General features: G+C 46.0%; 2 protein-coding genes across 3 annotated transcripts in view; both read right to left on the bottom strand.

Moving 5' to 3' along the window:
• Positions 1 to 25562: 25562 nt before the first annotated feature.
• LOC109880770 (arginine-glutamic acid dipeptide repeats protein-like) lies at positions 25563 to 79120 on the bottom strand. Its single transcript, XM_031794799.1, has 6 exons — positions 78706 to 79120; positions 67088 to 67136; positions 66661 to 66797; positions 65382 to 65481; positions 61882 to 61980; positions 25563 to 25745 (listed from the first exon to the last, which is right to left on the bottom strand). The coding sequence occupies exons 1-6, from the start codon at positions 78729 to 78731 to the stop codon at positions 25620 to 25622; spliced, it is 537 nt and encodes a 178-aa protein (XP_031650659.1). The 5' UTR covers positions 78732 to 79120; the 3' UTR covers positions 25563 to 25619.
• Positions 79121 to 99312: 20192 nt separating this feature from the next.
• The window catches only part of LOC109883993 (arginine-glutamic acid dipeptide repeats protein-like), a 195699-nt gene continuing 191869 nt past the window's right edge, over positions 99313 to 103142 (bottom strand). For both annotated transcript variants that reach the window (XM_031794801.1, XM_031794800.1), the window contains exon 4: positions 99313 to 99347. In XM_031794801.1, the coding sequence (XP_031650661.1) occupies position 99347 (1 nt within the window). In that variant the 3' untranslated portion in view covers positions 99313 to 99346. The remainder of the gene's footprint in view (positions 99348 to 103142) is intronic.

The following is a 103142-nucleotide window of genomic DNA, read 5'->3' as shown; positions in this document are numbered from 1 at the left end:
AAGAGAAAGAGAAAGAGAAAGAGAAAGAAGAGAAAGAGGAAAGAGGATAAGGAACGAGTACCAGGAACACTGAACCGTGTATCTTACTCATGTAGGAACCAGGTGAAAACAGTGCGTATCCACACACGCACGGCATTCACACTCACGACATTAACATTCCCAATCACTCTCCATTCCATAACAAAATGTGTAGAATTGCATTAAAACAGCAACATTTAGTCTCTGTGGCCAAAAGGAGGGCGTCTAAACCAACTCGCCACCGTTGCTGAAAAATAAATTGTCAGGGAAACATTGCATCACTTTGCATTAAAATAACTCCCAAAAATAAGAGCTGTGTGTTTTATTTCAGACATGGTAAATCATTCCCTAATGTACTAAAACATCCAAGTTAGATATTAAGATGATCTAACAGCCACTGCGTCACATAACGAGAAAAAGACCGTCGTGGTTTGGAGTGGACTGAGACCATGGCTCCAGGTCACCGAGTCCATGACTCCACGGCAGGTTTTGCAAGTAGCCCGGGTGTGTTTGCACTGCTGCTGTGGTTGTGTCTGTCTGTCAGTTGCAGGATTAGGCAGGGAGGCAGGGAGAGCGGGAGGCAGGGAGAGCGGGAGGCAGGGAGAGCGGGAGGCAGTCTGGCTGGCTGGCTGAATGATGGGGTATTAGGAGCAGTGCTGTTGGGGCTGCCTGGGTGGCAAGCGGCTGAATGGGAACAATGAACATGTTGGGGAGAGCTTTGCTGCTACAAATAGGACCTGAAACGGTTCTTCGCCCTGCCGCTGGAGGAGTCTATTGAACTTTAATCAAACATTCAGAGCCAGGGCTGTGTGTGTGTGTGTGTGTGTGTGTGTGTGTGTGTGTGTGTGTGTGTGTATTATTCTAAGTGTGTGTGTGTGTTAAGTCTGTCAGAACGAGGGATAAATCCGTTGCACCAAAGGACCGGCCGGAAATCAATGTCGGAGTGAGGACATTAACACATGGATCAGAGGACTCAGCTGAGGGAGGAAGCACAGCTACATTAACTACTGCACACTCTGAATGACACGCACACACACACTGAATTATACACACACACTCTGAATGACACCCACCCAGAACCCCCAACTCTCTCTCCCCCACCCTGAATCCCCAACTCTCTCTCCCCCACCCTGAACCCCCAACTCTCTCTACAGACAATCCTGCAGCATCCGTAGGAAGGCTAGCTAAATAGGATGACTAGAGACAGTACAGTATGGGGGGAGAACAGAGATAACGTGAGACGGTCTACTGCCTGAACAGAGATAACGTGAGACGGTCTGGCTGGCTGCTACTGCCTGAACAGAGATAATGGGAGATGGTCTACTGCCTGAACAGAGATAACGGGAGATGGTCTGGCTGGCTGCTACTGCCTGAACAGAGATAATGTGAGATGGTCTGGCTGGCTGTTACTGCCTGAACAGAGATAATGTGAGATGGTCTACTGCCTGAAGAGAGATAATGTGAGATGGTCTACTGCCTGAACAGAGATGACGTGAGACGGTCTGGCTGGCTGCTACTGTCTGAACAGAGATAACGTGAGACGGTCTGGCTGGCTGCTACTGCCTGAACAGAGATAATGTGAGATGGTCTACTGCCTGAAGAGAGATAACATGAGACGGTCTACTGCCTGAACAGAGATAATGTGAGATGGTCTACTGCCTGAACAGAGATAATGTGAGATGGTCTACTGCCTGAACAGAGATGACGTGAGACGGTCTGGCTGGCTGCTACTGCCTGAACAGAGATAACGTGAGATGGTCTGGCTGGCTGCTACTGCCTGAACAGAGATAACGTGAGACGGTCTGGCTGGCTGTTACTGCCTGAACAGAGATAACGTGAGACGGTCTGGCTGGCTGCTACTGCCTGAACAGAGATAACGTGAGACGGTCTACTGCCTGAACAGCGATAACGTGAGACGGTCTTGCTGGCTGCTACTGCCTGAACAGAGATAACGTGAGATGGTCTGGCTGGCTGCTACTGCCTGAACAGAGATAACGTGAGACGGGCTACTGCCTGAACAGAGATAACGTGAGACGGTCTACTGCCTGAACAGAGATGATGTGAGACGGTCTACTGCCTGAACAGAGATAACGTGAGACGGTCTGGCTAGCTGCTACTGCCTGAACAGAGATAACGTGAGACGGTCTTGGCTGGCTGCTACTGCCTGAACAGAGATAACGTGAGACGGTCTGGCTGGCTGCTACTGCCTGAACAGAGATAACGTGAGACGGGCTACTGCCTGAACAGAGATAACGTGAGACGGTCTACTGCCTGAACAGAGATGATGTGAGACGGTCTACTGCCTGAACAGAGATAACGTGAGACGGTCTGGCTGGCTGCTACTGCCTGAACAGAGATAACGTGAGACGGTCTGGCTAGCTGCTACTGCCTGAACAGAGATAACATGAGACGGTCTGGCTGGCTGCTACTGCCTGAACAGAGATAACATGAGACGGTCTGGCTGGCTGCTACTGCCTGAACAGAGATAACGTGAGACGGTCTGGCTGGCTGCTACTGCCTGAACAGAGATAACGTGAGCCGGTCTGGCTGGCTGCTACTGCCTGAACAGAGATAACGTGAGACGGGCTACTGCCTGAACAGAGATAACGTGAGACGGTCTACTGCCTGAACAGAGATGATGTGAGACGGTCTACTACCTGAACAGAGATAACGTGAGACGGTCTGGCTAGCTGCTACTGCCTGAACAGAGATAACGTGAGACGGTCTGGCTAGCGACATACAGCTGTAATCGCAGCAAAAGGTGGCGCTACAAAGTATTAACTTAACGGGGCTGAATAATTTTGCATGCCCAATTTTTTGTTTTTGATTTGTTAAAAAAGTTTGAAATATCCAATAAATGTCGTTCCACTTCATGATTGTGTCCCACTTGTTGTTGATTCTTCACAAAAAATACAGTTTTATATCTTTATGTTTGAAGCCTGAAATGTGGCAAAAGGTCGCAAAGTTCAAGGGGGCCGAATACTTTCGCAAGGCACTGTATATATATACAGATATACATATAGATATATATACATATAGATACATATACATATATATACATATAGATAGATATATATACACATAGATATATATACACATACAGATATATACACATATATATATATACAGATATATACACAGATATATACACATATATATACACAGATATATACACATATTATTACAGATATATACACATATATATACACAGATATATACACATATAATTACAGATATATACACATATATATACAGATATATACACATATATATACAGATATATACACATATATATACAGATATATACACATATATATATACAGATATATACACATATATATATACAGATATATACACATATATATATACAGATATATACACATATATATATACAGATATATACACATATATATATACAGATATATACACATATATATATACACATATATACACATATATATATACACATATATATATATATATACAGATATATCACAATATATATATATATACACAGATATATATACAGATATATACACATATATATACAGATATATACACATATATATATACAGATATATACACATATATATATACAGATATATACACATATATATATACATATATATATATATAGATATATACACATATATATATATACAGATATATACACATATATATATATACAGATATATACACATATATATATACAGATATATACACATATATATATACAGATATATACACATATATATACAGATATATACACATATATATACAGATATATACACATATATATACAGATATATACACATATATATATATACAGATATATACACATATATATATACAGATATATACACATATATATACATATATATATATATATATACAGATATACACATATATATATATATACACAGATATATATACAGATATATACACATATATATACAGATATATACACATATATATATACAGATAACATATATATATACAGATATATACACATATATATATACAGATATATACACATATATATATACAGATATATATACAGATATATATACATATATATATATATATACAGATATATACACATATATATATACAGATATATATACAGATATATACACATATATATACAGATATATACACATATATATACAGATATATACACATATATATACAGATATATACACATATATATACAGATATATACACATATATATACAGATATATACACATATATATACAGATATATACACACATATATATATATATATACAGATATATACACATATATATATATATACACATATATATATACAGATATATACACATATATATACAGATATATACACATATATATATACAGATATATACACATATATATATACAGATATATACACATATATATATACATATATCTATATATATACAGATATATACACATATAGATATATATATAGATATAGATATAGATATAGATATATATATATATATATATAGATATATAGATATATAGATATATAGATATAGATATATATATATATATATATATATATATATATATATATATATATATATATATAATATATTACATACTTGAAATATTTATTCAGCCCCTTCTATTCCCCTGGCCCAGTAAATCATTACAGAGCAGTACAGTATTGCTAGCTACAGTCAACGAGCTCACAGAACAAGATAGTGACAACATGAGCCTGGTATTATAAAGGCCTTCAACATGAGCTTGGTAATATCAAGGTCTTCTGGAATGCTGCCTGCTTCCCTCTGCAGGACATGTCTGCTCTGTTGGATTATCTTCCATCAAGGAAAGGGCTTACCTCATATCACCATCAGCCTCAATGCTCTCACTCCCTCTGCTTCCCACCCTCACAGTCTCACTGCTCTGACTCTGTTCCATCCAGTCTCATTGCTCTGACTCTGTTCCATCCAGTCTCACTGCTCTGACTCGGTTCCATCTGGTCTCACTGCTCTGACTCTGTTCCCTCCACAGTCTCATTGCTCTGACTCTGTTCCATACAGTCTCACTGCTCTGACTCTGTTCCATCCAGTCTCACTGCTCTGACTCTGTTCCATCCAGTCTCACTGCTCTGACTCTGTTCCATCCACAGTCTCACTGCTCTGACTCTGTTCCATCCACAGTCTCACTGCTCTGACTCTGTTCCATCCACAGTCTCACTGCTCTGACTCTGTTCCATCCACAGTCTCACTGCTCTGACTCTGTTCCATCCACAGTCTCACTGCTCGGATTCTGTTCCATCCACAGTCTCACTGCTCTGACTCTGTTCCATCCACAGTCTCACTGCTCTGACTCTGTTCCATCCACAGTCTCACTGCTCTGACTCTGTTCCATCCACAGTCTCACTGCTCTGACTCTGTTCCATCCAGTCTCACTGCTCTGACTCTGTTCCATCCACAGTCTCACTGCTCTGACTCTGTTCCATCCACAGTCTCACTGCTCTGACTCTGTTCCATCCACAGTCTCACTGCTCTGACTCTGTTCCATCCACAGTCTCACTGCTCTGACTCTGTTCCATCACAGTCTCACTTGCTCTGACTCTGTTCCATCCAGTCTCATTGCTCTGACTCTGTTCCATCCAGTCTCATTGCTCTGACTCTGTTCCATCCAGTCTCATTGCTCTGACTCTGTTCCATCCAGTCTCACTGCTCTGACTCTGTTCCATCCAGTCTCATTGCTCTGACTCTGTTCCATCCAGTCTCATTGCTCTGACTCTGTTCCCTCCAGTCTCATTGCTCTGACTCTGTTCCATCCAGTCTCACTGCTCTGACTCTGTTCCATCCAGTCTCATTGCTCTGACTCTCTGTTCCATCCAGTCTCACTGCTCTGACTCTCTGTTCCATCCAGTCTCACTGCTCTGACTCTCTGTTCCATCCAGTCTCACTGCTCTGACTCGGTTCCATCCAGTCTCACTGCTCTGACTCTGTTCCATCCAGTCTCACTGCTCTGACTCTGTTCCATCCAGTCTCACTGCTCTGACTCTGTTCCATCCAGTCTCACTGCTCTGACTCTGTTCCCTCCACAGTCTCACTGCTCTGACTCTGTTCCATCCACAGTCTCACTGCTCTGACTCTGTTCCATCCAGTCTCATTGCTCTGACTCTGTTCCATCCAGTCTCATTGCTCTGACTCGGTTCCATCCGGTCTCACTGCTCTGACTCTGTTCCCTCCACAGTCTCATTGCTCTGACTCTGTTCCATACAGTCTCACTGCTACTGTCACTTCGAATGCTTCACTACATGTTGTGATGGTCATTGTATTTAGTGTGTGTGTGTTCGTTTAGTTTCCTAGTCTTTCTCTGTATGTCAGGTTGTGTCTCTGTCTGCCTGTATCCAAGGCTAGATGATGAGCGAACAGGGATGCTAGAGTCATTGCTTGTCTCGGTGGTCCTATGTACACTGTGCTACACAGGGCAGGGCAACCAGGGCCGAGGGCAGGGCAACCAGGGCCGAGGGCAGGGCAACCAGGGCCGAGGGCTAAACTCCTGTGTTTATACACTGATCCCGTCCGCTATCTGGCCCGCTCCACTCTCTGTCTCGCTATCCCCCCCCCCCCTCTCTCCCTCTGCAGGCTGAACAGATGGTTATTGTTTTTCCTGGCAGATTTATGACCGAGCCACAAAAGGCCCCTGCTTTGACACCAAGCCAAAAGGTTAAGGCTGTTACTTGCAGGAGGAGAAGAGGGACAGAGCAGGGAAGGAGAGCGAGGAGGGGAGGAAGAGAAGTGGGACGGAGCAGGGAAGGAGAGCGAGAGGAGGGGAGGAGGAGAAGTGGGACGGAGCAGGGAAGGAGGAGAAGTGGGACGGAGCAGGGAAGGATGAGAAGAGGGACGGAGCAGGGAAGGAGAGCGAGAGGAGGGGAGGAGGAGAAGTGGCAGGAGCCAGAGTAGAGGAAGAGGAGAGGACCAGGGGAAAGGAGGAGGAGAGGACCAGGGGAAAGGAAGAGGAGAGGGCCAGGGGAAAGGAAGAGGAGAGGACCAGGGGAAAGGAGGAGGAGAGGACCAGGGGAAAGGAAGAGGAGAGGACCAGGGGAAAGGAGGAGGAGAGGACCAGGGAAAGGAGGAGGAGAGGACCAGGGGAAAGGAAGAGGAGAGGACCAGGGGAAAGGAAGAGGAGAGGACCAGGGGAAAGGAGGAGGAGAGGACCAGGGGAAAGGAGGAGGAGAGGACCAGGGGAAAGGAGGAGGAGAGGACCAGGGGAAAGGAGGAGGAGAGGACCCAGGGGAAAGGAGGAGGAGAGGACCAGGGAAAGGAGGAGGAGAGGACCAGGGGAAAGGAGGAGGAGAGGACCAGGGGAAAGGAGGAGGAGAGGACCAGGGGAAAGGAGGAGGAGAGGACCAGGGGAAAGGAGGAGGAGAGGACCAGGGGAAAGGAGGAGGAGAGGACCAGGGGAAAGGAGGAGGAGAGGACCAGGGGAAAGGAGGAGGAGAGGACCAGGGAAAGGAGGAGGAGAGGACCAGGGGAAAGGAGGAGGAGAGGACCAGGGGAAAGGAGGAGGAGAGGACCAGGGGAAAGGAGGAGGAGAGGACCAGGGGAAAGGAGGAGGAGAGGACCAGGGGAAAGGAGGAGGAGAGGACCAGGGGAAAGGAGGAGGAGAGGACCAGGGGAAAGGAGAGGAGAGGACCAGGGGAAAGGAGGAGGAGGACAGGGAAGGGAGAGAGGACCAGGGGAAAGGAGGAGGAGAGGACCAGGGGAAAGGAGGAGGAGAGGACCAGGGGAAAGGAGGAGGAGAGGACCAGGGAAAGGAGGAGGAGAGGACCAGGGGAAAGGGGGAGGAGAGGACAGGGGAAAGGAGGAGGAGAGGACCAGGGAAAGGGGGAGGAGAGGACCAGGGGAAAGGAGGAGGAGAGGACCAGGGGAAAGGGGGAGAGGACCAGGGGAAAGGAGGAGGAGAGGACCAGGGGAAAGGGGGAGGAGGACCAGGGAAAGGAGGAGGAGAGGACCAGGGGAAAGGGGGGGAGGAGAGGACCAGGGGAAAGGGGGAGGAGAGGACCAGGGGAAAGGAGGAGGAGAGGACCAGGGGAAAGGAGGAGGAGGAGAGGACCAGGGGAAAGGAGGAGGAGAGGACCAGGGAAAGGAGGAGGAGAGGACCAGGGGAAAGGAGGAGGAGAGGACCAGGGGAAAGGAGGAGGAGAGGACCAGGGGAAAGGAGGAGGAGAGGACCAGGGGAAAGGAGGAGGAGAGGACCAGGGGAAAGGAGGAGGAGAGGACCAGGGGAAAGGAGGAGGAGAGGACCAGGGGAAAGGAGGAGGAGAGAACCAGGGGAAAGGAGGAGGAGAGGACCAGGGGAAAGGAGGAGGAGAGGACCAGGGGAAGGAGGAGGAGAGGACCAGGGAAAGGAGGAGGAGAGGACCAGGGGAAAGGAGGAGGAGAGGACCAGGGGAAAGGAGGAGGAGAGGACCAGGGGAAAGGAAGGAGGAGAGGACAGGGGAAAGGAAGGAGGAGAGGACCAGGGGAAAGGAGGAGGAGAGGACCAGGGGAAAGGAGGAGGAGAGGACCAGGGGAAAGGAGGAGGAGAGGACCAGGGGAAAGGAGGAGGAGAGGACCAGGGGAAAGGAGGAGGAGAGGACCAGGGGAAAGGAGGAGGAGAGGACCAGGGAAGGGAGGAGGAGAGGACCAGGGGAAAGGAGGAGGAGAGGACCAGGGGAAAGGAGGAGGAGAGGACCAGGGGAAAGGAGGGGGAGAGGACAGGGGAAAGGAGGAGGAGAGGACCAGGGGAAAGGGGAGGAGAGGACCAGGGGAAAGGAGGAGGAGAGGACCAGGGGAAAGGAGGAGGAGAGGACCAGGGGAAAGGAGGAGGAGAGGACCAGGGGAAAGGAGGAGGAGAGGACCAGGGGAAAGGGGGAGGAGAGGACCAGGGGAAAGGAGGAGGAGAGGACCAGGGGAAAGGGGGGAGAGGACCAGGGGAAAGGAGGAGGAGAGGACCAGGGGAAAGGGGGAGAGGACCAGGGAGGAAAGGAGGAGGAGAGGACCAGGGAAAGGGGAGAGAGGACCAGGGGAAAGGAGGGGGAGGAGAGGACCAGGGGAAAGGGGGAGGAGAGGACCAGGGAAAGGGGGAGGAGAGGGACCAGGGGAAAGGGGAGGAGGAGAGGACCAGGGGAAGGAGGAGGAGAGAGGACCAGGGGAAAGGAGGAGGAGAGGACCAGGGGAAAGGAGGAGGAGAGGACCAGGGGAAAGGAGGAGGAGAGGGACCAGGGGAAGTAGGAGGAGGAGAGGACCAGGGGAAAGGAGGAGGAGAGGGACCAGGGGAAAGGAGGGAGGAGAGGACCAGGGGAAAGGAGGAGGAGCGAGACAGGGGAAAGGAGGAGGAGAGACCAGGGGAAAGGAGGAGGAGGAGAGACCAGGGAAAGGAGGCGGAGAGGACCAGGGGAAAGGAGGAGGAGGACGGAGGAGAGGACCAGGGGAAAGGAGGAGGAGAGGAACCAGGGGAAAGGAGGAGGAGGAGGACCAGGGGAAAGGAAGAGGAGAGGACCAGGGGAAAGGAGGAGGAGAGGACCAGGGGAAAGGAGGAGGAGAGGACCAGGGGGAAAGGAGGAGGAGAGGACCAGGGGAAAGGAGGAGGAGAGGACCAGGGGAAAGGAGGAGGAGAGGACCAGGGGAAAGGAGGAGGAGAGGACCAGGGGAAAGGAGGAGGAGAGGACCAGGGGAAAGGAGGAGGAGAGGACCAGGGGAAAGGAGGAGGAGAGGACCAGGGGAAAGGAGGAGGAGAGGACCAGGGGAAAGGAGGAGGAGAGGACCAGGGGAAAGGAGGAGGAGAGGACCAGGGAAGGAGGAGGAGAGGACCAGGGGAAAGGAGGAGGAGAGGACCAGGGGAAAGGAGGAGGAGAGGACCAGGGGAAAGGAGGAGGAGAGGACCAGGGAAAGGAGTAGGAGAGGCAGGGGAAGGAGGAGGGACCAGGGGAAAGGAGGAGGAGAGGACCAGGGAAGGAGGAGGAGAGGACCAGGGGAAAGGAGGAGGAGAGGACCAGGGGAAAGGAGGAGGAGAGGACCAGGGGAAAGGAGGAGGAGAGGACCAGGGGAAAGGAGGAGGAGAGGACCAGGGAAAGGAGGAGGAGAGGACCAGGGGAAAGGAGGAGGAGAGGACCAGGGAAAGGAGGAGGAGAGGACCAGGGGAAAGGAGGAGGAGAGGACCAGGGGAAAGGAGGAGGAGAGGACCAGGGGAAAGGAGGAGGAGAGAACCAGGGGAAAGGAGGAGGAGAGGACCAGGGGAAAGGAGGAGGAGAGGACCAGGGGAAAGGAGGAGGAGAGGACCAGGGGAAAGGAGGAGAGGACCAGAGAATAGAGAGGAGAGAGAATAGAGAGAAGACAGAATAGAGCAGAGGGAATAGAGAGAAGAGACAGAATAGATGAGAATAGAGAGAGAGAAACAATAGAGAGACAGAATAGACAAAGAATAGAAACAAAGAAGAGACAGAGAGAGAATAGAGAGAAGAAACAGAATAGAGACAAAGGGAATAGAGAGACAGAGAGAACAGAGAAAATAGAGACCGAGAGAATAGAGACAGAGAATAGAGAGACAGAGAGTAGAGAGACAGAGAATAGAGACAGAGAGAATAGAGAGAGTATAGTGAGACAGAGAATAGAGACAGAGAAGAGACAGAATAGAGACAGAGGGAATAGAGAGAGAATAGAGAGAGAGGGAATAGAGAGAGGGAATAGAGAGAGGGGGAATAGAGAGAGAGGGAATAGAGAGACAGAATAGAGAGAAAGAAAATAGAGACACAGAGAATAGAGACACAGAGAATAGAGAGACAGAGAATAGAGAGACAAGAGAAGATAGAGACAGAGAATATAGAGACAGAATATAGAGACAGAAAATAGAGAGAGCAGCAGGAGAGTGATGTGATGACTAGGTTGGTTCTAGTGGCAGATCCAGAGTTGTGTAAACAGCCATTAGTGCAGCCAGGCAGAGTTGCTCAGAAGAGGAGATGGGAGTCTGACCATCATTACAGTGAAGTGGAGGAGAATGTTGATCTTACAACTAAAATGACAACTACATTTAAATTCTGTCCATATATGTACTTTGACTTTCTTGTTTTGTATTCTATATCCAGTAAACTCTGTTAGTATACACTAACAACCTGACTGATAGTAACGCTGGCGTGTGGTGTGGGTTTAAGTCCTGGATTTCAGTCTAAGGGTAAATATACTTGAGTGTGCTAGTGTAGAGGGAGATTAGTACATCTCTCTGACGTGGTACAGAACTAAGAGCCTTAGTGACATATTTGCCTTCTCTGTCCTGTCAATCATCAGCTGGCACAAGGCTGGTGTAAAAGAAGTGATTCCAATATTAATTATCCCCGATTCAAATAGGATTTGCAGTATGTTGCCTGGAATAAAATGGATTTGGGCTATGTTTATACAGTCCCCTTTTAAATAGGATTTGCTGTATGTTGCCTGGGGAAAAAATGGATTTGGGCTATGTTTATACAGTCCCCTTTTAAATAGGATTTGTATTGTTTTACCACATTCTTGTTAGCATTCGCCTTTTATAATGCCATTTCTTACGGCAACTGAGCACGAGACGTTCAACGTTGACTCCGCTGTTGCGATCGTTGTCACGGTGACCTAATGTGAGCGCAAGCTCGAAATCGGACGGAAATTCACGGATTTTCAAGTCTTCACATTCATAACAGTACGTTAGCAGCTTGCCATACTTGTAAATAATTACCTTGTAATGTGTTAACTTTTCTGATATTCTGAACTTTTGTCAGATATGCTCTGGTCATTTATAAACTGGATAGTCAGCTAGATAGCCAACAAGCTAATGTTAGCAACAAACCAAAACATTGTCTAGAAAAAGTAGCTTTTAGTAGCCTGGCTTGCTAGATTGACATACTGTAAAAATATTTTTTAAAAGGATGTTTTTTAATGTGATGCAAAATCTAGAGAAAGTAAGACTGCCATGTGGACCCTGCTGCTGATGTGTCATGCAGACTGCCATGCAGACTGCCATGTGGACCCTGCTGCCATGTGGACCCTGCTGCTGATGTGTCATGCAGACTGCTATGTGGACCCGGCTGCTGATGTGCCATGCAGACTGCCATGTGGACCCGGCTGCTGATGTGTCATGCAGACTGCCATGTGGACCCGGCTGCTGATGTGTCATGCAGACTGCCATGTGGACCCGGCTGCTGATGTGTCATGCAGACTGCCATGTGTACCTGGCTGCTGATGTGTCATGCAGACTGCCATGTGGACCTGGCTGCTGATGCGTCATGCAGACTGCCATGTGGACCTGGCTGCTGATGAGTCATGCAGACTGCCATGTGAACCCGGCTGCTGATGTGTCATGCAGACTGCCATCTTTATGTGTTTATACTTTTTCATAATGACAAGGACCAGCTTGATGTCGTCTGACGATAGAAATGTTGATGATTTAATGCCAAAGACGGTAAGATGTAAGGTCACATTTATACTGGTGGGGTTGGCGGGACGTTTAACTACATTACCACAAATCATGACAAGGTCGGTTGGCGGGACGTTTAACTACATTACCACAAATCATGACAATGTCGGTTGGCGGGACGTTTAACTATATCACCACAAATCATGACAAGGTCGGTTGGCGGGACGTTTAACTACATCACCACAAATCATGACAAGGTCGGTTGGCGGGACGTTTAACTATATCACCACAAATCATGACAAGGTCGGTTGGCGGGACGTTTAACTACATCACCACAAATCATGACAAGGTCGGTTGGCGGGACATTTAACTACATCACCACAAATCATGACAAGGTCGGTTGGCGGGACGTTTAACTACATCACCACAAATCATGACAAGGTCGGTTGGCGGAAATAAAAGCTAACGCTTTGTCGCAGGCGATACCTTTTCACGTACAGAAACATCCAGAAAGTATCCCCACCCCTGGACTTTTTTTGCGTTACAAAGTGGAATTAAAATGGACATTTTGTTTTGTCAACGATCTACACAAAATACGCTGTAATGTCAAAGTGTGTAAAAAATACAAACATATTCCATGAAAAAAATAAACAAACACAAATATATCTCAGTTACATACTTATTAACACCTCGAGTCAACACACGTTAGAATCACCTTTGGCAGTGATTACAGCTATAAGTCTTTCTGGGTAACTCAAAGAACATTCCCACCACTGGATTGTACAAAACTTGAACATGAGTATTTTTTTTATTCTTCAAACTCGGTCAAGTCTTGCCACTGGTTTTCAAACTGTAACTCGGCCACTCAGGAACATTCAATGTCGTCTTGGTAAACAACTCCAGTGTATACGTTTTATGTTATTGTCCTGCTGAAAGGTGAATTTAGTTATATTCTGTTTATTTTTATTATCACCCTAGTCCCTTGCCGATGACAAGCATACCCATAACATGATGCAGCCACCACCATGCTTGAAACTATGAAGAGTGATACTCAGTGATGTGTTGTATTTGCCCCAAACATAATGCTTTCTATTCAGGACAAGGCACTAAAGGGATTATAAAGGCAATATTTTCTGCAGTTTTACTTTAGTGCCTTATTGCAAACAAGATGCTTGTGTTGGAATATTTTATTCTGTACAGGCTGCCTTCTTTTCTTTCTGTCAGTTAGGTTAGTATTGTGGAGTAACTACCATGTTGTTGATCCATCCTCAGTTTTCTCCTGTCACAGCCATTAAACTCTGTCAGTTAGGTTAGTATTGTGGAGTAACTACCATGTTGTTGATCCATCCTCAGTTTTCTCCTGTCACAGCCATTAAACTCTGTCAGTTAGGTTAGTATTGTGGAGTAACTACAATGTTGTTGATCCATCCTCAGTTTTCTCCTGTCACAGCCATTAAACTCTGTCAATTAGGTTAGTATTGTGGAGTAACTACAGTGTTGTTGATCCATCCTCAGTTTTCTCCTGTCACAGCCATTAAACTCTGTCAATTAGGTTAGTATTGTGGAGTAACTACAGTGTTGTTGATCCATCCTCAGTTTTCTCCTGTCACAGCCATTAAACTCTGTCAGTTAGGTTAGTATTGTGGAGTAACTACCATGTTGTTGATCCATCCTCAGTTTTCTCCTGTCACAGCCATTAAACTCTGTCAATTAGGTTAGTATTGTGGAGTAACTACAATGTTGTTGATCCATCCTCAGTTTTCTCCTGTCACAGCCATTAAACTCTGTCAATTAGGTTAGTATTGTGGAGTAACTACAATGTTGTTGATCCATCCTCAGTTGTCTCCTGTCACAGCCATTAAACTCTGTCAGTTAGGTTAGTATTGTGGAGTAACTACCATGTTGTTGATCCATCCTCAGTTTTCTCCTGTCACAGCCATTAAACTCTGTCAGTTAGGTTAGTATTGTGGAGTAACTACAATGTTGTTGATCCATCCTCAGTTTTCTCCCATCACAGCCATTAAACTCTGTTACTGTTTTATAATCACCACTGGCCTCATGGTGAAATCCATGAGTGGTTTCCTTCCTCTCTGGCAACTGAGTTAGGAAGGAGGCCTGTATCTTTGTAGTGACTGGGTGTATTGATACACCATCCAAAGTGTAATTAATAACTTCATTACGCTCAAAGGGATATTCAATGTCTGCTTTTTTTTCTACCAATAGGTGCCCTCCTTTGTGAGGCATTGGAAAACCACCCTGGTCTTTGTACTTGAAATTCACTGTTTGACTGTTTCTAAACCCAGTCTGAAACACAACATGTCTGTTTCTAAACCACAACATGTATGTTTCTGAACCACAACATGTCTGTTTCTAAACCACAACATGTCTGTTTCTAAACCACAACATGTCTGTTTCTAAACCACAACATGTCTGTTTCTAAACCACAACATGTCTGTTTCTAAACCCAGTCAGAACCACAACATGTCTGTTTCTAAAATAGACAGATATCCACAGGGTAGAGAAAAGAGCCTTGGCTGGTGGAACAGTGTGTGCGTGTCTCTGTGTGCTTCGCTTGGTGGTTTAATAGGCTCCTGTGCAGAAGGGATCGCTTTTCTCCCACAGAATGAGTGAATAAGCTGCGTTTTCACAGGTCAGGGATTCACACGCCACAGAATCAGCATTCTCCCGGTCTCACTGCTGTAAGCGCTTTTACTAATCAAAGCAGATTGGACCTACCGCTACAGAGCCTTTTTACAAGGAGAGTAAATCCCTACGCCCGCTACAGAGCCTTTTTACAAGGAGAGTAAATCCCTACGCCCGCTACAGAGCCTTTTTACAAGGAGAGTCGATCCCTACGCCTGCTACAGAGCCTTTTTACAAGGAGAGTAAATCCCTACGCCCGCTACAGAGCCTTTTTACAATGAGAGTCGATCCCTACGCCCGCTACAGAGCCTTTTTACAAGGAGAGTAAATCCCTACGCCCGCTACAGAGCCTTTTTACAAGGAGAGTAAAACCCTACGCCCGCTACAGAGCCTTTTTACAAGGAGAGTAAATCCCTACGCCCGCTACAGAGCCTTTTTACAAGGAGAGTAAATCCCTACGCCCGCTACAGAGCCTTTTTACAAGGAGAGTAAATCCCTACGCCCGCTACAGAGCCTTTTTACAAGGAGAGTAAATCCCTACGCCCGCTACAGAGCCTTTTTACAAGGAGAGTAAATCCCTACGCCCGCTACAGAGCCTTTTTACAAGGAGAGTCGATCCCTACGCCCGCTACAGAGCCTTTTTACAAGGAGAGTAAATCCCTACGCCCGCTACAGAGCCTTTTTACAAGGAGAGTCGATCCCTACGCCCGCTACAGAGCCTTTTTACAAGGAGAGTAAATCCCTACGCCCGCTACAGAGCCTTTTTACAAGGAGAGTAAATCCCTACGCCCGCTACAGAGCCTTTTTACAAGGAGAGTCGATCCCTACGCCCGCTACAGAGCCTTTTTACAAGGAGAGTCGATCCCTACGCCCGCTACAGAGCCTTTTTACAAGGAGAGTCGATCCCTAGGCCCGCTACAGAGCCTTTTTACAAGGAGAGTAAATCCCTACGCCCGCTACAGAGCCTTTTTACAAGGAGAGTCGATCCCTACGCCCGCTACAGAACCTTTTTTACAAGGAGAGTAAATCCCTACGCCCGCTACAGAGCCTTTTTACAAGGAGAGTAAATCCCTACGCCCGCTACAGAGCCTTTTTACAAGGAGAGTAAATCCCTACGCCCGCTACAGAGCCTTTTTACAAGGAGAGTTGATCCCTACGCCCGCTAAAGAGCCTTTTTACAAGGAGAGTTGATCCCTACGCCCGCTACAGAGCCTTTTTACAAGGAGAGTAAATCCCTACGCCCGCTACAGAGCCTTTTTACAAGGAGAGTCGATCCCTACGCCCGCTACAGAGCCTTTTTACAAGGAGAGTAAATCCCTACGCCCGCTACAGAGCCTTTTTACAAGGAGAGTCGATCCCTACGCCCGCTACAGAGCCTTTTAACAAGGAGAGTCGATCCCTACGCCTGCTACAGAGCCATTTCAGCATATTTAGTTGTTTGAACATTATTGAGCAGAACCCAGCTCATATTCCATAACGCCCTGTCTCCTCCCCCTCTCTCTCCATAACACCCTCACAGTCTCCTCCCTCTCTCTCTCTCTCTCCATAACACCCTGTCTCCTCCCTCTCTCTCTCCATAACGCCCTGTCTCCTCCCTCTCTCTCTCTCCATAACGCCCTGTCTCCTCCCTCTCTCTCTCTCCATAACGCCCTGTCTCCTCCCTCTCTCTCTCTCCATAACGCCCTGTCTCCTCCCTCTCTCCATAACGCCCTGTCTCCTCCCCCTCTCTCTCCATAATGCCCTGTCTCCTCCCCCTCTCTCTCCATAATGCCCTGTCTCCTCCCTCTCTCTCTCTCCATAACGCCCTGTCTCCTCCCCCTCTCTCTCCATAACACCCTGTCTCCTCCCTCTCTCTCTCCATAACGCCCTGTCTCCTCCCTCTCTCTCTCTCTCTCCATAACGCCCCGTCTCCTCCCTCTCTTCATGATGCCCTCTAAGTCTCCTCCCTCCACTCTGAGAGAAAGAGAGAGGGAGGGAGGTAGTGAGGGAGAGGGGCAGGCAGGAGGGAGGGAGGTAGTGAGGGAGAGGGGCAGGCGGGAGGGAGAGAGGTAGTGAGGGAGAGGGGCAGGCGGGAGGGAGAGAGGTAGTGAGGGAGAGGGGCAGTGAGGGAGAGGGGCAGGCGGGAGGGAGGTAGTGAGGGAGAGGGGCAGGCGGGAGGGAGGTAGTGAGGGAGAGGGGCAGGCGGGAGGGAGGTAGTGAGGGAGAGGTGGGAGGGAGGTAGTGAGGGAGAGGTGGGAGGGATGGAGAGGTGGGAGGGAGGGAGGGAGAGGTGGGAGGGAGAGGTGGGAGGGAGGTAGTGAGGGAGAGGAGGGAGGGAGGTAGTGAGGGAGAGGGGCAGGTGGGAACAACGTAGCACTCTTTAGTAGCAGCCAAACTCATACAAGTTAGCTAGCGGGAGAGAAGTGAGAGAGGATCGGTGAGGGAAAAACTGTGAGGGAGGAACAGGGAGAATCCCTGTCGCTCTCTTTCAAAGCGGTCCAGCTACTGTAGCTAGCGGGAAGCAACAAGAGAAGGCTGGAGGAAGAGAGGCAGGCAGGAACACCGTAGCCCTCTAGATGCGTCTGCCTGGTGGTTCTGGCTAGTAGCCCAGAGGCGGGTTATAGCAGGCCCAACTCCCCCTGCTCTGTGGCTCAGTACAGTGGCGTGGTCGTATCCCAAGCCCAGACCCAGGCCTTGGGGCAGGACATCATGTTATTGGAACAACCAACCACATGTAATATGAGGTGTAATATGAGGTGCTTGTTCCTTCCTGGATGGCTAGGCATGCCAGTGGAATTACTAAAATATTATATGTCAGAGTGTGGAGAGAGAGGGAGAGGGAAAGGGGGGGGGGAGAGAAAGTTAGGGAAAATAAGGTATTGACTAACAGTGCTACAAGCTCAAAGACCAGAACGGCGTGTGTCTAGAGATGAGCTTTTTCAGTGTGTCTGTGACAACCCTGGTCTTAAGTGTCTATATTGAGCTAACACCCCACCTTCCCTCATCCCCTTCCCTCATCCCCTTCCCTCCTCCCCTTCCCTCCTCCCCTTCCCTCCTCCCTCCTCCCCTTCCCTCCTCCTCTTCCCTCATCCCCTTCCCTCATCCCCTTCCCTCATCCTCCTCCTCTTATTGCTTTTTCTTGTGCTTAAAAAGGCAGAACTGACCAGACGGAGGTGTGTAGGGTGCGTGATGGAAGGAGAGGTATGACCACGCCAAGCAGCCCACTACCCTTAAAAAGGCAGTTTATTGTCCATTTACAGAGGGGAGATAACTGTTACTCTGCTCAGTGGTGGCAGCAGGGCTAGAAACCAGACGGAGGTGTGTAGGGTGCGTGATGGAAGGAGAGGTATGACCACGCCAAGCAGCACACTACCCTTAAAAAGGCAGTTTATTGTCCATTTACAGAGGGGCGATAACTGTTACTCTGCTCAGTGGTGGCAGCAGGGCTAGAAACCAGACGGAGGTGTGTAGGGTGCGTGATGGAAGGAGAGGTATGACCACGCCAAGCAGCACACTACCCTTAAAAAGGCAGTTTATTGTCCATTTACAGAGGGGAGATAACTGTTACTCTGCTCAGTGGTGGCAGCAGGGCTAGAAACCAGACGGAGGTGTGTAGGGTGCGTGATGGAAGGAGAGGTATGACCACGCCAAGCAGCACACTACCCTTAAAAAGGCAGTTTATTGTCCATTTACAGAGGGGAGATAACTGTTACTCTGCTCAGTGGTGGCAGCAGGGCTAGAAACCAGACGGAGGTGTGTAGGGTGCGTGATGGAAGGAGAGCTATGACCACGCCAAGCAGCACACTACCCTTAAAAAGGCAGTTTATTGTCCATTTACAGAGGGGAGATAACTGTTACTCTGCTCAGTGGTGGCAGCAGGGCTAGAAACCAGACGGAGGTGTGTAGGGTGCGTGATGGAAGGAGAGGTATGACCACGCCAAGCAGCACACTACCCTTAAAAAGGCAGTTTATTGTCCATTTACAGAGGGGCGATAACTGTTACTCTGCTCAGTGGTGGCAGCAGGGCTAGAAACCAGACGGAGGTGTGTAGGGTGCGTGATGGAAGGAGAGGTATGACCACGCCAAACAGCACACTACCCTTAAAAAGGCAGTTTATTGTCCATTTACAGAGGGGCGATAACTGTTACTCTGCTCAGTGGTGGCAGCAGGGCTAGAAACCAGACGGAGGTGTGTAGGGTGCGTGATGGAAGGAGAGGTATGACCACGCCAAGCAGCACACTACCCTTAAAAAGGCAGTTTATTGTCCATTTACAGAGGGGAGATAACTGTTACTCTGCTCAGTGGTGGCAGCAGGGCTAGAAACCAGACGGAGGTGTGTAGGGTGCGTGATGGAAGGAGAGGTATGACCACGCCAAGCAGCACACTACCCTTAAAAAGGCAGTTTATTGTCCATTTACAGAGGGGAGATAACTGTTACTCTGCTCAGTGGTGGCAGCAGGGCTAGAAACCAGACGGAGGTGTGTAGGGTGCGTGATGGAAGGAGAGGTATGACCACGCCAAGCAGCACACTACCCTTAAAAAGGCAGTTTATTGTCCATTTACAGAGGGGAGATAACTGTTACTCTGCTCAGTGGTGGCAGCAGGGCTAGAAACCAGACGGAGGTGTGTAGGGTGCGTGATGGAAGGAGAGGTATGACCACGCCAAGCAGCACACTACCCTTAAAAAGGCAGTTTATTGTCCATTTACAGAGGGGAGATAACTGTTACTCTGCTCAGTGGTGGCAGCAGGGCTAGAAACCAGACGGAGGTGTGTAGGGTGCGTGATGGAAGGAGAGGTATGACCACGCCAAGCAGCACACTACCCTTAAAAAGGCAGTTTATTGTCCATTTACAGAGGGGAGATAACTGTTACTCTGCTCAGTGGTGGCAGCAGGGCTAGAAACCAGACGGAGGTGTGTAGGGTGCGTGATGGAAGGAGAGGTATGACCACGCCAAGCAGCACACTACCCTTAAAAAGGCAGTTTATTGTCCATTTACAGAGGGGAGATAACTGTTACTCTGCTCAGTGGTGGCAGCAGGGCTAGAAACCAGACGGAGGTGTGTAGGGTGCGTGATGGAAGGAGAGGTATGACCACGCCAAGCAGCACACTACCCTTAAAAAGGCAGTTTATTGTCCATTTACAGAGGGGAGATAACTGTTACTCTGCTCAGTGGTGGCAGCAGGGCTAGAAACCAGACGGAGGTGTGTAGGGTGCGTGATGGAAGGAGAGGTATGACCACGCCAAGCAGCACACTACCCCACCTGGTATTAAAACAGCATTGATATACGGTCCCTATACATTAAGAGCCCATCACTTGTCAGGTAATATATCTCTAAGCAGCGGTGTTCATGACTTCATTTCTTATTTAAAGAGAACACATTTTTAATCGTTTTTTATTTATTTACGGATGGTAAATATTCATAGTGCCATTAATGAGTGCCCAGACAATGTTCCCTGGACTTAAAGTAGCTCTCGAGTGGCGCAGCGGTCTAAGGCACTGCATCTCAGTGCTAGAGGCGTCACTACAGACACCCTGGTTCGAATCCAGGCTGTTACACAACCGGTCGTGATTGGGGGCCCCGTAAGGGCTTGCCTAGTTAAATAAAGGCCAACAAAATGTATATACTAGAACATATAATATAGTAAGGTACTTACTTCATGTAGCTAAAACCTCAAAAGAAGACTGGCAACAGAAACAGGAAAACAGTAGCTAAAACCTTAGTGATGTCCTTTGACCTCGACAGGAAGTCAACAACACTATTTCTGCAGTCGCCCATAAGTATAATTATGGCGTGTACAGAAACGAGTAGGGTCTACAATGCTGACCGAGCCAACACAAAACACATGGATGCATTATCCAACAGAAGCTACAGGACAGTCAGTGTACAACCAGGAAGCTACAACATGTTTTTCTTTAAAACCAAAACACGCGGATGCATTATCGAACAGAAGAGGGAATAGCTACAGGACAGTCAGTGTACAACCAGGAAGCTACAACATGTTTTTCTTTAAAACCAAAACACGCGGATGCATTATCGAACAGAAGAGGGAATAGCTACAGGACAGTCAGTGTACAACCAGGAAGCTACAACATATTTTTCTTTAAAACCAAAATCATAAACCTTTAAGAAAATCTTTACACAAATCTAACAAAAGGGGTTTTGAATACTTATTGACTCAAGACATTTTAGCTTTTTATTTTTTAAATTAATTTGTAAAAATGTAGATAAACATAATTCCACTTTGACATTGTGTAGGCCAGTGACACAAAATCTAAATATAATCCATTACAAAATGTGGAATAAAAAATGTAATAGAAATATATGGTCAAAAGGGATTTGAATTCTTTCTGAAGGTACTACAGGTGACTGCTCGATCTAAACTTATCCTTTTCATAAAAGTAATAGTTTTATTATCACATTAGCCGGATAGGCCGCATTGAAATGTGTTGTTTTACAGGGTCAGCCATAGCAGTACGGCGCCCCTGGAGCAAATGAGGGTTTAAGTGCCTTGCTCAACGGCACAGACAGATTTTTTTCACCTTGTCGGTTCAAGTACTCAAACCAGCGTACTTTCGGTTACTGGCCCAACGCTCTAACCCCTAGGCTACCGGTCTAGTTAGCCGATTCTCCACGCTGTGACCTGGTTAGCAAGGAAGCCGAATCCCCACGCTGTAAGCTAGTTAGCAAGGTAGCTGATTCCGAACACTGGAGGCAGGTTAGCAAGGTAGCCGATTCCCAACGCTGTAAGCAGGTTAGCAAGGTAGCCGCTTCCCCACGCTGTGAGCTAGTTAGCAAGGTAGCCGCTTCCCCACGCTGTGAGCTAGTTAGCAAGGTAGCCGCTTCCCCACGCTGTGAGCTAGTTAGCAAGGTAGCCGATTCTCCACGCTGTGAGCTGGTTAACAAGGTAGGCGATTCCTAACGCTGTGAGCTGGTTAGCCAGGCAGCCGATTCTCCACGCTGTGAGCTGGTTAACAAGGTAGGCGATTCAGCTACTTTGTAACTCATAACATAACTGCCTAGGGACTTGGCACCAGTAACTCCTAATTACAAAATCTGTAGTGGAAAACAGAGAGATTAACTCTGCATTTTCACGACACGTGTGCTGATTCATTTCCATGGCAACACTGGTTATCTACAGTTATCTATGGCTAGTATCTCCTAATCATGGACAGAATTCCCGACAACTGGAAGTACTGGTGCCTCTTAGTAGTTCAACACGTTGTTTGAGGACCTCTGCTGTGGAACGGGATTATTTTCTTGAATGTGTTTTGTCATTTTTACATTTGCATTATATTGTATTATATTTAGGACATTGTGTGCATGCAGGGCTCCCTTGCAAAAGAGAACTTGTTAAAATAGTTAAATAAATACAAAAATAAATCATACAAAATATATTTATCTCTATTTCCTCTCGTGTGGTGTTTTGAGAGAGCCCCAAGGCAGATCTGATAGTATTGCAGCAGATTGGAGGGGGGGAGGGAGGGATGGATGGGGAGGAAGGAGGGATGGATGGGGAGGAAGGAGGGAGGGATGGGGAGGATGGAGGGAGGGATGGGGAGGAAGGAGGGATGGATGGGGAGGAAGGAGGGATGGATGGGGAGGAAGGAGGGATGGATGGGGAGGAAGGGATGGATGGGGAGGGAGGGATGGATGGGGAGGAAGGGGGGATGGGGAGGGAGGGATGGATGGGGAGGAAGGGGGGATGGGGAGGAAGGAGGGATGGGGAGGAAGGAGGGATGGGGAGGAAGGAGGGATGGGGGAGGAAGGAGGGATGGATGGGGAGGAAGGAGGGATGGATGGGGAGGAAGGAGGGATGGATGGGGAGGGATGGGCGAGGAGGGAGGGATTGGGATGGATGGGGAGGGAGGGATGGATGGACGAGGAGGAAGGATGGATGGATGGGGATGAAGGAGGGAGGGATGGGGGAGGAAGGAGGGATGATGGGGAGGAAGGAGGGAGGGATGGGGAGGAAGGAGGGATGGATGGGGAGGAAGGAGGGATGGGGAGGAGGAGGGATGGATGGGGAGGAAGGAGGGATGGATGGGGAGGGATGGATGGATGGGGAGGGATGGATGGGGAGGAAGGAGGGATGGATGGGGAGGAAGGAGGGATGGATGGGGAGGAAGGAGGGATGGATGGGGAGGAAGGAGGGATGGATGGGGAGGAAGGAGGGATGATGGGGAGGAAGGAGGGATGGATGGGGAGGAAGGAGGGATGGATGGGGAGGAAGGAGGGATGGGGGGAGGGAGGGATGGATGGATGGGGAGGAAGGAGGGATGGATGGGGAGGAAGGAGGGATGGATGGGGAGGAAGGAGGATGGATGGGGAGGGATTGGGATGGATGGGGGAGGGAGGGATGGGGAGGGAGGGAGGGATGGACGAGGAGGAAGGATGGATGGATGGGGATGGATGGACGAGGAGGAAGGATGGATGGGGATGGATGGACGAGGAGGAAGGATGATGGGGAGGGATGGGGATGGATGGGGAGGGAGGGAGGGATGGATGGGGAGGGATGGATGGACGAGGAGGAGGGATGGATGGGAGGGATGATGGGGAGGGATGATGGGGAGGGATGGGGAGGGAGGGAGGATGGACGGGGAGGGATGGATGGATGGATGGGGAGGGATGGACGAGGAGGAAGGATGGATGGGGAGGGATGGACGAGGAGGAAGGATGGATGGGGAAGGATGGACGAGGAGGAAGGATGGATGGGGAGGGATGGAGAGGGATGGATGGGGAGGGATGGACGAGGAGGAAGGATGGATGGGGAGGGATGGATGGATGGGAGGGATGGACGAGGAGGAAGGATGGATGGGGAGGGAGGGATGGACGAGGAGGAAGGATGATGGGGAGGGATGGATGGATGGGGAGGGAGGGATAGGGAGGGATTGGGATGGATGGATGGGGAGGGATGGATGGGGAGGGAGAGGGATGGATGGGGAGGGATGGATGGGGAGGGATGGATGGGGAGGGATGGATGGGGAGGGATGGATGGGGGAGGATGGGGAGGGAGGGATGGATGGGGAGGGATGGATGGGGATGGATGGGGAGGGATGGACTGGGAGGGAGGGAGGGACAGGAGGGATGGATGGATGGGGAGGGATGGATGGATGGGGAGGGATGGAGGGAGGGATGGACTGGGAGGGAGGGAGGGATGGACTGGGAGGGACAGGAGGGATGGATGGATGGATGGACGAGGAGGAAGGATGGATGGGGAGGGATGGGGAGGGATGGATGGATGGGGAGGGAAGGATGGATGGGGAGGGAAGGATGGATGGGGAGGGAAGGATGGATGGGGAGGGATGGATGGAGAGGGATGGATGGATGGGGAGGGATGGATGGGGAGGGATGGATGGGGAGGGATGGATGGGGAGGGATGGATGGACGGGGAGGGATGGATGGGGAGGGATGGATGGATGGGAGGGAGGGATGGATGGGGAGGGATGGATGGATGGGGAGGGAAGGATGGATGGGGAGGGATGGATGGATGGATGGGGAGGGAAGGATGGATGGGGAGGGATGGATGGATGGGGAGGGATGGATGGACGGGGAGGGATGGATGGGGAGGGATGGATGGATGGGAGGGAGGGATGGATGGGGAGGGATGGACGGGGAGGGATGGATGGATGGATGAGGAGGGAGGGGGATTGGGATGGATGGATGGGGAGGGATGGATGGGAAGGGCTGGATGGGAGGGAGGGAGGGAGGGATGGACGGGGAGCACTTATTGTTTATCAATAAACCTTCGGGGTAAATATAACACACAAGAACAAAATAACACATTCTGTCATTTGACTGTTAATGTTGAAGCACAATGTGATGATGACTTAAAGTCATGTAATAATAATAATAATATCCAATAATAATAATGATAATAATAATGATAATAATATCCAATAATAATAATGATAATAATAATAATAATAATATCCAATAATAATAATATCCAATAATAATAATAATAATAATAATAATATCCAATAATAATAATATCCAATAATAATAATGATAATAATAATAATATCCAATAATAATAATGATAATAATAATGATAATAATATCCAATAATAATAATGATAATAATAATAATATCCAATAATAATAATAATAATAATAATAATATCCAATAATAATAATAATAATAATGATAATAATATCCAATAATAATAATAATAATATCCAATAATAATAATGATAATAATAATGATAATAATATCCAATAATAATAATGATAATAATAATGATAATAATATCCAATAATAATAATAATATCCAATAATAATAATGATAATAATATCCAATAATAATAATGATAATAATAATAACATTTAATCTGAGCCATGTTTTGAATGTTTGATCATTATTATCATTATTATTATTATCATTATTATTATTACCATCATTACCATTATCATTATTATTATTATCATTATTATTATTATCATTATCATTATTATCATTATTATCATTATTATCATTATTATTATTATCATTATTATTATCATGTTACTGCTGCAACCAAAATAAACATGTTCCAAATCTGTACAGTAACACACGCACACACGGATTCAACAGAGCCACGGTCTAAAATATAACCCCAGAGGAGGGGGAAAAAAATAAGTGATTTACCGTTTCCTTGTTGGGTAGCAGCTCTTTACGAATCTTGAAGAAGTTCTTGCCGTACTGTCTGAGCCCTTTAATGAACCGCTTCTGAAACAAGAAAACAAGAAAGAAGAGAAAGACCAACCATTAGCTGCCATCCTTACAGATCAGAATCAGCAACACTGATAACTGTACAGTCAAAGAAAATGCAACTAGCCACACTGGTTCCAGGCCACAACAAAACATTGTTTTTCTTTTGTTAGTTCTGTGGTTGGTTTGAGAGTTTGATGGTAATCTGTAAAAAAAAAGCGCTGCACAGCTACAGAGTTACAGAGCACAGCTACAGAGCACAGCTATAGAGCACAGCTTTAGAGCACAGCTACAGAGCACAGCTATAGAGCACAGCTTTAGAGCACAGCTATAGAGCACATCTACAGCACTACAGAGCACAGCTACAGAGCACAGCTAAAGAGCTACAGAGCACAGCTACAGAGCACAGCTACAGAGCACAGCTACAGCACTACAGAGCACAGCTACAGAGCACAGCTAAAGAGCTACAGAGCACAGCTACAGAGCACAGCTACACAGCTACAGTGCACAGCTACAGAGCACAGCTACAGAGCACAGCTACAGAGCACAGCTACAGAGCTACAGAGCACAGCTGCAGAGCACAGCTACAGAGCTACAGAGCACAGCGACGGAGCACAGCGACAGAGCTACAGAGCACAGCGACAGAGCTACAGAGCACAGCTACAGAGCACAGCTACAGCGCTACAGAGCACAGCGACAGAGCTACAGAGCACAGCTACAGAGCACAGCTACAGAGCAGTCACAGAGCACTGCTACAGAGCTACAGAGCACAGCTACAGAGCACAGCTACAGAGCACAGCTACAAGAGCTACAGAGCACAACTACAAGAGCTACAGAGCACAGCTACAGAGCACAGCTACAGAGCACAGCTACAGAGCACAGCGACAGAGCACAGCTGTGTCAGGACACAATACAGAGGAAATGACTAACTCAAGCAGACACAGAAACAGATTATACTTATGCCGTTTCATGTGGGTTGAAAACAGCAGCTACGGAAATCTATTGTTACATAAATCACAGAATAATATCAGATTCAGGGAGAATAACATCAGATTCAGGGAGAATATATCAGATTCAGGGAGAATAACATCAGATTCAGGGAGAATAACATCAGATTCAGGGAGAATAACATCAGATTCAGGGAGAATAACATCAGATTCAGGGAGAATAACATCAGATTCAGGGAGAATAACATCAGATTCAGGGAGAATAACATCAGATTCAGGGAGAATAACATCAGATTCAGGGAGAATAACATCAGATTCAGGGAGAACAACATCAGATTCAGGGAGAGAAAACATCAGATTCAGGGAGAATAACATCAGATTCAGGGAGAATAAATCAGATTCAGGGAGAATAACATCAGATTCAGGGAGAATAACATCAGATTCAGGGAGAACAACATCAGATTCAGGGAGAACAACATCAGATTCAGGGAGAACAACATCAGATTCAGGGAGAACAACATCAGATTCAGGGAGAACAACATCAGATTCAGGGAGAACAACATCATATTCAGGGAGAACAACATCAGATTCAGGGAGAACAACATCAGATTCAGGGAGAACAACATCAGATTCAGGGAGAACAACATCAGATTCAGGGAGAATAACATCAGATTCAGGGAGAATAACATCAGATTCAGGGAGAATAACATCAGATTCAGGGAGAACAACAATCAGATTCAGGGAGAACAACATCAGATTCAGGGAGAACAACATCAGATTCAGGGAGAAACATCAGATTCAGGAGAATAACATCAGATTCAGGGAGAACAACATCAGATTCAGGGAGAATAACATCAGATTCAGGGGAGACAACATCAATTCAGGAGAACAAGCATCAGATTCATGGGGAGAACAACATCAGCATTCAGGAGGAATAACATCAGATCAGGGAGAATAACATCAGATTCTTGGAGAACAACATTCAGATTCAGGGAGAACAACATCAGATCAAGGCGGAGAACAACAGTCAGAATTCAGGGAGAACAAACATCAGATTCAGGGAAGAATAACATCAGATTCAGGGAGAATAACATCAGATTCAGGGAGAACAACATCAAGATTCAGGGAGAATAACATCAGATTCAGGGAGAATAACATCAGAATCAGGGAGAACAACATCAGGATTCAGGGAGAAGTAACATCAGATTCAGGGAGAATAACATCAGGATTCAGGGAGAATAACATCAGATTCAGGGGAGAATAAACATCAGATTCAGGTGAGAACAACATCAGATCAGGGAGAACAACATCAGATTCAGGAGAACAATATCAGATTCAGGGAGAACAACATCAGATTCAGGGAGAACAACATCAGATTCAGGGAGAACAACATCAGATTCAGGGAGAACAACATCAGATTCAGGGAGAACAACATCAGATTCAGGGAGAACAACATCAGATTCAGGGAGAACAACATCAGATTCAGGGAGAACAACATCAGATTCAGGGAGAATAACATCAGATTCAGGGAGAATAACATCAGATTCAGGGAGAATAACATCAGATTCAGGGAGAACAACATCAGATTCAGGGAGAACAACATCAGATTCAGGGAGAACAACATCAGATTCAGGGAGAACAACATCAGATTCAGGGAGAACAACATCAGATTCAGGGAGAACAACATCAGATTCAGGGAGAACAACATCAGATTCAGGGAGAACAACATCAGATTCAGGGAGAACAACATCGGAGTCTTACAGAGCAAAAGTTCAAAGCACCCCCCCAAAAACTCCAACTTCAATAACTTCTGTATAATGGCAAAAGCATTTCCTTACACTGTGTGTTTACCACAACCAATTCATTCCTAAATACAACAGACCGTTTTGCTCTGAAGAGAATACAGCACTTACACAATAATGCACTTGCACAGTCAGAGCAAATAAAGAACATGGAACAAAATTATAATTAAAAAAAAATCTACAGTGACAGGATGAAGGAAAATGACATGTTTCTCCACTTCACAACAACCACCATTTTAGATTTTTTTTTACATAAAAACAAAAAAATGAGAAAGAATTGAATCTCAACATCTCACAACAACAAAACCAGTCAAAAAAGAAAAGAAAAAAGAATATAACATTAAATAGGTTAAAAAGACAAACCTAAATGTATTTCATTATTTCTTCTCCTTTAAGAGATGCGAGCCATAAAAAGCAGAAGGAGGGAGGCTGAAAACATTCACGGCAAAGCGAAGCAGACTACCAACACATTTACTTTCAGCTTCCCGAGGCAGGCAAGCCCTGCTCCCCACTCCCGTACCTTTCTCCAGTTAATAATCTCAGACAACGTCTCTCTCCAACCAAGTAACTCCAGAGAAAAACGTGTTCAAGTCCCGGGGAGAAACACTCCACAATGCTCTACGGCAAGCCACAGGTAATACAGGAAAAATCAGAGGGGGCAAATCCACAAGGTCTCTGAAGGAACAAATGGGCTTTTTTTTTTACAAGCAAGAAATAGCTTGTCACTCTGTGCTCTCCCACTACAAAGGGGACAGCTTTACATGTGATCTTTCTGCAAGAGAGCCTCTGGTCGGCAGCAGCCTTGAAAACCTGGAGCGGCACAGGAGCCCAGTGGAGTGGAGCCCTAGAGAGCCTCTGGTCGGCAGCAGCCATGAAAACCTGGAGCGGCACAGGAGCCCAGTGGAGTGGAGCCCTAGAGAGCCTCTGGTCGGCAGCAGGCTGGAAAACCTGGATCGATTTCTACTCTGGCACGACCCGGATTTCTACTCTGGCAGCATCTACTCAGCTCCCTCTAGCCTGTTGTGATGTGAGGACTGTTAAAGCTTTATGGGTTCTCTAGCCTTCACAGTCCATGTATCTACACTGACCCGGTCCAAATCACAACCTTCCCTGTTTTCATTACAACCCTCAAAGCCACTGCCTTCTGCCTGCCATTAAGAGGAAGCTACAGCATCTCAGGGGCTTGGAGTGAACACACACACACACACACAGGGAGGAGAGAGGGAGCAAGAGGGAGGAAGGGAGGAACAATGTGTGTAAAGCAAGGTGTTGGCAACAGTAAAAGGAGACAAGTGAGAGGTAAAAGCAGGCGTGGACTTCCTGTGAGTCCTGTATGTGTTTGATAGCAGGCTGTTTTCATGTAGCCAGCGTTATGTAACCACAGATTGTTTACCCACTCAGGTCTGCTCTGGTCAGGGAAAGAAGAAGAATTTCACAGATGTAGCTAACAGGTTATTCTCCCCCCCCCCCCCCCCCCCCCCCAACACAGGAAGTCAACAGTTGCAAAATAAAAACTGGACAATCTGTGGCCATTATTACACAAAAAAAGAAGACGTCTATTGCAATAAGTAAAAGACAACAACTTATAATTTATATTTCTGCAGAAGCTGCAGTGATTAACTACATTAGCCCTGACTTGAACACAAGCGACAAAGTTGAACACAAGCGACAACAGTTGAACACAAGCGACAACAGTTGAACACAAGCGACAACAGTTGAACACAAGCGACAACAGTTGAACACAAACGACAACAGTTGAACACAAAACGACAACAGTTGAACACAAACGACAACAGTTGAACACAAACGACAACAGTTGAACACAAACAACAACAACACCAAACAAGTCCCCTTCGTGAACATATAGTAACAGAATTCTATATGTGGCAAATCCCTTCTTAAAGTTATTCCCCCGACTGAAGCAGTTACCAACTCTACCAGAGGCTTTGTCTGAAAGCAAAATGAGGACAGCTGAACGCTCCGTTGAACACTGTGTAATAACCTGAAACTGTAATCATCTGGAGATCAGTGGTTACAACCTGCGGTCGACAGGGATGCTGCATGTTGGTTATTTGATTCTTTTATTTTGGAAGTATTTGTTCTTCCTGAAAACAGCAGCTGGGAGTATTAAAGGTATTATAAGCAATGTTAAATTACTTTTATAATACTATATAATATACTAGAGTCACTGCTAAAATGGACTAGATTTGATCACCGAGATATGTTATGTTACAGGAGTCCGTTATTGGTTGTCCTCAAGAGCTTTAGACAGGAATGGAGACGTTGAAAAGACTGACAGTTGTCTTTACTGTACTACAGGAACTGATTCACATCCCATTTAAATACATGAAGAAATCCAGAGATTAAACTGTTGATTTACTTACTTACTTGATCGCCGGAATGGAAAAGGCTGGGAAACACTACTGTAGAGGACACGCTATCAGACTAAAACATCATAACACAAGTTCCAAATGTAGTAAATTAAATGACAAGCTCTGGGCTGTAGACAACCTTTTCAGTTGATGGCACCAGCACATAATTTGGTCATATAGAACCAGGCTGATAATGACCACATAATGTAGCCGTATTCCATACAGAACCAGGCTGATAATGACCACATAATGTAGCTGTATTCCATACAGAACCAGGCTGATAATGACCACATAATGTAGCTGTATTCCATACAGAACCAGGCTGATAATGACCACATAATGTAGCCGTATTCCATACAGAACCAGGCTGATAATGACCACATAATGTAGCTGTATTCCATATAGAACCAGGCTGATAATGACCACATAATGTAGCCGTATTCCATACAGAACCAGGCTGATAATGACCACATAATGTAGCCGTATTCCATATTAGAACCAGGCTGATAATGACCACATAATGTATTCCATACAGAACCAGGCTAATAATGACCACATAATGTAGGCGTATTCCATACAGAACCAGGCTAATAATGACCTCATAATGTAGCTGTATTCCATATAGAACCAGGCTGATAATGACCATCCTGTAAATTAGCCATGGCCTTGTGTTCCTACATTGATTTGGATAGATTCACTCAGGGTTCAACGGTAACTGTTTTCTCTCTCTGGCAGTTAATAAATGCATGTTTTCTCTCTATACTCAGCTAGTAATAGGCTACATTTGGCTATTAATTAACAATGTATTAAATATCTGTATGATATAATTTAGCAATGTAAGACATTAATCTATTCTTTAAAATTGCATTGCATGATTCTTTTTTACAAGTAGGCTTGTCATTTAAAAAACGATTTTACATCTAATAAAAAAATAAAGATTAAAAAGAGATAATGTCTACAGTGCGACATCCAGGATGATAATGTCTACAGTGCGACATCCAGGATGATAATGTCTACAGTGCGACAGCCATGATGATAATGTCTACAGTGCGACATCCAGGATGATAATGTCTACAGTGCGACATCCAGGACGATAATGTCTACAGTGCGACATCCAGGATGATAATGTCTACAGTGCGACATCCAGGAAGATAATGTCTACAGTGCGACAGCCAGGATGATAATGTCTACAGTGCGACATCCAGGATGATAATGTCTACAGTGCGACAGCCAGGATGATAATGTCTACAGTGCGACATCCAGGATGATAATGTCTACAGTGCGACAGCCAGGATGATAATGTCTACAGTGCGACAGCCAGGATGATAATGTCTACAGTGCGACAGCCAGGATGATAATGTCTACAGTGCGACAGCCAGGATGATAATGTCTACAGTGCGACAGCCATGATGATAATGTCAACAGTGCGACAGCCAGGATGATAATGTCTACAGTGCGACAGCCAGGATGATAATGTCTACAGTGCGACAGCCAGGATGATAATGTCTACAGTGCGACAGCCAGAATGATAATGTCTACAGTGCGACAGCCAGGATGATAATGTCTACAGTGCGACAGCCAGGATGATAATGTCCACAGTGCGACAGCGACAACCAGGATGATAATGTCTACAGTGCGACAACCAGGATGATAATGTCTACAATGCGACAGCCAGGATGATAATGTCTACACCGTGACAGCCAGAATGATAATGTCTACAGTGCGACATCCAGGATGATAATGTCTACAGCGCGACAGCCATGATGATAATGTCTACAGCGAGACAGCCATGATGATAATGTCTACAGTGCGACAGCCAGGATGATAATGTCTACAGTGCGACAGCCAGGATGATAATGTCTACAGTGCGACATACAGGATGATAATGTCTACAGCGTGACAGCCAGGATGATAATGTCATCAGCGCGACAGCCAGGATGATAATGTCTACAACGCGACAGCCAGGATGATAATGTCTACAGTGCGACAGCCAGGATGATAATGTCTACAGTGCGGCAGCCAGGATGATAATGTCTACAGTGCGACAGCCAGGATGAAAACAAGTTGTCTTTTTGTAGACTATCAACAGTGTCAAGACAGACAACTAAAACAGTAGACTATGAATGATCACCACCCGACAAAGTGGGAAGTCAAAACACTTAGCTAGATTGCTAACTCTAAATATGATCATGTTGCTAAATAGATGAATGAATTAGCCTACATGGCTACCAGTACATGTAATGTCCTAACAAAACCGTTCCAGACCTAGGCTTATACAGTCTACTTGATGTAAGCCAAAGATGTTATCGGAGTTACAGTGCATATTCTATGGATTTCACATGACTTGGCCCACCCACTGGGGAGCCAGGCCCAGCCAATTAGAATGAGTATTTCCCCGACAAAACGGCTTTATTACAGACAGAAATTCTCCTGAGCACCTCCCTGTCCACCTTCTCAGACGATCCCGCAGGAGAAGAAGCCAGATGTGGAGGTCCTGGGTTAGCATGGCTACACGCGGTCTGCGGTTTTCTGAAGCCGGTTGAATGTACAGCCAAAATCTCTAAAAAGACATTGGAGGCGGCTTATGGTAGAGAAATGAACACTCAATTCTCTTGCAAACAGCTCTGTTGGACATGTCTGCAGTCAGAATGCCAATTGCACACTCCCTTAAAAGCTTTGTGCATATGGAACATTTCAGGGATCTTTTATTTCATCTCATGAAACCAACAACACATGATGTGCTTACATTTCTGTCCGGTAGGATGTGATTATCCTCTCTGTAACTGGAACAGTAGATGCTTTGAAAATAGTATTTTTCCCGCAATTGCATTTTGAGCAAAGGCCATTTGGTTGTGTTTATTAGAATGCACCTCTCTCTCCTCCGTGTCGCAGTGGGTAGAGGGCGTGGCTCTCTCTCCGTGTCACAGTGGGGAAAAGGGCGTGGCTCTCTCCGTGTCACAGTGGGTAGAGGGCGTGGCTCTCTCCGTGTCACAGTGGGTAAAGGGTGTGGCTCTCTCCGTGTCACAGTGGGGAAAAGGGCGTGGCTCTCTCCGTGTCACAGTGGGTAAAGGGCGTGGCTCTCTCCGTGTCACAGTGGGGTAAAGGGCGTGGCTCTCTCCGTGTCACAGTGGGGAAAAGGGCGTGGCTCTCTATGTGTCACAGTGGGGAAAAGGGTGTGGCTCTCTCCGTGTCACAGTGGGTAGAGGGCGTGGCTCTCTCCGTGTCACAGTGGGTAAAGGGCGTGGCTCTCTCCGTGTCACAGTGGGTAAATGGCGTGGCTCTCTCCGTGTCACAGTGGGTAGAGGGCGTGGCTCTCTCCGTGTCACAGTGGGTAGAGGGCGTGGCTCTCTCCGTGTCACAGTGGGTAGAGGGCGTGGCTCTCTCCGTGTCACAGTGGGTAAAGGGCGTGGCTCTCTCCGTGTCACAGTGGGGAAAAGGGTGTGGCTCTCTCCGTGTCACAGTGGGTAGAGGGCGTGGCTCTCTCCGTGTCACAGTGGGTAGAGGGCGTGGCTCTCTCCGTGTCACAGTGGGTAAAGGGCGTGGCTCTCTCCGTGTCACAGTGGGTAAATGGCGTGGCTCTCTCCGTGTCACAGTGGGGAAAAGGGTGTGGCTCTCTCCGTGTCACAGTGGGTAGAGGGCGTGGCTCTCTCCGTGTCACAGTGGGTAGAGGGCGTGGCTCTCTCCGTGTCACAGTGGGTAAAGGGCGTGGCTCTCTCCGTGTCACAGTGGGGAAAAGGGTGTGGCTCTCTCCGTGTCTCTGCGTGGCTCTCACACAGCAGCCGACAGCGAAACAGGAACAGGTAGAAACTGGTTTATTTTTGGTCAATTGCACATTGTTTGAATAAATAATTTAAAATAGCTAATTGTGAACCCAAAACTACTGTGACTAGCTTAAAAAATAGATATAAAAAAATCGCTGGCACCCAAGCGACCAATAAAACATTTGTCTCTCACTGCCACATCAAATGGTCGCAAACGCAAGTGTTTTGGTGGCAGTTTAGAGCCATGGAGCTGTTTCCCCGGTAGCTGCTAACCTACCACAGACTGACTCCTTATCAGAGTAGATAAAGACATCCGAATGCTCTGTTATAATGCTGTGTGGAATAACCTGCATCTGGGAAGGGGCTGACTGTCCGGCCAGCTAGATGACCGGCATGATGAGTGTGGAGGTGAGGTAGTTGATTAGCCAGCAGATGGAGCCAGCTATAATAGGTGAGAGAGAGGCACATTCCTATCCTGTGTGTTGGGTCATCGTCATCCTACCTTCACACACAGGAGGGGGGGGGGGGGGCATCTCTCTTCCACACTCCTCTCTACATTACAATCCATACATGGTTAGTCATTTAACCTTTTGACTTCTTCAGAAGAATTGACGAATCAGGGCTTAGATTTCACTATGAAGTCAAGCTAATTGAGATGTTATTATAATAGTGTGTATTAAGCTGTACATATAAAGCCTACTGACCATACTGAGGAAGGAGGCTCTACAGTACGACTACAGCACAGTTAGTGTGTGCGATATTAATTTAGCGTGATGTATTTAAAAGTGGATGACTATTGTATAAAACATGTGATGAACCCTAGTAGTTGAGACCTTCAAGTTCCTTGGCGTCCACATCGCCAACAAACTAACATGGTCCAAACACACCAAGACAGTCGTGAAGAGGGCACGACAAAACCTATTCCCCCTCAGGAGACTGAAAAGATTTGGCATGGGTCCTCAGATCTTCAAAAGGTTCTACAGTTGCACCATCGAGAGCATCACTGCCCTGGTATGGCAACTGCTCGGCCTCCGACCGCAAGGCACTACAGAGGGTAGCGCGAAAGGCCCAGTACATCACTGAGGCCAAGCTTCCTGCCATCCAGGACCTCTATACCAAACGGTGTCAGAGGAAGGTCCTAGAAATGGTCAAAGACTCCAGCCACCCCAGTCATATCCTGTTCTCTCTGCTACCGCACGGTAAGTGGAACCGGAGCCCAAAGTCTAGGTCCAAGAGGCTTCTACCTCCAGGCCATAAGACTCATGAACAGTTAATCAAATGGCTACCCAGACTATTTACATTCCTCCCCCCCCCCCTCTACACTGCTGCTACTCTCTGTTAGTATATATGTAAAGTCACTCTGCTACCTACATGTACATATTACCTCAATTACCTCGACTACCACGGACTCTGTTCTGGTACCCCCCTGTATATGGCCTCCACATTGACTCTGTTCTGGTACCCCCCTGTATATGGCCTCCACATTGACTCTGTACCGGTACCCCCCTGTATATGGCCTCCACATTGACTCTGTTCTGGTACCCCCCTGTATATAGCCTCCACATTGACTCTGTTCTGGTACCCCCCTGTATATAGCCTCCACATTGACTCTGTTCTGGTACCCCCCTGTATATAGCCTCCACATTGACTCTGTACCGGTACCCCCTGTATATAGCCTCCACATTGACTCTGTACCGGTACCCCCCTGTATATAGCCTCCACATTGACTCTGTACCGGTACCCCCTGTATATAGCCTCCACATTGACTCTGTTCTGGTACCCCCCTGTATATAGCCTCCACATTGACTCTGTTCTGGTACCCCCTGTATATAGCCTCCACATTGACTCTGTTCTGGTACCCCCTGTATATAGCCTCCACATTGACTCTGTTCTGGTACCCCCTGTATATAGCCTCCACATTGACTCTGTACCAGTACCCCCTATATATAGCCTCCACATTGACTCTGTTCTGGTACCCCCCTGTATATAGCCTCCACATTGACTCTGTTCTGGTACCCCCTGTATATAGCCTCCACATTGACTCTGTTCTGGTACCCCCTGTATATAGCCTCCACATTGACTCTGTTCTGGTACCCCCTGTATATAGCCTCCACATTGACTCTGTACCAGTACCCCCTGTATATAGCCTCCACATTGACTCTGTTCTGGTACCCCCTGTATATAGCCTCCACATTGACTCTGTTCTGGTACCCCCTGTATATAGCCTCCACATTGACTCTGTACCAGTACCCCCTGTATATAGCCTCCACATTGACTCTGTTCTGGTACCCCCTGTATATAGCCTCCACATTGACTCTGTACCAGTACCCCCTGTATATAGCCTCCACATTGACTCTGTACCAGTACCCCCTGTATATAGCCTCCACATTGACTCTGTTCTGGTACCCCCTGTATATAGCCTCCACATTGACTCTGTACCGGTACCCCCTGTATATAGCCTCCACATTGACTCTGTTCTGGTACCCCCTGTATATAGCCTCCACATTGACTCTGTTCTGGTACCCCCTGTATATAGCCTCCACATTGACTCTGTACCGGTACCCCCTGTATATAGCCTCCACATTGACTCTGTTCTGGTACCCCCTGTATATAGCCTCCACATTGACTCTGTTCTGGTACCCCCTGTATATAGCCTCCACATTGACTCTGTACCGGTACCCCCTGTATATAGCCTCCACATTGACTCTGTTCTGGTACCCCCTGTATATAGCCTCCACATTGACTCTGTTCTGGTACCCCCTGTATATGGCCTCCACATTGACTCTGTACCGGTACCTCCCCTGTATATGGCCTCCACATTGACTCTGTTCTGGTACCCCCTGTATATAGCCTCCACATTGACTCTGTTCTGGTACCCCCTGTATATAGCCTCCACATTGACTCTGTTCTGGTACCCCCTGTATATAGCCTCCACATTGACTCTGTACCAGTACCCCCTATATATAGCCTCCACATTGACTCTGTTCTGGTACCCCCCTGTATATAGCCTCCACATTGACTCTGTTCTGGTACCCCCTGTATATAGCCTCCACATTGACTCTGTTCTGGTACCCCCTGTATATAGCCTCCACATTGACTCTGTTCTGGTACCCCCTGTATATAGCCTCCACATTGACTCTGTACCAGTACCCCCTGTATATAGCCTCCACATTGACTCTGTTCTGGTACCCCCTGTATATAGCCTCCACATTGACTCTGTTCTGGTACCCCCTGTATATAGCCTCCACATTGACTCTGTACCAGTACCCCCTGTATATAGCCTCCACATTGACTCTGTTCTGGTACCCCCCTGTATATAGCCTCCACATTGACTCTGTACCAGTACCCCCTGTATATAGCCTCCACATTGACTCTGTTCTGGTACCCCCTGTATATAGCCTCCACATTGACTCTGTTCTGGTACCCCCTGTATATAGCCTCCACATTGACTCTGTACCGGTACCCCCTGTATATAGCCTCCACATTGACTCTGTTCTGGTACCCCCTGTATATAGCCTCCACATTGACTCTGTTCTGGTACCCCCTGTATATAGCCTCCACATTGACTCTGTACCGGTACCCCCTGTATATAGCCTCCACATTGACTCTGTTCTGGTACCCCCCTGTATATGGCCTCCACATTGACTCTGTTCTGGTAACCCCCTGTATATAGCCTCCACATTGACTCTGTACCGTAACACCCTGTATATGGCCTCCACATTGACTCTGTTCTGGTACCCCCTGTATATAGCCTCCACATTGACTCTGTACCGTAACACCCTGTATATGGCCTCCACATTGACTCTGTTCTGGTACCCCCCTGTATATAGCCTCCACATTGACTCTGTACTGGTACCCCCTGTATATAGCCTCCACATTGACTCTGTACCGTAACACCCTGTATATGGCCTCCACATTGACTCTGTTCTGGTACCCCCTGTATATAGCCTCCACATTGACTCTGTACCAGTACCCCCTGTATATAGCCTCCACATTGACTCTGTACCAGTACCCCCTGTATATAGCCTCCACATTGACTCTGTACTGGTACCCCCTGTATATAGCCTCCACATTGACTCTGTACCGTAACACCCTGTATATGGCCTCCACATTGACTCTGTTCTGGTACCCCCTGTATATAGCCTCCACATTGACTCTGTACCGTAACACCCTGTATATGGCCTCCACATTGACTCTGTTCTGGTACCCCCCTGTATATAGCCTCCACATTGACTCTGTACCAGTACCCCCTGTATATAGCCTCCACATTGACTCTGTACCGGTACCCCCCTGTATATAGCCTCCACATTGACTCTGTACCGGTACCCCCTGTATATAGCCTCCACATTGACTCTGTACCGGTACCCCCTGTATATAGCCTCCACATTGACTCTGTACCGGTACCCCCTGTATATAGCCTCCACATTGACTCTGTAACCGGTACCCCCTGTATATAGCCTCCACATTGACTCTGAACTGGTACCCCCCTGTATATAGCCTCCACATTGGACTCTGAACTGGTACCCCCCTGTATATAGCCTCCACATTGACTCTGAACTGGTACCCCCCTGTATATAGCCTCCACATTGACTCTGAACTGGTACCCCCTGTATATAGCCTCCACATTGACTCTGTACCGGTACCCCCTGTATATAGCCTCCACATTGACTCTGTTCTGGTACCCCCTGTATATAGCCTCCACATTGACTCTGTACCGGTACCCCCTGTATATAGCCTCCACATTGACTCTGTTCTGGTACCCCCTGTATATAGCCTCCACATTGACTCTGTACTGGTACCCCCTGTATATAGCCTCCACATTGACTCTGTACTGGTACCCCCTGTATATAGCCTCCACATTGACTCTGTTCTGGTACCCCCTGTATATAGCCTCCACATTGACTCTGTTCTGGTACCCCCTGTATATAGCCTCCACATTGACTCTGTACCGATACCCCCTGTATATAGCCTCCACATTGACTCTGTACCGGTACTCCCTGTATATAGCCTCCACATTGACTCTGTTCTGGTACCCCCTGTATATAGCCTCCACATTGACTCTGTACCGGTACTCCCTGTATATAGCCTCCACATTGACTCTGTTCTGGTACCCCCTGTATATGGCCTCGCTATTGTTATATTGTTATATTGTTGATAGCGTAAATAGTCTTTTATTGTTATTTCACTGTAAGGTCTACACGTTGTACTCAGCATTTCCCTTTAAGGTCTACACGTTGTACTCAGCATTTCCCTGTAAGGTCTACACGTTGTACTCAGCATTTCACTGTAAGGTCTACACGTTGTACTCAGCATTTCCCTTTAAGGTCTACACGTTGTACTCAGCATTTCACTGTAAGGTCTACACGTTGTACTCAGCATTTCCCTTTAAGGTCTACACGTTGTACTCAGCATTTCACTGTAAGGTCTACACGTTGTACTCAGCATTTCCCTGTAAGGTCTACACGTTGTACTCAGCATTTCACTGTAAGGTCTACACGTTGTACTCAGCATTTCACTGTAAGGTCTACACGTTGTACTCAGCATTTCACTGTAAGGTCTACACGTTGTACTCAGCATTTCACTGTAAGGTCTACACGTTGTACTCAGCATTTCACTGTAAGGTCTACACGTTGTATTCAGCATTTCACTGTAAGGTCTACACGTTGTATTCAGCATTTCACTGTAAGGTCTACACGTTGTACTCAGCATTTCACTGTAAGGTCTACACGTTGTACTCAGCATTTCACTGTAAGGTCTACACGTTGTACTCAGCATTTCCCTGTAAGGTCTACACGTTGTACTCAGCATTTCACTGTAAGGTCTACACGTTGTACTCAGCATTTCACTGTAAGGTCTACACGTTGTACTCAGCATTTCACTGTAAGGTCTACACGTTGTATTCAGCATTTCACTGTAAGGTCTACACGTTGTATCAGCATTTCACTGTAAGGTCTACACGTTGTACTCAGCATTTCACTGTAAGGTCTACACGTTGTACTCAGCATTTCCCTGTAAGGTCTACACGTTGTACTCAGCATTTCACTGTAAGGTCTACACGTTGTACTCAGCATTTCACTGTAAGGTCTACACGTTGTACTCAGCATTTCACTGTAAGGTCTACACGTTGTACTCAGCATTTCACTGTAAGGTCTACACGTTGTACTCAGCATTTCACTGTAAGGTCTACACGTTGTACTCAGCATTTCACTGTAAGGTCTACACGTTGTACTCAGCATTTCCCTGTAAGGTCTACACGTTGTACTCAGCATTTCACTGTAAGGTCTACACGTTGTACTCAGCATTTCACTGTAAGGTCTACACGTTGTACTCAGCATTTCACTGTAAGGTCTACACGTTGTATTCAGCATTTCACTGTAAGGTCTACACGTTGTATTCAGCATTTCACTGTAAGGTCTACACGTTGTACTCAGCATTTCACTGTAAGGTCTACACGTTGTATTCAGCATTTCACTGTAAGGTCTACACGTTGTACTCAGCATTTCACTGTAAGGTCTACACGTTGTACTCAGCATTTCCCTTTAAGGTCTACACGTTGTACTCAGCATTTCACTGTAAGGTCTACACGTTGTACTCAGCATTTCCCTGTAAGGTCTACACGTTGTACTCAGCATTTCACTGTAAGGTCTACACGTTGTACTCAGCATTTCACTGTAAGGTCTACACGTTGTACTCAGCATTTCACTGTAAGGTCTACACGTTGTACTCAGCATTTCACTGTAAGGTCTACACGTTGTACTCAGCATTTCACTGTAAGGTCTACACGTTGTACTCAGCATTTCACTGTAAGGTCTACACGTTGTACTCAGCATTTCCCTTTAAGGTCTACACGTTGTACTCAGCATTTCACTGTAAGGTCTACACGTTTTACTCAGCATTTCCCTTTAAGGTCTACACGTTGTACTCAGCATTTCACTGTAAGGTCTACACGTTGTACTCAGCATTTCACTGTAAGGTCTACACGTTGTACTCAGCATTTCCCTTTAAGGTCTACACGTTGTACTCAGCATTTCACTGTAAGGTCTACACGTTGTACTCAGCATTTCACTGTAAGGTCTACACGTTGTACTCAGCATTTCACTGTAAGGTCTACACGTTGTACTCAGCATTTCACTGTAAGGTCTACACGTTGTACTCAGCATTTCACTGTAAGGTCTACACGTTGTACTCAGCATTTCACTGTAAGGTCTACACGTTGTACTCAGCATTTCACTGTAAGGTCTACACGTTGTACTCAGCATTTCACTGTAAGGTCTACACGTTGTACTCAGCATTTCCCTTTAAGGTCTACACGTTTTATTCAGAATTTCCCTTTAAGGTCTACACGTTGTACTCAGCATTTCCCTTTAAGGTCTACACGTTGTACTCAGCATTTCACTTTAAGGTCTACACGTTGTACTCAGCATTTCACTGTAAGGTCTACACGTTGTACTCAGCATTTCCCTTTAAGGTCTACACGTTGTACTCAGCATTTCCCTTTAAGGTCTACACGTTGTATTCAGCATTTCCCTTTAAGGTCTACACGTTGTATTCGGCATTTCCCTTTAAGGTCTACACGTTGCACTCATCATTTCCCTTTAAGGTCTACACATTGTATTCAGCATTTCCCTTTAAGGTCTACACGTTGTACTCAGCATTTCCCTTTAAGGTCTACACGTTGTATTCAGCATTTCCCTTTAAGGTCTACACGTTGTATTCGGCGCATGTGACAAATACAATTTGATTTGATGTAATGCATTATTCTGTTAGAAAGCTCAGAATATTCCCTTGTTTTTGTATTTATTATCTAACTAAATGATTTTTATGTTTTTGTTTCACATCTTTAAATTGCGGTCGTTTAAATAAAATAAAAAAAATTGATATAAATCACGGTAGTCAGCTTTATAGTTCAACAGCATTATGCAGCCCGTTCCCGCCACAAATTAACGGACAGTCCGATCAGCGAATGAGCATCACGGCGGGACTGCCGAGCAGCCAATGGAAATGTCATTTGTGTCCAACTGAATTAAAGCAGGGAAACGGGGCTGTCAGACAGCACTGAGGTGAAGCGATTTGATGAAACATAAGTTGATTTATAAGCGAATTACCTTGATAAAACAATTAAATTATAACGAAAGTACGATTAACATTTAAGAGGTTAATGGTTAATAAGCAGCATCAGTAAAGAGCTACTCGATAACTAACAACAATTAACAATTGTCACGCACCTCCCGTCTCTGTTCTGATCCCTAACTCCTACATCCTGTTTCCATTGATCATCCTTGAGATGTTTCTACAACTTGATTGGAGTCTACCTGTGGTATATTCAATTGATTGGACATGATTTGGAAAAGGGACACATCTGTCTATATGAGGTCCCACAGTTGACAGTGTATGTCAGAGTAAAAACCAAGTCATGAGGTTGAAGGAATTGTCCGTAGAGCTCCGAGACAGGATTGTGTCGAGCCACAAATCTGGTGAAGGTTACCAAGAAATGTCTGCAGCATTGAATGTCCCCAAGAACACAGTGGCCTCCATCATTGTTAAATGGAAGGAGTTTGGAACCACCAAGACTCTTCCTAGAGCTGGCCGCCCGGCCAACTGAGCAATCGGGGAAAGAAGGGCATTGGTCAGGGAGGTGACCAACAAACTAATGGTCACTCTGACAGAGCTCCAGAGTTCTTCTGTGGAGATGGAAGAACCTTCCAGAAGGACAACCATCTCTGCAGCACTCCACCAATCAGACCTTTATGATAGAGTGGCCAGACGGAAGCTACTCCTCAGTAAAAGGCACATGACAGCACATTTGGAGTTTAGCAAAAGTCACTTCAAAGACTCTCAGACCATGAGAAACTAGATTCTCTGGTCTGATGAAACCAAGATTGAACTCTGTGGTCTGAACGCCAAGCTTCATGCCTGGAGGAAACCTGGCACCATCCCTGCGGTGAAGCATGGTGGTGGCAACATCATGCTGTGGGGATGTTTTTCAGCGGCAGGGACTAGGAGACTAGTCAGGATCGAGGCAAAGATGACGGAGCAAAGTACAGAGAGATCCTTGATGAAAACCTGCTCCAGAGAGCTCAGGACCTCACAGTGGGGTGAAGGTTCACCTTCCAACAGGATAACGACCCTCAGGACACAGCCAAGACAACGCAGGAGTGGCTTCGGGACAAGTCTCTGAATATCCTTGATTGGTCCAGCCAGAGCCCGGATCTGAACCCGATCTAACATCTCTGGAGAGACCTGAAAATAGCTGTGCAGCGATGCTCCCCATCCAACCTGACAGAGCTTGAGAGGATCTGCAGAGAAGAATAGGAGAAACTTCCCAAATACAGGTGTGCCAAGCTTGTAGCGTCATACCCAAGAAGACTCAAGGCTGTAATCGTGCTTCAACAAAGCATTGAGTAAAAGGTCTGAATATTTATGTAAATGTGGCGTTTTCATTTATAAAAACCTGTTTCATTATATGGTATTGTGTGTAGATTGCTAAGATTTTTTCATTTAAAGAATAAATACATCAATATTAGAATAAGGCTGTAACGTCACAAAATGTGGAAAAAGTCAAGGGGTCTGAATACTTCTGCTCAGTTGGTTGAGCTGTTCAGAGGCCTAACTGTATGTACTGCACACAATCTTCTCATCCTCCCTCCCCCCACTCCTTCCTTTCCTTCTCTCTTTCTCCCTCCGTCCCTCTACATATCAGCTCCAGTTTAAGGCTCAATTTCAGCTGCTGCCAGGGATCTCTTCTCTCTCCCTTTATCTCTCTCCCTCCCTCCCTCCTTCATTCCCTCTCTCCTTACCTCTCCAGCCCCAGCTAATAAATCATACACCAATCTGCTTTACCGATCTCTCTGCTCTGCCTGTCTCTGCTCCCGCTTTCCCTCCCTCTGCCTGCTCTCTCCCTCTTCTCTATCTCTGCCTGCTCCCTCCCTCTTCTTTATCTCTGCTCCCTCCCTCTTCTCTGCCTGCTCCCTCCCTCCCTCTTCTCTGCCGGCTCCCTCTCTCTTCTCTGCCTGCTCCCTCTCTCTTCTCTGCCTGCTCCCTCTCTCTTCTCTGCCTGCTCCCTCCCTCCCTCCCTCCCTCTTCTCTGCCTGCTCCCTCACTCCCTCTTCTCTGCCTGCTCCCTCCCTCCATCTTCTCTGCATGCTCCCTCCCCCCCTCTTCTCTGCCTGCTCCCTCCCCCCCTCTTCCCTGCCTGCTCCCTCCCTCCCTCCATCTTCTCTGCATGCTCCCTCCCCCCCTCTTCTCTGCCTGCTCCCTCCCCCCTCTTCCCTGCCTGCTCCCTCCCTCCCTCTTCTCTGCCTGCTCCCTCCCTCCCTCTTCTCTGCCTGCTCCCTCCCTGCCTGCTCCCTCCCTCTCATCCCTCTCTGCCTGCTCCCTCCCTGCCTCTTCTCCCTCCCTCCCTCTTCTCTGCCTGCTCCCTCCCTCTTTCTGCCTGCTCCCTCCCTCCCAATTCTCCCTCCCTCCCTCTCTGACGGCTCCCTCCCTCCCTCTTCTGCCTCTGACGGCTCCCTCCCTTCCTCTTCTCTTCTCTGCCTGCTCCCTCCCTCCCTCTGACAGCTCCCTCCCTTCCTCTTCTCTTCTCTGCCTGTGTTCCCTCCCTCCCCCCTCTTCTCTCTCTTCCCCTGCTCCTATAGCCCCAGCCCACTGTTGTTAGGCAACACAGTGGGGGAGGAGGGGCAGAGGAAGAGGGAGGGAGGAAGGAAGGAAAAAAGGAATGGGGAAGGAGGGTGGATGAAGGCAAGGTACAAAATCACCAGCCACTATGTGTGCTGAAACAACAGACTTCTCTCTGTCAGAGTGTTTCAGAGAGGCTGGCACTTTCCCCCTCTCTCTTTCCTCTCTGCTGTGTCTAGTAGTACCTGTTTCCTCTCTGCTGTGTCTAGTAGTACCTGTTTCTCTCTGCTGTGTCTAATAGTACCTGTTTCCTCTCTGCTGTGTCTAATAGTACCTGTTTCCTCTCTGCTGTGTCTAGTAGTACCTGTTTCTCTCTGCTGTGTCTAATAGTACCTGTTTCCTCTCTGCTGTGTCTAATAGTACCTGTTTCATCTCTGCTGTGTCTAGTGGTACCTGTTTCTCTCTGCTGTGTCTAATAGTACCTGTTTCATCTCTGCTGTGTCTAGTGGTACCTGTTTCTCTCTGCTGTGTGTAATAGTACATGTTTCCTCTCTGCTGTGTCTAGTAGTACCTGTTTCTCTCTGCTGTGTCTAGTAGTACCTGTTTCCTCTCTGCTGTGTCTAATAGTACCTGTTTCTCTCTGCTGTGTCTAATAGTACCTGTTTCCTCTCTGCTGTGTCTAGTAGTACCTGTTTCCTCTCTGCTGTGTCTAATAGTACCGGTTTCTCTCTGCTGTGTCTAGTAGTACCTGTTTCTCTCTGCTGTGTCTAATAGTACCTGTTCCCTCTCTGCTGTGTCTAGTAGTACCTGTTTCCTCTCTGCTGTGTCTAATAGTACCTGTTTCTCTCTGCTGTGTCTAGTAGCACCTGTTTCTCTCTGCTGTGTCTAATAGTACCTGTTTCTCTCTGCTGTGTCTAATAGTACCTGTTTCCTCTCTGCTGTGTCTAAGAGTACCTGTTTCCTCTCTGCTGTGTCTAATAGTACCTGTTTCCTCTCTGCTGTGTGTAATAGTACCTGTTTCCTCTCTGCTGTGTCTAAGAGTACCTGTTTCTCTCTGATGTGTCTAATAGGACCTGTTTCCTCTCTGCTGTGTCTAATAGTACCTGTTTCCTCTCTGCTGTGTCTAAGAGTACCTGTTTCCTCTCTGCTGTGTCTAATAGTACCTGTTTCCTCTCTGCTGTGTCTAATAGTACCTGTTTCCTCTCTGCTGTGTGTAATAGTACCTGTTTCTCTCTGCTGTGTCTAATAGTACCCGTTTCTCTCTGCTGTGTCTAGTAGTACCCGTTTCCTCTCTGCTGTGTCTAGTAGTACCCGTTTCCTCTCTGCTGTGTCTAATAGTACCCGTTTCCTCTCTGCTGTGTCTAATAGTACCTGTTTCCTCTCTGCTGTGTCTAATAGTACCTGTTTCCTCTCTGCTGTGTCTAATAGTATCTGTTTCTCTCTGCTGTGTCTAATAGGACCTGTTTCCTCTCTGCTGTGTCTAGTAGTACCCGTTTCCTCTCTGCTGCGTCTAGTAGTACCCGTTTCCTCTCTGCTGTGTCTAATAGTACCTGTTTCCTCTCTGCTGTGTCTAATAGTACCTGTTTCCTCTCTGTTGTGTCTAATAGTACCTGTTTCCTCTCTGCTGTGTCTAATAGTATCTGTTTCTCTCTGCTGTGTCTAATAGGACCTGTTTCCTCTCTGCTGTGTCTAATAGTACCCGTTTCCTCTCTGCTGTGTCTAATAGTACCTGTTTCCTCTCTGCTGTGTCTAGTAGGACCTGTTTCCTCTCTGCTGTGTCTAATAGTACTCTAATACAGGGTGTTAGAGGTAGTGAAGAGCAACAAGCTGTAAAGGTTATTGTAATGCGTTGGTACTTCCTGCTCCAGGGCTGATTGTTAGAAGCTGTAAAACGTGGGCAAGATGTGTCCCAAAATGTCACTCTACTACCTTCGATTAGGGCCCCACAGGGCTCTGGTCAACAGTAGTTCACTTCATAGGGACCAAAGGTGCCATTTGGGATGATTACAGAGATGCTATCATTACGATTATCATTAGGCTACGGCACGCTAACACAGACTTCAATAATTCATCTTAAATGTTATTTTATTTTAATTTGATTTACCACAAAAATAGAACATGTGGTGAAGTTAGAAAGGTTTAGCTGCAAGAAACGGGGCGGCAGGGTAGCCTAGTGGTTAGAGTGTAGAGGCGGCAGGGTAGCCTAGTGGTTAGAGTGTAGAGGCGGCAGGGTAGCCTAGTGGTTAGAGTGTAGGGGCGGCAGGGTAGCCTAGTGGTTAGAGTGTAGAGGCGGCAGGGTAGCCTAGTGGTTAGAGTGTAGAGGCGGCAGGGTAGCCTAGTGGTTAGAGTGTAGAGGCGGCAGGGTAGCCTAGTGGTTAGAGTGTAGAGGCGGCAGGGTAGCCTAGTGGTTAGAGTGTAGAGGCGGCAGGGTAGCCTAGTGGTTAGAGTGTAGGGGCGGCAGGGTAGCCTAGTGGTTAGAGTGTAGGGGCGGCAGGGTAGCCTAGTGGTTAGAGTGTAGGGGCGGCAGGTAGCCTAGTGGTTAGAGTGTAGAGGCGGCAGGGTAGCCTAGTGGTTAGAGTGGAGGGGCGGCAGGTAGCCTAGTGGTTAGAGTGTAGAGGCGGCAGGGTAGCCTAGTGGTTAGAGTGTAGAGGCGGCAGGGTAGCCTAGTGGTTAGAGGGTAGGGGCGGCAGGGTAGCCTAGTGGTTAGAGTGTAGAGGCGGCAGGGTAGCCTAGTGGTTAGAGTGTAGAGGCGGCAGGGTAGCCTAGTGGTTAGAGTGTAGAGGCGGCAGGGTAGCCTAGTGGTTAGAGTGTAGGGGCGGCAGGGTAGCCTAGTGGTTAGAGTGTAGAGGCGGCAGGGTAGCCTAGTGGTTAGAGTGTAGGGGTGGCAGGTAGCCTAGTGGTTAGAGTGTAGAGGCGGCAGGGTAGCCTAGTGGTTAGAGTGGAGGGGCGGCAGGGTAGCCTAGTGGTTAGAGTGTAGAGGCGGCAGGGTAGCCTAGTGGTTAGAGTGTAGAGGTGGCAGGGTAGCCTAGTGGTTAGAGTGTAGAGGCGGCAGGGTAGCCTAGTGGTTAGAGTGTAGAGGCGGCAGGGTAGCCTAGTGGTTAGAGTGTAGAGGCGGCAGGTAGCCTAGTGGTTAGAGTGGAGGGGCGGCAGGGTAGCCTAGTGGTTAGAGTGTAGAGGCGGCAGGGTAGCCTAGTGGTTAGAGTGTAGAGGCGGCAGGGTAGCCTAGTGGTTAGAGTGTAGAGGCGGCATGGTAGCCTAGTGGTTAGAGTGTAGAGGCGGCAGGGTAGCCTAGTGGTTAGAGTGTAGGGGAGGCAGGGTAGCCTAGTGGTTAGAGTGTAGGGGCGGCAGGGTAGCCTAGTGGTTAGAGTGTAGAGGCGGCAGGGTAGCCTAGTGGTTAGAGTGTAGGGGCGGAAGGGTAGCCTAGTGGTTAGAGTGTAGGGGCGGAAGGGTAGCCTAGTGGTTAGAGTGTAGGGGCGGCACGGTAGCCTAGTGGTTAGAGTGTAGAGGCGGCAATGTAGCCTAGTGGTTAGAGTGTAGAGGCGGCAGGGTAGCCTAGTGGTTAGAGTGTAGAGGCGGCAGGGTAGCCTAGTGGTTAGAGTGTAGAGGCTGCAGGGTAGCCTAGTGGTTAGAGTGTAGAGGCGGCAGGGTAGCGTAGTGGTCAGAGTGTAGAGGCGGCAGGGTAGCCTAGTGGTTAGAGTGTAGGGGCGGCAGGGTAGCCTAGTGGTTAGAGTGTAGAGGCGGCAGGGTAGCCTAGTGGTTAGAGTGTTGGGGCGGCAGGGTAGCCTAGTGGTTAGAGTGTAGGGGCGGCAGGGTAGCCTAGTGGTTAGAGTGTAGAGGTGGCAGGGTAGCCTAGTGGTTAGAGCGTTGGACTAGTAACCGAAAGGTTGCAAGTTCATATCCCCGAGCTGACAAGGTACAAATCTGTCGTTCTGCCCCTGAACAAGTCAGTTAACCCACTGTTCCTAGGCCGTCATTGTAAATAAGAATTTGTTCTTTAACTGACTTGCATAGTTAAATAAAGATAAAAAATTAAAATAAACGTTTGTGAACAACAACAACAATAACAAACCTAATGAATCATTACACTGCTTTAGGCATCAAAGTTGTTGTTAAATGTTACCAAAGGATCAGATTCTTATGAGGCAAGTCACGTGGAGGGGAAATCACCACAGGCTTTAAGACAGACGGGCTCTGTGTGTGTGTGTGTGTGTGTGTGTGTGTGTGTGTGTGTGTGTGTGTGTGTGTGTGTGTGTGTGTGTGTGTGAGGGAAAACCACAGTGACAGATGCAGGACAACCCACATCCTCTCCATTGTGACACAACAACGTTAGAACAACAACCTCAGTTCAACTTTGAACCCGTGTTCGACTTTGCTTACAATCGAGTCAGTTCGTCGCATTTCAGTTCAAATTAGACGCGTAACACGTTAGAACAGCCGTTGTTCAACTACAAACAAACAACAAACGCCGTTATTCAACACATTTAAGCTGAATTAGTTGAAAAATGTGATATTTTCATGTTACAACATTTCAACCTACTTTTAGTATTGTGCCAACTACTAGTTGAGTACGTGAATGTTTCTCTCACACAGCTCTTTCTATTGAAACTAAAAGGTGTCAGGACATTCACACCCTTCCTGAGTAAACCGTCAGAAAGGCTGTTTGAAAACACTTCCCAAACTCTGTGGGAGGCCAACAAGCGTTAACCATGTGTGTCTGGCTGGTTAGTTAGCTAGACTGTGATCCCACCACTAGGGGGCTGTTCTAGTAGCAGGCTTCCATCTTCACCACCTCTGTCCTCCTCACCTCCTCTGTCCTCCTCACCACCTCTGTCCTCCTTACCACCTCTGTCCTCCTCACCTCCTCTGTCCTCCTCCTCACCTCCTCTGTCCTCCTCCTCACCACCTCCTCTGTCCTCCTCCTCACCACCTCCTCTGTCCTCCTCACCACCTCCTCTGTCCTCCTCACCACCTCCTCTGTCCTCCTCACCTCCTCTGTCCTCCTCCTCACCACCTCCTCTGTCCTCCTCACCACCTCCTCTGTCCTCCTCACCACCTCCTCTGTCCTCCTCACCACCTCCTCTGTCCTCCTCACCTCCTCTGTCCTCCTCACCTCCTCTGTCCTCCTCTGTCCTCCTCCTCACCACCTCCTCTGTCCTCCTCCTCACCACCTCCTCTGTCCTCCTCCTCACCACCTCCTCTGTCCTCCTCCTCACCACCTCTGTCCTCCTCACCTCCTCTGTCCTCCTCACCTCCTCTGTCCTCCTCACCTCCTCTGTCCTCCTCACCACCTCTGTCCTCCTCACCACCTCCTCTGTCCTCCTCACCACCTCCTCTGTCCTCTCCTCACCCCCTCACGGCTCTGTCAGAGCCAGAGAGATGAGCCTTAGCGTGGATAGACCCTACTACCCACCACTAGGGGGATGTTAAAACTATTAGCAGCTTTATTTCCAGTTTGAATGTTTGGCTGAATAATGACTTCAGATGAATGGTTGGGGGATGGGGGGGGGGGGGGGGGGGGGCAGATGAATGGTTGGGGGATGGGGGGGGTGGGGATGGGGGTGGGGCAGATAAATGGTTGGGGGATGGGGGGGGTGGGTCAGATGAATGGTTGGGGGATGGGGGTGGGTCAGATGAATGGTTGGGGGATGGGGGTGGTGGGGGTGGGTCAGATGAATGGTTGGGGGATGGGGGTGGTGGGGCAGATGAATGGTTGGGGGATGGGGGTGGTGGGGCAGATGAATGGTTGGGGGATGGGGGTGGGGCAGATGAATGGTTGGGGGATGGGGTGGTGGGGGTGGGGCAGATGAATGGTTGGGGGAAGGGGTGGTGGGGGTGGGGCAGATGAATGGTTGGGGGATGGGGTGGTGGGGCAGATGAATGGTTGGGGGATGGGGTGGTGGGGGTGGGGCAGATGAATGGTTGGGGGATGGGGGTGGGGCAGATGAATGGTTGGGGGATGGGGGTGGGGCAGATGAATGGTTGGGGGATGGGGGTGATGGGGGTGGGGCAGATGAATGGTTGGGGGATGGGGGTGGGGCAGATGAATGGTTGGGGGATGGGGGGTGGTGGGGCAGATTAATGGTTGGGGGATGGGGGTGATGGGGGTGGGTCAGATGAATGGTTGGGGGATGGGGTGGTGGGGGTAGGTCAGATGAATGGTTGGGGGATGGGGGTGGTGGGGGTAGGTCAGATGAATGGTTGGGGGATGGGGTGGTGGGGGTAGGTCAGATGAATGGTTGGGGGATCCAGGGGGTGGGGGGGGGGGGGGAAGGTCAGATTAATGGTTGGGGGATGGGGGTGGTGGGGGTAGGTCAGATGAATGGTTGGGGGATGGGGGTGGTGGGGGTAGGTCAGATGAATGGTTGGGGGATGGGTGTGGTGGGGGTAGGTCAGATGAATGGTTGGGGGAATCCAGGGGGTGGGGGGGGGGGTAGGTCAGATGAATGGTTGGGGATGTGGGGGGTAGGTCTGATGAATGGTTGGGGATGTGGGGGGTAGGTCAGATGAACGGTTGGGGGATGGGGGTGGTGGGGGTGGGGCAGATGAATGGTTGGGGGATGGGGGTGGGGCAGATGAATGGTTGGGGGATGGGGGTGATGGGGGTGGGGCAGATGAATGGTTGGGGGATGGGGGTGGGGCAGATTAATGGTTGGGGGATGGGGGTGATGGGGGTGGGTCAGATGAATGGTTGGGGGATGGGGTGGTGGGGGTAGGTCAGATGAATGGTTGGGGGATGGGGGTGGTGGGGGTAGGTCAGATGAATGGTTGGGGGATGGGGTGGTGGGGGTAGGTCAGATGAATGGTTGGGGGATCCAGGGGGTGGGGGGGGGGGGGGGTAGGTCAGATTAATGGTTGGGGGATGGGGGTGGTGGGGGTAGGTCAGATTAATGGTTGGGGGATGGGGGTGGTGGGGGTAGGTCAGATGAATGGTTGGGGGATGGGTGTGGTGGGGGTAGGTCAGATGAATGGTTGGGGGAATCCAGGGGGTGGGGGTCAGATGAATGGTTGGGGATGTGGGGGGTAGGTCAGATGTGGGGGTAGGTCAGATTAATGGTTGGGGGATGGGGGTGGTGGGGGTAGGTCAGATGAACGGTTGGGGATGTGGGGGGTAGGTCAGATGAACGGTTGGGGATGTGGGGGGGTAGGAGCGACTTACAGGAGAAATTATGGTTAAGTGCCTTGCTCAAGGGCACATCGGCCAATTTTTCACCTAGTTGGCTCTGGGATTCGAACCAACGACCTTTCAGTTACTTGTCCAATGCTCTTAACCGCAAGGCTACCTGCCGCCCGCAATGGGTTGGCTATCTGAGGCTAGGTCAGATAACTGTCTCAATTGTCTCAAGGCTTAAAAATCCTTCTTTCGTTACAGACTTATTATAAAATTGATTACATTGTTCCCCCCCTCAATCTACACACAATACCCCATAATGAAAAAGCAAAAACAGGTTTAGAATATTTTTGTTACTCATACTAATTATTATTATAATTTTTTAAATATCACATTTACATAAGTATTCAGACCCTCTAGTCAGGACTTTGTAGCAACTTTGGCAGCGATTACAGCCTAGAGTCTTCTTGGGTATGACGCTACAAGCTTGGCACACTTGTATTTGGGGAGTTTCTCCAATTCTTCTCTGCAGATCCTCTCTCAAGTTCTGTCAGGTTGGATGGGGAGCATCGCTGCACAGCTATTTTCAGGTCTCTCCAGAGATACTCGATCCGGTTCATGTCCGGGCTCTGGCTGGGCCACTCAAGGACATTCAGAGACTTGTCCCGAAGCCACTCCTGCATTGCCTTGGCTGTGTGCTTAGGGTCATTGTCCTGTTGGAAGGTGAACCTTCGCCCCAGTCTGAGGTCCTGAGCACTCTGGAGCAGGGTTTCATCAAGGATCTCTCTGTACTTTGCTCTGTCATCTTTGACTCGATCCTGACTAGTCTCCCAGTCCCTGATGCTGAAAAACATCCCCACAGCATGATGCTGCCACCACTATGCTTCACCGTAGGGATGGTGCCAGGTTTCCTCCAGATGTGACGCTTGGCATTCAGGCCAAAGAGTTCAATCTTGGTTTCATCAGACCAGAGAATCTTGTTTCTCATGGTCTGGGAGTCTTTTAGCAAACTCCAAGTGGGCTGTCATGTGACTTTTACTGAGGAGTAGCTTCCATCTGGCCACTCTACCATAAAGGCCTGATTGGTGGAGTGCTGCAGAGATGGGAGAACCTTCCTGAAGGACAACCATCTCCACAGAGGAACTCTGGAGTTCTGTCAGAGTGACCATCAGCTTCTTGGTCACCTCCCCGACCAAGGCCCTTCTCCCTTGATTGCTCAGTTTGGCCGAGCGGCCAGCTCTAGGACAAGTCTTGGTGGTTCCATACATCTTCCATTTATGAATGATGGAGGCCACTGTGTTCTTGGGGACCTTCAACGCTACAAAACATTTTTGTAACCTTCCCCCAGATCTGTGTCCCGACACAATCCTGTCTAGGAGCTCCACGGACAATTCCTTTGGCTTGGTTTTTGCTCTGAAATGCACTGTCAACCGTGGGACCTTATATAGATCATGTCCAATCAAATAAATCATGTCTAATCAATTGAATTTACCACAGGTGGACTCCAATCAAGTTGTAGAAACATCTCAAAGATGGTCAATGGAAACAGGATGCACCCTGAGCTCAATTTCGAGTCTCATATTAAAGGGTCTGAATACTTGTGTAAATAAGGCATTTCTAAAAACCTGTTTTCACTTTGTCATTATGGAGTATTGTGATGTCATTATGGGGTATTGTGATGTCATTATGGGGTATTGTGATGTCATTATGGGGTATTGTGTGTAGTTTCCTGAGGATTCTTTTGTATTTAATCCATTTTAGAATAAGGCTTTAACGTAAACAAAATGTGGGAAAAGTCAAGGGGTCTGAATACTTTCTGACTTCACTGTATGTGACTATTTCAGCTTATTGTAGGGAGAATGTATGTGACTATTTCAAGAAGCAGTGAAATGAGAGGTGGCAGGGAAGGAGAGTGGGAAGACAGACAAAAAGGTGGAGAGTAAGAGAGAGGGGCGAGAGAGAGGGAGGAGAAAGAGAGAGGGGGAGGAGTCCAGTGATCCTGCAGACAGCCTGATTCTGTCATCTCCACGGCCCCCACTGTCACCTTTATTCACATCTCAAAAGGAAGAAAAGTAGGAAGCAAGAAAAAAATTAGGCTGGTCCTGGGGGGTGAGAGGAGGAGGGGAGAGGATGAGAAGGAGGAGTAAGGGAGGAGAAGGGGAGAGGAAGAGGAGTAGGGGGAGGAGAAGGAGTAGGGGAGGAGAAGGGAAAGGAGGGGAGGAGAAGAGAAGGAGGAGTAAGAGAGAAGGGGAGAGGAAGAGGAGTAGGGGAGGAGAAGGAGGGTAGAGGAGGGGAGGAGAGGAAGGGGAGGAGAGGAGTAGGGGAGGAGAAGGAGGAGGAGGAGTAGTAGGGGAGTAGAAGGAGGAGAGGATGAGGAGGAGGGGGGGAGAAGGAGGAGAGGGTGAGGAGGAGGGGGGAGAAGGAGTAGGGGAGAGGAGGAGGGGAGAGGAGGACGAAGAGGGAAGAGGAGGACGAAGAGGGAAGAGGAGGACGAAGAGGGGAGAGGGTGAGGAAGAGGGGAGAGGGTGAGGAAGAGGGGAGAGGAGGAGGAAGAGGGGAGAGGGGGGAGAGGAGGAGGAGGGGAGGAGAAGGAGGAGGGGAGAGGAGAAGGAGTAGGGGAAGAGAAGGAGGAGAGGAAGAGGAGTAGGGGAGGAGAAGGAGAAGAGGAGTAGGGGAGGAGGAAGGAGTAGGGGAGGAGGAAGGAGTAGGGGAGGAGGAAGGAGTAGGGGAGGAGGAAGGAGTAGGGGAGGAGGAAGGAGTAGGGGAGAAGGAGGAGGAGTAGGGGAGAGGAGGTGTAGGGGAGGAAGAAGGAGTAGGGGAGAAGGAGGAGGAGTAGGGGAGAAGGAGGAGGAGTAGGGGAGAAGGAGGAGGAGTAGGGCAGAGGATGAGGAGGAGGGGGGGGAGAAGGAGGAGCAGAATTATTTATAAAGGGGGGGCAGCGGGGCAGATGGGGACAGTGTCAGTGTGGCTCTCTGTGTGTGTGTGTGTCTGAGCGTGTGTGTGTCTGTCTGAGCATCAAGGTCAGGGGTACATTTACACCTGTCCCTCAAGGCTGTGTGTGGGGCTGCAAAGGACCAAATGGAAATCACATCATCACTTCACTGGGCTGGGAGGGAGGGAGAGCGGAAGGGAGGGAAGGAAGGGAGGGAGAGAGGAAGCAGAGCAGGGAGTGTCCTTGAATGGCCAAGTACTGACTGATGATGGGTGGGTGAATGACTGGTTTACTGACTGACGATGGGTGGGTGAATGACTGGTTGGCTGACTGACGATGGGTGGGTGAATGACTGGTTGGCTGACTGACGATGGGTGGGTGAATGACTGGTTGGTTGACTGACGATGGGTGGGTGAATGACTGGTTGGCTGACTGACGATGGGTGGGTGAATGACTGGTTGGCTGACTGACGATGGGTGGGTGAATGACTGGTTGGCTGACTGACGATGGGTGGGTGAATGACTGGTTGGCTGACTGACGATGGGTGGGTGAATGACTGGTTGGCTGACTGACGATGGGTGGGTGAATGACTGGTTGGCTCACTGACGATGGGTGGGTGAATGACTGGTTGGCTGAATGACTGGTTGGCTGACTGACGACGGGTGGGTGAATGACTGGTTGGCTGACTGACGACGGGTGGGTGAATGACTGGTTGGCTGACTGATGACGGGTAGGTGAATGACTGGTTGGCTGACTGACGACGGGTGGGTGAATGACTGGTTGGCTGACTGACGATGGGTGGGTGAATGACTGGTTGGCTGACTGACGATGGGTGGGTGAATGACTGGTTGGCTGACTGACGATGGGTGGGTGAATGACTGGTTGGCTGACTGACGATGGGTGGGTGAATGACTGGTTGGCTGACTGATGATGGGTGGGTGAATGACTGGTTGGCTGACTGATGATGGGTGGGTGAATGACTGGTTGGCTGACTGATGGGTGGCTAGGTGACTGGCTGAGCTATGTACACAATGGGGAGGGATTACAACCTTACACAGACTACATAATGATATGTGGCTGCTGGCTGCTATCTGCAGAGTGTGCCTGTTGATAAGTGGCCTGTGATTGGCCTGTGGAGTGGTCTGGCGTGTGGGGTGAGAACAGCCCCTGAACCCCCTACACACATATTCATTTCTCTGATTATCTCAACGCGGCCATGTCAGGTCGACTAGCCTGCCTTCAGCTAGCATGCATAAATAATAGAGAATTCATAGCTGGTCTAGTCCTACTGAAGGACGAGTGACTTAATCTGTTACGATTAGCTGCCGTGGGCCTTCATCTGTCTGTGTACTGGCTTTATGGTTTATTCAGATCAGACTGAACCATTATGTTCAATTAAAGCAAATCAACATATGATTCACTTCCGTCAGATCTGAGCTAGAGGTCGACCGATTATGATATTTCAACGTCGATACCGATTATTGGAGGACCAAAAAAGCCGATGCCGATTAATCGGCCGATTTTAAAAACTGTATTTGTAATAATGACAATTACAACAATACTGAATGAACACTTATTTTAACTTAATATAATACATCAATAAATTCAATTTAGCCTCAAGTAAATAATGAAACATGTTCAATTTGGTTTAAATAATGCAAAAACAAAGTGTTGGAGAAGAAAGTAAAAGTGCAATATGTGCCATGTAAGAAAGCTAACGTTTCAGTTCCTTGCTCAGAACATGAGAACATATGAAAGCTGGTGGTTCCTTGTAACATGAGTCTTCAATATTCCCAGGTAAGAAGTTTTAGGCTGTAGTTATTACAGGAATTATAGGACTATTTCCCTCTATACCATTTGTATTTCATTAACCTTTGACTATTGGATGTTCTTATAGGCACTTTAGTATTGCCAGTGTAACAGTATAGCTTCCTACCTGGGCTCGAACCAGCAACACAACGACAACACAACAACAGCCACCATCTCGGGAGTTGATAGGCTTGAAGTCAACGAAGAGCTACTGGCAAAACGCACGAAAGTGCTGTTGGAATGAATGTTTACGTGGCTGCTTCGATGGTGGCTGTTGATTAACAGTCAGATCTGAGCCCTCATGATTCAGTTCAGTCAGATCTGAGCCCTCATGATTCAGTTCAGTCAGATCTGAGCCCTCATGATTCAGTTCAGTCAGATCTGAGCCCTCATGATTCAGTTCAGTCAGATCTGAGCCCTCATGATTCAGTTCAGTCAGATCTGAGCCCTCATGATTCAGTTCAGTCAGATCTGAGCCCTCATGATTCACTTCAGTCAGATCTGAGCCCTCATGATTCACTTCAGTCAGATCTGAGCCCTCATGATTCACTTCAGTCAGATCTGAGCCCGCATGATTGCTGGACAACGTACATCTGGATGTTAGGGCTGTCCCCGACCCCCCCAAAAAATCTTGGTCAACCAAAAGTCATTTGTTCTTGGTCAAAAATGTAAAACTTGTATTTTTTCATATATAGATACACCCCTATGTGTTTTAATAAACTCAAATATACACATTTAGCCTGTCTGATGCTTTAAGCACACTGTTTGATGAAATAAGACACATAACTCAAGAGGGATCCAGAGATCAAGACAACCAGAAGAAAAGAAAACTTAACCTGATCATCCTCCTCCCACTCGTTGGCGGATTCTGCCGTTACTGTCCTGAAGTTGCCGGTAATTGGCTACACGAGGAGTCTGCTACCTTTCATGTGGAATGCTAATGTATCTTACCATTTCTACCAATCTGCGTGCCAGTGATGGTTCATAGGCACATTTTCGAGTAACAGTTTAAATGAATTCATAATAACATCTTCGTATCTCAAAATCATTGGCATGTGGTTAATCTAAATTCTATCCACATCCAAAATGGAAATGATACAAACCTAAAATGTAACTTCTGTTGCCAACTATGTAAAAATAGCCTACATAAAGCCAACAAATAAAAACATTGCAGCCTGCAGGTAGAAAATATCCTGATAAATATCCTATAAACCACATATCCTATAAATCACATTGGCTACACATGGACTGTCTGCAAGTAACCTGCAACATTGTATCAACTATTAACTTGGGTCAGGCCTGAAGCTAGTACAAACTTGCAACATTGTATCAGAGATTCCCAGGCCAGTGAGCTCAGGAAAGACACATCTCCAGGCTTTTATATAGACTTCCAAATCTTGGTCAACCAACAGCCTTTCGACAAAACAATCGACCCGTCGACTAATTGGGGTCAGACCTACTGGATTTACATAATAAAGAGGATGGTTTTACTGAGTATAACGAAAAGCAGGGATATAAAAATGTACAGGAGACCACGAGACAAAACTAGGAATTGTAATAATAGTACACAAACAGGTTTAACTAGTCCAGGACAGGACCGAGACAAACTAACAGGTTTAACTAGTCCAGGACAGGACCGAGACAAACTAACAGGTTTAACTAGTCCAGGACAGGACCGAGACAAACTAACAGGTTTAACTAGTCCAGGACAGGACTGAGACAAACTAATAGGTTTAACTAGTCCAGGACAGGACCGAGACAAACTAACAGGTTTAACTAGTCCAGGACAGGACCGAGACAAACTAATAGGTTTAACTAGTCCAGGACAGGACCGAGACAAACTAACAGGTTTAACTAGTCCAGGACAGGACAGAGACAAACTAATAGGTTTAACTAGTCCAGGACAGGACCGAGACAAACTAACAGGTTTAACTAGTCCAGGACAGGACCGAGACAAACTAACAGGTTTAACTAGTCCAGGACAGGACCGAGACAAACTAACAGGTTTAACTAGTCCAGAACAGGACAGAGACAAACTAACAGGTTTAACTAGTCCAGGACAGGACAGGAGAGACAAACTAATAGGTTTAACTAGTCCAGGACAGGACCGACACAAACTTGAGTTAATGGACATATTTTAATGCCCTCCTAGCCACAGCTGCCTGACATAATTTAATACCTCCTAGCCACAGCTGCCTGCCATTTAATACCTCCTAGCCACAGCTGCCTGACATATTTTAGTGCCCTCCAAGCCACAGCTGCCTGACATAATTTAATACCTCCTAGCCACAGCGCCTGACATATTTTAATACCTCCTAGCCACAGCTGCCTGAAATGTGAATCTAAATTCAAATGGAGGACAGCAACACAGGCCCTCAATCTTTTCCCTCTTCCTCCACACACACACACACACACACACACACACACACACACACACACACACCTTCCAAGCTGAAGATTTTTTCCACAGGCAATAAACAGGATGCAGCTGCTCTCAAGACATGGAGGGGATAGAATATGACGAGGAGGGGCTAGAATACGACGAGGAGGGGCTAGAATACGACGAGGAGGGGATAGAATATGACGAGGGGCTAGAATACGACGAGGAGGGGATAGAATACGACGAGGAGGGGATAGAATACGACGAGGAGGGGATGGAACACGACGAGGAGGGGATGGAATACGAAGAGGAGGGGATGGAACACGACGAGGAGGGGATGGAATACGACGTGGAGGGGATGGAATACGACGAGGAGGGGATGGAATACGACGAGGAGGGGATAGAATACGACGAGGAGGGGATGGAATACGACGAGGAGGGGATAGAATAAGACGAGGAGGGGATAGAATAAGACGAGGAGGGGATACGACGAGGAGGGGATAGAATAAGACGAGGAGGGAATAGAATACGAGGAGGGGATAGAATACGATGACGAGGGGATGGAATACGACGAGGAGGGGATAGAATACGACGAGGAGGGGATGGAATACGACGAGGAGGGGATAGAATACGACGAGGAGGGGATAGAATACGACGAGGGGGGGATAGAATACGACGAGGAGGTGATAGAATACGACGAGGTGGTGATAGAATACGACGAGGAGGGGATAGAATACGACGAGGAGGGGATGGAATACGACAATGAGGGGATGGAATACGACGATGAGGGGATGGAATACGACGATGAGGGGATGGAATACGACGAGGAGGGGATGGAATACGACGAGGAGGGGATGGAATACGACGAGGAGGGGATGGAATACGACGAGGAGGGGATGGAATACGACGAGGAGGGGATGGAATACGACGAGGAGGGGATGGAATACGACGAGGAGGGGATAGAATACGACGAGGAGGGGATAGAATACGACGAGGAGGGGATGGAATACGACGAGGAGGGGATAGAATAAGACGAGGAGGGAATACGACGAGGAGGGGATATAATAAGATGAGGAGGGAATACGACGCGGAGGGGATAGAAGACGACGAGGAGGGGATAGAATACGACGAGGAGGGGATGGAATACGACGATGAGGGGATGGAATACGACGAGGAGGGGATGGAATACGACGAGGAGGGGATGGAATACGACGAGGAGGGGATGGAATACGACGAGGAGGGGATGGAATACGACGAGGAGGGGATGGAATACGACGAGGAGGGGATGGAATACGACGAGGAGGGGATAGAATACGACGAGGAGGGGATAGAATACGACGAGGAGGGGATGGAATACGACGAGGAGGGGATAGAATAAGACGAGGAGGGAATACGACGAGGAGGGGATATAATAAGATGAGGAGGGAATACGACGCGGAGGGGATAGAAGACGACGAGGAGGGGATAGAATACGACGAGGGGATAGAATACAACGACGAGGGGATGGAATACGACGAGGAGGGGATAGAATACGACGAGGAGGGGATGGAATACGACGAGGAGGGGATAGAATACGACGAGGAGGGGATAGAATACGACGAGGGGGGGATAGAATACGACGAGGAGGGGATAGAATACGACGAGGAGGGGATGGAATACGACGAGGAGGGGATAGAATACGACGAGGAGGGGATAGAATACGACGAGGGGGGGATAGAATACGACGAGGAGGGGATGGAATACGACGAGGAGGGGATAGAATACGACGAGGAGGGGATAGAATACGACGAGGAGGGGATAGAATACGACGAGGAGGGGATGGAATACGACGAGGAGGGGATGGAATACGACGAGGAGGGGATGGAATACGACGAGGAGGGGATGGAATACGATGAGGAGGGGATGGAATACGAAATCGGAGGGGATAGAATACGACGAGGAGGGGATGGAATACGACGAGGGGGGGATAGAATACGATGAGGAGCGGATAGAACACGATGAGGAGGGGAGAGAACACGATGAGGAGGGGAGAGAACACGATGAGGAGGGGATAGAACACGATGAGGAGGGGATAGAACACGATGCGGAGGGGATAGAACACGATGAGAAGGGGATAGAACACGATGAGGAGGGGATAGAACACGATGAGGACGGGGATAGAACCCAAATCCAATGAGGGCCCAACTAGCAGCTACACAGCCCTCTCTGACTATCCATCTCAACAGTACCATCTGAAGACAACCACAGTAACCCAGAATAAAGCCACTGTTACAATACGGTCCATTCAACTGTTTTGTGTACATTGAGTCAGGCAAGCTCAATTAAGGCGCAGTTTGAAAGAAAATAAATACTATTTGAACCCAGCTCGGAAGTTAACTTCCTCTCTGGAAGTTTAAAGGTCAAATAATATAATAAAAAGAGTGTCTTACCACTTCGTCTTCTGACCAGCACTTCTCTATGAGTTTGGGAACAGGCTTTTTGACCAGGCGCTGTAGGGCCTTGCCTGCATCGTAACTGCTCTCGTGAAGCTGGGAAGAGGGGGAAGCAGAGCAACACTTTAGCTCAATATTCAGTGTTTGAATTTAAAAAAACAACAACAAATGAATGTATACTTTTTATATAGTAAACATTTATTACAACAGACAGGAAATAAGTCATTGACGTATCTATAAACTACGACAGTGGGGCATATTACAATGAACAAAAATATAAACGCAACTTGTAAAGTTTTGGTCCCATGTTTCATGAGCTGAAATAAAAGAGCCCAGAAATGTTCTATAAGAAAAAGCTGTTTCTCTAAAAATGTTCATGAATTTGTTTACATCCCTCTTAGTGAGCATTTCTCCTTTGCCAAGATAATCCATCCACCTGACAGGTGTGGCATATCAAGAAGCTGATTAAACAGCATGATCATTACACAGGTGGACCTTGTGCTAGGGACAATAAAAACCCACTAAAATGCGCAGTTGTCACACAACGTCACAAATATCAAGTTTTGAGCGAGCATGCAATTGGTATGCTGACTGCAGGAATGTCCACCAAAACTTTTGCCAGAGAAATGAATGTTGATTTGTCTACCATAAGCCGCCTCCAATGTCGTTTTAGAGAATTTGTCCACCGGCCTCACAACCGCAGACCACATGTAACCACGCCAGCCCAGGACCTCCACATCTGGCTTCTTCACCTGCGGGATAGTCTGAGACCAGCTGCCCGGATAGCTGATGAAACTGTTGGTTTGCACAACCAAAGAATTTCTGCACAAACTGTCAGACAGTCTCAGGGAAGCTCATCTGCATGCTCGTCGCTCTCATCAGGGTCTTGACCTGAATGCAGTTCAGCGTCGCAACCGACTTCAGTGGGCGAATGCTCACCTTCGATGGCCACTGGCAACGCTGTAGAAGTGTGCTCCTCACGGATTAATCCCAGTTTCAACTGTACCAGGCAGATGGCAGACAGCTGCCATTGCATCGTGTGGGCGAGAGGTTTGTTGACGTCAACGTTGTGGACAGAGTGCCCCACCATGGTGGCAGTGGGGTTATGGTATGGGGGCAGGCATAAGCTACGGACAACGAACACAACTGCATTTTATCGATGGCAATTTGAATGCACAAAGATATTCTGACAAGATCTTGAGGCCCACTGTTGTGCCATTCATCTGCCGCCATCACCTCATTTTTCAACATGATAATACACTACCCCATGTCGCAAGGATCTGTACAAAATTCCTGGAAGCTGAAAACTTACCAGTTCTTCCATGTTCTACATACTCACCAGACACGTCACCCATTGAGCATGTTTGGAATGCTCTGGATATTAGTGTACGACAGCGCGTTTCAGTTCCTGCCAATATCCAGTTACTTCCCACATTCCACAGGCCACAATCAACAGCCTGATCAACTCTATGTGAAGGAGATGTGAAGGAGATGTGTCGCACTGCATGACGCAAATGGTGGCAACACCAGATACAGACTGGTTTTCTGATCCGTGACCCTACCTTTGTTTTTAAGGTACCAGTGACCAACAGACACATATCTGTATTCCCAGTCATGTGAAATCCATAGATTAGGGCCTAATGTATTTATTTCAATTGACTGATTCCCTTATATGAACTGTAACTCAGTCAAATCTTTGAAATTGTTACGTTGCATTTTTATATTTTAGTTCAGTGTAGATTTGCATGTACAAACAACTTGCATTTTTGATTCCATTTTCTTGATTCGTTAAACGTCTAAGGAGATATCAAGCTCTACTTAAAACAGTCATTACATACAGAGATATTCACTCTCTCTCTCTCTCTCTCTCTCAAAGAAACCACCATGCCACATTGGGAGAGCAAATGGAGTTTAGGGAGGAGACACAGCGACCTGCTAGGTATATTCATTCTCTGGTTTATAGAGTCGGAATATAAATACACTGTTTAGGATGATTTCAGTAGATTTTTTTTGCTCGATTCCTCTGGTCTAGATTCATTTTGAAAGCAAGGGTCAAAGCGCTGATCAAGCATGATACATTGGAAGTGTCAGAGACCTGGTTTCTTCTTTATGACGAAGCAGAGGAAGAGCTATTAACCTGGGTCCCTACTTCTGCCCTATTCGCTCTACTTCTGCCCTATTCGCTCTACTTCTGCCCTATTCGTTCTACTTCTGCCCTATTCGTTCTACTTCTGCCCTATTCGTTCTACTTCTGCCCTATTCGTTCTACTTCTGCCCTATTCGTTCTACTTCTGCCCTATTCGTTCTACTTCTGCCCTATTCGTTCTACTTCTGCCCTATTCGTTCTACATCTCCCCTATTCCTTCTACTTCTGCCCTATTCATTCTACATCTCCCCTATTCGTTCTACTTCTTCCCTATTCGTTCTACTTCTGCCCTATTAGTTCTAGTTCCGCCATATTAGTTCCGCCATATTAGTTCTAGTTCCGCCATATTAGTTCTAGTTCCGCCATATTAGTTCTAGTTCCGCCATATTAGTTCTAGTTCCGCCATATTAGTTCTAGTTCTGCCATATTAGTTCCGCCATATTAGTTCTAGTTCTGCCATATTAGTTCCGCCATATTAGTTCTAGTTCCACCATATTAGTTCTAGTTCCGCCATATTAGTTCTAGTTCTGCCATATTAGTTCCGCCATATTAGTTCTAGTTCCGCCATATTAGTTCTAGTTCCGCCATATTAGTTCCGCCATATTAGTTCTAGTTCTGCCATATTAGTTCTAGTTCCACCATATTAGTTCTAGTTCCACCATATTAGTTCTAGTTCTGCCATATTAGTTCTAGTTCCGCCATATTAGTTCTAGTTCCGCCATATTAGTTCTAGTTCTGCCATATTAGTTCCGCCATATTAGTTCTAGTTCCGCCATATTATTTCCGCCATATTAGTTCTAGTTCCGCCATATTAGTTATATTTCTACCATATTAGGTCGGTTTGACATACTGCCACATTTTCAAAAAATATGTTGCAGTCAGCATGCCAATTTCATGCGCCCTCAAAACTTGAGGAATCTGTGGCATGTTATTGTGTGACAAAACTGCACATTTTTAAGTGGCCTTTTATAGCCCCCAGCACAAGGTGCACATGTGTAATGATCATGCTGTTTAATCAGCTTCTTGATATGCCACAACTGTCAGGTGGATGGATTATCTTGGCAATGGAGAAATGCTCACTAACAGGGATGTAAAACAAATTTGAGATGAATAAGCTTTTTGTGGATATGGACAATGTCTGTGATCTTTTATTTCAGCTCATGAAACCAACACTTTACATGTTGAGTTAATATTTTTTGTTCAGAATAGTTTGCTGAACATGAGACTTTCCCACAGAAACTTAACGTTGGTGAACATGAGAAGGTAACCCGCATCTTTATCAAATGTATTTTTTGATTAGATTCTTGCCAGTGGTGTGCCAGACACAGGCTTGTGTTGTGTCGTCACTTACCGTGTTGAGTGCGTTGAGTGTGGTGTCGTCTCGCGAGGCTGCTAGGCAACCGTCTTCTGTAGAACCGCCGTCACACATCCCAGCGAAGGCCGCCATGCTCCTGGAGAACACAGAGGACGGATATTTTAACAAACTTCTATTCATCAAAAACAAGTTACAGGGAGAAAGAAAAAGTTCAAATCAAATTTTATTTGTCACATACACATGGTTAGCAGATGTTATTGGTCACATACACAGGGTTAGCAGATGTTATTGGTCACATACACAGGGTTAGCAGATGTTATTGGTCACATACACATGGTTAGCAGATGTTAATGGTCACATACACATGGTTAGCAGAAGTTAATGGTCACATACACATGGTTAGCAGATGTTAATGGTCACATACACATGGTTAGCAGATGTTAATGGTCACATACACATGGTTAGCAGATGTTAATGGTCACATACACATGGTTAGCAGATGTTAATGGTCACATACATATGGTTAGCAGATGTTAATGGTCACATACACATGGTTAGCAGATGTTAATGGTCACATACACATGGTTAGCAGATGTTAATGGTCACATACACATGGTTAGCAGATGTTAATGGTCACATACACATGGTTAGCAGATGTTAATGGTCACATACACATGGTTAGCAGATGTTAATGGTCACATACACATGGTTAGCAGATGTTAATGGTCACATACACATGGTTAGCAGATGTTAATGGTCACATACACATGGTTAGCAGATGTTAATGGTCACATACACATGGTTAGCAGATGTTAATGGTCACATACACATGGTTAGCAGATGTTAATGGTCACATACACATGGTTAGCAGATGTTAATGGTCACATACACATGGTTAGCAGATGTTAATGGTCACATACACATGGTTAGCAGATGTTAATGCGAGTGTAGCAACATGCTTGTGCTTCTAGTTCCGACAATGCAGTAATAACCAACGAGTAATCTAGCCTAACAATTCCAAAACTACTACCTTATACACATAAGTGTAAAGGGATAAAGTTAACTACATGTCCAACCTCAAGTCAGCTTAGACTGAGATAAAAATAATAACTAAGATAAATCATCCTTTATGATTTTTATAAAGCAAACGCCTTCCAGTAGATCTATCAGGAGGAGGGTACAGGACCATTCCCTGCTGACATGGAGCAGGTTCATGTCTCCTGAGCTCACCTAGCTGCCCTGAGGTAGGTTGACAGTAGGGAGAGGGTATTGGATTATCTTTCCAGAAAGAGTAGGGTCAGAGGTCGTGTCTCACCTTGCAGCCCTGAGGTACATGAGCAGGTCACAGTCGTTGACCCCTGGCATCCACACCAGCTCCTCATTCTCTGTCACAGCCTGACCCAGGCCCCCCGGGGCCTCGGAGGGGAAGGGCTGCAGCTCGGGAAGCTTGGCCTAATTAGGGAGGAGAGGAGGAGGGGGGAAGGAGGAGAAAGGGATTGAAAGAAGGTGTCAATCATAACACAAGTCGAGCCTGTGAAAACCAGCTTTCAAATCCTTTTCATCTAACAGAGTGGCTTGTCTGAGAAAATGTCACAAATCACTGTGCTTTATACACGTCTAATAGGATAATGTTGGAAAATGTTTATAATTTCATTCCTGTTGTAATTAATGATAGGTCATATTTGAAAGAAATCTGTAAACACTTGGACAGCTACTTGGAAAATACAGGTAAGATGACTTACTTGGTGACTCGGCCCCACTCTGATCTCTCCTTGTGTGCTGTTTAGTCGCCTGGTAGAGAGAGTTAAGTTGTTAAGATCACAACCAGGACCATTCATAGTAAAAAAAAGGTGCTACAGGACTAGCTCAGTGCAACCTGAGAAACAGGTTCAATTAACTGACGAGGTTCTCTCCTCTCAATGTCTGGCTGGAGCAAAATTACGCAGACACTGAAAACCTGCAGAATCAAGGAGTGAGACATCTTGTCTTTTATTATAGGACAGGTAAAAAAACAATCATGTCAATACCTCAGAAACCAAGAGATTCTGGGGGAATATTTACTTGTCAAAATCAATAGATGTGCCGTGCAGAAATTGAGTCGCTATTTCCTGGTTGCTAAAATTCGCAGTTTATGTGACAAAAACATGCAGTCATAAGTGTAGAGAATCATTGTATCTAAAACTGCTGTGAAGTCAATTTTCCACCAAAAACATTGTATTTTCAGCTGTTTAAAGCTGGTGTACAAAACAGAATGCAAATGACACAAAAATTTAACTTCAGAACAGGAAGCATATAAATAAGAGCACCTAGAACTGATCTACTGCTTCTTCGGCTTGCTTTCAACAGGAATGACAGCTCTATAACTCACATTTCTAGGTTACATATTGTAGCTTCACAGGCATATTGCAGATTTTGTTGCATTATATAATTCAAGATTTAGATGTATTTTTTTCTATGGAAGAGATGCTTCTGTGCACAGAGAGAACATGTTCTCTTCTAGGATATTTTTGGCAATAAAATGATGTGAGAAACACCTCCAATGCTGATATTGTAGATGCATTCAGCAACAAACAAAACAGCACCCGACTTATAGGACTGGGAGATGCACAGTATTACAGAGAAATAGAGTCTTGCTTGATAAATGGCTGTACGAATGCTGGAAACCATAGCAACAACTGCCTAGCAATTTAATAATAATAATAATAATAATAATAATAATAATAATAATGTGTTCCTCCTAGCCATCTCCCTCCAGCTGCAGTGGGTTAAAGAAAATGACAAGATGCTCCCTTTTCAAAAAACCCCTTCCTCTCCTTTCCCTTCCGTTGCCAAGGCAACGGCACTTAGATTTTCCATACTGTATAGTCCCTAGCTCGGATAGCTGCTGCGGGGCTGAGGCGGGCCAGAAACTGTCAAGAGTGATTTGCGAAGCAGAAAGACGCACTCTCTCGCTCTCCATCATTTGAGCTGGCTGTTTGGGCTAGGGCTGGCTGGACTGGGGTTGGGTTGAAACCTGACACTGCTAGGACCCTGTGGAAGCTTTAAATGTCCTCCAAACCACAAACCTGGCCCTCACTCTGACATGTTCATGTTGTTTCACCCCCCTCACTTTCCCTCACACCCCCTCAATCCCCCCTTTCCGCCCCTTAACTAAGACTTGTCAACCTTTTCTCTCCTCCTCCAAAGTCTTCACCTTCTCCACCAAGCCTTATCCATCCTTCCCCCTGGCCTCCAACATCCCTTGTCTGCTCTACTCTCCCTCTGACAGAGACCAGAGAGTTGTCAGAGAGAAAGAGAGAGTCAAATTTGCCAAAACAGATATGGTACACTGGACTCCCTGACGAGAACAGGCCAACATTATGAGCAACACGTTTAAAACAAGTAGAGCAGAGGTTGCTAACTCCTGCAATGAGTGCAGGCTTTTGTTCCATCCCAGTAGCAACGTGATCCTGGAGAGCTGTAGTGTGTCAGTGCATGTTTTTGGTTCAGCCCAGCATCAACACACTTGATTCAACTATTTTTTTTAACATAATTTAAGCAATAAGGCCCGAGGGAGTGTGGTATATGGCCTATATACCACGGCTGAGGGATGTGTCCAGGCACTCTGCGTTGTGTCGTGCCTAAGAACAGCCCTTAGCCGTGGTATATTGGTAATATACACCCCCCCCCCCCCCCGGGCCTTATTGCTTACATTATGTAAAAATAAGGACCCAAGAATAATGACTCAAATACTATTTTATAACTGTGCATTCTCCCGCGTTGGATACAGTCGCTGTCCGCAGTTCTGAAACATAATCTTCGGTGCGCTATAGAATTGACACCTTTACCTATGTTGCCATGTGCATCATAGGAACGTTAACCAGCATATTGGGATTGAGAACAACGAGACGGAGGCAGCAGCATCAGAGACAAGGAAACAGACCTTTGCCTTAAGCATAATCATCTAAGAAAATTGAGGAGAGAGGAAAACCCCAACTTAGTTAGGTCGATAATTAATAGCCTAACTGTTAAATGTGTCAGGCTTTTTAAAATTGTCCATATATAGCTACATAAATTAGACAGATCTGGCTTCTGTTGCCTGCTTGAGGGTTTTTGATTCCATGAGCACCAGGTCTCATGCAACTGCAAAATGGAGGATAAAGCAATTTCATAGATTCAGCTTGTTTTTAAATATTAGCTGCAATAAATGATTTACAAATGTTTTTTATTTTATTTTTTAGAACAGACTGGTATTAATTTAGTGTTATTTACACCTTTCTAAAGAGAGAAATTATATTGTAATCTAACAGCACCTATATGCCAGACACGGCTCTCGCTCCTAAACATTCCTTTATCTTCTTATTGTTATTATTTGTTATTATTATTTTTCCTTTATTTAACCAGGCAAGTCAGTTAAGAACAAATTCTTATTTTCAATGACGGCCTAGGAACAGTGGGGTTAACTGCCTGTTCAGGGGCAGTACGACAGATTTGTAACTTGTCAGCTCAGGGATTCGATCTTGCAACCTTTCGGTTTCTAGACCAACGCCCTAACCACTAGGCTACCTGCCATCCCCAGTTATTCATTATGATCCTCATTATAATAAATCAGTGATGTCATTATCATTAGTGGTCTTAGTGTAGCAGCCTGGTATAACCACCATGGAGCTGTAGGCCTCAGAGCACATCCTGTTCAGTCTTAATACTGTAACTTACTTAAGACTATATTTCAATATATAGGCTACTGTATCAATCAATCAATCATTCGTTCGTTCATGCGATCACACAGCATACGAGACATTCATGAATTGAAATGCAAATCAAGCAATTTCGTAAAAAAAATATATATATATTAAAAAGGGAGCTTTGAATAATTATTCTTAACAATAAATAAAACCAACGTATGCAACTGTTGTAAATATTATAATCTTGTTAGAACAAACTCTCAGGTACAGTTAGTTATTTGGTGTTGCTTACACACGTCCCACCAAATGGTCAGGAAAAAAAGATTGTCATCTGACAGCAGCTGTTTGGCTCGCGCAATTACTCAGCTCGTGCAATTACTCAGCTCCCGCAATTACTCAGCTCGCGCAATTACTCAGCTCGCGCAATTACTCAGCTCGCGCAATTACTCAGCTCACACAATTACTCATTACAATTACTCAGCTCACACAATTACAATCACAATCACAATTACAATCACACAATTACTCACAATTACAATCACACAATTACACACAATTACTCAGCTCACAATTACTCAGCTCACACAATACTCAGCTCACACAATTACTCAGCTCACACAATTACTCAGCTCACACAATTACTCAGCTCACACAATTACTCAGCTCACACAATTACTCAGCTCACACAACACTTTTTTAAATCTCCTGTAGTTTCCACAACTACTTTTAAAATGGTTTTTTTTTTAAGCGTGATGACGTGTGACTCAATGTCTTTGTTTTTACACAGTGTGACCGCCGGGGCTCTTTCTTGAGTCATGTGTGTGTCTTAATTATTTAAATCAAACAGTGTGCTTTAAAAGCATCCGAAAAGCTCAGTGCATATGTAGTTGATTTTATTCAAACACATAGGGGTGTGTCTGTCTATATTATGGAAAAAATAAGTAAACATTTCGACCAATCGTTAGTTTTTTTGTTGTTGTCAGGGGGACAGTCCTAGGTTATTCAAATGACAGGCTATTCACTGCAGTTTACAGCTTAGACCAGAGTTTGGTACTGTCTTGAAAACAATAACATTCTTCATTACATTGTGTTGTAGCCTGGGCAGGATATATTCCTTGTCCATGTAAAGTCTGAAACAATAGGGTATCTTTTTGAGCTGGTACCCAGGGAATGGGAGGGAGAGCACTCAGCGCAGCCTTAGGAAAACAGTGTAGGATCCCATGATTTCGTTATCCGATCAACTTTTATCCTCACATTGAGCTTATGAATTATGGGCTAATAGGCTGTAGGCTACATCCTCAAGCGTGTCTGTCTTTGTTCTGTTGCGTAACAACACACCTGGCGTCTCTGTTGCCACGGCGATTCCTTTTAAATCTGGTGGAGTCACAGGAAAAGACAAACTACGAAAGCTTGTTGGACACTTATTTTGACCTATTTCTTTAGCCTTCTAATAGCCAAGTCAAATAACAGGAGGGATGTTGGAAAGGAGAAGCCCATATTTTCCCCAATAGGCCAAATCTCAACCCTGAGTTACCATCCTGACAAAATAGACCTACACCATATGACTGGGGGTGCTAATGTACCTTTCTGGATGTGTTAAACTGTCGGAAATAGACCCAAACTAATCCAAATGGATGTTGCATAATCAGGCCTAGACTGTTGGCCCGATGCAGTCATTTCATCATGAAAACAAAAACAGGAAGTTTGAGCGGTTATTCAAATTAGCCTACTATTCACTGCAGTTTACTACCATTTGTCATTGCACTGTGGTAGAATAACGGTAGAATAATGGTAGAATAATGGTATTGTCTATAAACGTAGGCCGAATCAATAGAGGAGCTTTGCGTGCCCGGAGACCACAGATCTTTTTCCCCCCTTGCACTTTGACAAGTTAATATTTAGCATATAGCCCTTATATTTAGCTAATGAATAGCCTAATATCTAGCTAATATTTAGCATATAGCTATTATATTTAGCTAATGAATAGCCTAATATCTAGCTAATATTTAGCATACAGCCATTATATTTAGCTAATGAATAGCCTAATATCTAGCTAATATTTAGCATATAGCCATTATATTTAGCTAATGAATAGCCTAATATCTAGCTAATATTTAGCATATAGCCATTATATTTAGCTAATGAATAGCCTAATATCTAGCTAATATTTAGCATATAGCCCTTATATTTAGCTAATGAATAGCCTAATATCTAGCTAATATTTAGCATATAGCCCTTATATTTAGCTAATGAATAGCCTAATATTTAGCTAATGAATAGCCTAAGATCTAGCTAATATTTAGCATATAGCCCTTATATTTAGCTAATGAATAGCCTAATATCTAGCTAATATTTAGCATATAGCCATTATATTTAGCTAATGAAGAGCCTAATATCTAGCTAATATTTAGCATATAGCCATTATATTTAGCTAATGAATAGCCTAATATCTAGCTAATATTTAGCATATAGCCATTATATTTAGCTAATGAATAGCCTAATATCTAGCTAATATTTAGCATATAGCCCTTATATTTAGCTAATGAATAGCCTAATATCTAGCTAATATTTAGCATATAGCCCTTATATTTAGCTAATGAATAGCCTAATATTTAGCTAATGAATAGCCTAATATCTAGCTAATATTTAGCATATAGCCCTTATATTTAGCTAATGAATAGCCTAATATCTAGCTAATATTTAGCATCTTACTCTGGCTACACATCACTAGCCTCGCTCTTCCAGCTGTTCCCGTGTTCAACAGCCTATAACACGGGCAGGCAACACTGGTACTTTTTTTTTCCATTTAACCGACTACACCACTTAGCTAAGAATGTGAATAATCAAGTCAATAAACGTTGGGTAGTTAGATAACCGATAGTTAATATACTGCCTGGCAAGTTCGAGTAGCCAATTAACATTAGGTAACTAGCTAACACACCGGTACATAATGCTATGCGGTTCGTAAGGATAGCGTAGCTAACAAATTGTCCGCCAACATAACGTGTAAACTTGTTTGAAATGTCATTACTTTATTACATTGTTCAATATCTTAACATTTGTCATAATTAGTTAAAGCAATTCATTTGTATGTGCTCTCGTCGGACTTGGGCTGAATATTTTCCGCCATTTTCTTCAAATCTGAAAATGTTGTGAAGAATTTTCTGAAGAATTGCATTATGGGCCATAAAAGTACAGAAAAAGTGTCCATAATGTGTAATTAGTGAAGACTTACAGAAAACGTTTGACCTCTGTCATTGCCAACAAAGGGTAAATAACAAAGTATTGAGATAAACTTTTGTTATTGACCAAATACTTATTTTCCACCATAACTTGCAAATAAATTCATAAAAAATGCTACAATGTGATTTTCTGGATTTTTTTCTCTCATTTTGTCCGTCATAGTTGAAGTGTACCTTCATGATGAAAATTACAGGCCTCTCATCTTTTTAAGTGGGAGAACTTGCAATTGGTGGCTGACTAAATACTTTTTTGCCCCACTGTAAGTAGTATTTGCAGTTGTCACTATGACAATGAACACACCCTGAAATAAATAAATGGTCTGAACCAGTATCTGTGTGTCTTATTGACCTCATGAATGGTCTGAACCAGTTTCTGTGTGTTTTATTGACCTCATGAATGGTCTGAACCAGTATCTGTGTGTTTTATTGACTTCTTGAATGGTCTGAACCAGTATCTGTGTGTTAGGGACCTCGTGAACGGTCTGAACCAGTATCTGTGTGTTAGAGACCTCGTGAATGGTCTGAACCAGTATCTGTGTGTTAGAGACCTCGTGAATGGTCTGAACCAGTATCTGTGTGTTAGAGACCTCGTGAACGGTCTGAACCAGTATCTGTGTGTTAGGGACCTCATGAACGGTCTGAACCAGTATCTGTGTGTTAGGGACCTCGTGAACGGTCTGAACCAGTATCTGTGTGTTAGGGATCTCGTGAATGGTCTGAACCAGTATCTGTGTGTTAGGGACCTCGTGAATGGTCTGAACCAGTATATGTGTGTTAGGGACCTCGTGAATGGTCTGAACCAGTATCTGTGTGTTAGGGACCTCGTGAATGGTCTGAACCAGTATATGTGTGTTAGGGACCTCGTGAATGGTCTGAACCAGTATCTGTGTGTTAGGGACCTCGTGAACGGTCTGAACCAGTATCTGTGTGTTAGGGACCTCGTGAATGGTCTGAACCAGTATATGTGTGTTAGGGACCTCGTGAATGGTCTGAACCAGTATCTGTGTGTTAGGGACCTCGTGAACGGTCTGAACCAGTATATGTGTGTTAGGGACCTCGTGAATGGTCTGAACCAGTATCTGTGTGTTAGGGACCTTGTGAATGGTCTGAACCAGTATCTGTGTGTTAGGGACCTCGTGAACGGTCTGAACCAGTATCTGTGTGTTAGGGACCTCATGAACGGTCTGAACCAGTATCTGTGTGTTAGGGACCTCGTGAACGGTCTGAACCAGTATATGTGTGTTAGGGACCTCATGAACGGTCTGAACCAGTATCTGTGTGTTAGGGACCTCATGAACGGTCTGAACCAGTATCTGTGTGTTAGGGACCTCATGAACGGTCTGAACCAGTATCTGTGTGTTAGGGACCTCATGAACGGTCTGAACCAGTATCTGTGTGTTAGGGACCTCATGAACGGTCTGAACCAGTATCTGTGTGTTAGGGACCTCGTGAACGGTCTGAACCAGTATCTGTGTGTTAGGGACCTCATGAACGGCCTGAACCAGTATCTGTGTGTTAGGGATCTCGTGAATGGTTTTGTGTTACCACCTTATTAACAGGCAGTGTGCGGTAGGATGCGTTAATCAGTTGATTGACAGGTGTAGGACTGTGGAAAACTTTCCTCTAGTGTGGATGCTCACCAACGCTGTGTAGTTATGTAGTCTATAGTTTAGCATTACACTTATTGGTTTGGTGGATGGCCCATAACTCTGACAACTAACGTTATTATCACATCAGAACTAGCCTACTAGTAGGTCTAGCTAACTTATTATAACAACAGAACTAGCCTACTAGTAGGTTCAAGGTAATATTAGTATCACAACAGAACTAGACTACTAGAAGGTTCAAGGTAACATTAGTATCACAACAGAACTACCCTACTAGTAGGTCTAGCTAACATTATTATCACAACAGAACTACCCTACTAGTAGGTCTAGCTAACGTTATTATCACAGCAGAACTACCCTACTAGTAGGTCTAGCTAACATTATTATCACAGCAGAACTACCCTACTAGTAGGTCTAGCTAACATTATTATCACAGCAGAACTACCCTACTAGTAGGTCTAGCTAACATTATTATCACAGCAGAACTACCCTACTAGTAGGTCTAGCTAACATTATTATCACAGCAGAACTACCCTACTAGTAGGTCTAGCTAACATTATTATCACAGCAGAACTACCCTACTAGTAGGTCTAGCTAACATTAGCAAAATTTAATTAAATAACAATTACACTTACTTGACTTTAATATTCTAGAAATTGACTCCTTCAAATAATTGACTCTGGAAAGTTTGCCACCAGCGCACTGCAGTAGGGAAGTAAAGCGGAAGTCGAATCCACCACTCCCGTTGTTTGTCTGTGCCCATTGAAAATGAGGTGGATACCATGGCATTGTTGAATACTCTTTTCTGATTGGCTTGAAAGGCATTCTAGAGTGTGCATTATTTCCCTAAAGAAAAACAGTCAAACAACACTGTAGAATTCAATGGCTATAGTTCATTCCTACAGTCTATGTTTGAGCTGCTTTTGAATGCAAAATGTCAAATTGAAAACATTATTGGCATTCGATTTTCATAATAGCAAGCAAGGACTGATGGTTTGGTTTAGCTAAACTAGCAAGTAAGTTTGGTTACCAAGGCAACTACTGTAACTAGCTAGTAAACTTGCTAGCAACTTCAGTGGATGTTGAACCCATTTGTAGTGGTAAATGTGTTATAGTATATCAGTGGTATAAATGGGATAATAAACTCAGGGGGGGTCTATGCGTTCTCTGGAAAATAATGCAACGCCGTGCAACACACCTTCCATGTGGTCCTTTATTATTTCCCATAGAACTTACAGCCCCTCGTCGACTATCCCTTCCATGTGGTTTTAACAATCATTTTAAGAAGTCAACCAGACCATACAATATAATTACACACCGACAATGTTATATTAGAGGTGTGTAAACAGAATGAAGGTGTGTAAACCTTTAAAAAAAAAATTAGCATTGGTTTAAGACCAGGGAAAAATACAATTAAGTGAGATGTACAGGTGAGGGACCAGATCACCCACACTGGGTTACTGGGCAGTCTGACAGGACAGTCTGGCAGGTGAGGGACCAAATCCCGCACACTGGGTTACTGGGCAGTCTGACAGGACAGTCTGGCAGGTGAGGGACCATATCCCCCACACTAGGTTACTGGGCAGTCTGGCAGGAGAGTCTGGCAGGTGAGGGACCAAATCCCCCACACTGGGTTACTGGGCAGTCTGACAGGACAGTCTGGCAGGTGAGGGACCAAATGCCCCACACTGGGTTACTGGGCAGTCTGACAGGACAGTCTGGCAGGTGAGGGACCAAATCCCCCACACTGGGTTACTGGGCAGTCTGGCAGGTGAGGGACCAAATCCCCCACACTGGGTTACTGGGCAGTCTGGCAGGTGAGGGACCAAATCCCCCACACTGGGTTACTGGGCAGTCTGGCAGGTGAGGGACCAAATCCCCCACACTGGGTTACTGGGCAGTCTGGCAGGTGAGGGACCAAATCCCCCACACTGGGTTACTGGGCAGTCTGGCAGTTGAGGGACCAAATCCCCCACACTGGGTTACTGGGCAGTCTGGCAGGTGAGGGACCAAATCCCCCACACTGGGTTACTGGGCAGTCTGACAGGTCATAGTAAGGAAGACAGGTGAGGGACCAAATCCCCCACACTGGGTTACTGGGCAGTCTGGCAGGTGAGGGACCAAATCCCCCACACTGGGTTACTGGGCAGTCTGGCAGTTGAGGGACCAAATCCCCCACACTGGGTTACTGGGCAGTCTGGCAGGTGAGGGACCAAATCCCCCACACTGGGTTACTGGGCAGTCTGACAGGTCATAGTAAGGAAGACAGGTGAGGGACCAAATCCCCCACACTGGGTTACTGGGCAGTCTGACAGGTCATAGTAAGGAAGACAGGTGAGGGACCAAATCCCCCACACTGGGTTACTGGGCAGTCTGACAGGTCATAGTAAGGAAGACAGGTGAGGGACCAAATCCCCCACACTGGGTTACTGGGCAGTCTGACAGGTCATAGTAAGGAAGACAGGTGAGGGACCAAATCCCCCACACTGGGTTACTGGGCAGTCTGGCAGTTGAGGGACCAAATCCCCCACACTGGGTTACTGGGCAGTCTGACAGGTCATAGTAAGGAAGACAGGTGAGGGACCAAATCCCCCACACTGGGTTACTGGGCAGTCTGACAGGTCATAGTAAGGAAGACAGGTGAGGGACCAATGAATCATAATGACTTTGTTTTGAGACAATATATGTTTAGTTGAATTCTATAAATGTTATATTTGGAGAATGTAGGAATCAATGAGTTGAAAAGTGTACACTTTAAATGATCCCATTTATTTATCAATCCATTTATTAAAAATATGTAAGGGATTGGGGTACATTTCCTTATGCATGTCATGAGTAATATTCTAGGAAAGTAATCTGATATTTTAAATGGTATCATATTATACCTAACCCTGAATATGCATAAATATTAAATGTAGCTCTCCAACAGCCTTGAAACATGGGTTCAAATCTGTGTATATTATATATTGTAAGAATTTATATGCCTAGTTAAATAAGGGCTACATAAAAATAAAAAGTCCTGTAACAGGAATTACGATCAACATATTTCACGTAGTCTAAAATAGAAAGTGACAAAAATAAAGACCAAGCAGGTCACTTTGTATTCCTGTATGCTTTCTGAACCAAAACATGACCAGTCTGATCCAGCATGGTGTAACTTTACACTGCAACAACAGTAATCAAGACAAACCCCGCCCCTTTCCATCAATCCCGTCCAATCGTCGCACGACTGTAAACGCTGTCATAATATTACAAAAATGGTCAACTTTTCTAATCAACCACATTCAGTCTCCTTTAGTACCTACAGCGCTCTTTCTTTGACATGATTGTATTTTTCAGCCAGCGAGAGAGTGCACAAAGATCTCAGGGCTGCCATGTCGGCTCGATTGTAAATACGAGCATAGAGAGAGAGAGAGAGAGAGAGAGAGAGTAGGGTACTGCAAAATGGAGTCCGCACAAGCCTTGCTTCTGTTCTTATATCTCCTATGACAACAAAAATAAGGGAGGAAAAAGTTAGCTTGCTCATATGGGTTACAAAGGGTAGTGCTTCTCCGTTATGTACCGTTACTTGTACCGAATTGTTACAACATAGCACGTTCGGCTCGCGATTTACCTTCACGCAAGGTAAGATTGGCAGGGATATGCACCGTGCACGGAGAGTAACCGCTAAATTAAACTATGATTCAGATATGCATATTCTTACGATAGCTGTGACAAATGACACTCGGTGTATAGTGAAATTCATTCTGAGTAGTAGCAGCGAGTAGCTACTAACGTTACTCAAGACCGTCTCAGAAAACTACTCACGGAATTAAACGGTAACATGTGAATATATTTATCAACCTACCTCCGCGGGGCGAACAAGTCGTCCATGTCTGACACCGATCTCTAAGGGTCGGGACGTTGACAGTTTTGTCTAGAACTGTAGTAGTGGTCGTTTGTGAAATCAACTCACTGTGTTCCTTCCCACCTATTGCTAGGTGCTCAAAATGGAGGACCAAGCAGAGCGCTTGGTTCGAGTCTCCGACAATGTTTCCACTGAGCTTGTGCTGTGACCTCAGCCTCGCTCCCGTTTCTACCACACACACACACACACACACACACAACGGAGCATGTGTTAAGACCTCACACACAAGCGTGCAGACACAGGATACGGAATCAAGAACCCCTCTCTAATGTATGTCTGGTCTATAATAAACAAGGCCATTGGAATGTAACTACAAGCTGCAGACAACAGACACAACGCTCAGCATACCAAACAAGCAACGCTGGGGAGGAGAGGGAGGGGCAGGGTAGACTGGGGCCCTGGCTCGGAACTAGGGGGTTCCAGACTAACAACAGCAGCGGTAGGAAATAGGGAGGCAACACAGCAACTCATGTGGATTTTCTAGCTACCAGCAACTCAGTTGCTACATTGTATCGCCTGATTCCCAACACAAAAAGGAGCACACAGGCAATAAAGTGCAAACTACACTACAGTGTGGATACATTGTAGCTAAAGTATAGGTACATACTGTATATTGTTACATAGGTAGTGTGGATACATTGTTACCCTGAAACTAGAGTATAGGTACATACTGTATATTGTTACATAGATAGTGTGGATACATTGTAGCTAAAGTATAGGTACATACTGTATATTGTTACATAGATAGTGTGGATACATTGTAGCTAAAGTATAGGTACATACTGTATATTGTTACATAGATAGTGTGGATACATTGTAGCTAAAGTATAGGTACATACTGTATATTGTTACTGTGTAGCTAAAGTATGGGTACATACTGTATATTGTTACCGTGTAGCTAAAGTATGGGTACATACTGTATATTGTTACCCTGAAACTAAAGTATGGGTACATACTGTATATTGTTACATAGATAGTATGGTTACATTGTTACCCTGTAGCTAAAGTATGGGTACATAATGTATATTGTTACATAGATAGTGTGGATACATTGTAGCTAAAGTATGGGTACATACTGTATATTTTTACATAGATAGTGTGGATACATTGTTACCCTGTAGCTAAAGTATGGGTACATAATGTATATTGTTACTTTATATATTTATTATTTAACTAGGCAAGTCAGTTAAAATAACAAATTCTTATCTACAATGACGGCCTACCCCGGCCAAACCCGGGTGATGTGTACGCGCGCGTGTGTGTGTGTGTGGTTACAGTGCATGACACAGACCTTATGGGCTAAAGCAAATGTCAGTATGTTAGTAATCTGTAGGCTATGTAAAGATTTCAATCCTGACACCAACACCTGAGCCTTTTAGGGATTAAGCCTAGTGGTTAGAGGCAGGTAGTCTAGTGGGTAGATGAGGCAGGTAGCCTAGTGGTTAGAGAAGGTAGCCTAGTGGTTAGAGAAGGTAGACTAGTGGTTAGATGAGGCAGGTAGCCTAGTGGTTAGAGCAGGTAGTCTAGTGGTTAGATGATGCAGGTAGCCTAGTGGTTAGAAGCAGGTAGCCTAGTGGTTAGAAGCAGGTAGCCTAGTGGTTAGAAGCAGGTAGCCTAGTGGTTAGAAGCAGGTAGCCTAGTGGTTAGAAGCAGGTAGCCTAGTGGTTAGAGCCAGGTAGCCTAGTGGTTAGAGCCAGGTAGCCTAGTGGTTAGAGCCAGGTAGCCTAGTGGTTAGAGCCAGGTAGCCTAGTGGTTAGAGCCAGGTAGCCTAGTGGTTAGAGCCAGGTAGCCTAGTGGTTAGAGCCAGGTAGCCTAGTGGTTAGAGCAGGTAGTCTAGTTGTTAGAGCATTGGGCCAGTAACCAAAAGGTTGCTGGATAGAATCCCCCGAGCTGACAAGGTAAAATCTGTTGTTCTGCCCCTGAACAAGGCAGTTAACTCCACTGTTCCCCGGCAGGCCGTCATTGTAAATAATAATTTGTTAACCGACTTGTCTAGTTACATAAAAGGTTAAATATTATATTTTTTTTATTCAATTAAGCAACATGAACCATTCATAACTCCTTTTGAGATGTAGGCCAAAGCATTTCCAGGAAGAGTTCGTTCTGAGTAAAATGTTACATTTGATCACAGGTTGTGTTATTTATAACATGAAAAGGGGCAGGTTGTATTGAGAATATTTCCAGAATATTACAATGTTATTACCATAACATTTGTCACACAGCTATTGGTCCCTGCAGTTAACTATATGGAAATGTCTTCAAAAAGTTAGGTTCATTTAACGCACATCATTATCATGTTAAATGGGAATATAGTAACATTCACCATTTAATAAAAGGGTATCTTATAATGTATCAATAATATACTAAATCTACCTCTGATGATTTAAAATGTACGTATTTAAATCCTTGACTAATAATGTCCTGTGTTATGTCATGTTTCATGTGGACCCCAGGAAGAGTAGCTGATGTTATTGCAGTGGCTAATGGGGAATCCTAATTAAATACCAGCCATAAAAACACACATTGTGTTTACAGAATGAAGACTATTTTGCATTCAGCGTGTTTAGCTGTAATCAGTGCCTGTGCACACACACCAAGTGTTTAAGCTTCTATATCAGGGTTCTCAAATTGCGGCACGCGGTCTGAATATGACCCAAGGGGTGGTTTTATTTTGCCCCCAAACACCCCCCAAGTTTTCGGAGCAAAAAATAAATAAATATATTTCTTGAGAATTTTCATTGTCGGACGTAAAACAGTGTGAAAACACCAGGAAATCAGTTCCTAGTGATTTAAATTCTGTTAAAACTTGTTTCCCAACTATTCCCAGTCATAATAAATGTAAACAAGGTTTGAAATGGTTTTATGTTTTACTAAAATATTATATCTGTTTGGGCATCTAGTAGTGAATTTGTAGTCCACAAATGATTTGTTAATTATGTTCTGGCCCCCTGACCATCAGCTGAAGAAGATAATCTTCCCGAGTCAGAATCGAGTTGATGATCCCTGACCTATGACCTTATGTGGTGATTTTAAGCATTTTTTTCCTTCATATATTGAACCCTTATTTTAACCGTTTGACAGTAGGGCTGGCAGTTAATCAGTTCACTTTTAAAAATATTTTTAACAGTTTTCCCCTCGGCACACAGACCCCTCCCAGAAAGTGCTAGGAAAATTACTGCTTGAGAAATGGTTTTTTCTCTCAAAAAAGGTACATAACTTTTACCCAGAAATGATATTGATATAAAAACAGCTACAGGGGGCCTTAAACTCTTAGCAGATACTGTAGTATAAAGTGACTTGCAGAATGTGATCCCTGAGGGAGCTGAACTCACAACCGTGGCATTACTAGTCACATTCATACCAACTCACTTCTTAACTGGTCTCTGGGCTGGATCAGAACCAATAGTCAGAGACAACGTAACTGGTCTCTGGGTTGGATCAGAACCAATAGTCAGAGACAGTTTTAACTGGTCTCTGGGTTGGATCAGAACCAATAGTCAGAGACAGTCTTAACTGGTCTCTGGGTTGGATCAGAACCAATAGTCAGAGACAGTCTTAACTGGTCTCTGGGTTGGATCAGAACCAATAGTCAGAGACAGTCTTAACTGGTCTCTTGGTTGGATCAGAACCAATAGTCAGAGACAGTCTTAACTGGTATCTGGGTTGTATCAGAACCAATAGTCAGAGACAGTCTTACCTGGTCTCTGGGTTGGATCAGAACCAATAGTCAGAGACAGTCTTACCTGGTCTCTGGGTTGTATCAGAACCAATAGTCAGAGACAGTCTTACCTGGTCTCTGGGTTGGATCAGAACCAATAGTCAGAGACAGTCTTACCTGGTCTCTGGGTTGTATCCCAGGATGTAGAAAAAGGAGTCGATGCGAGCTTTGAACTCCCTGGCAGCAAAGATGTCGGAGAAATGGGCAATGTTACACTTTCCCCTGAAACACAAGACACAAAAGCAAAGGACATTTGTTTTACTGGTCAACGCACAAGCACTGTAAACACACTATATATACACACAAACGTATGTGGATACCCTGTCAAATGAGTGATTTGGCTATTTCAGTCACACCCGTTGCTGACAGGTGTATACAAATTGAGCACACAACCATGCAATCTCCATAGACAAACAATGGTAGTAGAATGGCCTTACTGAAGAGCTCAGTGACTCAACATGGCAACATCATAGGATGCCACCTTTCCAAAAAAAAATATAATTTCCGCACTGCTAGAGTTGCCCCTGTCAACTGTAAATGTTGTTATTGTGAAGTGGAAACGTCTAGGAGCAACATCGGCTCAGCCGTGAAGTGGTAGGCCACACAAGCTCACAGAATGGGACCGGGGACTGAAGTGTGTAGCGCGTCTGTCCTCGGTTGCAACACTCACTACCGAGTTCCAAACTGCCTCTGGAAGCAACGTCAGCACAAGAACTGTTCGCCAGGAGCTTCATGAAATAGGTTTCCATGGTAGAGCAGCCGCGTACAAGCCTAATATCACCATGCTCAATGCCAAGCGTTGGCTGGACTATAAACACATACAGTGCCTTGCGAAAGTATTCGGCCCCCTTGAACTTTGCGACCTTTTGCCACATTTCAGGCTTCAAACATAAAGATATAAAACTGTATTTTTTTGTGAAGAATCAACAACAAGTGGGACACAATCATGAAGTGGAACGACATTTATTGGATATTTCAAACTTTTTTAACAAATCAAAAACTGAAAAATTGGGCGTGCAAAATTATTCAGCCCCTTTACTTTCAGTGCAGCAAACTCTCTCCAGAAGTTCAGTGAGGATCTCTGAATGATACAATATTGACCTAAATGACTAATGATGATAAATACAATCCACCTGTGTGTAATCAAGTCTCCGTATAAATGCACCTGCACTGTGATAGTCTGAGGTCCGTTAAAAGCGCAGAGAGCATCATGAAGAACAAGGAACACACCAGGCAGGTCCGAGATACTGTTGTGAAGAACTCCAATTTGCATACCGCCCCAACAGATCCACAGATGATGCAATCTCTATTGCACTCCACACTGCCCTTTCCAACCTGGACAAAAGGAACACCTATGTGAGAATGCTGTTCATTGACTACAGCTCAGCGTTCAACAACATAGTGCCCTCAAAGCTCATCACTAAGCTAAGGACCCTGGGACTAAACACCTCCTTCTGCAACTGGATCCTAGACCTCCTGACGGGCCGACCCCAGGTGGTAAGGGTAGGTAACATCTGCCATGCTGATCCTCAAAACGGGGTTCCCTCAGGGGTGCGTGCTCAGTCCCCTCCTGTACTCCCTGTTCACCCACGACTGCATGGCCAGGCACGACTCCAACACCATCATTAAGTTTCCAGACGACACAACAGTGTGGTGTTGATGTGAGCCATGACAAGCCTTTCAAAGCACTTCATGGCTACAGACGTGAGTGCTACGGGTCGGTAGTCATTTAGGCAGGTTACCTTGGTGTTCTTGAGCACAGGGACTATGGTGGTCTGCTTGAAACATGTTGGTATTACAGACACTCGGTCAGGGATAGGTTGAAAATGTCAGTGAAGACACTTGCCAGTTGGTCAGCACCTGCTCGGAGTACACGTCCTGGTAATCCGTCTGGCCCTGCGGCCTTGTGAATGTTGACTACAGAGAGAGTGACCACATCAGCTGGTGCTCTCATGCATGCTTCAGTGTTGCTTGCTTCGAAGCGAGCATAGACGTTTTTTTAGCTCGTCTGGTAGGCGTGTGTCACTGGGCAGCTCGCGGCTGTGCTTCCCTTTGTAGTCCATAATAGTTTCCAAGCCATGCCACATCCGCCGAGCGTCGGAGCCGGTGTAGTAGGATTAAATCTTAATCCTGTATTGACGATTTGCTTGTTTGATGGTTCGTCTGAGGGCATAGCAGGATTTCTTATAAGCGTCCGGTTTAGGGTCCCGCTCCTTGAAAGCGGCAGCTCTAGCCTTTAATTGGTTAGGAGCCAGTAATACGGCAGCCATCTCCTCTGGCGCCATTGTAGGATCAGCATAGCTTATATTTAATTGTGGCAGCAGGTATCTAGTGAGTGTGTCAGTTGGTTGTGAGTGATGAGTTTGAGATCTAGAGTCTAATAAACTGCATGGTTTCCTGAGTCGTCGTGGGAGGACCACACAACATATCATTGTGTGTATTATAATATTTGCGTGAAGGCGTTTCCACCGCCATTTCTGACATATTGAATTTTGCAGATCCCACCATTTCGAAAGAAACTAATTAAATCGGAATTTACACTACTGTCGGAATTTATACTATAGTACCAAAACTTCCTGTTTCCATCACAGCGGTCTTAAAAAAATAAATAAAAAAAAGCTTTATTCTCATAAACTGTGGATGGAAACGTGGTTGAGGTTAAAGAAAGTTTATCAATGTACCACATTTGGCTAACCGTTAAATTAAATAGAAGATGTGCATGTCGCTGGATACGGCACCTATTTAGCTCCCAAAAACACAATGACATTCTTCTAACATCATCCCTCCCTCCATCAGTCATCCCTCCCTACATCCTTCCGTCATCTCTCCCTCCCTCCATCCTTCCCTCCTTCATCCTTCCCTCCTTCATCCCTCCCGCCATCCTTCCGTCATCCCTCCTTCATCCCTCAGTCATTCCTCCCTTCCTCCATCCCTTCCGTCATCCCTCCCTCCATCCGTCATCCCTCCCTCCATCCTTCCGTCATCCCTCCCTCCATCCTTCCGTCATCCCTCCCTCCATCCTTCCGTCATCCCTCCCTCCATCCTTCCGTCATCCCTCCCTCCATCCTTCCGTCATCCCTCCCTCCATCATCCCTCCCTCCATCCTTCCGGCATCCCTCCCTCCATCCTTCCGTCATCCCTCCCTCCCTCCATCCTTCATCCTTCCATTCATCCCTCCCTCTGCCGAGGGATGAAGTGCATCAGACAGACAAGACAGAGACAGCTGGACTGTGAAATGCAACCTGTGTTGCTCTGCTCTTCCAGACATTACGACCCCAACAAGCCAGTAACACACACACAGTTTGACATCCAGCAGTGTGTCTGGCCCCATCACCATGACAAACATCAGCGCGGTCTGCAGGCAGACAGGTCTCTCCAGCTGGGAAGGATGACTTCCTCACTAGATCAAAGGAATAAGGAGCTGTATGTCTGTCTGGGTCTGTCTGTCTGTGTGTCTATGTTTCCGTGTGTGTGGTCTATGTTTCCCTCTCTTTGTGTGTGTCTGTGTTTCCGTGTGTGTGTCTGTGTTTCCGTGTGTGTGTCTGTGTTTCCGTGTGTGTGTCTGTGTTTCCGTGTGTGTCTGTGTTTCCGTGTGTGTGTGGTTTATGTTTCCCTCTCTTTGTGTGTGTGTGGTCTATGTTTCCCTCTGTGTGTGTCTGTGTTTCCGTGTTTGTGGTCTATGTTTCGGTCTCTTTGTGTGTGTGTGTGTCTGTGTTTGTGGTCTATGTTTCCCTCTGTGTGTGTCTGTGTTTCCGTGTGTGTGTTTGTGGTCTATGTTTCCCTCTCTGTGTGTCTGTGTTTGTGGTCTATGTTTCCCTCTGTGTGTGTCTGTGTTTCCGTGTGTGTGTTTGTGGTCTATGTTTCCCTCTCTGTGTGTCTGTGTTTCCGTGTGTGTGTGGTCTATGTTTCCCTCTCTTTGTGTGTGTGTGGTCTATGTTTCCCTCTCTTTGTGTGTCTGTGTTTCCGTGTTTGTGGTCCATGTTTCGGCCTCTTTGTGTGTGTGTGTGTCTGTGTTTCCGTGTGTGTGTTTGTGGTCTATGTTTCTGTGTCTGTGGTCTATGTTTCGGTCTCTTTGTGTGTGTGTGTGTGTGTGTGTCTGTGTGTGTGTGTCTGTAGTCTGTTTCTGTGTCTTTGTGGTCTATGTTTTGGTCTCTTTGTGTGTGTGTTTCCGTGTGTGTGTGTCTGTGTTTCCGTGTGTGTGTGTCTGTGTTTCCGTGTCTGTGTTTCCGTGTCTGTGTTGAGCAACATTACAGCATCCTGCTGGAATTCCCTCTGCCTCCATTTATCTAAAGCTTCTATAATAAGTCAAATCAAAGACCTGCTGTGTGTGTGTGTGTGTGTGTGTGTGCCCAGGACAACTGGCTGCTAATTTAGCCTGAAATCACTGGGTTCTCCAAGACGTGGAGAGAGAGAGAGAGAGAGCTGCTACACTGTTTCACAGATGGTTTGCGTTAAAGGGGGTAGTGTGTGTGTGTGTGTGTGTGGAGCAGAGGGGGAGAGAATCACATGAGCATGGAGAAAGGGAAGACTATCTGGTTTCATATGGAGACAATCACCCTGCCTGTCCTCCTTTCCTTGGTATCGACAGTTGGAGCGTAATGACTATCAGCTTAGTGTGGCTGTGTGTTTGTACTACTGTGTTTCAAGTTCATTCGCCACTTGCACAGGATATAACACGAGTAAAACAGTACAGTGAAATTCCTAAATGAGAGCTCTTTCCTAACGCTGCCGTCATAATAGAGAATAAAATGTAAAAAGTCGGAATAAAAACCATAGCAACTACTTGTTCAATATACAGGTCAGTACCTTGTTCAATATACAGGTCAGTACCATGTTCAATATACAGGTCAGTACCTTGTTCAATATACAGGTCAGTACCTTGTTCAATATACAGGTCAGTACCTTGTTCAATATACAGGTCAGTACCTTGTTCAATATACAGGTCAGTACCATGTTCAATATACAGGTCAGTACCTTGTTCAATATACAGGTCAGTACCTTGTTCAATATACAGGTCAGTACCATGTTCAATATACAAGTCAGTACCTTGTTCAATATACAGGTCAGTACCTTGTTCAATATACAGGTCAGTACCTTGTTCAATATACAGGTCAGTACCTTGTTCAATATACAGGTCAGTACCTTGTTCAATATACAGGTCAGTACCTTGTTCAATATACAGGTCAGTACCATGTTCAATATACAGGTCAGTACCATGTTCAATATACAAGTCAGTACCTTGTTCAATATACAGGCCAGTACCATGTTCAATATATAGGTCAGTACCTTGTTCAATATACAGGTCAGTACCTTGTTCAATATACAGGTCAGTACCTTGTTCAATATACAGGTCAGTACCTTGTTCAATATACAGGTCAGTACCTTGTTCAATATACAGGTCAGTACCTTGTTCAATATACAGGTCAGTACCTTGTTCAATATACAGGTCAGTACCATGTTCAATATACAGGTCAGTACCTTGTTCAATATATAGGTCAGTACCATGTTCAATATATAGGTCAGTACCTTGTTCAATATACAGGTCAGTACCTTGTTCAATATACAGGTCAGTACCTTGTTCAATATACAGGTCAGTACCTTGTTCAATATACAGGGCAGTACCTTGTTCAATATACAGGTCAGTACCTTGTTCAATATACAGGTCAGTACCTTGTTCAATATACAGGTCAGTACCTTGTTCAATATACAGGTCAGTACCTTGTTCAATATACAGGTCAGTACCTTGTTCAATATACAGGTCAGTACCTTGTTCAATATACAGGTCAGTACCTTGTTCAATATACAGGTCAGTACCTTGTTCAATATACAGGTCAGTACCTTGTTCAATATACAAGTCAGTACCTTGTTCAATATATAGGTCAGTACCTTGTTCAATATACAGGCCAGTACCATGTTCAATACACAAGTCAGTACCTTGTTCAATATACAAGTCAGTACCTTGTTCAATATATAGGTCAGTACCTTGTTCAATATACAGGCCAGTACCATGTTCAATATACAAGTCAGTACCATGTTCAATATACAGGTCAGTACCATGTTCAATATACAAGTCAGTGCCTTGTTCAATATACAAGTCAGTACCAGCTGTGGTGGTCATGAAATTTCATCAGCTGGTGACAGTAAAACAAATAACTGTCAGTCTCATGGTAATTGACCATTAATTAACATAATCACGTTTAGCATCTCCTACCTTCCACACAGAGCCACACACTGACGCAGACCTTTGGAACATCAACATTTTAAAAAGTGTAATAAATAAATAAGTCTAATAAAGTAATTTAATAATATAGCCAACACCTTCACAATAAATACATGTAATATAGTCTTATACCTTCACAATAAATCCATTATTTATTTTAGACAGCTCAAAAGAAACAGGATATGAAGAAAATGTCATCCATTTCAGAAGAACAGAATATCATACTCTGAGTTGTCTTTATGTTCGGTCCTGATCTGGCTGTGCTACACTAGTTCATTTAGCAGGCAAGATTTGCTTAGAATTCCATGGCATTATTTTATAATATGAAGAATACAATTGAACCAAGCTGAATAAAATAGAAAGGATATTTTCTCCGAACTATTTGAGGGAGTGCGAACTACTTGAGGGAGTGCGAACTACTTGAGGGAGTGCGAACTATTTGAGGGAGTGCAAACTATTTGAGGGAGTGCAAACTACTTGAGGGAGTGCAAACTACTTGAGGGAGTGCAAACTATTTGAGGGAGTGCGAACTACTTGAGGGAGTGCAAACTACTTGAGGGAGTGCGAACTACTTGAGGGAGTGCGAACTACTTGAGAGAGTGCGAACTACTTGAGGGAGTGCGAACTATTTGAGGGAGTGCGAACTATTTGACGGAGTGCGAACTACTTGAGGGAGTGCAAACTATTTGAGGGAGTGCGAACTACTTGAGGGAGTGCGAACTATTTGAGGGAGTGCGAACTATTTGAGGGAGTGCGAACTACTTGAGGGAGTGCGAACTATTTAAGGGAGTGCGAACATGCGGCTATTCTGTGTGGAGGTTAACAAAGAAAAAGGCCCTCCTATCGGCTTAATTTAGACTTATTAATGTAACTTTAGTTGTGATAAAAATGTTGGGCTATTGTTTTGATTTTTAATACATTCTAAGGCTGCATGATGCCAATCTAATGATGAGTTGAAAAAAAGTCACATGAGCTTTGCTTTGTTTCTTGTGCAGGCTGTACACACTTCATCAGTCTCTCATTCACAATTTGAGAAGAACTTGATAATGCCTCAAATTTTCCGTCTGCATCCCCTTTGTGTGGCCATGACCCCCCTAAAAACATCCATGCCTTTTGTGGCCGGTTGCACCATTGGGCTGAATATAATCATTATAATTCCCTTCTCCCCGATGCGTGCCGAAGCAGGTCTCACTCACAAGGCTCTCAGTCACATGATTGGGTATTTCTCGCAGGCTACAAGTGAAGACAGACACATCTGGGACCCCTACTGCATTCGTCCTTATCCAATTCTGAGACGCATATTGAAAATATTGGAAGAACTGTCCACATTTACTTTTCGTCAGCCAACTAGATGAGTAGTAGGCCTAACGAACAGCAAAAGCACTAGCCTATGCCAATCAACTATCCTCCGTAGTATAAAAGTTGACCTATTCTATTCTGTGCAAGAAATAAATATTCCAAACATAGTCCGGGACAGTTGTGGGATGCGATAGATCCTAAATTAACAAGCATTAAAAAAAAAAATTAAGAAATGAGACTGATGCAACAGAGAGCGTTTATCTTAAAATGGTGATAAACTATTAGGCTCTCTCTTCACATTATAAGCAGAGCAATGCGTACATGGCAGTAGGCAATCAGCACGAATGTTCCATTAAGCAGGAAAACACCATTATTCAAAATGACCACAAATGTAATTAATGCTTTTATTATAAAGTTGATTTTTTTTTTAAACACCCCCCCCCCCCCCCCCCCCCCCCCCCCCAAAAAAAAAAGAAGCTTGAGCTGTTTGGCTTAAGCTGGGAATCATTCACACGCGATCATTTATAATTCACAAGTGATAGGCTAATCAGACTATTCCTGATTTAATCTGGTCTTCATGCACCTGTATCTAAACAGGGGCAGCGGGGGAAAAATACATGTCATCTTTGCACTTAAATATCGAATGGAGGACGCTTTTCCCCCTGGTTTATGTTTATGGCAGCCAGGTAGGATATACTCCTGTTGTAAAGAAAAGCAATGTGCTTAATATTAGGAAAATTGAGAAATAAATACAGTTGGCCTACCCTATAGAAAGCTGATGGGGATCCTCCTCTTTTTAACAGAGGCCATCACTCTGTTTTCTCAGACAATTGCATAGCCTATAGAAATGTTGCGTAACATGAGCTCCTGGGCTCTCATGACATTTGCATTGATGTCAGAGTGATTAGAGGGACAACAGGCAGTTAAAACATTTTATAGGCTAATTAATGACCATCAGAGCTTGGAGAAGCCTAATTACCGTGACTAAATGGTCACATGGAATTGTGACCGTCATCATGACCACCAGTGTGGCGGTAATACGGTCACCGTAACAGCACTAGTGTCAGTACCTTATTCAATATGTAGGGGTACTAGAGTGGTTATATATATACAGGTCAGTACCAGTACCTTATTCAATGTGCAGGGTACTGGAGTGGTTGTATATACAGGTCAGTACCAGTACCTTATTCAATGTGCAGGGTACTAGAGTGGTTATATATATATACAGGTCAGTACCAGTACCTTATTCAATATGTAGGGGTACTAGAGTGGTTGTATATACAGGTCAGTACCAGTACCTTATTCAATGTGTAGGGTTACTAGAGTGGTTGTATATACAGGTCAGTACCAGTACCTTATTCAATGTGCAGGGTACTGGAGTGGTTATATATACAGGTCAATACCAGTACCTTATTCAATGTGTAGGGGTACTAGAGTGGTTGTATATACAGGTCAGTACCAGTACCTTATTCAATGTGTAGGGGTACTAGAGTGGTTGTCTGTACAGGTCAGTACCAGTACCTTATTCAATGTGTAGGGGTACTAGAGTGGTTGTCTATACAGGTCAGTACCTTATTCAATGTGTAGGGGTACTAGAGTGGTTGTATATACAGGTCAGTACCAGTACCTTATTCAATGTGTAGGGGTACTAGAGTGGTTGTATATACAGGTCAGTACCAGTACCTTATTCAATGTGTAGGGGTACTAGAGTGGTTGTATATACAGGTCAGTACCAGTACCTTATTCAATGTGTAGGGGTACTAGAGTGGTTGTATATACAGGTCAGTACCAGTACCTTATTCAATGTGTAGGGGTACTAGAGTGGTTGTATATACAGGTCAGTACCAGTACCTTATTCAATGTGTAGGGGTACTAGAGTGGTTGTATATACAGGTCAGTACCAGTACCTTATTCAATGTGTAGGGGTACTAGAGTGGTTATATATACAGGTCAGTACCAGTACCTTATTCAATGTGTAGGGGTACTGGAGTGGTTATATATACAGGTCAGTACCAGTACCTTATTCAATGTGTAGGGGTACTAGAGTGGTTATATATACAGGTCAGTACCAGTACCTCATTCAATGTGTAGGGGTACTAGAGTGGTTGTATATACAGGTCAGTACCAGTACCTTATTCAATGTGTAGGGGTACTAGAGTGGTTGTCTGTACAGGTCAGTACCAGTACCTTATTCAATGTGTAGGGGTACTAGAGTGGTTGTATATACAGGTCAGTACCAGTACCTTATTCAATGTGTAGGGGTACTAGAGTGGTTGTATATACAGGTCAGTACCAGTACCTTATTCAATGTGTAGGGGTACTAGAGTGGTTGTATATACAGGTCAGTACCAGTACCTTATTCAATGTGTAGGGGTACTAGAGTGGTTATATATACAGGTCAGTACCTTATTCAATGTGCAGGGTACTGGAGTGGTTGTATATACAGGTCAGTACCAGTACCTTATTCAATGTGTAGGGGTACTAGAGTGGTTGTATATACAGGTCAGTACCAGTACCTTATTCAATGTGTAGGGGTACTAGAGTGGTTGTCTGTACAGGTCAGTACCAGTACCTTATTCAATGTGTAGGGGTACTAGAGTGGTTGTATATACAGGTCAGTACCAGTACCTTATTCAATGTGTAGGGGTACTAGAGTGGTTGTATATACAGGTCAGTACCAGTACCTTATTCAATGTGTAGGGGTACTAGAGTGGTTGTATATACAGGTCAGTACCAGTACCTTATTCAATGTGTAGGGTACTGGAGTGGTTATATATACAGGTCAGTACCAGTACCTTACTCAATGTGCAGGGTACTGGAGTGGTTATATATACAGGTCAATACCAGTACCTTACTCAATGTGCAGGGTACTGGAGTGGTTATATATACAGGTCAGTGTCAGTACCTTATTCAATGTGCAGGGTACTGGAGTGGTTATATATACAGGTCAGTACCAGTACCTTATTCAATGTGCAGGGTACTGGAGTGGTTATATATACAGGTCAGTACCTTATTCAATGTGCAGGGTACTGGAGTGGTTATATATACAGGTCAGTACCAGTACCTTATTCAATGTGCAGGGTACTGGAGTGGTTATATATACAGGTCAGTACCAGTACCTTATTCAATGTGCAGGGTACTGGAGTGGTTATATATACAGGTCAGTACCAGTACCTTATTCAATGTACAGGGTTACTGGAGTGGTTATATATACAGGTCAGTACCAGTACCTTATTCAATGTGCAGGGTACTGGAGTGGTTATATATACAGGTCAGTACCTTATTCAATGTGCAAGGGGTACTGGAGTGGTTATATATACAGGTCAGTACCAGTACCTTATTCAATGTGCAGGGTACTGGAGTGGTTATATATACAGGTCAGTACCAGTACCTTATTCAATGTGCAGGGTACTGGAGTGGTTATATATACAGGTCAGTACCTTATTCAATGTGCAGGGTACTGGAGTGGTTATATATACAGGTCAGTACCAGTACCTTATTCAATGTGCAGGGTACTGGAGTGGTTGTATATACAGGTCAGTACCAGTACCTTATTCAATGTGCAGGGTACTGGAGTGGTTATATATACAGGTCAGTACCAGTACCTTATTCAATGTACAGGGTACTGGAGTGGTTATATATACAGGTCAGTACCAGTACCTTATTCAATGTGCAGGGGTACTGGAGTGGTTATATATACAGGTCAGTACCAGTACCTTATTCAATGTGCAGGGTACTGGAGTGGTTATATATACAGGTCAGTACCTTATTCAATGTGCAGGGTACTGGAGTGGTTATATATACAGGTCAGTACCAGTACCTTATTCAATGTGCAGGGTACTGGAGTGGTACATAAGTCACAGGGCTGGAAAGTGACTGGTAGCAGGTATATATAAATACTCATGGTAATATACAAATGGTAATATATACAGTGCCTTCATAAAGTATTCATACCCCTTGACTTAACCACATTATGTTGTGTTAAAGCCTTAATTCAAAATTAGTGACAGGTTTTTTCCCCCCCCAAGAGCACAGTGGTCTCCATTAGGAAATGGGAAAAAAATATGGAACTACCCAAACTCTGCCTAGAGCTGACCGTCCAACCCAACTGAACAACCGGGCAAGAAGGAACTTGGTCAGCAAGACAGCCCAATGACCACTGACAGAACTAGAGTACCTTGGCTGAGATAGGAGAACCTGACAGAAGGACAACAGTCTCTACAGCACTTCACCAATCTGGGATTTATGGGAGACTGGCCAGACAGAAGCCACTCCTGAGAAAAAGGCACGACAGCACGCTTGGAGTTTGCAAAAAAAGGCACGCAAAAGACAGAATCACAAGGCAAAGGATTCTGTGGTCTGATGAGACAAAAAATTTAACTCTTTGGCCAGAATGTAGAGCGTTATGTCTGGAGAAAACCAGGCACAGCTATGAATAATCAATGGACATCAGCGTAATGAGTAAAACATCTAATCAATAACCCTTCTAGCAGCAGCGTAGGTTGTGTCTGAGTGGGTAGAGACCTGTGGATGGGCATAGAGTCAGTATGGATAGTATGTGTTAGAGGGAGAGCAGTAGTTAGCCATTTAACAGTCTTATGGCCAGGGGATAGAAGCTGTTTAGAAGTCTGTTTGTCTGAGCCTTGATACACCGGTACTGCCTGTCTCGGGTGGCTGGATTCTTTGGTATTTGTTTTGGGCCTTTCTTAGACATTGCCTGGCATGTATGTCCTGGATGGCAGACAATTTTACCCCAGTGATGGATAGGGACGTCCGCACCACCCTTTGTAAGGCCTTCCAGTCCTGGGCGGTGCAGTTGCCCATACCAGACGTTGATACAACCCCTCAAGATGCTTTCAATGGTGCAGCTGTAAAAGTTTCTGAGGTCTGAGGGGTCATGCCAAATCATTTCAGCCTCCTGAGGGAGAATAGGCGTTGGCGTTGCCTGATTCACAACCGTTCTGGTGTGAGAAGACCATGTAAAGTCCTCAGTGATTAGGAACTAGAAGCTCTTGACCTTTTCCACTGCGGCCCGTCGATGTAGATGGGGGTGTGCAACCCCCCCCACGTTTCCTGTAGTCCACGATCAGCTCCTTGGTCTTGCTGAGGTTGAGGGAAAGGTTGTTGTCCTGGCAACACTGCCAGTTCTCTGAACTACCGTCCCTGTAGGCTGTCTCATCGGAGTTGGTGATTAGGCTTACCACCGTCGTGTCGTCAGCAAACTTGATGGAGTTGGAGTCATGCATTTGGCCACACAGTCGTGGTTGAACAGGGAATACAGAAGGGGACTAAGGACACACCCCTGAGGGGCCCCAGTGTTAAGGATCAGCATGGCGGACGTGTTGTTACCTACCATCACCACCTGGGGTCGAATCGTCAGGAAGTCCAGGATCCAGTTGCAGAGTGAGGTGTTTAGTCTCAGGGTCCTGAGCTTGGTGACAAGCTTTGTGGGCACTATGGTGTTGAACGCTGAGCTGTAGTCAATGAACAGCATTCTCAAAAAGGTATTCCTCTTGTCAAGGTGGGAAAGGGCAGTGTGGAGTGCATTTGAGATTGCATCGTCTGTAACTCGTTTGGGGTGGTATACAAATTGGAGTGGGTCTAGGATGTCTGGGATAATGGTGTTGATGTGAGCCATTACCAACCTTTCAAAGCACTTCATGGCTACAGACGTGAGTGCTACGGGTCGGTAGTCATTTAGGCAGGTTACCTTGGTGTTCTTGAGCACAGGGACTATGGTGGTCTGCTTGAAACATGTTGGTATTACAGACACTCGGTCAGGGATAGGTTGTCTAGGATGTCTGGGTTGGATGTGATGTGATCCATAATTGGCCTTTCAAAACACTTCATAATTACAGATGTGCTACAATGCGGCAGTCATTGTGGCAGCCAGCCTTCGAGTTCTTGGGAAGACGAATGATGGTGGTCAGCTTGAGACATGTGGGGATCACAGACTGGGACAGTGAGAGGTTGAAAACCACTGTTGAGATGCCTGCCAGCTGGTCTGGCCCTGTGGCCTTGCGATTATTGACCAGATTAAAAGCCCTGTGTCGGCCTCAGAGTGAGAACATCCAGTCCTCTGGGACAGTGGGGGCCCTTGTGCAAGGCTCAGTGTTATTTTTGTTGAAGTGTGTAATCCATAATGGACTGTAGCCCTTGCCACATGCGTCACAGCCAGTGTAACAGAATTCCACCTCATCCTTCTGCCTGTTTGATGGCTCTACGGAGTTCGTAAGGGGACTTCTTGTGCGTGTTTGTGTCCTCGTCCGTAGCCTCAGGGTACCTCTGTCCTTTAGTTTAGCTCCAACCTCAGTGTTAATCCAGGGCTTTTGATTGGGGAAGCAGCAAACCTTCTCTGTGGGGACAACGCCAGCGATGCATTTCCTGACGAAGCCCAAGACGGAGGTGGTTAGCTCGTCGATGCTATCGGCGGAAACACGAAACATATTCCAGTCAACGCTAGCAAAGCAGTCCTGCAACATAGCCTCTGATTCGGAGGATAATCTCTCTACAGAGGGCGTCAAGGGTTCTTTCTGTTTGTAAACAGGAAGGAGTATAGAGCCATGATCTGATTTGCTGAAGGGGGGACGAGGGAGGGCCTTGTATGCGGGTTGAGTAACAGTGGTTTAGGACTTTATTGGCCCTAGTGGAGAAGGTTGATAAAAGTTGGGCACCATATGTCTTAGTTACATGGAATTAAGAAAACCAGCCTTCGGGTGCATAGTTTCCTGCTTGCTTATAGCCTTGTACAATTTGTTAAGTGCCATCTTGTTTATAGCCTTGTACAATTTGTTAAGTGCCAGCTTGTTTATAGCCTTGTACAATTTGTTAAGTGCCATCTTGTTTATAGCCTTGTACAATTTGATAAGTGCCATCTTGTTTATAGCCTTTTACAATTTGATAAGTGCCATCTTGTTTATAGCCTTGTACAATTTGATAAGTGCCATCTTGTTTTTATTATCCTGGAGGTGGAATATACACAGAAGGACTTCCACTGCGCTGTGTGAGGAGTTAAAGGGGAGGTTACAGCACGTTCTGTACTTCCTGTTGCACGCAGACAGGTTCTCTCTAATACTTGTCTGGTCTAGATTAATATAATATATAAACCTCAGTCTTTCATAGCTGTAGTTTACTGTACAAGAGAAACTTTTCTGTTGGTATACAAGCGTTGCCAAAACATTGTCAGCTACTGATCTTCAACTTAACCCAATGAGTCCCACCGCGACGATGGCGCGTTTTGGACATTAAACCCCTTTTAAAATATTGTGTGTTTGAGCTACAGACTTCGGTGTTGTATCATTGGATTGGTCTTTTTCATTCTGCATCGGTTGGTCTGTGTGATCGGTATTTGTGAGATAAGGGCGGATCCCGAAGGGGGCCCGGGGGCCAGGTCTTTTTCTAAAAATGTCTGTAGGATTCGAATGGTTTGAGTTACAAACTATGAAAAGCTAAGACTCTGTCGAACACGCGCCGTTTTGCTCTGTGACCTCACAAAGCTACACAACAGTCGTTAGAAGGTAAAGGGTTCTAATACCTAGAAGATCATAGGAAATCCCAGGTCAAAGTGTCTATAATGGGGTGGCAGGTTAGCCTAGTGGTTAGAGCGTTGGACTAGTAACCGAAAGGTTGCAAGTTCATATCCCCTAGCTGACAAGGTACAAATCTGTCGTTCTGCCCCTGAACAGGCAGTTAACCCACTGTTCCTAGGCCGTCATTGAAAATAAGAATTTGTTCTTAACTGACTTGCCTGGTTAAATAAAGGTAAAAAAAATACTGTAAGGGGTTCTTCTACCTAGAAAATCATAGGAAATCACAGGACATAGTGTCTATAATACTGTAAGGGGTTCTTCTACCTAGAAGATCATAGGAAATCCCAGGACATAGTGTCTATAATACTGTAAGGGGTTCTTCTACCTAGAAGATCATAGGAAATCCCAGGTCATAGTGTCTATAATACTGTAAGGGGTTCTTCTACCTAGAAGATCATAGGAAATCCCAGGTCATAGTGTCTATAATACTGTAAGGGGTTCTTCTACCTAGAAAATCAAAGGAAATCCCAGGACATAGTGTCTATAATACTGTAAGGGGTTCTTCTACCTAGAAAATCATAGGAGGGCTGAACATTTCAGGACATAGTGTCTATAATATTGTAATTAACTCACATAGATGCTGTCACAAACTCTAAACTCCACCCAGTGTTCTCTGACAACTTGGATATTAATGTCCCAATGAGCAAACCATTTCTGTACTTAAAACATTCTTATAAACACAGGTTTCTTTTATCAAGTTATCTAATTATTTTTATTAAATATTTGTAACCAAAAAAAAAACGAATTAATGCAACTTTATTTCAAATAGTTGTGTGTCCTTACTTGTAGCCTTGGTTGTCCTGAATAGAACATGTTAGATCAATGACTGATAGGGTGAAGTACTTTCCCACTGTTAGCTTCGAGGTAGATATGCATATTTCCCTCCCTCTCCTCCCTCCCTCCCTCCCTCCCTCTCCTCTCTCCCTCTCCTCTCTCCCTCTCCTCTCTCCCTCTCCTCTCTCTCTCTCCCTCCCTCCCTCCCTCGTATGTGGTCTCACCTGAGGGCAGCAGCATGGTATGTGTCCACATAGTCGGAGATGAAGAGTTCTCTGCTCTTGACCACGGGGTCTGTGATGACTAGCTCCCGGCCAGAATCTGAGGACAGAAGAGAAGACACAGTGAAGACTAAGAGACAGAGAGAACACACTGTATTTACACACGATGACTAATTGCTGCAAGTAATCACACAGAATAGAAGGAGGAGCAGACAGGTGTGTGTGTGTGTGGTGTGTGTGGTGTGTGTGTGTGTGTGTGTGTGTGTGTGTGTGTGTGTGTGTGTGTGTGTGTGTGTGTGTGTGTGTGTAAGAGAGAGAGACGGGGCAATTTGGTAGTTGGTGTTCATCAAAGTGCAGGTTATTTGCACTTGATGGTCCAGACACTCGCTGTCTGGCCTAAAGGTGTGTGTTACCAAGGAAACCGAGCTAATACAACTGGTACGAAAAAGTGTGTCCCCCGCTGGCCTGAAATCTGCTGATCTCAGTGTTGTTACCTAGGGAACACAGCACAGCACAGCAGTCTATGTATGGGGTGTATGAATGAATTGTGTTGTGTTAGTGTACATTTTTTATTTGTGTGTGTATTTTGTGTGTGTGTGTATTTTGTGTGTGTGTATGCAAGGACATGTGTATTTTAGTGTGTGTTTGAACTGACCGTTATCATTGTTGCGATCCTGCACCAGGTGTTGGTAGACTGAGTCTGGGACCTCTGACTGACGGTAGTACCATTTAACACTGAGTAACAGATGGTCTCGCTTACTCTGAGAGGGTAGAGAGAGAGAGAGAGAGAGAGAGAGGGTGGAGAGAGAGGATGAGAGAGAGAGAGAGTGGAGAGAGAGAGGATGAGAGAGAGAGAGAGAGAGGGTGGAGAGAGAGAGGATGAGAGAGAGAGAGAGAGAGAGAGAGAGAGAGAGAGAGAGAGAGAGAGGGTGGAGAGAGAGAGAGGGTGGAGAGAGAGAGAGGGTGGAGAGAGAGAGGATGAGAGAGAGAGAGAGTGGAGAGAGAGAGGATGAGAGAGAGAGAGAGAGAGAGAGAGAGAGAGAGAGAGAAGAGAGAGAGAGAGAGAGAGAGAGAGAGAGAGAGAGAGAGAGAGAGAGAGAGAGAAAGAGAGAGAGAAAGAGAGAGAGAAGAGAGAGAGAAAGAGAGAGAGAAAGAGAGAGAGAGAGAGAAAGAAGAGTTAGAAAATTAACAGACATTTGTTTGTTAACAGCGTCACAGATTGGTGTGTTGGCAGACAGAATGTCTGTCCCCAATGGCACCCTATTCCGTATATAGTGCACAACTTTTGAACAAAGCCCCATGGGGCAGGGTGCCATAGGGGACACATTCAGAGCCGTGCTGCTGCTGTTTTCAGCTGGTTGGTTTGTTATCCTCTCTAGTCACTCAGCTGGTTGGTTTGTTACCCTCTCTAGTCACTCAGCTGGTTGGTTTGTTATCCTCTCTAGTCACTCAGCTGGTTGGTTTGTTATCCTCTCTAGTCACTCAGCTGGTTGGTTTGTTATCCTCTCTAGTCACTCAGCTGGTTGGTTTGTTATCCTCTCTAGTCACTCAGCTGGTTGGTTTGTTATCCTCTCTAGTCACTCAGCTGGTTGGTTTGTTACCCTCTCTAGTCACTCTGCTGGTTGGTTTGTTATCCTCTCTAGTCACTCAGCTGGTTGGTTTGTTATCCTCTCTAGTCACTCAGCTGGTTGGTTTGTTATCCTCTCTAGTCACTCAGCTGGTTGGTTTGTTATCCTCTCTAGTCACTCAGCTGGTTGGTTTGTTATCCTCTCTAGTCACTCAGCTGGTTGGTTTGTTATCCTCTCTAGTCACTCAGCTGGTTGGTTTGTTATCCTCTCTAGTCACTCAGCTGGTTGGTTTGTTATCCTCTCTAGTCACTCAGCTGGTTGGTTTGTTATCCTCTCTAGTCACTCAGCTGGTTGGTTTGTTATCCTCTCTAGTCACTCAGCTGGTTGGTTTGTTATCCTCTCTAGTCACTCAGCTGGTTGGTTTGTTATCCTCTCTAGTCACTCAGCTGGTTGGTTTGTTATCCTCTCTAGTCACTCAGCTGGTTGGTTTGTTATCCTCTCTAGTCACTCAGCTGGTTGGTTTGTTATCCTCTCTAGTCACTCAGCTGGTTGGTTTGTTATCCTCTCTAGTCACTCAGCTGGTTGGTTTGTTATCCTCTCTAGTCACTCAGCTGGTTGGTTTGTTATCCTCTCTAGTCACTCAGCTGGTTGGTTTGTTATCCTCTCTAGTCACTCAGCTGGTTGGTTTGTTATCCTCTCTAGTCACTCAGCTGGTTGGTTTGTTATCCTCTCTAGTCACTCAGCTGGTTGGTTTGTTATCCTCTCTAGTCACTCAGCTGGTTGGTTTGTTATCCTCTCTAGTCACTCAGCTGGTTGGTTTGTTATCCTCTCTAGTCACTCAGCTGGTTGGTTTGTTATCCTCTCTAGTCACTCAGCTGGTTGGTTTGTTATCCTCTCTAGTCACTCAGCTGGTTGGTTTGTTATCCTCTCTAGTCACTCAGCTGGTTGGTTTGTTATCCTCTCTAGTCACTCAGCTGGTTGGTTTGTTATCCTCTCTAGTCACTCAGCTGGTTGGTTTGTTATCCTCTCTAGTCACTCAGCTGGTTGTTGTTATCCTCTCTAGTCACTCAGCTGGTTGGTTTGTTATCCTCTCTAGTCACTCAGCTGGTTGGTTTGTTATCCTCTCTAGTCACTCAGCTGGTTGGTTTGTTATCCTCTCGAGTCACTCAGCTGGTTGGTTTGTTATCCTCTCTAGTCACTCAGCTGGTTGGTTTGTTATCCTCTCTAGTCACTCAGCTGGTTGGTTTGTTATCCTCTCTAGTCACTCAGCTGGTTGGTGCCCCCAAAAACGATCAACAGTGAAAGCAGCTCCATTAAAAAAATAATGGAGTGGAGATTATTTAGCTGTTCTACACAGCCAGATAGAACAAATGTGTGGAAGGAAGTTAGGGAGAGACGAGGGGAAAGGAGAGGCTGTGTCATATGTAGTAATTCAACCATCTAGAAAACCCTGCCAGGTTGAAGAGTTGCTGCCACCCTACAAACAAGACTTAAGACGATTCTGTCATGTTGCCCAGAGTGCACTGCCACCCAGTGGTCACCTGTGGTACTACAGCCCCCATCATCTACAATACCATCAGATTACCAGCAAGTGGCAGCACTGAGTCAGAGCAGGAGGGAGGCCAGGGAGGGAGAGCCAGAGAGGGAGAGCCAGAGAGGGAGGGCAAGGAGGGAGAGCCAGAGAGGGAGAGCCAGAGAGGGAGAGCCAGAGAGGGAGAGCCAGAGAGGGAGAGCCAGAGAGGGAGAGCCAGAGAGGGAGAGCCAGAGAGGGAGAGCCAGAGAGGGAGATACAGAGAGGGAGGGCAAGGAGGGAGAGGTTTGTGAACTGTTGCCACAAGAAAAGGGCAACCAGTGATGAACACCATTGTCACCATTGTAAATACAACCCATATTTATGTTTATTAATCTTCCCTTTTGTACTCTAAGGGGAGGGGGAGGGGAGGGGAGGGCCGGGGAGGGCCTGCCGGGGGAGGGGAGGGCCTGCCGGGGGAGGGGAGGGCCTGCCGGGGGAGGGGAGGGGAGGGCCGGGGAGGGCCTGCCGGGGGAGGGGAGGGCCGGGGAGGGCCACTGGGGAAGGGGAGGGCCTGGTGTGCTTGACTCACCCCTATGACTTAACAGAACACACACACTACTCAGAACAGAATTCTAAGTCTTTAAATATCTTTACAATGACCTCATGCTTCTTCACACAGTGAACACACACAGCTCTATTCTATTCCTTCCCTCCGCTCTCCGTCACCCCCTTGCAGTGAGCGGTGTTTGGTCTAGTGGGTGGGTTCATTGAGCACGACCCGTTGGGTGGGGTTTGCTCATTTTCGACCATTCAATTGGTCCTCCTAAGGAGAGGTGTCCGCCCCCCCGGGGAGCCCGGGCCATGCAAAGTGAACTGGGCCATGCAAAGTGAACTGGGCCATGAAACAGTCAACTAGGCCATGAAAAAGTCAACTGGGCCATGCAAAGTCAACTGGGCCATGCAAAGTCAACTGGGCCATGCAAAGTCAACTGGGCCATGAAAAAGTCAACTGGGCCATGCAAAGTCAACTGGGCCATGCAAAGTCAACTGGGCCATGCAAAGTCAACTGGGCCATGCAAAGTCAACTGGGCCATGCAAAGTCAACTGGGCCATGCAAAGTCAACTGGGCCAGACTTCTACCAGAAAACACACAGTACCCACCAAGTGTTAATAGGCAAAAGGGGGGAATTACTGACAAATTGAAATCCAAACCCTCATGACAGCCAAACCCTCATGACAGTCACTCAATTTTGGACCAGACTGAAGTTGTTACCAAAATGATCCTAGTTACACTTCCTAGTCAATGTTGACACTATAAGAAATGTTTCTGACTCGTATTGACAAAAGACTTTAAAATAACTATGCTGCTACACACCACAGGGCGCAGACACCACACAGGGTGCAGAGAGAGGGATAGAGAAGAGAGGGAGGGAGAGAGGGGAGAGGGAGAGAGGGAGAGGGAGAGAGGGAGGGAG

Source organism: Oncorhynchus kisutch, linkage group LG17 (assembly GCF_002021735.2).
Source record: "Oncorhynchus kisutch isolate 150728-3 linkage group LG17, Okis_V2, whole genome shotgun sequence".
NCBI lineage: Eukaryota > Metazoa > Chordata > Actinopteri > Salmoniformes > Salmonidae > Oncorhynchus > Oncorhynchus kisutch.
This window is presented reverse-complemented; position numbering and strand designations above follow the sequence as displayed.

Bases quoted from the DNA above. Each gene is read 5' to 3' on its own strand.
- LOC109880770 (XM_031794799.1), bottom strand. From the start codon at position 78,731: ATGGACGACTTGTTCGCCCCGCGGAG. The intron at 61,981-65,381 runs GTAAGTGACGAC...CCCTCTTCCCAG, and splicing joins CACTCAACGCACTCAACACG to CTTCACGAGAGCAGTTACGA. The intron at 25,746-61,881 runs GTAAGACACTCT...TTCTTGTTTCAG, and splicing joins GCTGGTCAGAAGACGAAGTG to AAGCGGTTCATTAAAGGGCT.